Below are 144,179 nucleotides of genomic sequence, written 5' to 3'. Positions count from 1 at the left end.
AAAAGAAAAGAGGATGAAGAGGGCAAAGGGGGGGGGGGGGCTAAAACAACTGCAAAGAGATAAAGAGGTGTCCCAAGGTGAAAGATTATAAAGAGAGTAACATCCAACGAGAAGTGAGAAGCACACACTCTCTCACACACTGCTAAGCTCGTGCTGACAGATAATGATGTATTGACACAACTGGCCTGCAGGTGAGATTCACTGCACCTTTGCTACAGCGACTAATCCTTCAACATACTCAGACACAGAGGGTCATCATACTACATCACCGAGCTAAAGAGGGAGGAAGGGTTGGGGACAGAAGTAAAGGGGAGAAGAGAATAGACAGTAGGTAGGTAGCAACATGTGTGCACACAAAAGGAAAATAGGGTTAAGCTGAATGAAGGAAAACTCAGTCTAGATTTATGAGAAGAAGAAGTCTGATATGGTTGGGTTGGGTGGCATAACAGTGTGAGACAATCTATATGTTGTATATCTATATAGCTAAACTTAAGACCTACCTTATCAATTTGGCTTTCAGTTGAATTGTATTTATTCATTTATCTGTATTTCATTATCTATTTTAACCTGTTTTACTACTTGGACTATTCTGTTAATTCTATTGCATCCTTTTCTTCTTCATAACTCACCTTTCAAGTCTGTTTTACTTCATTACTTTTACTCTTTTACTCCTAACGTCTCCTTTATTCTACAGTGACGTGTTTCTTCATTGCAGATTATTGAGAGTTATGATAGCATTTCCTGAGTTCCTATTTTTAATTTTTTTGTTTTGTTTGTGTGTTCTGATTATGTAAAGCCATTTGTGTTGTTTCACAATGTATGAAAAGTTCTATACACATAAAGTTTGACTGATTGATTGATTGATTGATTGATTGATTGATTGATTGATTGATTGATTGATTGATTGATTGATATGTGGCATTAGTCCAAGATTGTTTTATAAGACATTTTAATTAATAAACAGGATTGATTTTCGTCAGTATGCCTATAATCTTAATATCAACTTGATTTGTTGCTTTGCTTGATTTACCAAAAATAGACAATCTTTTATTACTATTTCATCCATAAAAACATATACAACAGTATGGTTACATGTAATGTGATAGTTGATTTTATCCATTATCCATACTTCGCCCAGTGGCCCTGCATGTGGAAATAAGTCAGACAACACCGGGCTTCATGTACAGTGACAATCACTTGTACAATTTGTTCTGAAGTGGCACACACCAGGGATTTTTAAAAACTTTTTTTCTCTTACATACAGGAAATTCACGAGTGGCCCATTTTCCATTACTGTAGATCAAATGGCGAAACCGAAGTCAGTAGAGTGGTAAATGGTTCAGTGTCCAGGCTGCCAGACACCAAAGTTAGTGCTATAACTACACTAACTTGGTACAAAAATGACTCCAAGACATGTCCGTACTGGCTCAAAGGATCACAAATCAGGATATTGTTAGAATTATATAAACAGCAAGCTGAATAACCAGGTTCCTAAAAGACGGAAAGTAGTGACCGACAAGAAGCAGAGAACGCAAGGATGGACATGACGTGGGTGAATATACACAGAAGAAAAGGAAGCAAGGAATGCGAGAGATAAGGTAATGTAAAAGAGGGAGGTAAGTTAGCCTGATAGGACAGGTAGGCCATTGTTAGGAAGGAAGTAAACTGGGAAGTGATACACAAAGAAGGCCAGGAAGTCTTAAGGGTGGGCACATAGGGAGGAAAGAAACACGAGGTAATAAAAGATAGGGAACCAGGTGATTGGGAGGTCAATAAGTAAGGAGAAAGTCAGCCAGGCATGAAACCAGAGCATCATTACAGAAGAAAAGATAGCAGACCGAACCACCACCATATTCAACATCTCCTCTGCTCTCTCTCTCCCACACCTGAATGGGCAGGATGGATGATTGTTGTGCTGCTGTTGCTCGCCCATGCAGTGGAAGATAGTGTATTAGTCAGCTCAGAGGGAATCTGTACGGCTCTAACAGTGTTTATTAAAAAGCAACCCGTTTGATATGAGGATTTGGATTCACGCTCTATACAGAGTTAAATAGGCTACACAGTGCTTAGGCGTAAAGTAAAGAGAGCAGCGCGGATAAATACACACTGAATACCAGCAGAGGATTTGTGTTTCACAGCATGGAGTGTATAGTAAAAAAAAACAGACACAGACCTCCACACACACACACACACACACACATGAACCCACACACTCACATGCAGTGCTATAATCGGCTGTATCCTATTATATTAGGTTCTGTCAAGACTTTTAGCCCCACAGCCCACATGTAGGCAACATGCATGAACACATACACTGATACACAGAGGATTCAAATTGTGTAACATGCTGGTTTTATGTAAGTGTGTCACACACCCACTCCCTGGGAGTTGACAGTTTGCAGAGCACCGTGAGGGAGGGAAATGATGACGTAATGAGAGGCGTACAGAAAAAAAGGAAAGAAGGAGAAATACAGTCTACTCAAATAAATATACTCAGACTTTGAACCAGTTTTATCATGCACATACAGTAAAAATGCTTGAATGCACCTCATTACAGTAGGGTAGAAACTATTAGCTGACTGACACAAGATTCATCATAAGCAATTAATCCTTTCAGTCACTTATAAGATAATATTGTTAAACATGGTGATTGTCATGCAAATTGATTGATTAGCTTCATTAGTTTGTTGCATATCATCAGAAATTCATATTCAGGGGTGTTTTTTGCTGCAGTTTAGACTCAGAACTAACTCAGACTAACAACATGTCTACACAGAAAACACAGCGGGAGCAGAGCTGCGACAATTAGACGATAAATGGATCAGTTGCCAGCTATTACATTAATTGTCAACTATTTTGATAATCATTAATCATTTAGAGTCATTTCTTAAGAAGAAAATTCTCAAATGTGCTACTTCTAGCTTTTCAAATGTCTACGATAATAAACAACATATCTTTGAGTTGCGGACTGTTTGTCAAAACAAACAAGACATTTGAGGACATCACCGTGGGCTTTAAGATCAGATAAGATAAAAAGTACTTTATTAATCCTTTAGAGGGGAAATTGAATGTCACCTTCACACAAAGACAGCCAGCATACAGCAAGGAAACATACAGACAAGATAAGTGCAAAGCACCACATCAACATCAACCAAACAATCCACAACATTCAGCAGACAACAGCAATGTCCATTAAAAAAAACCTCACTGCACCAGGTATAAAGGACCTTCTAAATATTTCAGAAGAGCATGTTGGCATCAATAATCTGGCACTCAAGGAGCTCTTCCATTCACTAAAAAATACTGTACAATGGGTGGTCCATATTGTGCAGGATGCTTTGGGAAGCAGTGATGGAAATTGGCCATTGTTTTGTGGTCAACCGAAAGATCAGAAAATAATATTGGTTGAATTGACAGCTCCATGGGAGAAGGGATGTGAAGGGGGCCATGCGTAAAAGGGCCTGGAAATAACAGCCATTAGTCCAGGAGTGCAAGGAGAAGGGATAGCATGGTTGGTCCCAGGTTGAGGCTTCCCAGCCAAATCACTATAGCAATAGTTGTGAGCTCTGGGCCTCGATTAAAAAAAAGCAAGATAGAAGCAGCTCGTAGGATGGGGGAGGAGGCAGAACAAGCCTCTAGGTGGATTTGGAGCAAGCGAGAGAGAGGAAGCTGGAAGCCACGAGCAGATGGGGAGTGATCTGGCCACCAGTACTGGCCCGTTGACTGGAGAGTGTTGTGGTTAAAGGGTCATAACACACAGTGAGGGATGAGGAGCACCTGATGACATCTGCTCCTGGCTTTAGGCTACAGTTATCTCATAATAAGGTAACCAGAGAATGCATCTTAACTGGTGTACATTACAAGATTAATTGAGGAAATAATGGTCCTAGATTTGATTTCATTGCTCAAAAGTGGGCATGGTGGCCAAGTTAAGATGCATACCATGTAGTCATGCAAAATCCCTGGTTTGATGACTCTTGTGAAGACTAACAATCGAACTTTGGTGCAGACTGAACATCCAGAAGAAGCTGCTTTAAAAGGTTGATCTAAATCTGCTTTATTTTTATCTCAACAACAGAAGAATAAAAATCATCCTTACTTGCAGCCCTATACTGTTCATATGTGCACATTATCATCAGTCTATTCTTTCTATTTGTTCATACAGCTAGGTGGTCCATATGGTGGCTGAATGTTATTGCCTCACAGCAGGAAGGTACCTTTTTGTGTGGAGTTGGCATGTTTTCTCTGAGTTCATACAGGTTTCCTGGGTGGCGGATGTGTTGATTTCCGTCCATTGTCTGGAGAATCTAAAACTGCCTTCAGGTGTTTATCTGCATACGTGCCAGCCCTGTTAAGAATTCTTCCCTGCCTCCAACCATCACAACACCAAAATGAATGAATGCACAAAGCTCTGAGTGATCTGTCTAACACCAACAGGCATATTCAAATGCTCTACTTCAGTTTGATGAAGCAGAAAATATGCAGCGATTGCATCATCCATTTGCCACCAAGCAGGGTGTTGCATTTCCTTCCATCTGCTCCCAGTGAAATATGTGATGTTGCACCATATATCACCACAGATTCTCATTTAACCAAGATGCTTCTTCTCAAGCTGTGAGACAATGTGCCCGGAAAAGACGTCTAAGGTAACACAACATGTGTAAACAATTACAAGACATGCCCAGTGTCTGTGTCTAGAATTCAGATTCAGATTCAGACACATTGTACAAGATGGATCAGAGGGTGGAAGCAGTGAAGTGTAGGTGGATCAGGTAACAGTGTTCAGTGTTTTACTCAAAGAAACTTTAACACAGACAGAAAAATTTGTTTTTTGGGGGGGAGATTATCCATTCTCAAAAACCTTCATAATTATTGTTTTTAATTGGAGGATGTTGGTTTTGAATACTCTAGGGAGTTGTCAAATCAGATGATTGTACTGTTTCAGTGAAGAATTTGACTGTCCAAAGACAATTGTGTGGCATTGGTTTTGACAGTTTTCACAGAAGTACAAAGCATGAATCATATTTCCACGGTTGGTAGCATGCCACATATGCACAGAATTGCTATCTGATTACAGTTTGTAAATCACATGTGAAGCTTTAATCACACCGGAAATGTATTTCTGGGAATCTATTGCAAAGTTTTCAATCCAGACTGCAGGCTGGCATGCAGGTTTGGTACACAAAATTGGTTTGAACATGCTGTAAGTAGACAGAGGCAGTCTTAACAACCAGGTGAGAGATAATGATTTTGTGTTGTGGTCACACACGTGGTGTCAAGTACAATAAAATATGGTTTCTGCGAGTCAGAAAACTAAAAAAATGGACATAAAGAAGACACCAAGGGTCTGATTTACTAAGATCCCAAATAAAGGGTGCTGAATTGCATGTGCAGTGCAATAGATTGCGCGTTTAGTTAGCATGCGCTTTGCTGGTGATCTACTAAGAGTAACTGCGTAAATGAAAAGGTTGGATGGAGACAGCAGTTTTGCGTGTCTTAATGGAGAGTTGAACAAGCAGAAAGCTCGCAAGCCAGAAAAAACACTATATGGGAGAGTATTTGTGACAAAATCAATGCTGTTAGTAACATATATAAAGAATATTCCACTCGAAAAATTTTGACAAGGGCGAAAAAACCTGTTCTCTGCATATTCTATCGTTGTGCCTCCGTCTCCTCCTCTCCACAGTGACAGCAGTCATGCAGCCGGTTAATACCTGCTCTTCAAACGTATTATATAAAGACATAGTTACCGTTTGCAAAATTACCTTTGAGTTTGGTCAATCGCAATGCGTGTGCTAAATTAACATATTTGCATTTTCTCCTCCCTGTATTTTGCACACAGGGATTAAAACGCCCTATATTGCATATTCATAATGGCAAACATACTAAATGGACAGCGCGTATTATCTTGCACATTTGAAAGACGCGAGCCTCAGTGTGCCATGTAAGAAGATCAGCTTGCATATTTTTTTTGCGGGTGATGTCAAGTTTGCACACGTTTTTACACACGCAAACATTTAGTATATCAGGCCCCAAGAGTATTCAGCTAAAGAGGTAAAAGCTGCTCCATACTGACATTTACCAATAAAACCAAGATCAGCACCATGTCAAGTAACTAATTCATGCAAGACATGTTGCTTTTTGGCTTAAAAGGTCACAGCCACAAACATGCATGCAATGAGAATAAACAATGAATGTCATCTAAATTTGTTCGAGTTTTCCTCAGAGGTCATCCAGATTTGCTGTAACACCGCGGGACACCGAGCCAGGACACATTTGCTACTGTCACATTGATTTTTTAAACCAGCGTGTTTCTGTTGGCGTGAATGCAAGAAAACGACATGCACAATACTAACAAAAGATGTAGCACAAGGGTGATGATGAAAGCAGATTGACAAAGGAACATGCAAAGGGTTACAGAGAGGAACATGAAAGAAATGAAAAGAATCTGTGATATTGTACGTGTGTGTGTGTGTGTGTGTGTGTGTGTGTGTGTGTGTGTGTGTGTGTGTGTGTGTGTGTGTTTGTGTGTGTGTGTGTTTGTGTGTATTTCCGGCTAAATTAAAACGCTGCACCATCATTAAAGAGTGCGACACATTCACCTGCTCTCTTTCAAAGCGCTGTCTACTCTTCCCTCCCTCCCCCCCTTTTTTACAAAATATCCCGCTTTCTCTCCATTTTCTCTGTTCCTGTTCACCTTCATTGCTCTCTGAAGCTGCAGTACAATGGCTCCTCAATCTGCTTTCAATGTCGTTTTCCTGCCTTTCATTTCAATCTCTGTCTTTCCTCTTTTTTTTTAATTCATTTTAAATTTTTTGGTGTTTGTCCTCCACTTGTCTTTGCTTCTTTTCATTTGCTTTCAGTGACTTTCACATTTTATAGTCTTTTCTGTCCAAATTTAAGTGCACCACTAAGGCAAACAGAGCACTGTGTTGTGTTTTTTTTTTTTTTTAATGGCATTCGTGGAAGCTACGGTGTATTAAAAGTCAGGGTTTATCACCAAAACAAATTTTGTGTATGGTGTGTCCCAACAGAACTACATTCCTTCCCCATAAAACTTGTGCAAAGCCAATTTAAAAGTCTGCATTGTTTTCATTTTGTTTGCTTGTTTGCTTGTTTGCAGTCCTCCTCTTTCCTGCCTTTATAGGAACATTACTACTCTTTTCAGGTGTCACTACTATCAACAGTCCATTAGTAAAACAGTGTGAAACCAGCCACAGGTGTCACCCATGTGGCTTTGCTGTGTACGTGCATTAAAACAAAATGAGGACCAACTATTAAAAAGATATATTGCCTCATAGCTCTACTAGTGGTCAAAAACTCTCGAGGGTAACTTTAAATAGTTGCTTTCTGGATCGTTACCCTGATATTCTATAACACTAGAATTGTGGTGATATTTCAATTGCACATTACTGTGTTTTAATATAATATTCACATCCCCCGGTCTTTGACTTTACCTAAAATAATGTTGTGTAGCACATAGCAAAATAGTTAAGATGAATCCAAATTAAAAAGACAGGCATTTATATCTATAACTGCCACTGGGTAATATTTACCCATATATGAAATGCATTCATTTCCTTGCGGTTAATGTTTAAACCAACAAGTTGCTAGGCAACAGCAGTCACTGGAGTGTGTGATTTGAAAACTAGTCTACGTCAAGTCATAATTAAATTATAAAAAGAGCAGAGGAGAATGGCCTGTAAAAAAATACTTTGCTGCGTCTGAAGTACAGAGAAACTGTCTGTTTTGCCATGTTACAGTTTATGATGTTATAAATAAAAAACATAAAAAAACAACAACAAAAAAGCTTTAATCAACCTAAAGTTTCTTAGTGATGTTGTCTTTCCTCTTGCCTAAATTAATAATTGATTAGGTGAGATTGTGGGCTTTTCAATTTTGTTGAGACATTAAAATCATCCATAAGTGCCACGTTTGTTTATTATTATTATTATTATGGCTCATTATTGTCCATTTAGCATATTTGATCATTTAAATGAGGTGTGTCATCTCATTATGTGATGAATGTCCTTTTATTATCCACTTTTAGTTTCATTTTAGACTAAATTATACTGACGGTCATGCAAAGTGATGAGTGTTATTAAAGATACTCAGATTTAGAAGAAGAGGAACAAAACACAGGTGATGATTAAACAAACTCATTTTATGACTTTAGACATTCCTCTGTGAAGACGATGCCTACAGAGAACAACAGAGTACTTGGCTACTGCTACTGCTATTGGTTTCGGGTATATAGTGAACCCCCCCAGGCGATTGCAGCAGGGTCCCTGAAACAACCGAAGAAATTTGACTTGTTTTATTTGGGTCAATTTCTGCTTAAAACAATCCAGCAGTTAGAAGCTGAACTTTGTTACTTCTCTATTCAGACATACATTCTCCGTCCTTCCTCTGTGAGTGATTTGCACATCACATCCTCCGTGTTTTCTTTTATTTCTTTTGTGAAATCAGGACAGCAGTACACATTTACCCTCAAATGCTGTTTGTTTACCACTGTGGTCATGCAAAACCCTAATTAGCTTTAACTAACCTGCAGTATTCAATCTCGGTCCTCAAGGAGGACTGAGATTGATCACCTCCAACTGTGTGTAACAGTGCACATTTTGTATATTCACTGGCATCACACGGTGAATGTTGGTGTTAGTTTGGTTAGCCGTTGCTTTTGTGTATTTGCCTGAAGCACAACTGAGACTATGAGAGCAAATTCTACCTGGAGGCAGCAGGTGTGACAAGCATTTCAAAACAGGGCAGCGCTATGTGAGCACCGCCAAATCCCCCGTAGGGAAAAGAGTGAGTAACACACTGCCCCTATTTTAAAGGAAAAAGAAATGCTGAATTATAAGTTAACTACCTGACTTCAGTGCTGCTATCACCTTGTGGGATCTCTTTGAAATATAAATGGCCGTGGCTATAGCTGTAACTTTGAAATAAGTAGTTCTTAGAGGTAGTTGAAAGATTTATTTAAGGTTCTAACATGTACTAATGAGGTGTGTGTGTGTGTGTGTGTGTGTGTGTGTGTGTGTGTGTGTGTGTGTGTGTGTGTGTGTGTGTGTGTGTGTGTGTGTGTGTGTGTGTGAGAGAGGGGTTGGGGTGAGGGTGTTTACATTTTGCAAAACCATTTTTGTTTAATCTTCAGCTGATTATGTAACACAACTCTAACAGGCTTTTCTTATGTCGTTTATTTCAGTATGATATCTTTCGAGCAGCCGAGGCTTATATGAGCACATCGCTATACACATCTATTGCTCCATCATCCCTTTTTATCTCAAGGGTAACTTGATTTTCTCTGGCACTTCAGAGGCCCCTTCTTTCTTAAAAGCTGTCCACTTGAAGAGTAATAGCTCCAATATCTCTCTCCCTCTGTTTCCTTGCCTGCACTAGCACATATGTTCCTGTTTCCTTAAGTATGCTTTTCTGTCTTTCTCTCACTTCAATAAAAAAAGCTTAAACGATTTAGATTTACAGCAGCTTTGCGCTACTTCAGCTCCAGAAGATGATTCTTATTGAATTTGGTGATCCCTTCACCTTTTTGTCTGGTGTCAATTTCAGGCCACAGTCCAATGTAGCTGCATAGTTTTGTTGTGACTGTACTTTCAGTGCAGAAAAAAATGCTTAATGTTACCTCTCTGCAGTCAAGATATCTGATCACGTTAAGCTTTTATCTCATAATATAAATAGCAGATTGTCAAGGAAACTGCTGTGCACATTCCTGCTCCCACTGTTAGAAACACTTCACAAGGTTTGATCCCGTTAACAAGAAGACACCTTACAGGATTCATGCCACGAATAAAAAGATAACTGCCGGATCAGTTGCACTGCTGATAATATTTAACATAAAATCAAATAATATGGAGGACTTATGTTTAGAGAGAGACAACAAACAGTAAAAGCTACATTGTGGTTAAATGTCCACAGCCATCACCAAACCAGCCATGCTTGTTTTTTCAAATATTATGTGCTAAGTTATCTCTGTGCTGATTTTATATGGCTGTTTAGCATTGTAATATATTTTTTTTAAAACACCCTGGCAATGTTTAGTCATTTTGGCGTCCACTGCCAATATAACATTGGATTTGCCAGAGAATAACAGGGAGAAGAGAGGAGGTAGATGTGGGAAACAGCACAAACAGATGGAGATTACACAGACTGAGCAAGGAATTTAAAAAAAATGCAGCAATCTAAACTAAAAAAGGTGAATTTAATGTTTAAAAGAAACTAAAATAAACTCCTGATACAACTGATGACATGATACATTCTGCTCAAAAGCTTTTGCATAAGCCTCACTCCGCTTTCTGTTGTGATACAACAAAGTGTTTCCACACAAATCATTTCTTATTGACTGTGAAGAGGTTTACTTAATGTTCTGTTTAGTTGGGCTTACTGATTGCAGCAGGTTCATCAAAAGATAATTGGAATTAGAAAAAAGCTTTCTTTGAAAAACAGAAATTTTCCAGATTTCCAGGAGACATTTGAGAAGTGAGAGAGGAGACGAACAGCCTATAATTCATAGATAATGAAATCCAATGATCTGTGCTTGATGAGCTTGTATCAATGCTGTTTATTTATATACACAGCATTGTAAGAGGTGATATGAAATGCTGCCGGTATCAGGTTAGTGGACTCACAGGTGGGAATACAGAATGATCTGTATCGGTGCGAATCATCTTTTACATGTTCGATATCAGTTATGTAAAGCCTTGCATAAAACCCCCCTAGTGCTCTAGTTATTGCAGCTATTTTTCTCCTGTGAAGCTTGTTACTTTGTGTGCAGGAGGAGAGCGCTCTCTGCTCTCACTGCTCAACGCCACAACACCTACAAGTTGTCAAAGTAGGTGACAGAAAGCCTCATGAGGTCTTCAACTATGTCACACGGCAAGGAATAAACCGAGAAATTCTTGCTGCCAACATCCAACCAATGTTGTGTCCGACTCGACATTCCTCTAAATGAAACTTCTCCAGAAAGACACAAAGGAGCATTTTCTAATCCATCACCCCAATCAACATTAATCTGCATCATTTATGACGGGGCACTGCAATAAGATGAACAATTTCCCCTCCTCTTAACATCATTTTCTTACATATTGGGGATGAATAAAATCTATCTATCTATCTATCTATCTATCTATCTATCTATCTATCTATCTATCTATCTATCTATCTATCTATCTATCTATCTATCCATCTATCCATCTATCTATCTATCTATCTATCTATCTATCCATCTATCTATCTATCTATCTATCTATCCATCTATCTATCTATCTATCTATCTATCTATCTATCTATCTATCTATCTATCTATCTATCTATCCATCTATCTATCTATCTATCTATCTATCTATCTATCTATCTATCTATCTATCTATCTATCTATCTATCTATCTATCCATCTATCTATCCATCTATCTATCTATCTATCTATCTATCCATCTATCTATCCATCTATCTATCCATCTATCTATCCATCTATCCATCTATCCATCTATCTATCTATCTATCTATCTATCTATCTATCTATCTATCTATCTATCTATCTATCTATCTTTGTTAAGGCTACACATTCAATCTGCGTTAAAGTTCCTACTTCCTTAAAGTTAGTTGACCTTTGTTGTCATGACAACAGAATACCTAGGAGACTATTGTAGTTACAGTCATTAAAAAGCTGTTCGGGGTCACAGTTGGGAATGTGACACTAGCGGTTGGAAAGCCCTGAGCCCAACACCTCCACATGAGGAAATTAGTCAACTTATATATAGACGTCATCTGAACTGCACCTCTACAATGGATCATAAGTACTGTGGCCACTAGAAGGTATCTGTCACTCAAACATAACTATATGTTGCTTTAGATTGTCATCATTTCACATTATCAATCAGCTTTGTTTCCAATCTATCCATGCCTTTTTTTTGCCATAATTAAAAATACAGCAGAGTAGCCTCACCACCTTACACATAACACAAAACCAAGGAGTATGAATAAAAGTAGTAAGTAAAGTATGTAGCTTTAGTTCCTGATAAACATAGAATTTCATTCTAAGAAATAGATGCTTTTTGCCGTTTCCATTAAAGAAGTTCTGGGTAAAATTTAGGCGACGGGAACTTTACAGGAACGTCCTCTCACTCGGTCCTCTCAGCCGTTGTGTCTCCATTGCAGAGTCGGACCTTTATAGGACCCACCGGCCTCTGGAGGTGATGTAATCTTTCTGCAACAGTTTATAGGCGCTTATTTTGGTGCCTTTTTTTGACATCACATCCCGCTTTGAGTATACCCAATCAGCATTTGTCAACCTCAAGCCCCACTCGGGAATTTTCTGGGGCCGAACAGAGTACACACCCCGAGGCAGGGACTTATTTTATCCCCCTTAAAAGTTCCGGGAGATTGTCAGGGACCCTGTAAAATTAACCCGAAGTTCCTGCAGTGGAAACGGGGGCTATTGTCTCGTTTGTTATGAGACAAGCGGTTGTCAAGTCTCATCCGACCATTATCGTGTAGGCTAGTGCTGGCATGAGTTAATCCACACTGACAGAGACATAACAAAAAACATGCTTTGTCTCTATTTGCGTGTCATTTTACTACAAAAAGGCCTCTAAAGTGCTGCTGGTTGAAAACTGACATTGAACATGATTGATGAAAAGTATAAAAAATAGGCTGTCAAAACCTCCTGCCACAACAACCCCAGCCTGAAACTCTGTATTCAAGAATATTAGACGAGAACAAAGGGTGTAAAGCTAAACTGATGTAACAGAAAACAACTATAAGAGTCATAGATGCGGCGATATCAATACACAACCACAAATTGGAACTAAATTCTGAGTTTGTATTAATTTTAAACAAAAAATCAACAATGACACTCACATCAAGCCACAACTTAAAACATGTACATGAGTTATTTGTTGTACAGCTGCAGGCCTGGGCATTTTGTCACAGATATTTCTGATAGTCTGATGTCCAAAAAAAACATTAACACCCTGCCAGGTTGTGGTGTTTTGTTGTTTTTTTTGTCAGTTTTGTTTTTGCCTGTGGCTTTGCTACTAATCAAAGTCAAGCCCAGAGGCAGCGAGCTGCTCCTGGAAATCATATAACTGCAAATATTTCTCACTTATTCCACCTCACTATAACGTTTGCTTGACCTTTTTTGGTTTCCTGGTTCATGATTTCCTTTTTTTGTCACTATGGTAAAAGTTGTAATGTTTAGATAAAGGCCTTTAACTAATTCATACCAGCAAAAGAAACAGAAGAAGTTTCATTTGATTCTATTTCATTACAGTGAAACTATACATGTATATATTTGGAAATGATGGTGAGGAGCATTTAACCCTTTGACAGATCTGATTTCCATGATGAGCCATCAGCAGGCGAGTCCCTGCAGTGGATGATATTGGATCATATCTGACATTCAAACGCCTCTGCTGGAGCCTGATGCAACAGTCTGTGTGGGAGTGGAACTACGCAGAAGTCATTGATTACCTTGTGGGTGTACTAACAACCATATTTCGCTTCACAAAAAAAAAAAATATATAATAAGTCTTAACTGCACTACACTGTTATATTATAGCAGTGTATTACCGAAGTAAACCTGCAGACAGAGAGAAGACAAACTGAACAATAAGGAAACAAGACTAGGTCGAAACTAGTCGATGGCTAGACTGGGTGTGAAATGTTTGAAGACATATGCATGGATTCTACTTATATGGGCATCAGGAGGGGCATGAGGCGCCCTCTTGAACCTGTGAACCAATCAACCTGTCAATCACAACGTAGCCACGCCCTAATGCATATCCTACTTTATCGTCAAATATAAAATCAGGGAGGCCAAAATGTCCCAAATGAACATCATACTGCATTGAAGAAGGCTTTAAACTAGCGATTGAGACCATAAACACACTTTGAAAACGTTTACTGAGGTTAGAAATCAAGTGAGAAGTTGATGAATTCTCCATTGACTTGTATAGAGACGGAAGTCAACCAAAACGGTCGCCCCCTGGTGGCCTTTTGATAGAATGCAGTTTTAAGTTACTTCCGCGTTCGCATCATTTCAGAGGACCAGAACTCCCTGCCTGGTATTAACATAACATATACGCATTACTTTTAACCAGACTTTTCCTAATATGACCCACAGTACGCACAAATGGAAATAACAATTTTTTGTGTGTATGCAGCTGCTACACATTTTACATATGTAAATGTACAAATTCTCCCTGTGTTTATGAAAATATTCAAAAAGCATTAAATCATATTCTATAAAATGTTCTCCTGGACCATAAAATAATGATTGTGAATGTCTTTTTTCCATAAGATGAATCAAGCAGAAGGATTAATTGAACATTTATTAATGACTGATGGAGAATTTAAGAAACAGGAATTGATGTAGAGACTAATTATGAATCAGAATATCAACAGTTTGTAAGGGTTAAATAAACATTTCCTGACCAAAATATATTTTAAGATGGAAATCAGCCCAAAAAAGTGTCACATGTAAACACTGAATAAAGCTTGTTAGTAGCTTTTTGTCTCTAAGGATCTCCTGTTTCCTTTCGTCACATATTGAGTAAGGGAATTGACAGGCAGGCTGCGAGGTAAAACTAACCCTAACCCCCAGTACACTTATTTTAAAAGACATAATTTCATTTTTCGGGCTCGGTATCGGTACTCGATACCTTTAAGGTATCAAATGAAAAAAATAAATACCAGGCAGTATCGAAACATCTACTGTCAAACGATACCTGCAATCAAAGCTTTTTTCACCCAGAGCTAGAAAATCTGATTATTTGTATGGACTTCCTCACAGCCAATCAATGCAAATGTTCTTCTATTAATAAATATTAAAAGTAAAAGTAAAAAATCAAATGATTTAGATGTGGAGGAGTGGGGGCATTTTATGTAATTCAATGCCTCGATTCACATGATGGGTATCGAATGAAGTATTCAGTAGGTATCGGCATCACTTGGATTGGTAATGATACGATACCCAACTCTATCACTGGTTATCTTTCTTTATGACTAGTTTGAATACAAATGCTAAAACAGTAACAGAGAAGGTTTTATTTATTTTTTTGGTCTCCTCCATAGAAAGATGTATTGTTTTTGAAACCCTATTACTCCCCATTACTTGTAACCTTTCCTATCATGACCCATAAGACTTGAAGCTTCTTCATTTCATCATTTTTTAGAGCTTTAATTAACACAACAAAGGGCTCCGTGTCCCCTGATGGCAGCGCTCACATTAGAAATTCCTTCTCAGTGAGCCAAAATGAAGCCACGCAATGGGGGGGGGGGGGGGGGATACTTACAGGGGTGCATCTGTATTTGCATTTGTATTTTTATATTTCAGTTAAGTGCTGAAAAGACATGAAGGTAGAGAGGAGTAGAAAATACTGAACACCTGCATTAAATTACAAATAAGTTTGCTTTTTTTGTTTTTAACTGATTCTCACATTTGGGGATCCCTATAAATAATTTTAGACAATGTTTTTGGTGTATTCTTTTTTTTTTTTTAAGTGGGTTAGTTAAGACATTTATTTTCAATATAATGACAAAGCACTTAAAATTGCCACCTTGTTCATTATGGCTTAACAAAGATATTGAGGATTGTCTTCATTATCATTGACTGACTAGCTTATTACACACCACAAAATATCAATAACACCTCTGGTTCCCTCCAAGCATTTTTTTATGGGCAATAACAAAAAGACATTAACAATAAGAAAAGCAAAAATTACAACATTTGAACACATATACAGTTGCAAACAGCAGCAATTACAGTAGGAAAGAGCAGCAGGCTATAGCATCGTTAATTACGATCCTTAACTATCCAGCTTTAAATGACCTAAAGAAGAGAGGGAAAGGAGAGAGGAAGAGAAAACCACCTCCCAGCCTCTTTAAGGCTAAAAATCACCATGGCAGCTGGATCCAATGAGCCATATCCGACCAAACTCATACACCAGTGGAGACCTGGGCCTGTGTGTGTCTTTGTTTTCATCCCTCCCGGCTCGGCTACTGGACTCCCCATGGCCAATTTCCTTGTAATGTTCCTTCTTCTAACCGTTGCTTATTAGGCCAGCTGCCAGACATAGAACTGCACTTTGGGGGTGGCGGCAAGGACAGTGTCTTATAAGAGTAGTGCACTAGCCAGAACACAGGAGAGGAACAAGAGAAGAAGCTTGTGGAAATTTGGCTGATAGGAATTTTCCAGAGCAGGGACTTGAGTTGATTGTTTGCAGTCCCCAGTGAGATTTAGTTAGTGGACAGAGGTATGAAGCAAGATATGCAAGAGGTAAGAATTCAGATCTGCCTTCACTCAAGCATATATTTCACGTGATGTGTATATATATATATAAATATGTAAAGACTACTTTCCCCCGAAATAGTTTTTGGACCTCAGACTTAAACTTAAAACACAATGCAAGCAATTGAATCTGAATCCGCCCTGACTGTTAGATGTTAAATGCTTTTGTGTGTGAAATGGATCACGTAGTCAGCGAGGTAAAGAGGGTCGACTTCCTCCATCTGGAGTGTGACATCCTCACTCATCCATCTCTCCCTCCTCCTTCTTTTTTGCTCTCTCTCTCCTACCATTTATCATAAAACAGACTCTCGCTTATGTTTTTGCTCTCCGGGTGGCTGCCAGGAAGTTAACTTTGGGACTGCAGTGACTGTCGGCAGTTTTTTTGAAGAGATTTTTCCTCTTCGGAAGTTTGATTTCAGCTTTAACATTTGACAGTGCTGTTATTTTACACCAACAGGGTCAATGTGGAGCTCCGGTAACGTGACCCAAAACTCTGGAAGTGATGTTTTCAGTCAAAGTAATGATCATTGTTCATGATGATACAACTGATATCTGAATTAGGTCAATAGGCCAGATTTGTACCTGCCAAATTCTGGCTTTACTTTGGGGATTTCCGGGCTTAATAGATGAGTATACCATTTTTTCAGATCTGCCCTAAAACAATAGTCAGGTGCCCTAATGAACATTGACACATATTTTTACTGTCATAATTATTCTTCTCATTCATATTGGCCATTACGAGATCCTTTTGTAATGCATTTTCCATGCTGTGATGATGTAAAAACATGTAATTAAATGTTTATTTGAAGCTAATATGAGGCCTCAGTCATCCAAATTGGTAAAATCAAGTCTATATCTTTGTATAGGTACTATTACTACTTCAGGTAAACTTTAAATACATGTTTGCCCAAAATTAGGGCTGTGAATTTACATTTGGAGATCTTTTAATGGTCAGTATGAACATGATGAATGATTACAGCGACCAAAACCTGTTTCAATGTTCATTTGAGCACCTGAATGTTTTCTTTTTTTAAGACACTCGAAAAATGTTGAACCCAGTTCACTACAACACTCGATCCCCGTGTTCAAACTGCAGGAAAGTGAATCAACAAAATTCCCTCAAGTCCACTTATTTACTTTAGCAGTGAACAGCCATGAGCCTCTGAGCCAGCATTTGGTCAGTCAACAAGCCTTACAGCCAAGAGCTTTTGGCCATGGTTGAACATTTAGTGGTCATCAGCTACAAACAGACAGTCAGACTTTTCTGTTTATCTCTTTTCCTTATGATGGGATTTTATACTGCGAGCAATTCATCCTATGTAAGTGCAAACTCTAGCAGAAGCTCGTTACAGCCACACAAAGCTTCTTTAGAAGTTTAAAGGACTTAAATCTTATCTCTCAGCCTATGAAAAACAGTTGCGTTATGTCTTCTGTGGCTCTGAAGGAGTTTTATCAAGTCTGAGAAAATTGTTGAGAAGAAATCACTTGTGTAATTCTTGGCTTTAGTTAGGAGACTATATATTTCAACAGAAATGCTATGTTACAAAATGATAGCATAAGAGTTTAAAAGCTGTTTTCCAGGCAGAGAAAACACCATCAAGTTCCTCATCTATAGGGTCTAAAAGTCAGTTTATTGTGGCCAAAAATGTCTCTCATAGGTTCCAAACTTTATGGAAGTCCAAATACACTAAATAAATGTACTCGTTTTGATATTTTAAAACTGACCAAAACTATACCTGTAACTGTAAGTGTTGTTTAATGTTGTTTTCATTAAATAATCTATTTAATTATTTCACTAAGAACTCTCAGCCTTGTTGAAAAGTTAATAGAGAGTGGTAATTCAGTGAATGGGGCGTACTTTTTGGATGAAAACAGCAGAAGTTGCCAGGAGGGTCTTAAAAAATGTAGTTTCAAGCAACAGAGACACCAGTACAAAGAAAACCATTATGTATTAAAGCCTTGTTGGTTCATGGCACTCCACAGAGATCTAACTTGAGTTTGTCACACCACCAATTATTGATCAAAATCTGAATCTCTTTGTAGTCTCTGGGGCTCTGGGAAAAAACCACAGAGCTTTAATGAATACCAATAACAACACCATCAACAGTGGTCTCTACTGGTTTGTTCTTTTTTCCACTACGGATCTATTTTTGCCACATACTTGGGAAATTTGACTTGTGGTTTGTTATTAAAGATGTAATAAATTACCATAAAAACAAAAATCAGTGAATTTCCTTCTAGTCTTTGTTCCTTTATGTTAATTTATCAAATTAAATCCATGTAGCAGTTACAGTATGGAGCAAAATTACCATTAATTTGGAGTCATTTTTCTGTCCATCTGGTGACTATAAATCAATCTCTCTCTACTTTAGCTTGGTGCTTTTGGTCTCTATCTGTATTAAGCTGATAAACAGTCCACTATGTTCACCAGCTAGTAGCTAACTGTGTCCATTTGATGCTGAGCAGGAGGAGTTTTACAGCTTTTCCTCTGAAAACTGTTGCCTGCTGCAAAAAAACAATGCTGAAGGGGAAATCAAGTGAACCAAAACAGTAAAGTTGCAGGCCGAATAACTATGCAATGAGCTAAAATTCACTTACAGATTTCATATGATTAATAAAAACCATAAGAACATAAAAAAAAGTTGCATCAGTTTGTTTGTTAACTTCATAGACTGTGATAAATTAATCTAAGGCAACTAGAAATGCACAATAATGGTCTCCCATTCTGTCAGAGTCAGTGTCACCTCTCCCAAACATGTCTGGGCTAGACAGTCTCCAACTCCTTCCCCACTTGTCTGTGATCCTGTCCTTGGCTGTAAATCACGAGCCACAGTATCACTCTGCGTGTGTGCCAGTTCCATTTAACCACCGAAAGGTGATAAAGGAGAGATCTACAATGGCTGACTGACGTGGGTTATCGCAGAGCCGCAGAGGTAGAGGGCCAAGGGTCACACGGAAAAAAGGGGATGGTGTGAGGACGAGTGAAAAGATAAGACAGGTGATGAATGAGAGGAGACATTGTGGAAGTAGGAAGATAAAGGAAGGTGAGGACAACAAGAAGAAAGAGAGCCACAATGAAGTTAAAATAATAATCCACTAAACGCTCTCATAAATTGTTTTGTTTTGCTGCATCGTGCCTCATATAGAGACAATCGATTTAACCAATTTGTGAAAGCTTTTACTTCGGCTTTTTTGAGCAGAACAGTGCCAGTCTGGTATTTCTCAGAAAGCAATCTCAATATAAGCTGAAAGATGCTGAGAACTGAGTGTTTATAACACCTCAGACATACAGTACTTTGCCTAATATAAGAAATCCAGCTGTTAACCAGCTTCTTTAACCACATGCTGGGGTTTCATGCTCACTAATCCAGTTGCTACAGATAGCAGAACACTAAAAGAAGTAATGCAGTTTATTTCAACTTGGGTAATTTTTTAAGGATTTTGCCCGTCAGGTCGAATTATGATAAATACTGAGAAAAACACAAAGAGTCAAATCATCAGTCAGGTTGAGAACAAACCATAAGTCTACAGTACATAGATCAGCGGTATCAAATACAGCCACATACAGCCCAATTAGATCTCAAGTGAGCCAGACCAGTAAAACCCTTGCATGATAATCTATAAACAATATATACGTATTATAACTTTACTTTAATAAACCATCTATTTAAATAGCAGATGTCTTAAGAAAAATCATTTCAACAACATTGTCTTTTTTTCTAGATTATTTTTGCAGAGAAGCTGCTGATTAACAACATTTTGCACAATGTTCAATATATGATGAGTTTAAATATGTATTAATTGTATTTTTTCAGAGGATTGTATTTTGATCAGGGTGGAAAAACCTCTGAAGCAGAAGAAAAATTACAATTCTCATACTTTGCAAAGTTATCTTGTGGGCAACACTGGACCCCTTGGTGGGCTGGTTCTGGCCAACGGGCTGTATGTTTGACTCCTAAATTAAGCCAAAAGTGAGCACACCTGAAATATTGGTAATAATCCCTAGAAAACAGTATGCATGCATTACCACGGTAAGTACAGCAGGTCAAAGGTCAAGTCAGTCTGTAACTGTGATGGATGCTTAAAGACCATGAAGGCAATAATCTTGATAAAGTATTTTTAGGGCAATTTAAACCTTTATTGATAGTTGACAGTGGAAAAACATGACAGGAAATGAGCAGTTATAGATGGGGATTTACATACAAAAAAGGTCCAAAGCAGAAATGAATTGGAGATGTTTCAGTTCACTCTCAGTGCCTCAACCCCTGACGCACCAGGGCGACCCTCAATCAAATATGTACAAGTAGAGTTATATTCCAGGTAGATAACATTGTATGTAAAGGTCTATTTCTGCTGTTTACGTCACAATTGTTACAACGAAAGATGACATTTCTGCTTTGATTACTGTCTAGAGTTGTAACATCCTGTCCTAGAGTTTTACAAACTGCTGTGCACTGTCTTGGCATCTCATCAGCTTTCCGACTCATGGATCAATTAACCAAACTGGACTTCCTGGATTGTATCTCATGTGTCTCTGGTACCTGAGACAACTCGCCTGACGTCTGATTGATTGGACTTCCTGCACACATAAGACCTCTTTTATAGTGCTGTCGCTGTGTTACGTGATCACAAGAAACAACTTCTTGATTGCAACGGTATTATTTCCAGTTGGAGCGGTGGCCAAAACTATGAAAATAGACAACTGTTATTTTCAAGAACATGTAAGCCTGCCAATCCAACGCTGCGACGAAAGGATTGCATTTTTCTCTCTATTAAAATGGAATACATATAACTCAAATTAGAGATAGCGAGGTTGTCGACGGTGTGCAGGTGATGTGATACAACAGATTTACAGATGGTTCAGAAGCAGAAGCAAAAATAACAGGATACACTGTGCCAGCGGAGGTGGGTGGATTTGGTTTGGTTTGCAAAGGCAGAGAGAGAGACCGGGATAGAGCGAGAAATAAAATGGAAAGAAAAAGAGTTGAAAAAATAAATAAATTACATGGTGTCACTAAAAAAAAAAAAACACCAAATAAAATTAAAAGCACAGACATTTAGAAGCTCATGCACGCTCCTGGTCTCTCTCACTGTCTCTGAAGACTGTGTGTCTCTTTTGCTTCACGGCTCCCTTGTTTCCTCTCGTTCCTCAGCCCTCTCTTCTGTCTATCTTTCTCTGCTCAACTCTGCTTTAATTATCAGCTGGCTGCCACAGACACTGACTTAACCACTCCTGACTACCAGGTGTGGAATGACAGGCATGCACACACACACACACAAACATACACACACACACACACACACACACACACACAAACACACACACACACACACACACACACACACACACACACACACACACACACATTCTTGCTTCCAGACACACGCCAATGCGGACTCACACTCATCTTTAAAAGCATGCATGCAATCATGTGCCTCCATAAACATAAACAATGGGAGACACCAGAAGATATGAACAATAGGATTCACACTCTCTCCCTCTCTCTCTCTCTCTCTCTCTCTCTCACACACTCACACACACAAACCGTGGTCCCTCAAAGAGAAACAGTGGGAGCAGCAAACAATGATGGCGATATTGCAGGCTGGTTGGAAATGAGAGCGGGGGTGAGCGAGGATTAATTACAGGTACGAAGGAAACAGAAGAGGAGGAATGAGAGAGGATAGTGAGAAAATATGAGGAAGCCAGGAGGAGGAAGAGAGAGAGAGAAAGAAGGGGGATGTGATAAAAAAAAAATCGGGAGAGTGAAATAACAATGGAGGGCAGGTTGAGGCGGAAGTGCAAGAGGGGTTGTAAAGAAGTGTTGCTTTGTGGCTGAAAAGGTAGAACATTTGCTTAAGCCCTGTTTTTTAAAAGAAGCCTCCGAGGCTAAAGGATGGAGACTATCTTCAATATAAAACTATACCTCTACTGATGCTTTCCTCTTGTGATTGGCTGTCAAACCTGGAAGTAGTGTGATGTCTGACTTTGACATGGGAAAGACCACCGTTTCCATCCGACAGTCAATGCTAGTTGCTCCTTCTCTACCCCTTACCAAGTATTGGACCTAACCTTACCATACTTTAATGATAGGTGGGAGATCATAGAAAGGGTATGAATCTTCTTTGTAATAGTCATTTTTAACAGATTTGGAAGGCACTGGATGTCCTGCTGATGAGAAAACACTCACATTGGTCATTTTGGAGTGATGATACCTGTAGGTCTCCGATAGAGCCAACAAGCTGTATTTGCACTATGTTAATGCTGTTCAAGTGCTCTCACAAAGCATTGTTTTAGCATGGGCAATAACTCGTTAAGGTCTAACATTTGTACATTGACACCCTGACATGAAAACATTACCAGTCCATACAGTGTATCAACATTTTAAAATGATGTCAATTCAGTGCCTCTCTTTCCTAAGTGGCTCTTGTTCTCCATGTTTTTAAATGCAGATCAGAGCAAAGGAAAAATGAAAATGAGCGATGAGACTAACCTGCTACTGCACCCACACACACACATGCAGAGATATAGAGGAGTAGACATCACTGATTTTAAGTTTTGGCATCATAAGACATTGGCAGACGAAAGGAGAGAGTGGAGAAGTGAATTTGAGAACCCCGCTCCTTCATTGAAATCACCAATCTGGAAATTTTTCAACGCAAAATTTAAATGCGAAATCATATCATGTCAACCCAAGCTGCTTTGGAAGATACAAAATGCTAAGCAGAGCTAAATTTAGTCAACATTGTACACTTGTTACATGAAAATAGAGGCCAAAAACATCAAAAATGATTTGTACAAAGAAATACATATAAAATATTCGGCTTGAAATGACGATTTGTGTCTTAAATGGTTTTTCAACAAGAAAGTTCTACAACTTTGTTTAAAAAATCGTAAATTTGCATCTACTTTTCCCTCTTTGAAAAATCCAAAGTTTCTTAATATGCAAATATTTTTAAAAATTGTAAAAGTTGAACAGCTTTACATAAGATGTCTCCTGCTTTACTGTTACTACTACACTGACATGTCCATTCTCATCCTCAGTCCATTCAAAAGCTGCATATTGGATCACAAATACTGTAGTTGTAATTTCACAAATCATGCTCATACATGGACATGCTAAACTTGATTTAAGATGAGCACACAAAAAAAACGTTCCCTCTTCAATTAAATAAAACAATTGGACGACAAGAAGCCTTCTCAACAGTGAAGCTAAAATATCTCTATCACCCCCTGGTGGTTGGTTGTAGTACAGGTCATAAATCCCACCCCTTCCATGTTAGCCAATGGGACATGGGCCAAACTAAAAAAGTCAAAGTGCATGTCAGATAAATGTTTTCCCCAAAGATGGTTTCTGTCATGCTGACATATGTTCAAGTTTAAATTTTTCTGATAATTTAGTATTTTTTATGAGTTATTTGATGATAAAATAGGGGTGTAACATCATGATTGACATCTGTGATTGATGGCCACTCTAAAAAAGTTTTCTTATATGTAGTCTATGGTGAAAACAGCTTTTTAGACACAGCATCATTCTGCACAGTGAAGCTCAAACATTTAAGTGAAGAGACAATAAGCAAAGCAAATTCGAGGGGGACTTAAAATCAAAATCATTCAAATTTGCACTATTCTGAGCAAAGTTTTTTGTTATCTAAATACACACATCCCTACGTATAGCAGTGCACTGCATTAAAAAAAACAACTGAATTGTGACACCCTTTTGTGCATAGTACTTGTTATGCACAGTTTATATAGTTTGTTGCACTGAGAAAAAGTCTTGTCTTATGTTTGTGCTTTACATTGTGGTTTGGTTGCATTTGTGTTGCACTCTGCCCGGGTTGCATTGTGTTCTCATTGTGTTGCATCAGATGGAGGTGCCAAACTTCAAATATAATCCGTTGCAAGTTCTTTGCCATACGACACATTAAAATAATGAATGGTAAAGTTGATATTGGTTGTTCTTTGGGATCATGATTGACAGTCTAATTATTGCTGTGATGTTCCAATTCCAGTAACACAGACATACAATATGTTTCATTGGGACAAACATCATGCAATACACATGTATCTGACGTCTATTTGTGGGTGTCTCGTAGGTTGTGTCAGCTCAGGTTTTGTTTACACTTTGGCACAAATACCTAAGCTTTACGCATACTGATGAAAAATGAACAGATGCTTTTCCCATCTGCCCCACTTTTGCGATAAGAGCACTCTGTAGAGAGGACAAAACAAAAACCACTGGAGCAGCCCAGGAGTCGAAGAAACTTCTTGCCAAACTTACTGTGAAAATGGCAGATGGTAAATTGTATGATGGAGTTAAAACAAAGAGGAGGAAATATATAAAGGTGATACAGGAAAAAAGTGAAATACCTGTGCTCTATGTGATACAGAACAGGAATCCCATAATCCCTCGATGCTCTAGTATTCTCTACCAATTAGCCTGCAGAAATCCTCCAGAGGCACACATACACACACTCAGGTCTAATCAATCCAGTTGATTAAGGTTTTGGTCAGAGACAACTAGTCAATTATTTGTGTGTGTGTGTCTGTGTGTGATTACCGCTGCGCTCCAGAGCAGTAAATGTCAGACTTCCTCTTTCTTTAATCACTTTTGCATAGCGGTCTTTTTATCTCATTCCATGCACAAGATATAATATTCACACACACACACACACACAGACACACACACAATCTCTCTATAGCTGCCTATGTATTACTGTGTGATCCACCCTACTGAGAACACAGTCCAGCCCCTGCTGCTGCAGTATTATCATCCGATGTCTCAAAGCACAATTACCAGGAAACATGGGAATAGTGTTTAAAGGACACTTGAGAAAGGACAAATCACCTTCCTCTCCTTCTAAGGTTTCCATAATGACATCCACTGAGATTCTCTTTTCTCGGTACAGTGCAGGGCAGATTTAGATTCTCCCAGCAGCACTGTAGACAAAGACTGTAATGTTTTATTTCACCAGTCGTAATGTACTATTCAGTAGGATTATGTGAAAAACACACTTGATAAACAATATTTATTTTATCACTTTAGGGTTGATGTTTCTTTACTTAGTGGCTTTTCCTCAGAAAGCTAATTTAAAGATGCATTCTTCTCTGCAATGAACTAATAATGCAGATGCTGCCTTTTTCAGAAATCCTGCCTGGCATCATTTTGTTTTAACCCTCCTGTTGTCCTCCCGGGTCAAATTGACCCCATCTCTTTTGACTGTTCCTTCTTTCCTCCCTCTTTCTTTAATTTTTCCTTCGTTCTCCCCCTCCTTCCCTCTTTCTTTGCTCCCTCCTCCTTCCTTCCTTCCTTTCTTCCTTCCTTCATCCTTTCCTTCCACCCTTCCTTCTCTCCTTACTTCCTTCCTCTTTTCCTCCCTCCCTCTTTACTCCTTTCCTTCCTTCCTTCCTTCCTTCCTTCCTACCTACCTTCCTACCTTCCTTCCTTCCTTCCTTCCTCTTTTCCTTCCTTCCTTCCTTCCTTCTCTCCTTCCTCCCTCCCTCCTTACTCCTTTCCTTCCTTCCTCCTTCCTTCCTTCCTATTTTCCTCCCTTCCTTCCTTCTCTCCTTCCTCCCTTCCTCCCTCCTTACTCCTTTCCTTCCTTCCTCCTTCCTTCCTTCCTTCCTTCCTTCCTCCCTCCTTCCTTCCTTCTCTCCTTCCTCCATTCCTCTTTTCCTCCATCCTTCCTTACTCCTTCCCTTCCTTCCTTCCTTCCTTCCTTCCTTCCTTCCTTCCTTCCTTCCTTCCTTCCTTCCTTCCTTCCTTCCTTCCTTCCTTCCTTCCTTCCTTCTTTCCTCCCTTCCTCCTGTCCTTTCTTGACCTGAGGATAACAGGAGGATTAAAGCACATTTCAATGCAGATGTGTGCACTGTACATTGTTTGTTTTAAGTTAAAGTCCTGTTTGTGAGGCCAGAGTGTAAGCAGCTGGTAATAGAATGAATATGCTAATAAAGACTGATTATGTGGCAGAAATCAAATTAATGAAATTACAACCATAAACAGTTCATCTACAAGGTCCAATTACAAGCTTTTTCCTCAACAGATGAAGTTAGTTCAGGTATTGACAACTAAGCAAACTCTATTTACTGGGGGGGTTGAATGTGTTTTCAAGTTATGTAAAAAGCTAAGTGGACCCTTCTTCCCATTTGTATAGCAGTGCAATTACACAATCCTTCACAACCTGTGCTCGTTCACCATTTTCGGATAAGAAGAAATATACTGTTTAGAAAGGATAGAAGAAGAAGGATTTAAGATGAAGTTATATTCTTACAATCAGAGTTTTTCCTTACTTTTTCCCTTACATACCTTTTTCTTTTTTTCCCTTATTGCCTTCATTGTGCCCATGTGAAGAATAAAAGTCACTGGCGGAGGAGTCAAATCAATTATCCGTCTCAGTGCCTCTCTTATACACACACACACACACACACACACACACACCACACACACACACACACACCAGCAAGTAATGTCACCTCATTTTGCCTCGTAATTTTATCCCCCACTTTAGTTCAATTAGTGCATTATTGAAAATGTTCTAATGTGTGCTGAGATTCATCTCCCATTAAAAATGGCCAAGTTTTGTCTCAAGTTGGCCATTTCAGTGATGGAGGAAGTGCTGGCTCAGCCGTTAATGGAGAGGAGAGAAGGGGGCTGTTAAACTTATATTTAAGACCAGGGAGGGACATTTACACCAAAAATGCCAAATAATCATTTGAAATTTAGACCGTGGATAGAACACATCCTCTCTCTCACGAAGTCGATTAAAATGTTGCATGCCGTTATGAAACCAGTGGAGCAAAAAAACTTGAAGAGTCCTACTTAATTTTAACAGTTATGTCCATCCACTTAGGCATTGTCAAGCAGTGGAGAAGCTCTGCAATCCACTCACTGTCACTGTGGGTGGAAAAATGGTTAAACCCCCGCACCGCTGTCGCTGCGTTTGACTTCAAATGGCCAACCACCTCTGAGCGGTATAGGAGTCGAGGAAGTGCTCAGCTGGTGTCAAACCGTCATAAAGATTTGTACGTCCAAGGAGCACGGCCTCCATAAATGAGGGAGACAGAGGACTAAATATAGATATGATGGAGGGAGCAGCACAAACATTCGACGACAAACACTATTAAGGCTGGGTCAGAGACAGGACAGGAATAGCCTTTTTATACACACACACGCACACACACACACACACACAAACACACACACACACACCTGGAAAACATATATCCACACAAATACTCACACACAAAGACAGAACTTTACTTCATTGCAGCACTAAAACAATTAGTAGTTTCATTAGTCGATTAACAAACAAATTCACGGACAATTTTGATAATTGACTAATCGTGGAAGATCAAGCCAAGACATAATCAAGCTGCATCCTCGGGTTGCAGCTTTTCAAACATAAACAGGAAACAGTATTTGCTGCTCTTCACTGTTTTTCATTACGGCAAATTGAACTTTTTTTTAATTTGAACTCCTTCTCTGACAAATAAACTATTTGAAGGCAAGATTTTGGGTTGTGAGAAATTGTTATTGTGTATATTTCACTTTTTTTGACATTTTATAAACTACTCAATTAATCCATTAATTAAAAACCAGACATTAGACAGCCCTAGCTCAGTGTCCAAATGTATAACTCCATTACAATCCATTAAATAGCTGTTGAGACATTTCAGTTCGGATTAAAGTAGTGGATCACCTGACCAACCAACCAACCAACAGTACCAGCTACACTGCTAACATGAACATTTACTGGAGAAAAATAACAATTTCAACTGTATACTTAACCAGCTTAGTCTACTAACATTGGTGTAGAAAGTTTAGACTGTAGGACTTTGTGTAGAGCTCATGAACACACATCACATCATGAACCTATTTGATGAGGGACATTTATTTCTGCTTTGATGTGACTGGCACACATTTGGAGATTGTGTGCAACAGGAGCAAAATTAAACCAGCAATGCACGTCAATCCCATTTCATTGTTATTGTTTATGAAGTTGTGAGACTTCTTGATATATTTGCTGAGTGCATTTTCCAGACCCTGCATGTTTTTACAATATTTAATGCAAGAAATGTCTCATCATGGTGATAATAAAACAATATAATACACAAAGAAATCATAGTCACAAGGAGGGAGTCCCTCGTCATCTTGTCATTTGCTCTGTTCATGAGCTGTATTCCCCGACTGCATCTCCTCTACCTGTCAGCCCCCCCGGCACTCAATTCTCCTTGCACCACTGGGCTGCATACTTTACGTGTATCTGTGTGTCTGTGTGTGTGTGTGTGTGTGTGTGTGTGTGTGGCCCCAAGCTTCCCTGTGAGGATATTTAAAGCCTTTTTGGATGGTTGGCAAGATAGCAGAGACAACACCTGTGCATGTGCGTGTTTGTGTGTGTGTGGGTGTGTGTGTCAGCCTTGTCTCCAGAGGGCAATAATGATCTGTGGTTAGGGTCAGGGGCCCTGAGTTATGAGAACATATTGATCCCAGCGAGCCTTGCAGTGATTGAGGGTCGTTTGTGTGGACAGTAGCTCCCCATCACTGTGCTCTAAGTGCTGCATGGTGGAGGAGAAGGAAAACCTGGCAATCTGTCTTTCACAGGTGATGTGGAACACACAGCCATCCCTAAGTGCATCCATGGTCTAAGGGAATAAGCTAGAGTACCCATGAGCACAGCACAGCACTCCAGGAGTAGGCTGCACATTTTTATCTAGGTTCACCTAAAATAAAAAAAAAGGTAACAGAAGTGGTAAGCAACACGTTGCTTTAAATAATTACTGAACAGGCTTATTGACGCATCAGTCACCTGCTGAGCTGAATCAGACGGATCCTGATGCATCTCATCTTGTAACCATGTAGTTACAAGATGATGAATTAAACAAAGTCTCACTCATTAAATATGTAGCCTTTGCTGTGTAAATTTAACGCTACTGATCATTTTCCCTGAAGCTTATAATCTTGATTTATATCAACTGTCAACTGTTGAACACTGCAGGGAACTCTTCATCCTCAAAGAATCGCCTGATTATCATTTATATTAATCAATTAATTTTTTTATTCTACTGTATCTAATGTCAGAAAAGCATGGACTGACAATTTTTCAAAAGTCAGGTCATTACTTGATTTGCCCAACGAATGGTGGAAAATTCAAAGGAATGCAAAATAAAGTAATTTACAAATATATGGAGGAAACCGCAAACATGGTTTTACATTTTGAACATGAATATAATTAGTTTTTTGTTTTTTTTTTGCTGATTGACTGCAACAAATTGATTGAAATTGTTGTTAATTAATGTTCAGTCAACTGTAAATCATTTACTCAACTGTTCGCTCACCACAACCAATGTTATTTCTGTGGCATGGCTACAACACAACACTACATTACTGCTTTAGGAATCATTACACGTGTGTGAAAGGAAAGGTAGCAAAACAGGAACAAGGGCAGCCACACAGGTGAGTGATTGAGTGAAATACCAACAAGTATACAGTATGGGTCAGCTTTTTAGTAAGCTCTGACAGTCACCACCTTCCTGACAGTTTTTTTAAAATACCTCCAGGCAGCTGAGGTCCAGAAAGCAAAACAGTTGATGGCTCAAACTCAAACTGCATCTTTTACAAAAACTGCTAAATTACACCACGGAATAGAAGAAAAGCGTCTTTGGTAAACACTCTTTGGCAGGGATGAAAAGGGGGTTGCAAGTCAAAGCTTGCTGACAGGACCAGATGGATATTTAACAGAAAAGTTGCTGAAAAGCATGAATTTACGGATTCCAAAACTGAATTGGAGAAGTAAATCAACACCTCTGTGACATAGTCTTGACAAACGCTGTACATCAAGAGATTTCGGAAGCCGGTGTTCTTAGCAGGGCTGTCATTCAAAATCCTAGGCCAATGCAAAATGACACATAACCTTCTATCAGGAGCACAAAACCTGGAGTCTACAGCAGAGTGGAAGTAATGTGTTCCTCATTTCATCATTTCTCCTTCATCTTCACAAGTCTAACATTATGATCTGTAAACACTGCTCCTTGATCCCATATACCAGGATAATGCCCAACCGCTTTCATTGCTAAATAAATTCAACACAGCTTTCCTGACCACCACAATGAGGTTAAACACCATACTTGGCCTCTCTTATCACTAGATCTAAACATCATTAAATCTTTATGGGAAGTTCTCAGGCCGAGAAAGTAGATGTCCATCTTCTTTTTTTTTTCAATTCCTCAACAAACTGGAGGCATTCCTCTGTAAGAAATGATCCGATATGCTCTGACACAGTTCAGGACAGGTATGTCAGCCTTTCGAGGAGGCCTGACACTGTTCTGAGAGTAATCCATCTCCCTAGACTGTATTGAATGTGTTTCCATCCCACACAGCACAGCAGGATAATGGTATGTTTATCCAAGGCACTGTGCATTCGTGGCCAAAAAACTAGACGATTGCCCATTGTGCCTGAATGCTGAATATAGAATGATTTCTACTCTATTATGTTTAGCTTTCTTTCCACTCATCATATCTATATTACCATTTGTCAATATGCTCCTACACTAATGCTCCCAAGTCAATTGCCTTAATAGCTGTGAATTTTGATTAAGATTGTCAATCTTTTAGATGGCAACTTACAGCAAATAAACATCTCATCCCAGGTTATTGGTATCATGGGAAAGTGAAGAATGCAATTCAGTGCCTTTTATATAACAGAAAAGGACAATCTTCCCATTTGATCATTTCCCTCCTTTATGTTTTATGGTCAATATGCGCTACATATTTGCATTACTGTATTACCCTCTTTTGCATCAACTGCATGTGTCTGTGGATGTGCATCTTCATGATAGGGACCCACTTATCTAAAACACTGCTATATAGTGCCGCTAGTGGTAAAAAAATATAAAAAATCCATTGGGTACCATTAAAATCAAGGCAAGCAATCACTGCACAAAGTCTAGGGACACAAAAACACACAACTGCATATTGGCTCAACAAGCATGTATGCTGCTGCAAGGAAGTGACTACTAGTAGTAAAAGAAAAAAGAAAGTAAGTAAGTAAAAATAATCATTTCACGCACCTGCAAACATACATACAGAATATAAAATGGGTGCTAACAATCTTACGGCACACCTGTTTAACCTCCCTCAGAGATAATATTGGGCAATTTACTGTGGGGTTACACACAAAGACCCTCAGCCAATAACTGTAATCTGCTCATGGTTATTGGTCTGGGACCCCTACCCCACTTAAACCTCACCACTTTGGCCAGATAGATGCTGCCTGACCAAGTTGATTCAGTGTAGAAGCAGATTAGATGGGGAGGAGGGGACAGCTAACCTTGAGGGAATGTCAGTTTGTTCTGGTGCTCGCTTTTCTCTCCGGCGCTCTCCGAAATGCTCATTCCATATTTGTATAGTGATATTATAGCACACCAGACTTTGTGTATTGTACTGCATAGATTGAAATCTTCCCCAAGCAGCATATTTGGGGAGGTCCTGTTCTTCCCGCTGTAAGCCAGCCGCAATGTCAGAATGCACTGTGCTTTTTTTTGGGGGGGTCTCCACGACACTGCCTCCAACACAGCTTCCCTCACATTCTCTTCTGTTTTGCCAAAATTATACATACTTCCCATTGTCTCTCGCACACTTAAACTTGCCTGCTCAATGTCAACTTGTTTAAAGACAGTGAGGCCAGAAGTAAAAGCTACAGTAAACACACTTTTTTTCCCCCTTTTGTTTTAGTAATGTAGCTAGGCAACGTTTCCAGCCAAAAACCAAAGAAAACACGAAGGAAACAGAAAACAACAAGCGTTCTCAGTTGTCCTCCTTGTCAAACAATACTCGACGAGTCTTTGTATTGTTTCCCAAGAAGCTTCCCTATAAAAGCATCCAGAGATCATCCAGTAAAGGAGGCTGTAGCCACCATTAAGCCACACTCAAATCACACAAGGCCAATGAGCCACTGGATACATCAGTATTTGTGTTGGTGATTGAGCACATGAGCACAGACACAAGTATTTTGCATATAGGATGTAAAATGGAATTGGAGTCAACTTTAAAAAGTCCACACATGTAAAGTTGGCCAACAAAAGCCTTTGAGCCAACAGTAAACTTCAAAATAAATTAAAAAATTATCATAGGCAATATGGCAGGTTTGCATCCAGAAAACACTCTGCATTGCCTTTGGCTCTGTACAGACTTTCTCGTTCCCCCAAATGCTACCAATGCAGCATCCTTTGAAGCCTCCAGGCCCCTAAATTAAGTCATCCAAATTCCACAACAAAATGCATCGTTGGTCCATGCCCTACAAAACAACATATATAAGCATTTTCTAATCCGACGCCTCCATCAGCAGCCATTGCCATTTCAAAAATAAAACAATTTTTTGATATGACAATGCTATGTTACAGTTTGATTAGGTTTAGGGAAAAACAACAACTTTGATTAAGTTTAGGGAAAGATTATGATGTGGGTTGAAATGGGTATTTGGTTAAGGTTAGGGAAATATTGTCTTTTGGGTTAAAAATACCACTCTGGTAAGGTTAAGGGATCTTAATTGTCCTGGTCAGGGTCAATTAAAGTAAATTTGCTCCACCTGCTCTTGTTGATCCATTCTTGGAGGAACAGTCTCAAATTAAAACACAGCTTTTGTCTTTTATATTAACATCTGGTCTTATTTCCAACATCATTTCCTCCATCCAATTCATAAACTTCCAATGTGGAGGGCCAGGAATCCTGTTGCAGTGACTAAGTCAGCAGTTGCACCCATTTGACATGCTTCAAGAATGCACTCCAAATGGACAATTTCTAAAAAGAAAAAAGAAAGTAGGCAGTGATTGCCCCCCATAGCCCTCTGGCGCTACCATCTCTTGCACACTCTCCCCATTCCAAAGGAGAAAATGTACTGTATGTACAATGTTTGATTTATGAGGTGGGAAGCCACCCAACGCTTTGCCTACTGCGAGAGAAGTGAATTATAAAGACAAACTGGCAAGGGAGGAAACATGAAACAACACTGCAGTCCCACTGGGAGAAACAGGTAGGGTTTCTGTATTTATGTATGATACTCATTTTTTAATGTTACAACAGCCATATAAAGCACACACCTTCTCAGGGAGAACACATGACGAATATCAGATTTCACTCACAAAATATATTTTTAGTATTAAAGCACAAAAAACTGGACCAAGAGGTTAACCCACAAGAGTGTTTTCAAGGATGTGCACGTGACACACTGATGTAGCCCTGAGGGTAAGATCAACCCTGCAAGTTAAAGCATCATCCACATATGGGGGTATTAACATCTTTTGGAATTCATTTACAGTAAGTGCAGCTGGTTGATACAGGCATATCATATCATGGATAGTTGTTTTTAAAAGTGTTAGTGGATCTTCCTCTCTTTACTTAAACCCTGTTTAAAAGTCATAGAGTTCAACATGGTCTCAACTGGGAGATTTTCAAGACAATGTGATGACTACTGAGCAGGTCCGCAGAGGCAGGTGGGATTTAAGCGCCTTGCTTCAGGACTCCACAACAGTGGTAAAATGAAAGCTTTACCCTTTCTCCCACCAGTCACTTAATCTCTCAGGGGTTCTGCACTGACAGCCTTCTGATCACAAGCCTACTCCTCTAACCTGCGGGCTACGACCCCCCCACCCCCCCCCCCCTCCCCCACCACCACCACCACCACCCTCACTCCACCCCCAACCCAATCCATGTGAATGTGAAGCCAGATAATGAGCACTTAGCATAACACCAAGTTTGGAAGGTAATGCTTTTAAAATGTAAATGAAAGGTGTCCTGAAAGATTTTGATAGAGATGTCATGTTGCTGTCACAAACATTATGCTTGTTTGATAGGCCAAGCATGCATAGGGGACCAAGTAATAAGCCAATTACACCCATCCTTCTGATCATTATTGGTGATGAGATGAAACGTAATCCTTGGAGATTTTAATTGCCTTCTTCATTTTGCATCTTTACTCTTTAATCGTGTTTCCCCAGCAGCAATGCACAAAGTGGTTTGGTTGTTGGAAGTAATTTGCAGTCTATCTATCTATCTATCTATCTATCTATCTATCTATCTATCTATCTATCTATCTACCTATCTATCTATCTATCTATCTATCTATCTATCTATCTATCTATCTATCTATCTATCTATCTATCTATCTATCTATCCAGAAAATGTCATGGATAATAGATTAGTACAAGGCAACCTATATCATCAGTTCATCTAATATTTTCATCTTTATTCTGTACATTAGTTAGAAACGATACAAAAATACCTTGTAACTCATGATCTCATCTCTAACCTCCAGCAGTAAACCTGGTGAATTTGAAAATGTAGAGGGGGGGTTACTGGAAAGAGTTGAAAGAGCGCCCCCTGTCGCCTGTTGGATCACCTTACCCCTGAAATAAAATCCACACAGGAGGGCTAAGATTTTATAAATGAACGATGTACTTAGTTTAATTATTAAGAGAAATCAGCATCATTACTTTCTCCAGTGTTCATATAATGCTTTAGAGGACTCTAAAGAAAGAGGGAAGGGTGCAAGGAGGGAGGGAGAGAGTGGGAGAGAGAGAGAGAGAGAGATAGAGAGAGAGAGAGAGAGAGAGAGAGAGAGAGAGAGAGAGAGAGAGAGAAACGCGCCCCCGGACCTGTTGACCTGGAGCCATATAAAGAAAATAGAAATTCATTATCCACTGCGCGTCTGGACCAACCTGCATGGGCGTCACGTAATTGAAAAGCGCTTTTAATTTATTCAGATGAATGTGCCCTTCTCTTCAGCAACCAACGGAAGCTCGTAACCCCATAACAGTCACATGACAAGTACCATATAGGTGTCATACATTATGTACAATGAATGAATAAATGATCATCTTAATTAAGTCTTTTCATAATTAGAACTTTGTGTTTTTATTGCTTTTTTTTGTCTCTCTTGCCACAAGTTGTCCTGTTTTGGGAATACGTAGTATACGCCTAAGGGTCTTTTTCCAGTTAAAAGGTAGGCCTATGTTGTTATAGCTTATAATAGTATTATACAATATGGGTATATAAGATATGAAATATGATATAAAAAAGGTGTCAAACTGGCGAAATTAAAGTGATAATATATTATAAAAAAAACCCAAGGTGAGCTTAAAAAAACGCCTCTGCAAGAAGCAACCTCTGACTCTTGTTTGTATTGATGGTGATTTTCCTTATCACCGTCTGAAGATCAAACCTTAACCCTTAACCAACGCTTTTACAACACCAATGCTTGTTCTGAGAAAAATGCGAGAAAAGCAACAGGGGGTGTATGGACAGAGAGAAAAAAAATGTTGACTTACCTTTTTCGACATCAAAGAAGAGCGCGTCTACAGTTGTTCAGGAAAAGAGGAAAAAAAGCTTGGTAATCCGCAAATATGGGCTCCACTTTCCCAATTCTTCTCCACTCTCTGTAACTCCAGAGCCTCTACTGTGTCTCCGCTGGAGAGGTTTGATATCCGAGCGATTCCCCCCTCAAACCCAAAGCAAATATCCGACCAGGAACATTCCTGTGTTCAAAGCACTCCGGTTGAACGTCTTCCTTTTGATCATTTCACAGTTTTGCGCAGAAATCTGAACGGTAGCTGCACATACACACACACATAGAGAGAGAGAGAAAATGAGTGGACACCTGCGCGCACCACAACCGGCTCCGACGGTGCGCCTCGGGAATCCACGTGCCTTTTCCACTCCTTCCTTCTCTCCAGTCGTTTATTTAACTCCTTTGTTCACCGAGGGAGGCTAATATCGATAAGAGATCCCAAGACCGTATCCAAGTTGACCAGGGGAGTAATCTCTCCATCCGATGCCAGGTTGGTGTCGCCAAGCCAGAAAATATCAGGAACCTTCAGAGGGAGGAATAATCAAAGGAGAAATGCAGGAGTATCTCATGGCACCCTGCGCTCTCTCTCATTCTCCACTTTCAATTCATGCCCCTCGACCCCCGCAGGCTTCTCCAAACGTTCCCCTCTGATTCATTTTCGCGTAAAGCAGATAAACTGAAGGTTATCGTCCACCAACCCAGCCGACAGTGAGTTTTAAACTGGCGTCTGTCCCCGCTGCTCCTCTTCTCCAAAGTCTTTGGGAATTCCTCAACTGTGAAGCGCAATCGCGATTTATTGGTTCAGTGAAAATATAAACAACTCTTGCAGTTATTTGAACCAGACCAAGAAAGAAAAAAAGAGGAAGCAGAGACGCAGCTAACACCTGCCTGTTGCGGTTGCTCAGCCGGTCCCTGGTGCGTTTAAGGTTTAAGCGGGGGATTTTATCAACAGTTTGTCCAGTCGCCGCTTGAGCCTACGCACAAAACATCGACGGGCTCCCCTGATGATTTCATTTCAGAGAGAAAATATAAGCACTAAAACAGTGGCACAGTGTCTGAGCCACGGCTTGTTCTACTGTTTTTCTCTCTGATCTGGAGTCTGGTTGATCTTGATTTTTATTATTTTTTTTGTTTTTGTCTTTTAATGACAGGATTATGTAAAGTTATCTATTATTAGATTCATATTTAATAGTTAAAATTTTGTGTTTGGTTTATTTCCCTGAGTTAAGGCTCCACTGGAGGATACAGGTGGGAAGCAAAAAGGGCCTTTGAGGTGTCGCAAATGAATATTTCAAGGGATGTGTGCAAGAGAGAGAGAGAGAGAGAGAGAGAGAGAGAGAGAGAGAGAGAGAGAGAGAGAGAGAGAGAGAGAGAGAGAGAGAGAGAGAGAGAGAGAGAGAGAGAGAGAGAGAGATGATGTGTGTGCGTGCGCGTGCGTGTGCGTAAGCGAGAGTGAGTGAAAGAATGGAATGGGAAGCTATTGTAAGTGAGCGAGGGAAAAGAAAGAAAAAAGAAAAAACTGTGAGCGGAAGAGTAGATCAAAAACAGCTGTGGAGAGAGACAGAGAGGGAAATTGACAGTGTGGGCAGGAAACAGACCCCCAACATCAGCACCGTGGACAGCGACCGGCTTGACAAACGTTGCTCCGATCGCACCGGTTCGCTGTTTTCATTCACTATGAAATAATATGAGATGAAGTCGAACAACTGATCAGTCACCTCCCACTGCTTCCACAGTGACAAGTACATGTAAAGAGCTATTGTATAAGTAATAAGGGGCATATTTCTCTGGAGAAAAAAAGTTAATTTTGTGGGTAGAAAAAGGGCACTGCCTGCTGTGCATTTACCTCATATATTTATAATGGGGTAAAAGCCTTAACAGTATTAGAAAAGAATAGCCATCATACGATGTATAACGACATTTTCAAAGGCATCTCTGCAGTACATTTGGTTGAAAAAAGGGAAGAATAAAAGAATAAATAGCAAAAAAAAGAATAGCATATAGGTAATCTGATATTCAAATTAACTGAACGCAGTGTGTTAGTGGCTATAAGGCTCTCAGGGGCCAGTAGGACATTTATTTGGCACAGTAGTTGAACGATCCACCAAGAAAATGCAATTTCCTATCTAACAAATTATTCAATTTTCCATGTCACGGGTCAGATATGGTTGGAGCAGGGTGTGTGTCACATGGCAGCGTCTGTAAACTGAGTTCAGTTCAATTCGATTGATTTACCTTGTGCCAGTAAATAAATGTCAGCCACTACATTGTTCTGTTAATGCCTAATTCAGTTAAGCTACATGATGATATTGATCTTCAGCAAATGCCGGAGACCTTGAGGTCTTGACTTGGCAGGATAAAATGAGAATCCACACATGAACGTAACTCAACTCCCTCTGAAAACAGAACACTACAAAAACTGCCAAAAAAATAATAAAAGAGCCAAGGTTCAAATTAGTAACAAAATCCACTGTTGATGGATTCGCTAACAATATATGATGTAATAATATCCTCAGCGACAACCAAGAAATCAAAGTACTACATTGTCACGTTATCAAGGCCACACTTGAGATTCACAAGTCCTAAAGAAAATAACTCATCTCTTGCATTTCATCCTTACAACACATTTTCTTTACATTAGTGCAGAGTATATAGAAGCATGTAAGTGATCCAATGAGAACACAGAGCTGATCACTTCTAGCCAAACACGAAACATGGTGGTTGAATGATGGTCCCAATCTTCCAAATATCCATCATCCTTAGCACTATTTGTATGATTTATTTCCCTGCGGCTTTGCGCATCAGTTGGCCCAGCAGTCCCATCATTGCAGCTGTTGGTGCCCATGAAGCAAATGTTTGCTTCTGTAAAGCCTGTGTAGCTTTGAGGATTTGGGAATAATGCCAGCAGTAGTTTGTTTTTGATGAAATTACAAGTTTGGTCATTTAAGTTCATTCATGCACTTTTTGTACAGTAATGGAAGCAAATAGTGTGTTATCAAGCTAATAAGCTAAAATTAGGAGATAACTTCTGCTTTTCTCTTTTTGGGCTCCCTTTCGGTTTGCTGTCACTGACGTCTGCCTAGTGGTAAAATCACCTCTTACTGTAGTTAAGTTTTATTTGTCAGAGCCCTATATCCAGTCTGTGGCCCCCAGTTCCTTATTCTTGTCAAAGGATTGTAAACAGTGAGTTTGAACGCTCTGCACCTACAGTCACCGTACTCAACATGAGACTCTAAAGCTGGTTGGGTCCAATCTAACACTTGCATATGTTCCAATAAAAATGACATATTTTCATTTAATTGCTTAGCGCAAATGCTGACAATAAATCACTGCCGTACCAATAACCTAGCAGTTAATTCACCAAGTGCTGAGTTTTTTTTATTTCAAAACTAATTTTCTCTGTTTGGGGAGTAAAACTGCCAACTTCTTGACATTTCAACAGACTCTGCAGCTTCTCTCCTGCCTAGTTGCATTTTAAGCTGCTCATCAAGGAAGGGCAGAGATTTATGTGCAAACGGTACGAGTTGAAAGACATTACACTCCACAGTCAGTAAAGAAAATGATATACTTGGAGATTGTGCCAGGTTTGAAATACAAAAGGTGGGTTAAAAACAGGGGTATCATCATGGAACCACAATAATATCATCCAATCTGACCAAATGTTAGATTTGTAGCAGCAACCTTTTAACCAATCTGACATGTAAAATAATATATACAAAGAAAATGTCTTAGATTGGAGCAGTGGCATTAAACTTATGATAATGCAAAATTAAAAGACACTTATAAGATGTATCTTACATGTCTGACATTTGCCTGATATAGAAGTAGATTATTTGTTCTTTACAATACTGGCAAAATCCCAAAACACAGGATCCATCTGGAGCTTCAGTTCAGGTCTGAATTTTTCCAGCAAGATCAAACTAGAGGCTACAACACAGTTGCAGGTGATGAACTTATAAGTCGAGTACCAGCTCATTCAAGTACAGCAGATAGAAGCACAGCAGAGGTGACAGCATGGTTTATCAAGATCTTATTGGATTTCACCTTGCCACCCCCTCCCACTGCAAACAGGACAAGGAAGGTCAGGCAGCCTCTCAAGACACCGGTAGGCAATCCAACCCAGGAGGCAGAGCAAGCAGTTGTGCATCTCAGTCACGTTCCTGCTGTCCGCTCAAAGCCCACTTGTCTCTCTTCACATCAGGTCCTGATACATACGGCTGATGGACCACGGGGGAATATAAGAAGGTAGACCAGTGAAATATGGCCAGCAGCATGACGAGGTAGAACACATCCTGATTGATTTTTATTCTAAGTATTCTGCACACATGCTTCACCAGGGCAAACTTACAAGGAGAGCAACAGCAGAATAACCTTAAAGTAACCGTTGATAAGATCTTAAGATGTGAGAGTTACAACATCCAGATCTCGAAAAAAGATAAAACATCTCAAATGACACCTGCAAAGGCTCTGTTGTTTTTCAAACCACAGGAATAGCCAGGAAACAATGCTATGAGGTACAGATACAGTAAACATGAGGGAAGGCATAAATCACTTCCCTGTTGTCAGAATAACCACGCCCCCCCCCCCCCCCCCCCACACGCCCCCCCCTTTGGATGAAAACAAGCGCTGTAAAGGTGACGGTACCAAATTGGAAAAACTAGTGGCACCATGGCGAAAAGCTGCTGTGTCACATTTTTCACATCAACCCTGTGGCACTCACAGCTCTCTCCTTCTAATTCTGTAATTAATCCCACAGTTCTTTATACGCTTTTCAGATCTAGCAGTCACTTTAGCAAAGTAGTTAAAGATGACACACACCAAGCCCTATATTTCCCTTAATTTTTCCAACATACCGATGCAGATACCGATGGTTGATTGGCAAAAACATAATTGTTTGCTTGACTGGTCATAAGCTCCTAATAGCTAAAATGCAATAAGGTTTTCTTATGTTATGGTATTAAATTAGACCTTAGAATTTGCATTCACCACAAGTTTTCACCCAAAACAGGTGCATGATGCAAGAGCGAGGTACCCAGATGTGCTGCTCTCATCTATGCATATCTAAACACATGCAGGTCAGTCTCTCATAGGGCCAGGTTATGCTCTAATAGAAATACTTTGCAGGAGTGCTTAATTAGTAGAGTGGTTAAAGCACAATCGGAGTGTCCTGGTTCAAATCCGACAAGGGTCTTTTCCCTTCTTTCTCTTCTCGCTTTCTGTCTGCCTCTATGCCATTACTGCACTTACAAATAGAGGCAGAAAATTACCCCCACCCCCCCCCCAAAAAAAAGAACTACTTAACACACTTTCCAACCTTGTTAAAGGGTGAAAAGCCAACTGTCATAAAGGGGGCAAGATGCCACAATCGTTTAAATATGGGGATAACGGCACTGTCACTCTTGGATGGCATTCATAGTGTTGCAGTTGTTAATCAAAAGTGACAGAAATAGTTGGATAAAGAATGGAAAAAAAGAGCTAGAGAGAAGTTCAAACCCTGCATGAATGTTAGATTGTTGGTTTCAGAAAGTTAAATAAATTGTTAGATGCAGTCGCCCCAAATCCAACATCGGAAACATGTGCGGAGAGCAGTTTCCGAAACTCTTTGTTCACCTTTTAGGTACTTCTGATTAAGCATACTGGCAGCTTTGTGGATGTCTCTTAACAAGGTATTAAGAAATAGTCATTCATCATATCCAATATCATAACTTAATAAGTATTATTTGCTCTGTTTCTATATCATATTGACATTTACTTGCACCTGTGTATAACCACACAGCTGGTTGTTGCAATTGACAAAAGTGAAATAAGTGGAAAAACAATGGCATGCCTGACAGAATTATGGGTAAAGTCAATTTGGACCAAGATACTGTATATGCAAGCTTAATTTAATAAGCTTAATAATAATATACTTTTTTAATCAAAGGAAAGACATTTAGCATCTCCTTTTATATTAAAACATGATATTATAGCATATACATCTTTTTTTTTTACAATACAGTACCATGATAAAAATGCAAAGCCCAGACATTGATGGAGAGGATTTCATGATATGAATAATTGGTTATCAGTCAATTCTACTCTGCACACACACATGCAGTATTCTAGTCACGGAAAGTGAAGTGCTGATCACGCATAAAGAAAGGCCCCTTGAGAAAAAGTCCCCATTAAAGTAAGGACTAGCAGCAGTTTGTCCTCCACCAGGTCATCCTATAACCTACACTCAGTCAGTCTGAGACCTCAACTTGACAAGGCTTTTATCTCTGAGGCCACTTCAAAACGTCGCTCGACACAACCAAGCATTCACTGAATTCAAGGTTTCACAAGTCTTCTGTTGTCGTTAAGTATCTTTAAGTATGTCGTTGAACCGTGTTAGCTCGATGTCTCAATGAGCAAAACTAACAATTTACCACCGACCTGCAAAATGGGTTTTTAGGTTTTGTTTTTTACCTGTAGGGGGTACAGCACACTTCATGTTGACAGATGTTGAATGCAACCAGGCAGATGGGTCATTGAGCAGCCTCAGATGGGGGGATCTTTGCAGATGAGCCCTTTCCTGCTCCATTTCATCTCACATGTGGTTGTGAGTCAGTCGGAGTGATCTTGATGTAAAAGTGAAGTGTCCTCGACGAATGCTCCTATTTATGAAAAAGAAAATTGAATGAGGTTTCATAAAGACGTGCACTAAACCAAACACAAAAAAGTTACTTCCTAATATAGTGACCATTGTGGCACTAAACAAATTACCCCAGAGTTATTTATATATTCCAAACTACACTGAGAACTTATTTGCTTGACACGGTGCAAATGAGTTTCCCCTCATATTAAGTGATTAGTCAAAGAATACACTTTTACCAGTGCCATTTTGACTTCCACAAAGACGATTAACACCCCCCCCCCCCCCCCCCCCAAAAAAAAAAAAAAAAGCTTATGTTCACGCATCAGTGCTTTAAAGGTCAGCTATCACTCTCTAACACTGCACTGCATCAAACCACTGTGCAGAGCATCATTACACAGTATTTCTGGCACAGTGTCTTTTGTAATGGTTGTAGAGTAGAAGAGCCATATCCAAAGATATGTGAAATTATGGTGCGGGGTAGTTTCAGTTGTCATCCTGACTTTTGTCTCTTCTGTCTGTTTTATTTTAGCTATGAAGACAAAAGGCTGCAAGAGATGAGAGAAAAAGAGGAGAAAACAAGAAAGAGATGACTGAGACAGATAATGTTTTTTTTAATTAAGAACATTTGGTGACTGACTTTAGATGTAAGTTATTTAAAGTTATACGATTTCTCTTAACTTTAACTGAGTGGAGTATTAAAGTATGAAACTCCAAAAGGGATCAGGCTAAAATGTCACTTTTTAGTGTCATTCATAAACACAACAGAAAATACTTAATCTCATATTATACTTATGTTTCTTCATCATCTAAGACTTTAAAATGTTAAGTGGCTCTCACATCACTTCACCCCTGACATGTAATATGTCTATTTTTTGTCATTATTCCCTCTTTCTTTTCCCATCATCACATCAATAATGATTTTATTATGCATTATGATCGCTTATCAGTCACCAAGTTCCCCCCCCCCCCCCCCCCCATGAGTCACTTTTGTTGATTAAACATTTACGTAGGAGTTAAATATACAGCTGCAGGTGAAGTTGTAATAATTTCAGGTATTAGATATAATATGAGTCAATTTAATGTTTAGAGTGAGTTTTTTGGGGAAACATTACTTTAATGAAATGTAAATGTTCATCATTCAGTTATTTATCATCTAATAGTTGGAGTACTTTTACTTTACGTGACATATAACCAGTTTGTAATGTATCATATCTGCCTGTATATCAGGAATTTCATTACTTCTAAGTGTTAGAGCAGCATGTTACTGTTGTAGCTGCTAGAGGTGAAGCTAGTTTGACAACTGTATTCAGTCACAAAGTTAGGAGGATATACAGTTAGTGAGTTTAGTCCAGTGGTTCCCAACCTAGGGGTGGGGCCCCTCCAAAGGGTCAGCGGATAAATGTGAAGGGGTGGTGAGATGATTAATGGGAGAGGAAAGAAGAAAAAAAACAAAGTTCTGATACACAAATCTGTTTTCAGTCTTCAGAATTTTCTCAAATCTTTTATTTGGATAATTTGAACATTGATTGAAATGAAACCATGTGAGAAGTTTAAAGGGGGAAAAAAATCACTATTTGGTGGCGTTCATCTGAAATGTGAGCCTGACTACACACTGCTTTGTGTAGCCCAAAAACATCACCACAGGATTCAACTTTAACAATATGTTGTATTTTAAAAGCTTGTTATATTATCCATTGTGTCAAAACTTCATCTGAAATGTGGTGGAGTGGAAGTATAACGTAGTATCAAATGGAAATACTCAAGTAAAGTACAAGTACCTGAAATTGTTAATCCCAGTACTTGAGTAAAATTAAAACGATACTTCACACTGCAGATTATCATGCATTCACTGATCTATAAATGCTCTTCCATTAGTTTACATTAGTTAGGATTTTCCAATAGATCAGCAGGTACGCCTGAAATGACTTGTGGATCTGAATGTATATATTTGTCACTTATTTGAGTAATTGCTTTGTGTAATTTCATAAATCATTAGACAATATTGTTTTTTGACTACTTAAAGCATATATGATGCATGTATTAGCAGTATCATTGGCTCTCATTACATTGATTTTGACGGGATATGGCTCCTGGTGTGCTACAAGATTCAATACCTAAGCATTGGCGTTGATGCATCCATACTGTTTCACTTCACTGTATATCTTTGTAGACTGACTTAAGCTATCAGATGCTGTCAAATGTACAAAATAGCTCTGATCGACACTATAAGAGAGATTACTACACTTCTACATACACTATGTCCAGCTGTTTGCATTGCATATAGTCTCTGTTAAAAAGAGGCTTGAATCTCCCGCCTCCTGTCTGGCCTTTCTACTCCACTTCCTCCCCACCCCTTCCTCTCTCTGTAATGACACAACAATGAGATCATTAGGTTGATAATTAAATGTGAGCCTCATGCAGCTCCCTGGTGCTCTCCGGGCCCTGATGGCACATGGTCGTGTGTGTGTATTGTTTGTCCATCTGTCTGCCTGTCTGCGTGTGTCTCCCAAGTAGCTCTTTCTTGCTGCAGAAGGGACAACATGCTGATGGCCTATGAGGTCCAGGACAGGTTTGGACCATCTGACAATTAATAGCCATTTAATTAATTGAAGGATCTTTCTAATGAATATTGTCATATAGATAATTGCCAATTCAACAACAGAATAATATAAGGTGCTTGTCTTGATACAGTAGAAATATCAACCATGAAACAGAGCTCTAAAGGACACTAAAGAGACTTTGCATACCATCAATTTCAGACATGTGCATAAGTTGTAGTTCTCTTACAACTCATACAGGCCTTTGCTGAAACTTTTGAGACTCTTATTTAAAAAAGATGTTACAGATGCAAGTTGAGGCAGGATTCATCCCAGATTTTATGAAGTATGTGACACCTCTGAGGTTATTGAGAATGATCTGCACCATCTTCTCCTTCATTTCAGTTTCATTGAAAGCCCAATATATCTGGGGTTTATTAAGCAGAGAATATTACTCTTGAGTATGGGCGAATTGATCTGGTCTTCCCCTTAAGAGCCTTTAGTGTAACACTGCATTAAAAAAAAAAATCCCAAAGCTTCCAGTAGGGAAAATGTGGAAAGTCACTCCTCAGAGAGACTGACAAGTAAAGGAAAGTAACTCAATATCGACAGTGTACTTTTGAACAAAGCACTCCGCTGCTGTGGAGCTACTTGTCGGCCACCAGCAGAAAAATCATTGTTTTGTTGGCCCAGAGCTGTGTGAGCGCGTGAGGCAGAAGGTTTCAGATAGATTACATGTGGCTCGGGAAATGGAAGTTTGAAACTGTTTGAGCGTACATCATAAATGTATGCGATCGGAGCCCCAAGATATTGGTGTTTGTGTGTACTCAAAGATTCCTGTCAGTGATTTGTGACGGATTCCTTCGGGGGAGAAACTGCACAGCCATTCAATATAAGTGAGAGGTCTGATAAACAAGTTCTGTGCTGCTTTAGAGCTCAGTTGTGGCTGCTTAGCGGTTATGATAATGTGATAATGTATCAGCAAGGCAGATAATCATTTCTCTCTTGTCAAGAATATGCAGTGTTTCCTCTGTTTATTTCTGTCCTTTATGTTATGAGCGAGGTGGATTTGTTCTTGTGCTATGTGATAGCTAGATAGATAGATAGATAGATAGATAGATAGATAGATAGATAGATAGATAGATAGATAGATAGATAGATAGATAGATAGATAGATAGATAGATAGATAGATAGATAGATAGATAGATAGATAGATAGATAGATAGATAGATAGATAGATAGATAGATAGATAGATAGATAGATAGATAGATAGATAGATAGATAGATAGATCAACAAGAAACACTCAACATAATGTTTAAATGTTATCCTTAAATGAACACTTGTACAAAATGTAGCCCACACAGATACACCACATGTAGCTTCACCAAGTCCCGCCAATTGCAGACTCATCAACACCTACAGACTTGGCCTACCTGGACACATGCATAAGCAATGTACACACACACACAGCCACACAAACACACACAGACACACACACACACAGTTAAATGGTGCTTTGCAGTAATGCTGGCGGGCCAAGTGATGAGGTCGCTCTGCACTCTGCAACACTGCATTTTTACTGACTGCCATCCAAAAGTTCAGCACTGTGTGTGTGTGTGTATGTGTGTGTGTGTGTGTGTGTGTGTGTGTGTGTGTGTGTGTGTGTGTGTGTGTGTGTGTGTGTGTGTGTGTGTGTGTGTGTGTTTGTGTGTGTGTGTGTGTGTCTATACACATTATACAGTACACGTGTGCGCTGCCAGCCAAACATCTGTGTTGGCACGTGCATTATTCATCATGCCACATGTTGAGGTTACATTGTTTAAAAAAAAACACACACACACACAGGCATGTCAGCAGCTGCATTAGCATGCACATATAATGCTTTTCTTTGTCCAATTTGGAGGAGCTGGACCTTCTCCAAGGCCTGCTCCCTGGCTGCGTAGTCCAGATTAGCGGCCCCTGACTAGGCTGCGGCGGCACAGAGAGCTGCCTCATCATCCGGGAGCTCCAGGGAAGCTGCAGGCCACTGAGCTGTCATAAAAAACTCACATTGTATAGCAAAGTGTCGGTCTATCCATCGGCGAGCGGGGAGACTTATTCTTTTTTGCACTTGTGATGATACTTTAATGGCCAATTATAATGAGTGCACAGGGCTTTGGCCTGATTTGCAGCTGACAGTGTGTGCAAAACAAGGCCACGGAGCCCCATATTCACTGTGCTTTTTCTTTCTCCTCTGTTGATGTCCATGTGCTTAGGCTACACCAGCTTACATAGCAGGATATTGGCACCAACTTCACTTTTGGTTGAAAATGTGGCTTTTCTAAAGATTAGACTTCAATGAAGTCACGGTTCAATATTTTAAAAGTCATCTCTGAGCAAATAACAAAATTCATTCTCCGTGACCTACACAAATAGTGGCCAAAGCTATGATAATTACACCTCAGTGAACTAATCTTTGAAGTTTTAATCACTGATATTTTCATGAAATGAAAACCCATTTTTGATAATGAAGCTTAGCAAAAGTTCAATAAGGAAGACTATCTTGATCCCTGCCCTGTTAATTTATAGTGCTCCTCCCTCTTTCCCATCCTTTTGCCTGCTTCCAACTCAATCAGCTGACTGAAGACATTCATACTTTCCATTCAACCAATCATTCAACTAATCTCTAACCCAGTGGTCTCCAACCCTGCTCCTGGAGAGCTACTGCCCTGCATGTTTTAGGTATCTCCTCACTCTAACACACCTGATTCTAATAATCAACTCGTTATCAAGCCCTTTGACGAGCCTCAGCTGCTTGATAACGAGTTAGAGTGAGGAGATACCTAAAACATGCAGGGCAGTAGCTCTCCAGGAGCAGGGTTGGAGACCACTGCTCTAACCTCTCTGCTGCTGTCAGCTGTCATTTCAGTATCAGATTATTACGACCCACCTCCACCTCATCCACCTTCAGTTTCACCAGCTGTTGAATGCATATACATTCAATAATGATCTTTCTTTGTTGTAGTTTTCATTGCTGTGGGTGATGTATGCTGGATTCAAATTCCCTACACATGAGGATCACGGGTGGATTACATCAGAGGTCTGGTTAGGTTTAGGAACAAAAACACTTAGTTAAGGTTAAGGAACGATCATGCTTTGTGTTAAAATGTTCACATGAAATGCGGTTACTGCCTCCTAAAGTTAGGCAACCTTCTTCGTCATGGCGACAGTAACAAGTTATGGTTGTTTGTTTTTTTAAAGTTGGCCGTCAGCAGTTGGAAACTGGACATGAACAATAGTTTAACAGGAAACTTTTTTCCATTAGCTCAGTCCACTTATTGACATATAACTCACTATTGAGCCATGCATGCTACGGCCACTAGATGGCATCTGTCACTCAAACGTAACAACTAGTTGTTTTTGGCAATTGAATTTACAACCTACAGGGACAGGCTCATCTTTTTAATTGCCCTGATGTTAAGTGAAAAACGATTTGCAGCGTGTGTACACTGCAGAATTAATTGAGATTAGTTGCTCATGGCAGTGTGGAGAAATGCTTAAAATCACTGACTGAATTTATGTATTAAAACAGTTTGAGTTTGTTTGGCTGTGCTGCAAACAGACACAGTTGCCCCTGTGATGTATTTTCTGAAAAAGTAGCTGCTCCCTGTAGTGTTTGCTGCCTCTACAATTCTAGGACATGTTGTATTAAAGTGTTACCAAATCAACAAGGACTGAAGTATACTTTTAGTCTCAAATCTAAGATATCTCCCAAACAGCACTGAGTGAAGCTGGACTCGCCAACATTAGATCTGTCGCCTGTCACAGTTTTGGTACAATTTAGCATAAATGATCGCAGAACAGTTGGACTAAGCATGAACACGCTATGAGAAGTTTGCTGATTGCACATTAGAGGAGTGCGTTCAGTGAAGTCTACAGAAGTCAAGCAGTTACTTCTAATTTCCATTTCGGACCAACATCATGGAGTTTCCTCATGCGGCTCTAAAAGCTTTGTTTCTCATTTTCACACTGAAAAGGCCAGCACTTACTTTTATCTCATTTGGCCAATGCAATTCAAAGGCAATCTGTCAGATTTATTGATGACTGTCGTTTTTGTTTACTTGAAGAAAATCGTTTGATTCAGTTTTTAAATTACTTTACCCATTGTCTGTTCATTTTCCATCTTCTGCCTCACTTTTATTTCTAAGAAGTGACTCAAATTAAACGTTTCACTGCCTGCCTGTAGCAAATTCTTCCATGTTTATCTACTGTAACCTTTTACTTTCTTTCTGCTATCTCAGCCTCTCTTTCGTTGGCCTCTCAGCACTGTTATTGAGCTGACAGAGATACTGAAGAGAAGTGACTGAGCTCCGAGCACCGATCTAGTCCCTGCTCAAATGTCAACCACTCTTATACACACAGACAAAAACACGGAAACTTTCTCCTCTCCTCCTCAGTTCTTCTACCTTTCTCCTCTTCCTCTATTCTTTCTCACCTCCTCATTCCTACCCTACACTACCTCTACCCTCCTTCAACGCTCACCCCTCCTTTTCTCTCTTTCTCTTGACATTTAACAGTCTGCACTCTCATCGGCTCATCTGTAATTTCTTGTCATCTCTGGCAATCTCGCTATCTAAAGGAAGGTTAAGGACGGGAGTTAAAATAGACAGAACGGGGTCGAGACTAGTGAGACAGTGACATTTGCTGGTGTGTTCACAGCTTCAGCTTAGATGAAGACAACAGAGCTTAGCAGTCATTAAAGGGCTTTACTATGAAACCAAGACCATATCACCTCCGTGTGATTGAACCACAAGGTGTAAATAAGAAACATGCATCTTACTATTGAGCAATGCAATTCACGGTAAAGTAGCAGGAAGAGGGCTAGTTATGATTTGAAATGTTTTTGATATCAGAGCTGATAATAACACCAGTTTCAGATTCAAAATGTAAAAAAATGCCTAAATAAATAAAATACATTTTTTTACTTGGATCAGGGTTTTTTCTCCTTTTTTTCTCCTGGTTCAACACGCATTTTTTTGTACACTATCAAAAAAGTATCACAGTTAGAAAACCAGCATTAATCAGGCATACATGGGATTTGATTGCTGGTACCAAAAAGCTTGGGTAAAAAAATACATTTAAAAAGCTCAATAGCAATGTGTCCTTCCAGATAAAATGCTCCAAAACCTTTGCCCCTAAAACAGTTTTTCATAAAGACATATCAAGGTTCAAAAGAGACGTGTTTTGGCCCAACAAGTCCGATGAATTCAATGACAAAGTGCGTCTCCAGAACACATATACTGGTATATGTTTTCTGATCTGACACTATCACCATTACTATATGTGATATTATGATGTGAGGATACTATGATTAAGATTTGGAAACAACTTGGCGAGGGAAATATAGTTTGGGTTAAATCAAGTGCTTAATTAAAATAAATGGACATTTTCACCATGGTTAACCACTCGAGGTTAGGGAATGATCATGATTATTGTCCTGTTTAGAAGAAAACAACAGTGACTGTCGATAGGGAACAGGAAACAAAGAAGCAGTCTCCTATGTTCAAGGCTGACATTTTGTTGAGCCATGAATCCAGCCACAACCTCCTCCCTGTCGCTCTATAATAATAACATCAGCTGACATCTCCCTTTGCTCTTGATGAACAAAAGTCATAATTACTATAGCCAATAGAGGTTATTGTCATTTGGGCGATAACGTACTGTATGCCGGTTTTGGGTATTTGCTAAAACAAGTGATGGTGTTTTTTTTAATTTGTCTTACGATGGGGAATCTTTGCTTGTTTTAACACGTCTCTCTGATCTTAGATACGTAAAATAAATGTCTGAAATATTTTGATATACCAAGTCACAAATCATTGTTACAGTGTAATTCTACAATACTGCATATTTAATTTGCAGTTAAATGCTTTTAAGTGCACAAAGCAATAAAACAAAGCCATTACAATCACTTATTCTGTATTTTACACAGGACATTTAAACAATGTGAAATGGACAATTAAAGTGGCTAAATGTAAGTATTTTGAAGCAATTAACATGTATTATTCTTTTTTTTTATTGTAATGAGTCAATGGGTTGTAGCCCAACTTAAAAATGTAGACCTTGCCTGATGTCCTTGGTTGCCTATAACAACCTGTGGGCTGATTTCTATATGGAAGACTTGCTTTGCCTCTCTCTTGCTATTGTCAACAAATGACCAGCAGGGGGCTGACTGACGGGGAGTGAGAGATACTTTACTGAAGTACAAAGTAAAATACAATGTTTGAGATCTTTTATGAGAAGTATAAATAATGAAAAAGGCATCAACTGCAATGGTCTCGTACCTCTGATCGTTCGTGTTGTTGGAGCGCAAGCACAAACAGCCACTGGAGTCACTAATAAGAAGGAATTTCTTATTCTCACAAATCGAACCTTTAAGTGAATGAAAAAGGAAAATAGATCAGATTAAGGCAAAAACTGAGATAACGACTGAACTGAAGAAAGTGTTTTCCTGCATTAGTTGATGCAATTATTCTGCTGTTATTGTAATTAATTCAGGATATGCGCAACAACATGATGATTAAAATTTATAATACTCTTGTAAATTAATATTAAAATTTCAAGACCAAGCCAGTCTAAAGTAGAGTGGAGCTGGGTGGGTTTTGGGGTGGGCATTACTGCTGTATATTGGTGGGGATGAAGGCCCCGTGGGCAGGCCAACTCCTGTGGATTTACCATCTGTCCGCCCTGGCAAACAAGGGCAACCGTATGACCTGCACTGTACAGACCAACATACAAAACATTTCTAGCTGAAAGCATAGAGAGAAGGGTAATAGGCACATGAATGAGAGGGTCTAACAAATGGTGAGAGTGGTGAAAGCAATGATGCATATAACAGCATGTAACAACAAAAATAGAAGACATAAAAGCATGGGCAACATTTAAAAGATTATAAGGAAGCGAAGGACATACAGAGTAAGATAATGATGTGAAGTTGATGATCTAGAGCTGCAACGATTAATTAAAAAACCACTTGATAGAAAATTAGTTGGCAACCATTTTAGTAACTTATTAATCGTTTTGAGTAGTTTTTTAAGAACTAAAATTCTTTGCTTCCAGCTTCTTTTATTTGAATATATTATTTTTTTCTTTGGTTGTCTATGATAGTAAATAAATATCTTTGGATTGTGAACTGTTGGTTTGGGACAAAACAAAACACTTTATGTAATGATGCAGAAAATGCTGGACCCAAAAGCACGAGTCAGATGAAAAGCGAGTGTCCATAACCAAAAATGTAGTAACATACAAAACAGAAACTTGACTTCAAACTGAAAAGCTAACTAAACAGAAAAAGGAAGGTCCAAAAAACCAACCTCTAGCAAATTCAGGGGAGTCTCAGGCATAACCGAATGGGTAAGACAACACCAAGGTATGAAGATAGACAATCTGACAGGGAAGAGCTGAAGAAGTGGGAGTGGGAGACTAATGATGATGATGACCAGCTGTGGAAGAGGGCGGGGAAACTCAGGTGAGGGGAACGAGGTGATTGCAGGAAGGGGAATGACAAAAGAGTTGAACCAGATGAACAGAAAATGTACCCAAACAGTCCTACACAGCTGATCCCATGACACTTTAGGTTGCATCTTGTGCCTTGGGAAACACTGATCGCCATGTTTTTAAACCATTTTCAGAAAAGACCAAATGATAAATCGACAAATCATAACATAACTGTTGGTTGCAGTCTTGGACAAATCATGCAATGATTTTATTTTTGAAGAAGTTGAGGTGCTATATGTGCTTTTCTTTGCTTGATTAACCTTCGCGTCGTCCTCCCGGGTCAAACTGACCCCGTCTGTTTTGACTGTTCTTCCGCCTGTCCTTCCTCCCTCCCTGCTTTCCTTCCTCCACCCCCCTTATTTCCTTCCCTCCTTCCTTCCTTTCATTCCTCCCTTCCTTCTTTCCTCTGTCCTTCTTTCCTTCCTTTCTCCCTTCATCTTTTCCTTTATCCCTCCCTCCCTCCCTCCTACCTTCCTTCCTTCCTTCCTTCCTTCCTTCCGTCCTTCCTTCCATCCTTCCTTCTTCCTCCCTCCTCCCTCCTTTTCATCCATCCTCCCTCCCTTCCTTCCTTCCTTCTTCCTTCCTCCCTCCCTCCTTTCCTCCCTTCCTTCCTCCCTCCTTTCCTTCCATCCTTCCTTCCTTCCTCCTTTCCTTTCTTCTTCCTTCCTTCCATCCTTGACTCGAGGACAACAGGAGGGTTAAGGAGAAGAAAGAAAAAAAAGTTTGTTGTGTCAAGTATTCCATATTAACACCAGTGTTGGGTCGTTTGCAATCACTTACGTGTGATTGTGATTGTGTGTGTGTGTGTGTGTGTGTGTGTGTGTGTGTGTGTGTGTGTGTTCATTTTCTTTTTGCCGACTGTGTGAGTTTGGTCGTCTTTGACTAACCAAACGGACCATCTCACTCCACTGAGGACCACAGAGTCTCTAACGTTGAGTCGATAGCTCTGTGAAAATCCCACGACCCGTTTATTGATGTGTTTGTCCCAGCATCCATCAAGAGCCGTGTCATGAGTGACCTAACTGTGTATGTGCGTGTGTGCGTGTGAGTGTGTGAGATGGTGGGAATTGTCTGTGTGCTTGTCTGAGAGTCACAAAGATAGTGATGGAGCGTGTGAGAAAGATACAAAGACCTTAGGCCTGACTCTGTGCGTGTGTGTGTGTCAATGTTTGACACAGGATCATACCATCAGTGCTCGTGGCTGTCAGGTGTGGAGCAATGTGCCCGCGGTGTGACATTACTCTGCAGAGGATATTCATGATGGATAGGCTAGCTGGCATGTGTGTGTGTGTGTTTGTGTGTGTGTGTGTGTGTGTGTGTGTGTGTGTGTGTGTGTGTGTGTGTGTGTGTGTGTGTGTGTGTGTGTGTGTGTGTGTGTCTCCACTGTACCCCAGTGTTGATTGAAAGTCTGTTTGCTTTCACACACATCTCTTCCTTTCAGCTTCAGGAGTTGCATATTTAATCAGACTGCAGCACTCTCCTGACCCCTGCTGCTCAGCCTCTGTAGTGTCACAACGCTACCCCCCCCCCCCCCAATCCCCACCCCCATCCTCACAAACACACAACGTATTCACACACATATTTTATATTAATCTCTTTGATACTGAACCCCCCCCTTTTTTGCAGAATCCACATCCAAATTAAAATGATTTCTCTATGTTATCAGCTTCTATTTTATCTTAACGTCCTCCTTTGTGACTGACATAAACTCAATTAAGGAAATCAATATGGTATAATGCTTTTTACCTGAGTTCACCTCTTTGCTATATTTTATGAATTAAGTAATTCTTGTGTACTTTGATCCAAATTACCCTTTGGGCAAGAGCATATATTTCATTTTTAATCAACCTGTCTCAGTGTTATGCTCTACCTATTGAAGCATATATATATATGGTTCTTTTATTAGCCTCCATCACCCTGCTACACTCAAGCAAAGAAACTTACACTGAGTTAGACCTGTACTAATTAATTTTAAACTTCTGGCTTTTGCATGAGGAACTGAGGGTGAAACTGAATTTCTTTAAATTTTAAAGGATATTATTACCTTTAAATGAGGTAATATGATGTACTAAAGGAATGTAGCAGAGTGGCTACCTTACGGACATTCATTTCTTCCTCTCATTGTCAGACGGAGGTGGTGAAATGGTGCGACCATTATTATCTACTTTCTTGAGCATGATGAGCCCTCTTGCTGCAATGTGCTATAGGGAAAAAAGTCTGTCAGAGTTTCATTTGGGCAAGATGAGTGGATGCAGGTGTCACAAAATGTCAAAATGGGAGCAACCCAGTAAAAAACCTTATATGTAATAATGGAGTATCTGTATAGAAAAAAATGTTAGGAGTAAATCCACCAAAGGTTTTCCAGACTTCCAGACTTGAAATAATGGTTTATATTAATTAATATGATTTTCCATGAATTCCAGGCCTTGGAGATATGGGTGTATTATCAGTGTGAGTGTAATATATGTCTATAAGGAATCCTTCATCAGCTGCTGCCTGCTTTAGTTCATATAGAATAACTTGTACATTTGCTCTCTGTCAGACAAAGTAATGAGTGAGGTTTTTCTCCACCAGTGCGTGAGGAATGAGCTTTACAAAAGTTCATCGTATATGCTTGACTGGTGATAGCAGAGTGGGTGAAAATTGGAGAAATGGTGTACGTGTTAATATTCATTATAACCACAGTATGATATCTGTGCTTGGCTTGACGCAAGGAGACTGTAAAGCACCTTGGGGTAAATTTATGATAGTGGGCTATAAAAGAAAATGATTTGACACAACGTCGACCTGTTGGAAAAACCCTTGAGCCATGTGGCATTTGAAAAATTCAAGAAAAATGTGTTTATTTTTATCGCCGCCTACATCTTTACATCACACGTTACTAACAGTATAATGTCTAATGTTACACCCATTCTTCGTTTTATTTTGTTTGAGCAACAGTCCAAAATCTATAAATATTCCATTTTCTATTACGTATAACACAGACAAGCTTCAAATTCTCACATCTGGAAAACTGAAACCACTTAATATTTGTCTTTTTGTTTTAAAAAAAAAAAAGACTAAAACTGTTATTAGATTATCAAAATACTCACCTAAATGAATAATCAATAATCAATCGTTGCAGCATCTTAATCATTCTTCCGTCCGGTCTGATCAAGCACAAAGCTGCCACCTCAACATAGTGATATACAGTACCAGTCAAAAGTTTGGACACGCTTTCTCATTGATGTGAATGGGAAGGTGTGTCCAAACTTTTGACTGGTTCTGTATGTCGGTTTTGTCTATACTATACAGCGCATTCCCATTTGGCCATGTTCACAGTAGAGCTACAATAGTCTCCTAATTTCCTTTCAACACACATCCGAGTCAATTTCCTGTGTTCCTACATAACTTCTATATATAGTACATTCAACAGTGAGCATGAGTTTGTTTGTGCTCAGTCTGGTTGAAGCTCTGGCAGCGCTGAATGATTCGAAAAGTACAGACTGACTTTAAATAAGTTTAGATCTGCTCAGTATGTTTTGTATATAGCTCAGTGAGATGTTTACACCCACATTATGAAACATTGAGGTCATAAACTGATTTTATCTTTATGCGCTCAAGAGTAAGGAACTCATTGGCCTGCCTCCCATCCTCCCCGCCTCTTTAATTTTCTCTATTTATTACCTTTTGTCCTCCAGCTCTCTTTTCCCACAGTCATTCTTTCTCTCTATCTCCCACTGTTTAAATCATCTATCCTAACGAGTGTTAAAATCACCCAAACTAATCATTGGCAAACAGTCTAGTTCAACAGTCTAGATTGTGATTTATACAGGTTCAGTGGTTCTTGCAAACAGGGGAAAACGGTTACCTTTTCTAAATAGGTTGGTGTTGGCTGTTGACACAAAGTGAAAAAGTAAAGCTGACAGCAGAGAGTTGAGAAACCAGCTGTGAATAGAAGAGGGAAAGTATAAGAGAAATAAAAAGTGTAGAGAGACAGAGCAGAGCAGATTAAACTTACATTTAAAGTGGGACATATTGTGCACATTTCCAAGTCTATACTCACATTAGGGGGCTTTACAGGAATATCTGTGTATGATAAAGTTACAAATCCTCCTTTTTGCAGCCCCTGAGTTCAGCCTCTGTATGAAACAGGTTGTTAATATGCTTGGAGGGGAGAATTGTGTCAAAATAATTGCAATATACGATGATATCATTATATGATTCCACCAAAACTCAAGTAAAAGTCCTGCCTTAACCCAGCACATAAAATCTTTCATATCAGCTGTTTTTATGTTCCTAAGATGCTCTGAATGTCTGGTTTTCAGGTCTATATGAAAAGAAGAAGAAACAAAAGCAGTTAAATATAGTCATGACAATTAACTTTATCTTTATCACTACATGGAAGACTGAGTCATTTGGTGTGTCCATTCTCCGCACATCACTGACCTTAGCAACACCTGTGTTCTGCTGAATTATTCAACTGTAAGGCCTGACAGGGTCGTGTGTGTGTGTGTGTGTGTGTGTGTGTGTGTGTGTGTGTGTGTGTGTGTGTGTGTGTGTGTGTGTGTACATCATTGGGGTGTGTGTCTACTCCTACGCGTCTTCATCTGTGCAGTACCTGTATTCCTTCAATCTTCCATCTCTTCTCTTTAATCTACACCTCCGTCACCCACTCTGACCCAGTCTCTGTCTGTGTGAGATGATTATGCATGGTATTGAAATGAGTGTCATTCCAGCACTGTTTGCAGTAGCAGGATACACATGGGAGCGGTTGCCATGGTGAGGAGGATTTTATGCTCATTGACCCATCGACTGAGCATGTAGTTCAAAAGTATTGTATGAAAAAAAAAGAGTAAACTTTTGTGAAACTCGAGGTAATAATTTGAATTTAAAAGAATAAAATGGCAACATAAGTACAACAGAATCATGTTTGATTGAATGATGGAAGTATTGAGTATTGGAGTATTTTCCCCTTTTGGTTAAGAGAGGAAAAACTTTATAGAATATATAATATTATTGTTAAACGGTGAGGCTGGCAATCTCTATATTGCTGTTATGTTAACAAATCTTGTGCAGAGCCAACAATGTATTGATATTATCTACAAGCATTGTGTGTGTATCCACAGCCTGACATTTAATAATTCCTCTGTGCCTTAGACCTACTTTTTTGTCCAAAAACTATTCAAACTTGGCAGTGAGCCACTTAAAACTGAGCCACACTGCTGCACTAGCTGACATGTTCATTAAGCTTTGTGTCGTCCTCCCGGGTCAAATTGACCCCGTCTGTTTTGACTGTTCCTTCTTTCCTTCCTTCCTTCCTTCCTTCCTTCCTTCCTTCCTTCTTTCCTTCCCCCTTCCTTCCTTCCTCCCTCCTTCCTTTCCTTCCTCCTTTCCTTCTTTCCTCCCTCCTTCTCTCTTTCTTTCCTCCCCCTACCTTCCTCCCTTCCTTCTTTCCTCTCACCTTCTTTCCTTCCTTCCTCCCTTCCTCTTTTCCTTTCTCCCTCCCTCCTTCCTTTTTTCCTCCCTCCCTCCTACCTTCCTCCCTTCCTCCTCCCTTCCTTCCTCCCTTCCTTCCTTCCTTCTTCCTCTCTTCCTTCCTTAACTCAAAGACAACAGGAAGGTTAAGTTTGGTCAGGTTGAGAAAACCCCTCAAAGACTAATAGCTACTATCACATTTTCAGTCTCTGGGGAGCATTTAAGTCCTTTGAGATATTTAAAATGTAGCATACAGTCAAGAGGTTGTGATATGTAGAATAACAAGCTAGTGAATCCCCACGTATGCGCAGTGGTATTTGCTATACACAGAACAACTCTCCAAAGACTGAACATCATGTTGGCATTAATGTGATGGGGAATGCTCCACCAGTGCAAGTGAATACATTACCATAAGGAGTGTTAGTGAACGCTGCCCCAGGCTTGACTCCTCCTATAACCAATTCCCCTGATCAGAGCCAGATTATATAAAACACCTGTTGGCTTTTCTCCCTTTGCTCCTGCCATGATAGCCAGAGAGAAGCTATATTGTTTTTAGATGGCTATATTTGACTATTATTGTAGCTTCCTTGCTAGTATCTCCTGCCAGTCTTCCTGTTTGTAAACCTTTTCATGACTTTGAATTGATTATGTCTCTTTTGTAGGTCTCCACCTGCTGCTGTTTTGCCTGGTTTTTCGTGTTGTCTTAATAGTGCCATATTTCATTTATTTGTTCATTTATTTATTTATGTTTAACCTGGTTTGTCGTTCTTATTTCTTTGATTTAGTGTCACTGAGTGCCAGTCTACTTACTTAATGCTAAAAGATTTTAATTATATTTTAAAATAATGTAGTTATATTGTTTTTTTTCACTGACTATCTTTCAGCAACATTTCCCAGTTTCCTTTATTTTGAACCACATCTCTCTCCCCTAAGTGAATCTGTGTCTTATCTAGCTGTGAACTTTAAGGATATTAGTAATAGCAGTAGTTGGTATTACTCATTTCCCAGTCGTGTATTTCCAAGGGTGCAATTCTCTAGGTGCTATATTTTGTCTTCTATCTCATTCACCTATCATATGTATTTCTCTCAACCCTCTAACTGCTACAATAAGAAATAGAAAATTGGCCAGCCGTACCATATAAAGGCTACAAAAGAGTTTTAGAAATTGGACCATAATGTAATAAGACGCCACCTTGACAGAACCTCTTCGAGTACTCCAGCATCTTTCTATGCTCCGAGTCCACTTTGCTTTATGGACAATTTTCTGAGGGTTCACCCCACCTTACAGCCCAGGCATAACCATTCATTTCAGTAATTTAAACCCTGAAAGCACCATCAGTGTAATGCGGTATAATACATGGATATGAGTGAGTGAGTGATGAATGGTTCCAGCAGAGGAAAGGTGAAGTATGGACTCATTGACAGCGACGGACAGGCTCTTATCCATCATTATGTCCAGAGAAAGAAGGCTCGAACACCTAATGGTGAGGAACGCCTACTAGTACATAATGTTTTATTGATTTTTGAGGCATAATCATTTCACTTAGGGCCATTTCAGAGGGAGGTCAGGGTAATCTAGTATTTACTCGAGGATGCTTCAACAAGTCGATGCTTGAGTCTTCTCCTTGAGTGCTGCTCTTCACCATACTTCTCTATCATACTAAGTGGAGGTTAGTAATATCAAAGACTTGCAGAGAAGCTTTTCTCATAGCTGCAGTGGGAAGTCAAGCATTTTATTGGGCTAAAACCTGAAGGTTAAGGAACAGTTTCCCAGACTTGGACAGTAACAAAATTTAATGGTGGCAGCTAATAAAAAAATCCCCTTTAAGAAGAGTCCATATATGCTTTATCATGTCCTAGAGCTAGACTTTTTGTCATTTTGAACTGTCTTTAGACATTTTGTAAAATTTCCATCTGATGGAAGAAATACATTTTAATTTTAACCAGAGCAGCTCTGTAGTCAAGTTTAACTTATTCACAAAGCCCAAAATCATAAAATTCACGGTGTGTTACGATGCTTCCAATTACATTGCTTACTTGCTCATTTTCAACAGGTTTAATGTTTATGTATATTCTTAGTTTAGCAGTTTAACAGAAACTGAGATAATGTTGTTGGCAACATTTTCTAATTAGCACTTAAGTCAAAGCACAGCTGAGATAATTAGTTTTGGTCATAAGCCGAAGTATTGAGCAAATTCAATTTTGATCTTATCATGGCGGCAGATGAATAGATACTCCAGGTTATCCTGTGTGTGACAGAATCAATGAGTAGTTGTTTTTTTTCTCAGTGCAAAATATTAAAAAGCTGTTTTCTGATGTGAGTCTGTGATATTGCTGAATGTATTCTGCTGTTTATTTTAATGAGCTGTTTTTGTCTGTACGCGTGTGCCTGTGTGTGTATGCCTGCGATTAAATGTCTGTTTTAGTGTTTGTATATAATTTGGTGTGAAAAGATTGAGTAAAATCCCTATGATAAATCCAGATAAAGACTATCCAGCATGACAGTGTCTTTGATTTGAAGATTTGTAAAGTTTAGACTATTGTGAATGTTTATGGTATTTCATGAGACATATTTTTTTATTATGCATGTATTTGCAGAACTTTTTTTTTCTTTTTCTGTGGAGTGTCAGTGTTTTCCTACTGGGGGCAATACTGTCAATTTTTTGAGTGTCAGAGAGAATTTTGGAGGGCTTAGATTTAGTGTCAGTCTTGCTGTTTTTAAAAAAACCTAACAAGATACTTTTTTGTCTTTTGATTTTGAGAACCTTTTTTTGTCACAACCCTCTCGAGACTAGGACAGAGGTAGGTTTGTGCAGAGCTAGGCAAAGTAAACAGGACGAGATGTGATGTTTACTCACAGAATATTCATCATATATCTCCGTCTCTCTGTTGTCATATACATTCAACTTGCTCTGAGTCTCTACCTCTTCCATTTGCACTCCCTCACTCTCCAGAGTTCGACGTCCCTCGACGCCTTAAAGAAGTGGCTGTCAGCGCTTTACAACTGTTGCGAGTGTTCACACAAGCAGGCACGCACACAGTCGTGCACGCTGAACACAGTCGATGGGTCTTTTAATGCTGAATGGCAGCTATGCATTGAGACATATAGGGGTCTTTTCCACCTGTTCAAAGGGAGCTTTATGAGTTCTGTCATGAAGCTGGATGGCATGTTTCATGGGCTAAGACCATTAAACACTGTCATTACACACACACACACACACACACACACACACACACACACACACACACACACACACACACACACACACACACACACACTGCAATTCCTTTTCTGAATTGTTACACCTGTACCCATTTTGCTTTTCCTGATGTGCCATAATAGGCGACATAACAACAGATGCACGTACAGCTATAGGTCACCTTGGCAACAGCTAAGAACAAATTATTCTTTTGGCATTGTGGATAAAAAAAAAAGTCACAGCAACACACACTGACATCTATGAGGGTACATCGAGTCCATTCATCAAACCTCTCATGGTGGGAATGCTGATTGCTTGGATGCGGCTTTGCTTTTTTTTCTTTTTCTTCTTCTTCGTTCAAATCACATTTGCTTTTCAGCCCTGTCACAAGATCAAATCCCCACTGAACACCACACAGGAATCTGAGCAATCATGGCAGGCCGACCACTGAGACTGGTTGTGAATATCAGAGAGGGAGAGAGAGAAAGAGAGGTGGCACTATTTGCTTGCATTGCCACTGGCTGCAGCCCTGCACCCTCTCAACTCCAACACTTTCTCTCACTGCTTGTTCTCTTTTTCCTCATTCTTATTCCTTCTCTTAGCTGACTTTCTCTAGTCTTTCTCTGTTTGCTATTTCTTGTCCTCTACCATCTTCTCTCTGAAACATAGTGGGGACGTGTTATTTGTTGAATGTGTTTATCGGTTAATTGAGATAATTACATTCAAAAGGTTTTAAGACAAAAGTGACATGGACTCACAAATAGCTTGTATATTGGTGACGGAGGTTTGGTCTGAAGTCAGTGATTTTGGCAAACGACGGGTCAAAATGTACCAATAATATATGTAATGTAAAATATGACAGAGTCCATCCCTATAACAGTAGCTACTTGATGTTATGAATTATTTTTGATATAATTTACCTTCTTGTGCTGATTCTGTTTTAAGGACATGAATATGAGTCAGGTATTTAGAAATGTTCTGCAAAATTAATTAAGGAACTGTTTTTGGACAAAATAACTCCAATTTCCATGCATGAGTAAAGGTTAAATTCAAAAAAATAATTCAATATAAATGAAGCAGTTTTTTGCATTGGTTTACAAACAATGTGTTAATACAATCAGATATCTTCAAAGGATAGTAACTACTATATAAACAGTACTGAATCTCTGATGGTTGACAGATATCCTTACACAGTATATCGCCATATGGTCCAAACTACTGTCACTACATTTTTTTTTAAATATGGGCTTTTCTTGTTTAGTTTCTTTATTAATTTCAGATTATATGCTGCCACCAGTTCAGTCACTCCATGCCATTTAAGTTTAGTTGCATTGCTTCAACCTCCTCAAAGGAGAGTGAATAGTGTCCTGGTGGTAAAGACCACTGATCTGACTCTTAAAGTTTGCATATGTAAACTCTTAGCAGTTAAAGTATGTATTTCGTATTTAACATCTATCAGGTTAAACAGCTGTGAAATGTTCAATGGTTTTGGTTTTTCTTGCAGCTTGCTGCCCTCGTGTGGCAAATGTAATCATTACATCAAGGTTCAGCCCTTCATATGTCATACAAACCTCAAACATCCTACCACAGGCTGTTACAAAATCTACTGCAGACTTGTGGTTCAACATTGTCACAGTTTCTCATCGTACCATAATGCATAACATAAGTTTAATTAAAATTAAAATGAGAAAAATGTGGCAGTATCCACAGCACATATGTGTCCAATCTCATGCACTTGAACATGCCACAGAGCATCTACATCACCGAGCATCTACATCACCGAGCATCTACAACACCGAGCATCTACATCACCGAGCATGTCTTAATGTTTAATTTATGGAAGGTTTTCAACAGAAATGACCTGAGAAGCATAACGACACTATCTCACCTAATTACAGGTAAACAGACTGACAGGTAGACGTGGTTTACATTCCCACCAACTGCAAGTCAACAGAAGCTTTGTCGTAAACCCAAACCCAACTAATTCAGAAAACCCCAAATGACCTGTCACCTACTGAGGATTTGTGAAGAAAATGATCATCTCATCCTTACAAAGCAAATTTTTTTTTTGTTTAACACAAACTAAATTTCCTGTTTTTAGTTCCTCTTGGCTGAAGTGGATGTAATTGATGTAATAGATGCAAATACAGTGTCTGTTGAATTCCCACGCACGTTAGACACACAAAAATATGTAATGTTGGTCAAAGGTGAAACAGAAATGACACTTTCGATCAGAGAGGGCAGTAAAACATTGCTGTTCAGGCGGGTTTTAAGTTGCCCTCTAAGGCTAACCTGACTATGTTAGCAGAAGATTAGTATGCATCTATGTTAACAATAACTGGAGGTTACATGTTGTTTAGCATGTAGCATATACACTTCTTGTTAATTTGCTAATATTAGCTGTTTATTTTTGGTTTCAGCATGACAGTTCATACTTGCTCCTCTTTCATTCTTACTACCTCTTTTGGAAATAGTAAGATTGTTCAATAATAGTTTCAGTTGCTTTGTGTTAATGTGTTAATTAAAGAATTACAAGAAGAGTGCATTAGTTATCCTTAAGGCGCCTTTCAAGGTTTCACACCCAGTGACAGACAGCTATTGTTCATTTAACGGTAAAAGAAATATAGTAATTGGTTTTGCACCTGTGCCTATTTTGGTGTACACACATGTGACTAAGTGGTCAGCAGCAGTAGAGAGTGTGTTTCAGTAGCAGCTGCAGTCTCACTGAGCTTCCTGCAAGCAAGAAGCAGGAATTTGTAACTTTCTCTTTGTAAACTGTACGATCTCTTGCCTGGGTCCAGACCTTTGAATCCACCAAGTGGAGTTGATTCACAGCTCGGTCTGATATCAGGAAAAAACATCTCACCTCTGCAGGGATAACAACGCATACATGGTGAGTAATTCAATGCTTCTGTCTCTTCAATGGCCACAGGTTGTCATTTTTGAACTGTGGTTTGTTGCCCTGCTGTTTTCTGAGCTGTCAATAAAGACTTTTCTCCTACTAAAGGTAAAACATACTGGGTCCAGTTGCACTTCCACTGAAATACACTGAGTACAGGTGAAGTTTATGATAGCTTATTGATTTAACTGTCAAATCTATTTTTCTCATGTGCATGCAAGAAAAAAATGGAGGAAAAATGGTGCTTGTGCACTGCAAATATGTGAAGATATGTTTCAGGAACCACATACGATACGTAACATTTACTTCATATAACCACCACATCATATAGTCCTCATTTAATCTAGATGCAAGGCAGGTATACAATGCAACAGTATAGCTAGATTCAAGACACGTTAATGTCATCTCACCACAGTTACATTAAAAGTTTCAGTAGTACTCGGTAAAGTGACATAATGGATCATTTTAAAACATTATTCAGTTTTATCATTTATAAACCCACACACGTAACATATTTTCCTTTTTTGAAACCTTTGTTGTAGTTTCTCCATGGAGTCTACAGCCAAGTATGACTATGAAGCCACCACTGATGGTGAACTCAGCTTCAGAAAAGGACAGTGCTTGAAGGTAAGGACCATGGATTCACACACACACACACACACACACACACACACACACACACACACACACACACACACACACACACACACACACACACACACACACACACACACACACACACTGCTGTGGGGCCGCTACATTATGAATGCAGTCCATTTACACTATATGTAAAATACACATCCGAACAATTCTTCCAGTTTATAAAATGTTCCTTTGTTTTTCCAACACTGCACATTGTAAAATTACAAATAGCTCTCAGTATGAAAAACATTCAAATGCATACTGTGTATAGTGCCAACAATATTTTCATGTAAATCAACGTCACCTCTAGGACTGAGCATTCAATGCATTCATACAGCAGGAGATGCATTTGCATGAATTTGTCTCTGTGGCCTGCAGTGCTCTTCACTACTTTTTGCGACAGTTTATGAAAATTTGTTTTGGATCCTGACAACAACAGTTGAGACACACAAATGAGTTCATTGATTTTTGTACATGGACTAATGCTGTGAACTGAGTCATATACTTGCTCAAGAAGGATTGTTCTTCCTCCTACATTACAGTGATGTTGTTTGACCTAAATGTTGACGTGCTAATACACTCACGATGACAATGCTAGGCTATATTGTTGAGTTTTGTAAGTTTTTATTCATTCACCATACTTTGAACTTACTTGAACTTTGTCTAGATTATGGTGTAAGATAGAGTGTTAAAGGATAGGTTCTCAATTTTTCAAGTTTGTCTTAAAACCACAGTCAGGTGCTCATATGAACAATGGAAGTATTGCTGTAATAATTGCTCCTGTTCATACTGGCTATTAAAAGATCCCCTTTTAAATGCACTTTCAGTATTAGTGATGAGGGCCAAAATCCAGTGTGTCCACAGTGTCACTTTATACAAGAATGCATTTAAAGGTTTATCTGAAGCTTGTATAGGGCTTCAGCAGTCTGAGTTGTATATAACGTGGATAACTGCCACATTTACAGTCTTTATAGCATCAGATTCCCCCTATGTTTACTTGGTGTTTCCTTGTTGAGCTGCAGTGGAAGTATAGTAATAAAAAGAGGGAATTCAGCACTAAAAAGATTGTAATGTTGAAAGACGTCTACTTGATTTGAATAATGCCGACGGCTGAAGCTTCAAATAAACGTTTAAATACATTTTTGCATAGAAGGAGGAGTATGGATTTTGGCCCCATCACTTACACTGTAAGCGGGGAGTTGAGGAGCCTGACCTGACTGCCTGAGGGAAGACACTGTTGCAGAAACTAGTAGTCATGGCCCAGATGCTCTATTACCTTCTGCCAGATGGATAGACAGATAGTCCATAGGAGGGGTGAAAGGAACCTGAAACAATGGTAGTTGCACTGTGGGTACAATGTGAGTGGTGGAGTTCTGTGACTAGTGTGAGGGAGGCTCTGATTATCCTCTCGATTGTACTCACAATCTGCTGAAGGGATTTCTGCTCAGTGATGCTGCAGTTCCCAAACCAGACAGTGATGTAGTTGGAGGGGATTTTCTGTATGGTCCCTTTGTAGTAGGTGGTGAGGATGGAAGGGGGGAGCTGGCCTTTTTTAGTCTCCGAAAGAAGTGATGACGCTGCTGAGCTGTCTGAGGTCTTCCCTGTTCTGCACTCCTAAGAATGTGATTGTCTCAACAGCAGAGGCATTAATATTCAGTGGAGTGTGAGTGGTGGCATTCCTCCTGTAGTCAACAATCATCTCTTTTGTTTTGGTACCAGTGTACCAGCTGTTTGACGTCAGCTCTGTGGGCAGACTCATCATTGTTGCTGATGAGCCCCCTCACTGTTCTGTCATCTGCAAACTTGATTCTACAGTTTGAGCTGTGCAGCACAGTCATGGGTCATCAGGGTGAACAGTCTTGGGAAGCGCCACTGCTCAGTTTGGTGACTCTGGAAGTTTTGTTTCCTCGGCTAAGAGATTGAGGCCTGTCAGTCAGGAAGTCAAGGATCCACATGGAAAGTGAGGTGTTCATACCAGCAGGTTCTGTGCCTCTCTTGTGTTGAATGTGAGCTAAAGTCTATGAACAGCATTCTGGTGCAATCGTCCTTTCTGTCCAGGTGCGAGAGAGTCAGGTCAGGTGGATAGCAGATTAAATTGTATCGCCAGTTGACCGGTTGGGGTTGTTTCGGGGGTTGGGACTTCATGTGGGTCATCATCTGGGAGCCATAAATGTCAATACAAAATGCCACCGCAGTCCATCCAATGGTTAGGAGGGCGGAGCCAACTTTGACTGTTGCATTTACAAATAGCAACCGACAAATCCTGCATAGTATACCTTTAAAAACTTTGGCTTATTTTGTTCAAAGAGAATAGTTCCTCAAGCTAAGGTATTTGAAAAAAGATTAGTTTCTTGTATAGAAACCAGATGGGAAATCAATCTCTTGAAATCGTCTAATAAGTTCACTCCACAGCACAAACACATGACGACTATACTTCACGTGCTTATGGTACTGTTTTAATTTGTGACTTAATTTCGAGTGAACGTGTTTTTTGTGAATGTGTCCCACTGTGTCAGGTGATGCAGACTACTGGGAATTGGTACAAAGCAGAAATCAATGAATTTGAAGGCTACGTACCCAAAAATTTCATCGACATGGTGCTGCCCAGGTAAACCCTCAAGTAAATGCAAAAATGAATGAGAAAAGTATAGAGAGATAGACAGGCATTGTTTAAGAAACAAGATCCATGCTGTGCCCGAAATCACTCCCTTAGTCACTCAATCACTACTTCCTGTATAATAGACACTTTCTTTTTGTTGCTCTCATCCTCACCTTATCTGCTCTTCTTCCCTCCTATCTCTCTGTACCTCGTCATCACCTCCTTCATTGCCATCACGGCTTTGCCACTCTCTCTTTTCTGACTTTCAACTTCCCAAACATCTGTCCTTCCCTGCCTGCCTCCTTTACGACTCCAGCTGGTATCAGGAGGACATTAGTCGGAGTGAGGCTGAGAAGAAGCTTATGTCACACTATGTGGGGGCCTTTCTCATACGGGCCAGCCAACAACACGGCCGTGGAAACTTCTCCATCTCTGTCAGGTGCGTTCAACGTTGTATGTGTATTTGAATGTTGACCTGGCAACAGATAAAATGTACCTACTTCCATTTTTTTTTGTTTCTGCTGATATTCACGTGATGCCTATGATATGTGTTTAATATTATACAGGTCTATTGCTGTCAAATTGTATATAGAGCTGTATCACCAAAGATAACTAGCATAAGCTTCACCTAATATGAGTTTTAATTAACTAAATGTGACAATTTTTAAACTTGAAAACATTTTTTACAGTTTATTCTGCCTGCAATTAAACATTGGTTCAACTATATTACATATATACATATTACATAACCCTAACCCTAACCCTAACCCTAAAATGAGTAGAAGAAACAACAGTGCTGTTTTTGAATCATCAAACCAAATCAGCCAAATTCCTTCTCAACATTAAAGCAGATGCTTGGATAAATAGATCAAACCCAATTGTGCAACATGTCTACATAACCCAACATTGCCAAACTTTGATAACTTTTAAAACAAATAATCCAGCATTGTGCCTTTTTATTTCCCACCTTGATTTCTATTTTCACCATTATTCCGCCATTATTCCACTTTATGTCATGACTCTTTAATTTAAGCGTTCTTTCTTTCTTTCTTTCTTTCTTTCTTTCTTTCTTTCTTTCTTTCTTTCTTTCTTTCTTTCTTTCTTTCTTTCTTCTGTCACATGGAGACACAGTGGGGTCACAGTGGGGTAGAATGAGCCATAATTAGTACAGGTATTTGCACTTTCAAATGTGTGCATTTTTATATAGACCACACCACTTCCTCCAGCAGATGCACGTTCTTTCTGAGAAACATCTTTACTTGCAACACCTTGATCGTTGGATGTTGTGTCATGGGTTGCTTACTCGTAATACCTTAATTTACTGACTCACTGATCCTGATACAAATTATTCATGTAGATTAATCTGCAGCTTTCAGACTTGTTGCATATCTCCATGTGCAGATGATTATGAAAAACAGTGCAGAGAGCATTACGTAGACTGATCCTTGCAGCCAAATGTTGATTTGCTTTGTTCTTTTTTTCCAGAGATACTTTAAAAAAGGTTTTATTAGATTTGTCAGCTTCTTCAAAGGCTCATGTCAGGGTTTATAGAATAGTTAAAATTGTGAGTTATGGTCTTTTCCTCAAAACTCTGCATTGTGGCCTATTGATGCCTCTGTCAGAGAGGGGGAGTTATCATCTCTTGTTCACCAGACAGATTCCTCCCTGTAAGATTAAAAAATGTTGGCAGGGTATGAGGACCAAGAGACGTAACTTTATAGGTTAATAACTGAGAAAGCATTTTATAATTTAGATTACTGTAATGGTTTTTTCCCCCCTGTTTTTGTCTTTGAACTGGATGGAAATGTCCAGTGATCTTTATTCTCCTTCTCTCTATCCAAGATCTCAGTCTCATATAAAGAGTCATTGTATTTAGTACCTATCACTCTCTCCCTCTCTGTTCTTATCTGCCTTATTTACACCCCATCTCCCTCTTTTTGTCTGGTGGTAAGAGTGTTAGTGTGTGTGTTCAAGGACAAGAGATGTAAGGCTTAGAAGCACACACACACACACACACACACACACACACACACACACACACACACACACACACACACACACACACACACACACACACACACACGCGCACACACACACATACACACACTGTGTTGTTTCAGTATTCATGTTGGGTGAAAGGAGAGTTTTGAAGAAGGCAGTCATGTAATACTGGTGTCATATTTTGTGGAATAATTCTAAATCGACAGGGTAAAGACATGTCAAGACTTTGAACAATAAATCTTCTCTATATTTAACTTTGCTGTAGACATGAAAAAGATGTTCAGCACTTCAAGGTGATGCGGGACAGCAGGTGGCAGTATTACCTCTGGTCTAAAAAGTTCCCCTCCCTCAACCAGCTGGTGGAATACTACAGAAAAAACTCCATCAACAAAGAGGAACAACTATTCCTACGGGACATACCACCACCACAACCACAACAACAGGTATGAACTAAACCTAAAGTAAGAGATGGACTCCGCCCGTATTAGAAATATACAATAAGGAAATAAAAAAATACGTTAAATGAAATCAATATGAGTTTATTTGTCTCCACAGCAAAGACGGGGCTCAAATATTGTACTGCCTCTCCCCAAACCTGCCCCTAGGTCTGACCCCAGTCCTGTTCAAAGTCCTGTCCTCAGTCCTGAACGCAAGCCTGCCCGCAGGAATGCTCCAAAGCCTGACCCAAGTCCTGTTCAAAGTCCTGTCCTCAGTCATACCCCCAAACTTGCCCCTAGGCCTGACCCCAGTCCTGTTCAGTGTCCTGTCCCCATTCCTGTTAAAAGTCCCGTCCTCAGTCCTGAACGCAAGCCTGCCCGCAGGAATGCTCCAAAGCCTGACCCAAGTCCTGCTCCAAAGTCTGACCCCAGTCCTGTCCCCAGGCCTGATCCAAGACCTGATCCCAGACTTGCCCCCAGTCCTGTCCCCAGGCCTGATCCAAGACCTGATCCCAGACTTGCCCCCAGTCCTGCCCCCAGGCCTGACCCCAGTCCTGTTCGCGGTCCTGCCCCCAGTCCTGAGCCTGCTCCTCGACCTGTACCTGCACCACGACAGGTATTTAATAATACTGTATGTGCGTGTGTGTGTGTGTGTGTGTGTGTGTGTGTGTGTGTGTGTGTGTGTGTGTGTGTGTGTGTGTGTGTGTGTGTGTGTGTGTGTGTGTATACAGTGATAGGTATGTTCATACTATCTGAGTTTCTGTGTATACATACTGCGTGTCCTTGTCCATATGTAGGTTACTTTATGATTATTTATAACGACTTTAACATCAAATTTGAACTGCTGTCATCAGATGAAAACTTTATATCTCCAAAATGTCCGCTTGAAAACAGCTTTGTAATTAAGTTAGTTGTTTTTAACATTATCCAACAAGCATCTCTTCTGGTGGCTACTTGGTATCTCCTCATCTTGAATTTAGAAGGTTTTCAGTGGACAGCGACTAAATGACACAAGAGGTTTTAAATAATGGTTTGAAAAAGAGGGGTTGTGCAACAGAAAAGAGCATCCCTTTCTTATTACTTTAGGCAATGAATCATCCCATTTTCTTAAATTAAATTCAGATATGGGACCGTCTAAAAAATTCTGCACGTCAAAAATGAGAAACTGGAACTTCTTGAAGCTGTAACACTTGGCTGAAAAATACATATTTTGGTCATCCTGTACAAGTCAGTGACACTTGGTTCATGGCCTGAGGTCATTTATGTGTCTCACCCTGTATATTTGTCTCCTACATGGCCAGCACAAAGCCTTCATGCCGCAGGTCAAAGCTCTGTACGACTTCGAAGCCGAGGAGAAAGACGAGCTGGACTTCACCGCCGGCGACGTCATCAAGGTCCTGGAGTGCTCGCATGACAACTGGTGGAAAGGCCAGCTGAGGGGTAAAATAGGCCTGTTCCCCTCCAACTACACCAAACCCATCTAAGAGGAACACAAACAAAGAGTGTGTCACATCACAGTAACTCTTAACTGAATTGATGTCTACTGCTAATTCATGCAACACTCTAACTGGCTGCAAACTAACTAACATTAACACTCTCTTGTTGGTTTAGACACACAGAAACAGTTTTCCATCATGGTTAACATACAAAGAAAAAAATAAATAAATAACCTACATAAAAAAATTACAAATAATTGAGAAGCAGCTGGTCGGTTATTCAATAATTTTGCTGGATTTATCAAAGAACCATCTAAATTTACATATGTTGGGTTCAAAATTAGCTGTAAACTAGTGAAATCTGCTTTTTAACACATTTTAAAGATGTAATCTTAATTCTAATCTCTGATTTAATCTTAATTAGTCAGGCAGTCTCTTGAGATTAGGATCCCTGACAACAAGAAACATTCATCAGAACACAGTCAACAGATAGAAACAACACAACTAGACAATAAACAAGAAACTAATAAAAAAACAAACACAAGAATCATTAAAAGAAACAGATAATATAGCTTTAAAATCTCCTGAAGGAATGTAAAACTCAATTTGGGGGCAGTTTGTAGTTTGTAGCCATTTCAAAAGGTGCATAAAACCAGTTCTGCCAACATCAGTGTGAACCTGAGGGATATTTAAGATTAAGTAGTTACTAGATAATTTACTGTAGTTACTAGATTTAAATGAGGGAAGAGATATGAGGTAGTTTGGAGGTTTCAACGGTAGAGTTTTTTTTTTTTTTTTAATTCTAGTCTGTGAGGAAGTCCCTCTTACAGAGAACAATGATGAGTAGGAAATTTGTCATAAGTGATATAGCCCAATGCATTGTGAGTAAAAGGGTTTAACTTCTGAAGTGTTGATGGGGCAGCATGACAATACAGGATTTCTCCATAGACATGTACAATAGTCCTATGATTAGATTAGCCTAGTTTGACTTTTAATTTTTTGAGTTGAATGCTTAATACACGGCCGCCCATAAAGTTGGAATAAAATATTGTTTACCTCTTTCCATGAAATGATTGTGACAATGTGATTTATTCTTGATAGATAAAGTGTATATATTCTCAAAATTGTATTGATCAATCTCATTATACCTGGTCAAAGGTGATTACTGATGTGTATAAATAGAAAATAAAAAGAGGAATGTGTCTGAAAACAAAATTATTCCAACTTTATGGGCGACCGTGTATGAATCTTGAATGATAGTCTGCTGTCAAGTCTAGTTCCCAAGTATTTGTATGACTCAGCAAGAGTCATACGTCAAGTCGTAATGGAAGGATACTCAGAGCCATTAGTGGAGGTGGAGAAAACCTGCGTGTGTCTGTGATTAAGGAGTCATAATTAGAAAGCCTCAAAGGCAGACTGAAGACGAGTCAGGGATGGGCGGGGGAGGAGCCTGCAGCTTAAGATGGTTTCATTTGCACACATTAAAATGGACAATTATTGATTAAGTGGAAGTATGTTATTTATGTATAATGTTAAGAGCAATCAGCCAAGTACAGATGCCTGTTGCAACCCATTTCTGATAGTAAGACAATCAGCAACAACAGTCTGATTTCTCGCTGTCATTAAGAGTGACTTCACATAAACATATATATTGTAGTTTATGATGCAAGATTTTAAAAATCAAGAGTATAAAATGCTTTTGAGAGTTCAATGAGGGGAGCAGCACAAAACTGCTTTGATCCAGGGAGGAGACAATGTTACCAATGACTGTAACTGCAGCTGTAAATGTGCTGTGACCCGGGCAGACTAATAAATGCACACAGTTGTACATTAACTGAAAGTAAAACCTGTGGCCTAGTCATGTGCTGCAATGACCTGTTGTACCAGTTTACTAACCCTTTTATCTCAGTGTATTTGTGTTTGATTGTATCTACAGTCACCGGCCGCTTAATTAGGTACACCTGTGTGATCTAATTCAATCCAATAATAAAATGTGATCATTTTACTTTATGTTTATAACTAAGGTTGTACAAAGTGGTGGTGGTGGTGTAATTATTTTGCCACCCCTCATGTATGCTAATGGAGTGGACAAAATATTAGGAACACCATTCAATATAATGCACCCTATTACATCACCATCACCTTCATCAATGTATATAAATATAGAATAGACTTCATAGATGTAGAGTTTAAAGCAGAGCTCTTGTATTGGCTTGCATTAGATTGCCCAGGTGTATCTAATGAATGAATGAAATAGATTTTTTTTTTTTTAAATATTGTAACACTGTTCTGTGCCTAATCAGTGCATAGATTAGTTTACTCACACTCAATAGTAATACTACCTGTACTATGTACTGCTGATGTGTATTGAGTGGATTTCAATCTAATTTGTAAATAAAACTTTAACTGTGTTTGGTCTTGCTTATGATTTACCTAAACCCCCTCAGAATAATACATGGTAAACCAAAATTAGACCTGTGTAACATAAAATAAAAATTATAACCTACACATATAAACTAGCATATTACACTAGTTGAGATTATGAAATATTCTAAGTTACTCAATTTCACTGAAATGCTAGTTGCAACATAAACGTTTAACACTTCAACATACGTACATTCAATTATCTTACTCAACCAAAAATGGGATTAGGCTACTCACCACTCAGAAGTCCCATCTAAATAAGGGCAGTCTCTCTGTTGAACTGAGAGGGCGGCTCCTCGCAACACCAAATCCTCCACAGTTGATGAGAAAAGGGTTTTTTTCCCGCGTTGTAAGAGGTGCAACTTTGGGCTTCTCCTGGTCACCTAGAGGCTAACGATTAGCCTCTGTTGTTAGCTAAGGACAACACTTCCAGCACAACCACCAAATCACTCACACTGCTCATAACTGAATGAACACATACTGTACACACATACTAGAGATGGGTACATTGATTAACAGCAAATCTCTTACTTTATTTTTTAAAACAATCTTTATTAACGATATATTAAAATTTGAGAAGTTAAGAAAATACAAAGTATTCAAATAATAATGTCAACATATTTACACTATAAAAGCAACAATCCTGCACATCACAAGGTCTATAAGTAAAGACAATGTGAAAAACCATCATTATTTTTGACCAATAGAAAGCAATGAAAATATTCTAAATAAAGTAAAAACTACAAAAATGTCAACTACTGTACATAACAGCTATAAGCTACTAAACAACAGCTATGCATCCTTTCACTACCATCTTTAAACATCAGTGTGAAAGTCCTCAAAATCTTTACCTCCTTGATTTTTTTTGAGGCAAAACCATCACTGAAACCTGCCTGCCAATCTCATGAGTTATACTAATAATGGCCACTGAGGTGTTCTTGTTCTATTAATGATCGCAGGTATATCTTTAACAGCTTAAGCTTTTGAAAAATGTCTTTCAGCTGATGCCACTGTCACTGGAGATACAGGCAACCCTCAGATTTGGATAAACCTGTGTCAGCTCCTCCTTGTGGACGAAGTCTGGCAGTTCAAACGCAGTCATCCTGTTTCTAGGTAACAGAGGGAGGTGTCTGATTTTTATGGCCAGCTCTTTCCCATCAATGTCAGCTTCCTATCCACTGCTCAGTGTGTTTTCAACCTCATTGCATTGTTTTTCCAGTGCTTCGTCATCCAAGGTTGGGAAGTTTTGCAGTAGTCTACCCCTAACTTGCTTTTAACTTGTCTCAAAATGTTTCAAAATGTTTGTTGGGTGATACAAGAGCAGAGTCAACAGCCACACTGAAAAAAAGTCTCTAGCCTCTTCAAGGCATCCCATCTGGTGCTTCCTAGGCAAACTCTTTGTGCTTCAGTCTCTTCACCTTGAGTATTAAGTTTTGTTCTTATCAGTCAGACTAATAAGAACAACATTACAAGATTACAAAAAAACGCACTGTACGCTGTATGGAAAAACAAACAGGCCTGCCATAGTACATTCATGAGGCTAGCTGTTGATAACATGGATATGACACATGACTACTCATCCCTTATTATCAATGTACCTTTAAACAAAAATGATAATGCCCCATTCACTGCCATCAGTCAATCATGCAACTCCCTGTGTAAATAGTTAGATATCTAACTACCCATGCAAGTCCCCATGTAAATAGTTACAGACATTCAAATTTATACAAATAGACACTGGGAAAATATCCTAGAGCTTGAGAAAAAATTAACCCTGAGGGTTTACAAAATATTTTATATTTAATTTAAAACAAACAAACAATGATTAACATTATTAGGCTGAGATTTGAGAATATTAAAAAAGAAAAAAAAAAGGAAAGGAAAATAAATATTAACCTCATCAATCCTGTACACATATAATAGCTGCTTCAAAAATAAATAATTGATCATGAGGTCAGCACATCCAACAAAGGTACAGTCAAATCAAACTTAGGTATTCTTGAATTTTGACCCCATATGACACATCCTATCTTGTTATGGCTAACAGAGACCTGAATTTACTGTTTGCTCAGTTTATTACCTGGGCAAGTCTATTTGCCACTGGATCATGGGACAGATGACCAGCCCATTACAAAGAAGCACACTGCTGCGTTTGAGTTCCAACTACAAGCTCGTAATTCTGAATGTTTCTACGAAACTATCTCTCATTGTCATAGATAGATACCATAGACTGTATATAAAATGTAACATCCGTGACGTCACCCATTGGTTTGTGGACTGCTGCTTGGAAGCGAATAGTTTCGGATCTGGACAGCGCCATCTTGAAAATGTCAGGTGCATGTTGGTTAAAACACGGATTCTACTTATATGGGCATCAGGAGGAGCATGAGGCGCCCTCCTGAACCTGTGAACCAATCAACCTGTCAATCACGACGTAGCCACGCCCTAATGCATACCCTGCTTTATCGTCAAATATAAAATCAGGGAGGCCAACATTTCTCAAATGAACATCATACTGCATTGAAGAAGGCTTTAAACTAGCGATTGAGACCATCAACACATTTTGAAAACGTTTACTGAGGTTATAAATCAAGTTGGTGAATTCTCTATTGACTTGTATAGAGACGGAAGTCCTTTTGACACCAAAACGGTCGCCCCCTGGTGGCCTTTTGATAGAATGCAGTTTTAAGTTACTTCCGCGTTCGCCTCATTTCAGAGGACCAGAACTCCCCGCCTGATAGATACTTAAATTATCCTTCACAGGAAATTGCTTCGTTTACAGCAGCTACATCCACACATAACATCACATACAGACACATCTTTGACTATCCAATGGGGGAAAAAAACTAAAAACTTACTACTAAAATATTACCCAAAAGTTTGTACTGTAGAAACAAATATATGTATACACGTGATAGATAACATTAAAAAGGTGCCAGTAAAAGTGCACTGCAGTATCTTAAATACATAAATAAATAAAAATGTGAAAGCATACAGTCTAAAAATAAAACCACACACATTCATCTCATTATTCTGATTTAATCAGATTTTTGAGGAGTCTCAGAATGATACAGAGCCAATTTCTGTGCTTGGGTTTCGGCAGTAAAACAATGACAATGAGTGGCAGGTAATATAATATGAGAACTTGACCATGGCTAGTTTAGGCCGTTTCATTAAAATAAGAACAAATACTAATTAGTATTTAGTGTCAAACAATAAGAAACGTACCTGTTATTCACTGACTGTTACTGGGTGTCTCCAAGAGGTCTGCAGCCAGGTGCCTCTCGGTGTTTGAGGCTTTGAAAGTAGTTTTTTTGACGTGTTAGTTTTGTATATGCTCTTTATTCCATTTGCCCCTGAAGGCAGCATGGGTTTTCCACACAGAGCCACTCCTCTCCTACCCTCCCTCCCTCCCTCCCAGTCAGGTAAGAACTTCCCAGGATTTTTTTTTTTTTTTTTTTTGGTACCTATCCAGAGTCACGTATACTTAGGTGACACTAATCATCATACCCTTACTGGATGTGAGAGAGAGAACAGCGGCTGCAGCCATGGCCGAATCCCAGCTTGTGTGCATGGAGGACGGCCGCATTGGTGCCAAAGTCCCGGACACCAAACCGGAGTTTTACTACAGCGAGGAGCAGCGCGCAGCGATCGAGGAGCTGCTCAGAAACGGTGACGGTGCCTTCAAAACTAGGCTGAAAGATGACAACATGAAAGACTTTTTATCTGCCCGAGAAATCAAACTTTTGATGAATACATTCAAGCAGTATGACTCTGCAAATGACAGCAGCAGCAGCAGCAGCTCCAAATTGGAGCCAGGAGCCTCCAGCACCGAGGCAGACTCAGGGGTCCATTCCACCTACTGGCCCCAGATGTCAGACACCGAGGTGCCTCCGTTGGACATCGGCTGGTCCAGTGGGGGTCTTTTCAAAGGGGTGACCCGGGTGGCCGTCCACACGCACCCACCCAAAGACAACGGCCCTCATATTAAGGAGGTGGTGAGACGGCTCATCCAGGACGCTAATAAGGTGAGGTGAGGGGGGGCAGGTCACACAGACATAGGTAGAGGGGCTTTATTAGTATGGGTGCTGATTTTAATAAAGAAATAATCATAATAGATACTTTAAAGTCAATTTTCCTATTAATGAGTAAAGCCTATCTTGTGAAATATTCATATAAATTCTTAAAATCACTTTTCTCCTATTCCTATCATCTATAATTTCTCCTATATTATCTATTTGCATAAAATGACAACTTTGGGGAAAAGAACAACCTTCTGTGCTAATAGGCTTACACCAAATAAAACCAAACACATCTCAATTAGTATGTAAGTGACCCTTATAATGTGGAATCAGGTGTGTTGGAAATTAAAGTAAGAAACTGAGATACAATAAGCCCAGAGGACACATTTGGGAACAGCTGTGAATGAAGAATACATACATCTTGATGAATAGATATTATGGTGACATACGTTATTAAGGTGTCTGTTGAGCATTTCACAATGAGGTGAGGGTAAGTACAGAGCAAGAATTTAAGGTATCTTGAGTTCAAGTCTGTATGTGAAAGTTTGAAATGAGAGAAGGAAAATGGTTTTGTTTTCTTTTTCAGGTTTTATCTCGAGGCCTTTTTTACAGGAAGTTAACATGCTTTTATTACCTGCCTCAGTCCCTTTGCCCCAGTAAAGTTCAGCAGCATTGCATTTATAACACACACACACACACACACACACGAACACACACACTACTTTCAGAAAACCTACATAATAGGTTATGTGATAATCTGCTTGTTGCAGCCAAATAAAGCACCTTTTTTTAGCAAACTACTAATTTAAGTAAAGGAATACTTCAGAATATAAATGTCGAAGAGAAAAAAGGTATATGGTTGATGATTATAATTCGGATTTAAGATAAGATAAGATATTCCTTTATTAGTAAAGGTTTATCTGGTTTGCAAACCTCTGAGTTTATAAAAAACATGAATGGTCTGTTATGTGCTGTCAGTAAAAATGTGATACACTATATGGCCAAAAGTATGTGGACACTAGTACATCACAAAGCTATCTGACTGTTAAACATGTCATTCAAAAAGCAAGAGCTTTAAAGGACCAATATGTAATATATTTACTATACTTACTTATAAAATGACCATGATTTGATATCAAAGATTAGGGAAATCTACTAAATTGAAATACTGGTTTCTGCGACTCTAATACTGCAGCCAGTATGTTCTCCTTTGAAATTTCCCATGTGAGGCGTCTGTTTTCGCTTTGGCCGGTGTGATTCCATTTAACCTAATCGTTTTTGTAATCGCGATTCTGTGTTAAGAGGTCGTGGTCATTTCACGTATTTCTGTGAGATCAGGTTGACGCCCATTTGACACCCCGGGTTGCCAGATATCAAACGTTGGCAAGCAAACAAAGCGCGCTGCAGCCATGGAAGCAAACAAACAGAGTTGATCAAATGAGATAGATTTCACCTGACCTAAAAACCTGTGTGAGTTTTGAGTCTTGGGACGAGGGGACATGGGTAGACAACTCTGTCCAATATTTTGAATTTGGACTGCAGTACCCATTTTAAACACTTGTTGTCAGTGTTACATATTTCTTATTCGATCTGTAAAATATCAGAAAACTGTGAAAAAATGCAATGAAATAAAAGGAACAACTAATGATTACCTTCATTATTGATTCATCTGTCAATTTATTTTCCTGATTAACCAATTAGTTGCTAGGTCTATAAAATGTCAGATAAAGATAAAACATGTTGATGACTGTTTCTACTGGCTCCATAAGTAAGGAGGCCAAAGGGCGATTGCCCCACCACCACCACCACCCTTACCCTCCTCCCACATTCTTTTTAAGTTGCCATTTACTGTATCCAATCAAACGCCGTTGTGTTGCAACACTTGCAGTAAAAAGATGTAGGAGGTTGTCTGTGAATCACAGTAGCAGCTGTGAGCATGGTGCAGAAGATCAGGGCCCATGCTGTGTGTTACCACTGCTTGAGTCCTGAATGGTTTGAGTCGGACCCCATTACTCATCCTCGATCATTCATTTTCCATACCGCTTATCCTACAGAAGGTTACGGGGGTGGCTGGAGAGAGGCAGGGTAGTAGACAGACAACCATTCACACTTCCAGTCACACCTACAGGCTATTTAGAGTGATCAGTTAACCTAAGCTGCATGTTTTTGGTCTGTGGGAGGAAGCTGGAGTACCTGGAGTGAACCCACGTAGGCAAAAGAGAACATGCATGCTCCACAAAGAAGGGCTCCTCAAAACTGGTATTTAAATGTAATAGGTGATGTATGGAGTACAGGCAGTAAAGGTACTGATTACAGTGAGCGCAGTGGTTTCCAGATCTCCACAATCACAAACCAACTTTCATGTATTTTGCTTCTTTTACTTCTCTAGTATTGTAAAGAAGTATAACATAATCTACTGAAATCTCTGTCAGAATAAGCTACAACTATTAATATGACTCATGCCAATGTCTGAACTATATTAGATTAAGGTCTGAATATTATAATGATGTTGTTCAGGTGTCACTAAATGTATCCAGGATGTTGCAGAAACATCAGTACTAATGTTCTTTTTGCCATCCAAAGCTGGCTGCGTACCAGGTTCTTTCCTTTGACTTTATTAAATACATGCAGCAGCTGAAAGGATGAGTGTGTTTAAATTGAGAGAGTGATGTGCACATTTATGCATGCAGCACAGCAACGGTAACTTCATTAACAACGGATCAGTCAGGATGTGACGGTAGTTATTGTTCTTTGTTCTGCTGACTATATATACCATTTATTGTAGGTGTGGGCGTGTTGTTTAAATTGCCAGCGAGACAATGAAATATAATAAAGTGAGTTCGATTTAATATCAGGTTATTGCGTTTAAAGGTTGATCAGAAAAACACAGCACAGCAGTTTGTAATAGTTACAACTCTGGAAAGTTATCATGGTACAACCCCTGTTGACTAGCATGCATATGTGGAATGCATCTGTGTCCCAGGACCCCCCGAAAAGTATTAATAGAATAATGTGCGAGTCTGTGGTCCACATGCAAGTCTACAGCTGTCCGTGGGCGCAGAAGTCGGAAATAATGAAAAAGCCTTAAAACAAACACACACACACACACACCCACACACACACAACTAACTGCTTGGCCTGACTCGACCTCCACACTCCTGAAATGAACAGGTAACTAACCGGGTTGATTTATAAGAAAGTTGATGTAGCTTTTGTCTGTTAAGGCTGTCCAGCAGTCGGTGGTCCGAGCTAGCTTATCCGCCCTCGTTTAGTCTGACGTTTAGCTCATCTTTCTTCTCCTAAAAATGTTTTTTAATGCTGTTAGTCGAAGTAGCTCTCAATGGCAAAACTACAACTTGAGGTATCAAACTGACTCTTCAATCCTTCACCCTTCACCACACTTATTGGCAGCTTATTGGTTTCAATCATTCGGCAATCATTAGGTGATGGGATCGGACTGGTGCACATCACAGTCTCTCCCTCCGGCTAGCGTTTGGCTGCGACTGCGAGCCATCCTCAGATATGTCAGCCGGGTGTTTGTTCTTAATGTCGTACACCGAAGTGCTTTTACCAATACTAAAATGAAGAGTAGCATCACACAATTTACAATACTTCATTTTTTACCTCAGACTGCAAGCTAACAGCCAAGCCTTGACTTGAGTGTTCATGCAAGTTAACCAAAAGACCAGTGGTTTACCTATTAAAGGTTAACCATTGATATTTCCAAAAGCAATTAAGGCAACCACCAAATATTCACTTCTATCTCTTTAAAAGATACTTAATATGTTAATTGCTTATCAAAATGGTTGTTTGTTTTTTGTTAATCAATTCATAACTACAGCTCTACCATAAATCTGCTCTTGTATAGTAACATCCTCCACTCTCCTGGTGAGGTTTTCCACTGGACTTTAGAACCTGGTTGCAGGATGGTTTTGGTTGGCCAGGTTTTGCTCCAGTTCAGCCACAAAACCATTAGTGAGGTTGGAAACTGATGTTTGACAATGAGGCCTGGCTAGCAGTGGATGGTGTTGAGGTCAGGGGTGTGTGCAGGCCAGTAAGGTTCCTCCACACCAAACTGTGAAAACTGTCCTCATGAATCTCACTTTGTGCATGGGGTCATCGTCATGTTGAAACTTAAGAGTGCCTTTCCAAAACTGTTGCCAAAAAAGTTAGAAAAATACTAATGATTTAAAAAAAAACATTGATGTTGTAATAGGATTTCCTTTAATTGGAATTAAGTTGCTTAGTTTACTCTCTTACTTACAGTATCACATCCTTAACCGTCTTATACTCACTAACCCTTTTTAAAGCTCAGTCAGGGTGAGTGAGTGTTTGACTGATTAATATATCCTCTCAGAGTAACAAAGGTCCTGGAATCGGTCCGTGGATACGAGTCGCCCCATGTAATGTTTACTCATAGACTGCCAGAGCTGAGCTGAGTCATCTGTTCCACCACTCACAGTGACACACTTCGCTCAGCATGCCCTGCCTTTCATGTCTTCAAAATTAGGTCAGGGAGTACAAAAAGAGCATGTGTCAAATACTCACTCAGGATTTTTTTAATTGGCTTTATTACGCAACTGTATGGGATTCCCCCTATCTTTTCTTTTCTTCTGTCTCCACACCTCTTCTTTCACTATTTCCATTACATTCTTTTATGTCTTTTCTTCTAGTTTCCATTATGCTCACTTGCTTTCTTAACCTTTCCCTTCTTTGTTGTTAGAAGTAATCTCGTGCTATACTCCAGAAGTACTGCTAATTGTCAAACAAGATTAGTCTCTTACCATTTTTAAAACCTTTGTTGGCAATAAAAGTTGTCAACACTCTCACGCATCAGTGCATTTACCTTACTTCCTGCTTGGTTTCTGCCTTACAGTAAGTGTCACATGGGGCATAGGGGCAGGTATACGTCAGCGTCAAGGGTTTTGTTTACGAGTTTGCTTCTTCTTATATTTTCTTCCTCCATAAAATCAGGAATTAGAACGGGAAACCTTGCTCTTTTTATACAAAATTTCACATTAAACACTTTTCTAAAAGTTTTGCTGTCTTTTCGGGTGTTACTTTATGTTACCAGATAAAATAAAAGAGGTCAATATTTATACAGCAGGTGGTTTAGCTCTTGGTGCATTTGTGGAATGTAAAAAGCCTACATGCTTTGTTCTCACTTATCAGAAAGGCAAAGATCTGTTCCTAAAATAACAACAGACTGACAAACACACAACCTTCAAATAACACATGTAGAGCAACCGGTTCTGCAGGCACCAACATTTTTATCTTTACACTCAGATATTAAATTTCTTCTCATTAGTTGTTTTTTTGGGTTTTTTTTCTAATTTCTCTTGAGCGTGAGCCAAGCTTGACAACACTGACTCTACTGTCCACAAGTCTCAGCTTGTATATGTGTTGTTAACCTCTCAGATCTGCAACATTTTTTCCTAAATGAGACACTGATTGGAAACAACGGGCCTTTTTCTGCCTTACAGAGGATCATTTGTTGCAAATTGAAAGAAACACATTTTCCATTACTTTGCTTTTTAAGGAACAGTGGCATAATACACATTTGTGAAACCTCCCTCCTCCTCCTGCCTGGACTGAACACGTCTCTTCATGTTTGAACGTGTCACTGCTCCCTGACCTGACCTTTCATTTTTCTTTCATAGATGATAATTATATGGGGCTAGTACAGAACATTAAAAACCTGTCTGTACATCATGGCTTTAATTATATTTGATGATGATCTGAAACTTTTAGATAGTTAACAACTATTACGTTTTTATATAAATATCTCCTTGTCATATGATGAAACCCAGTGTTTTTGGTGACCCCTGACCTTTAGTGTAGCGGCACAATTAGGCCAAAGTTTCCTTTACTTCTTAACCAAAATGTATCTAAATTGAATGGGCAGATTGTCATAACATTGACTGAGCATATTCATACTTATGGAGGATTCCTCTTCTTCATTTTCCACTAGCTCCACTATACATATCATCCTCTTGCCTTTAATGTTAACTTACACAAGATATGTCAAATTAATCAGCTTAGCACTTAAAGGATTTGGCTGGCTAATTTTCTATATCTTATTGTCAAAACATCTCGTGTGTAGATCCAAACTAAGAATGACTTAATCCTATTTACAAGTGTGTATATTCAAAGCCTGATATCTTATTCCTCTTTGTCTTAAACATCCATTTATGTCCATAAACTATAAAAAAAATAACAACCGGGTAACATGTTACTTCATCAGGAAGAGTTTAGACAAATAGCTCCAGAGACTAATAACAGAGATCATGTTTTCCGTCTCCACAGAGTAGTTTTGTGTATGCATACAAACTGACAAGGTTTTGTCTATAGTGCTTCACTAGTTTGTTGTGAGTCATCACAACCTCTTGACTTTCTACTGAAGTTATTTGATATGTAGTACTAGTGTGTTTGTAGTATGTATGTATTGCTAGTGTGTAGCAACGTAGTGCAAAGTGAAGAGGTTGTGATATATTATAGCACAAGTTAGGGAAGCACTTAACTGTACAGTAAATGGAGCCACATTCCTACATTAAGGCTTTTACTCCAGTACTGTATCCTCCTCAGGAATGGTTTTACCCTTTCAGCCACACTTCTGATAAGGCAGAATAGCAGAATCATCAGTATGTTTTTTATATTTATAATTTAGGATGTTATAACCAAGTTAGTGGTATCTAGGGCTTTAGACTTGTAGTCTTGTTTCCCCTTTCTGCAGTTTATCCTAATCCTGACATGCATCAGTTTGTGTTACTTGAAAAGGCAAAATCTATTATATAGACTGTACAGTTGGACACTATAGTTGTGATCCCTACAGTCCACAATATTGTTTTCTTGTTAGAAGTAATTTCCAGCATTTAGTTGTTTAAACAGTTTTAACTAGGAAATGCAGCAAAGGTCAGTGTGTAACTGTTTGGTTTTTCCTACAAACACAGCTTCAGTACAGGCTCTTACGAATTTCTTTATTTGGTAAAAGCAAAGTGCATACCTCTACTAATTCCAGTGCTCTGACACTGGAGAAAGTGAAAGCTGTGTGAGAGCATTTCTTTAGATAGAGAAAGATTTAAGTGCTAAATTCCTCAACTGGTCTCCTTTTGTTGTTGTGAAGCTCTGTCTCTATGATCTGTCAGCCTTACTGGAACACACCAGTGGGATAATACAATGGTTTTCTTCACTCTTGTAAGCCAGTAGACTCTTTAATGTGGCCTTGTAACACTCTCAGGGTTAGTGTCTTAGCGGGTGGCAAAAAGCTGCTTCAGTTGACAGATTAGCTTTAACTGTTGGTTTCTTTGTTAGCTGTGTAGGAGACACTGCAGCCTCAAGCAGTTGATTTGATTTTGTGTATTCTCAGTTGTGGAAATCTTACATGGATGACAGTAGTTAATCTGAGCTGAGGTTCATAGTGGAAATCAGTCATTTCATACATTTCTAGGGTTGTTCTTTTTTGTTGTATATTTAAACTTTTAAAACTACAGACATGTCAATACCTTTAGAATTATACAGCTATATCTGTATTCAGTGTGGAGTTACTGAGGTTCAAAGTTGTGTTAAAACTGATAGAGTTAAATTAACAGATACCCTTAATGTACTCCAAATATATAATTAAAAAAATCCTAATATATTTTTAAATGGGGTTTTTATAATCTATTGGACATGAACTCAGCAGTTAGCAGCAGGTAGCATTAGCGTCAGCAGCTAACAGAGCAGCCTGAACATATTTCATAATCTTACATATAAACATTTTTGGCTTTCCTTATTGTCATTTATAGTCAGAATAACGTAAACCAGCTCAGCCAGCTAGCTGACTAGCATGTTAAATAAAGGTAAAAGTCTGGTTCTTACTGAGTTCAAAAAAGATTAAAACTCAGTTGGTGTTTGTATTAATGTCATACATAATAATTTTGATGAAATAATCAATTGGGAGGTTTCAAAATATGTATTAATCTTATTATTCACTCTAAGCTCCTTTTAATAAGGTGAAGTCACATGTTAATGAGGCAGAACCTGATTGGTCCTCGTGTTTACATTCAGAGCACTGATTGGTTCTTTGCAGATGAAACCTTATAGCACCAAGTTTGAGATTGAACATTATAAACCTACATCAAATGTTTTATAATAACTTGGAAGGAATAGTTACATGCAAATAACGTATATATGTGCCAAAAATATCAGATCGAAAACAATGATAAAGTCACGATTTTTACAGAATAGTGGCATCTACAAAATGATTGCGTGCATGCATGAAGTGAAGCCCAGTAAAGGCTAGTCCTGACAATTTCTTTTTTTGGTTTGCTGTTTTAAATTATTTTTTGTTTTGAAAATAACACCGACTGGGCATTCAGAGTTTTTGTTTTCCCAGTAGAGAAGGAACTGTTGTCTATTTTGTCTTCTTTTTGTAAGATGTTGGAGTTATAGTTGGAATGTAACTAATGTGTTTTGGTTTCTGTGTCTTCAAATTCTGTCCCTACTGGATATATTAGGATTTGTTGTGAGTACAAGCCAGTTGTTATATGGAGCTCTGCATGTTTAATTGGTTTCAGGACAGTAAATAGTCTAGTTGAAGATCTAGTCACTCTTTGCTTTAAGGCTTGTAACTTGCAAGGATTTGTGTTATCGCCATGAACTAACCTCTGGAGAACATGGAGAACTAATCAAGCCTTTTCTCTTACAGGTGATAGCCATAGTGATGGACATGCTCACAGACATCCAGATCTTGCAGGACCTCATGGATGCGTCCTGCCGTCGTTCTGTGCCCGTTTACATCTTGTTGGATTATCAAGGTGTGCCGCACTTCCTGGATATGTGTTCCAGGCTGCAGATTGGTGGTCAGCACCTTCGGGTAAGACGGGATCTTTACATTCAGTTTACAACAAAGCGCACGTCGTAGGCTGAAGTGGGAAAAGAAACACGTATTAAATATGGGATGAAAACAGGTCATAAAATAGAATAATAAGGAAATAGGTTATTATTAGTAATGCAAAATCGGATTATGGTAACACAAACAAATAATGGACAAGCAAGATATTAAAGACACATTTAATATCATTTCATCCATTTTACTAGAGTGTACAAGAAGTTGAAACAAAAATAGCTTGATATAAAAGTGGAAATGAAAATAATGGCATTCTGGCAAAGTCTAAAACAGATGAGCACATGAAAGCAATTTGTCATTTTGATACATGCAGATACCCTATCAGAGCATTCACTTAAGTTTCTTTAAACACAGTAGGTCTGAATGCTCTAACTCTGAATCTCTAACTTATTTATTGTACTTTTTGTTGTAGTCTGCAAGCAAATTTCAACATTATTATACAAATTCAAATTAAAAGGTAATGTTTGATAAATTGGTCAGTATTTGTGTGGCTGCAGTAACAAAAGCCAGATTGCAGGATTGTCCAAAAGCAAAAGGAAAATACAAAAAAGAAAGGAAGAAAGCAAAATTACTGTAACATCAAACATACATCATTTCAATTAATATTAACTGACCATTTTGTGACTGATAAAAATCACATATACATAAATACATGGCAATGCTGCTGAACTGCTGACTTGAATTCCTTCCATAGGCAGCCTATGGAAAGCAGTGGTGCACTAAATCCTGGTGATTTCTAGGGAGGGGTCCTAAAAGTTTTATTGTTTATAAGTCCGATTATCTACTGTGCGCAGCTCTCATGTACAATGTCACTCTCTTGGCTTTACCGGCTGCATTGTTCTCCTTTTCACGGTCTAACTGTGTCCCTCTGTGGCTGCAGAACATCCGAGCCAGAACGCTCCAGGGAACCGGCTTTGGCTTGTCATTCGGCAGGCTGTCTGGTTCTCTCTGTAATAAGTACATGCTGGTAGACGGGGATAAAGTCATGTTTGGCTCCTACAGGTGAGGTTTGATTATGTTTTTGTGCATATAATGTGTGCTACATGGATTACATTTATTTTGACCCCTCTAGGATTTGAAAATATCTGTTTTTTGTGACTCTTAGTGGTAGTATCAAAACAATGACAGTCAATGCACATTGAGCACCCATCTACCACATGGACTTGACCCAGAGACCTTAATGATGACACCACTCATTTTGCACCAGTTTTCACCATATTGTCTGATTTATTTATTTATTTATCCTATCAGAATAATTTGATTACTTTTGTATTTACACTCTGATTTACAAAGATACCAAACAAGCTGAATCAGAACAGTAGTGTAAGTCTAAAACTTAAAAAAGGATGTTTGGTAGGTTTTGTTTTTTCTGTGTGCGTGTTTGTTTGTTTTTTTTAAATGGAGAAGCACCTTTAAAAAGAAACCCAGTCTAATAAACCTGCTTGTTCTGCTTGTTGTTGTGGTTGCTGCATTTTCTGCCACATTGCACAATACAACACATGACATGACACTACAATACAATGCATTACACCTGAGCACACCCATCTGAATTGTTGATGTGTTCAGAAGTGATTTAGACTTGATATTCTTGTCTTACAAACGCTAATGAACTTGGCTTCATAGTTTTGGTAACTGCTTGCTGATTGACTCAACTGTCAAATTGGCTCATTATTGAGTTACGTGAATGTGGTGAAATCAATACAAAAAAACTTGACAGATGCACAATCAGCCAGAGCATAATACAGATTGTAGAGAAAATGCCAGCTTAGACAAAGTTATTTGGGAGAGAAAATGGATGCAACCAGTAAAGCTATTACTCAAACTGACCAGCGTAAACATCCATCACAGTTTACACCCAACTCCCTGGTTCAATTTTGGAAAAATAAGCAAAAATAAAACTCTCGTCAACAGAATACCTTGGGGCTTGATGCTTTCGTTTTGCACTTGTTAATCTTATTTTTAATGTTTTAAATATTTCCTGTAAAATGGGATAATGAGAACCTACAGAATCTAGGGAAGTTGCCAACCTTTGTTAATCTTGTCTCCATCCCAGCTTCGCCTGGTGTACGTCTCGTATGGACCGAAATATGATCACTGTAATGACGGGACAGGTGGTTGACTTCTTTGACCGGGACTTCCGTGAGCTTTACGCCATCTCTGAGAATATGGACCTCTACAAGGAATTCCATGTCAGCCCACCCGCCAACGTGACCGCCTCAATTCGTGCCAAAGCGGGGCCCAAACGCCCACCTTTACCAGCCACTACATCCCGCTTCCAGGTTAGCTTAGGAGACTCACGGAAAGCTGACATCCAAGTGCCTGCGCACAAATACTACAACCCCAAATACTCCCTGGTGTTTGGGGATGCCCAACGTCCAACGGGATCTCTGCAACAGCCAGGACCTAAGAGGGGATCGGTTCTGGCTGAGGTGCCAGAGGACATGGACCCAGGAAATCCACGAGTGACCAGTAGTGAGAAGATGGACCGGCTCAGTACACTACCGTCAGAAGCCCCAAGCGAATTCTTCAAGAAGCCCAATGGATTAACTCAGGAAAAGAAGCAGGGGCAGTCTCAGAAGAAGAAATTCTTCAGGGGGAAATCATCCTCTAAGGTTTCAGTTAATAGCCCGGCAGGTGGTACGAGCCCTTCACCCACAGAAACCAATCCGATAGATGAGACCGAGGACAACTTTGAAGTGATTATTAAGTCTCCAGGCAAACGGAATAAGAAGAAGACATCTAAAACGACCCAGAGGACAGACTCTGTCCAGACTGTCAAAAGTGCACAGGACAATGAGAGTAAGTATGTTATATAAACACATATGTAGAGATTTAATCCAGAATGATCTCATGGTCTAATCAAATGGTTTTGAGCCTGTGGGCTGAACCGGACAGCACAGTGCAAAAAGTAATATTTATGTTTTCCTCTAATCTTTGCTTTTTCCCAGTGAAATATTAGATATGTTTCCACTTCAGGCCTTTAGAAACTATTCAGATACATCATGGGGAAAAAATACTGACTGTCACTGAGTTAATTTGATTTGTGTTAAGGAACTGCATGCCAAAAGGTTATGAACTGCTGTTCTAATCTCACTCTTATTTTAGAGTAAAGTTTAGTTTCAAGTAGTGGACTTCAATAGGAGTTTTCAGCTATAATCCTCTGTGGATTCTGAGTGATATAAACTAGGTAATGTCTCTCTTCCCTCATCATTCTTCAGGTTTCACAAGTCGTCATCGATCAAAGCCAGCCTGCAAAGTGTCCTGAGGTGACCCTGCACGTTTCTGACCACAGAACAGTCAGAATCTGACATTTTGAAGGTTTACAAATGACTTCATTAAAATTAACGTCACCACTGAGCGTGCAATAGTGTAAGTATGTTATCTAGTGCCTTACAGACAAACCAGGTGAATGTACAGTCCTTCAGGCACTGACAAATGACAAATGCAATTTTTTTTTATAGGAATGGTGCCAAATTGTTAATCCTGAGTCAATAATCAAAATGTTGTGGGATATCATATTTGTTTCTCTGACAGGGTGCACGGGTGTTTACTGAGATTTTTACAAGTGATCACTGTCTTTGAGGCTCTGTGGATGTAGGGTTGAATGCTTCCTTTTGCTTTACACTAAATGTTAAGTTGTTTCGTGCACCTTCTCGCACACTAAATATGAAGTAAATCTACACAACATTCACACTTTGCTTTTATTGCTGCAAAAAGAGGCGTTGTTAACATGCAACAAGAAACTTAACAGGAAGCACTTTTCTAAAGTTACAAATACATGCACTCCTTTCAAACACTGAAATAGTACTGAGTTGTACAGGTAGGTGCTTTTCCCTCACCAGGACTCATTTTAAAAGGCTTCCCTTTCAAGACTCCAGACCAGCAGGGTAAGACCCTCTCTGATCATTGGGAAACTGAAGCAGGACAACTTTAAGCCTTGCTTGATTTATCCTCTGTAAAAAAAAAAAAAAAAAAGAATAGCAATCTATATCTCTGTGTCAGCCCTGTGGTGAGTAGGTGTGGAGTACTTTGGACCGTTATGTACAGTATTGTACTTTTTATCTTTATTACTCTTTCATGTTGTTATTTATCTGTGAATGAATGTTACCATAGAGAAAGTATTCATGTCTGTTTGATGCACTAAGCTGTGGGATCTCTTGTTCATTGTGCTCAGTAAATGGTTTCAGATAGGCTAATGAACAGCTTTAAAGTTGTCACGAGGCTCTTTTTAATGTCTACATTGTTCATTCATTTTCGTCTGAAAATAACCTCTGCAATAAATTTTTTAATTTTCTATAATTTTTCCGCAACAGAAATGGCCTTTTATTGACTTTCTGAGTAAGGTTTTGGCTTACATAAACATTTCAAACATAAGGCATCACTTTGATGGTGGCTCCACCTAGTGGAGTGCCTCAAGACGAGCTGCATCTCGGAGCAGGACTGTGCTGATTGCAATACACAGAGTAACCACCAACTGTCCCCCTTGTTCTCTTTCTGACACTTTCCCATGGGTGTGCGCTCAGAGAGGAAGCTAAAAGGGGGCCTATGGTTCCTCTCGCCGTAGAGAGACATTTCGGGTGGGGGAGGTGACAGAGAGGGACTTGCGAGTGGCTTGCGGCATGTGGTGCAACAGTGAAACAGGAAGTCAGCTGCAGCAGGAAGAGGCGTTCTCGCTAATTTATAGATGAGTTTTACTGACAGCAGTAAACACACGTGTCTTAAGGTTTATCTTTAAACACTGCAAATGTCTGTCACAGCTAATGATTGCTGTTTTCAAAAGAAATGCAGAATTGAATTATGGGTCAAATTCACTCCATTCAAGATGAATTAATGGATTTATGACAATGAAAAGGCGGGTTGACTTTTCTTTTTAAGTAAAGTCAGGCTTTGCTTGCTTTTGTTGTAAATGTGTTTTTAGTTCAAGTATTGGGGGACAAAATCCACAGTCCTAATAAGCATATACATAGTTTATATGTATCTGAGTTAGTCAAATGAAGTGCATGTCTTCCACAGTACACAACTTTCTTTATGTGTTTCTCTGGACAGTGTTTACTTGTTGAACTTCACTGGAAGCATAGTTATAAAAAAGGATACTAACTATGGAAGAAATCAACTTAGTCTAACTTAGACTGCAGACGCCTCAAATTAACTTCAAACAAACCTTTGAATACATTTCTGCACAGAAAGAGATGGGCCATATTTCTTAGCACCTACCCTCAAAGCCCATTAGAAAGGATTCTTGTAATGATTATGTATTAAAAGGAGAAACCCTTAATTTTAATAATGCTATGGGTCTATATTAAATGTAGGCTAACTGTGTGAACAGCATCTTCCAATGTGGATTTTCTTCTCACTGACGTGTAATCACCTGCTGCTGTTGATATGATGATAGTTCACAGGAAGCGGTGCATACAGTGTTTTTAGAAAAAATAAAATTGGTTAGCTGCCACACCTTAAAATGCGATATTACATCAACCACAATGGTGGTTTAGGTAGGTAAGGCACATGCAAAAATGTGGATCAAACCAATACCAACATCAACATAAAGACACAGTGACACAGACAAACAGTACACATGAGGAAATGAGGTGTGGTCTTAGGGTTGCGGAGTGCATTCAACTGAAAACACAGCTGTCAACTTGCTCTGTGAACAACACAGATCACAACATCCAGTCTTATGCCAATATCTGAACACATTTTTTTTTATTAAATAATGACTTCTTCAATTCAAAACAAGTACAGTAGTTACAATTAAACACTATGTACATTTACATTTCATTCATATTTACAGCAAAGCAGACAATGCATATTGCACTGTGCTTTAATGGTAAGTGAAATATTAACATTAACATGCAGGCTGTATTCTGCAGTGCTTTGTCACTCGGTAAGAACTATACATTTAATATCAACTCGTAAGTATTGATACAGTTTCACACAAGAAATCAAAACAATATATAGTGGAGATTAAGCTCTTGTAACATTAAATGACATTGGACATAAGTGAAGCATTTTACTTGTGCTTTTCTATTTTGAGCCTTGTGAGAACTCTTCAGTATCAACAAAAATCTACATCTTGACTTTTTTATAGCATACGAGGAACTACTGACACATCACATGCTTGATTGTCTTCCTCCTCTTAGTAGCTAACTAAATCTTGTGGAGCGAGACATGAACAAAAAGCGTAACAGTCTTCTCATGGCAAGTTATGCAAGTAAAAATTATCTAAAACAGAAATGCACAAATCCACACATTCAGTTACCGCCAAAGCCATTTTGTCATGTTGTGGCTTGTCACAATGACACAGAGCAACAATAACAATCTCTGTCATCTTTGACATTGTGTTGTTCAGTCTGTAAAAAGAGAAGTGGAAAGAGAAGTCCCTCTTTTAGCCCAAACGACCACTGTCCGTCTGTTTAGCCTTCAGTGTCCGTGCTCTGTTGTCTTGTTAAAAACATCTTGTAGGACAGAATCCCACTGTGGTGCACTATGATAAAACGTCCACATGGGGCGCTGGACAGCTCAATCTTGAGGGGCCTGGTTTATCACCTTCTTCTTACGGACTGAGACCAAGTCATAGAATGGATCCTTGGTGATACTCGCTCTGTTTGAAGTAAAAAAAAAAAAGGCCAATTTTGATTGTGAGTGAATAACAGCAGCATATGTGTGTGTGCTTTTGTATATTATAAACATGATTACAAATGTTCTGAACAGGGTAGTGAAATTTAAAGGGGACGTATCATGCACATTTCCAAGTCTGTATTTTTATCTACTGGAATATTTGCATGATTTAGAGGTTTTAAAAAAACTCATTGTTTATCTTATACTGGACCTTTATGCAGCGCCTCAATTCTGACAGAGGCTGTTTTAGCTCCTGTCTCTTTAAGGCCCCCTTTTCCAATGAGCATACTCTGTTCTGATTGGTTAACTCCAGCTCCGCAGGCTACATAAACAAACAGTAGTTAGATTTTTAACTTTGACAATGTTTAACAGACATCTGAACTACTGTAACTGTATATTAATGACAGGAAATTACAAGAAGCATGAAATGTCCCCTTTAGGAATATCTCCCAAATTGAAATGTATTTACTTTAATTTGACTACAATAGCTTAGCCTTGCACAAAAGACAGCTGATAGCATAGGGAAACGGCATGGGGGGGGGTAGTTACTCCAAAAGCAGATTTTGTTACCTTTGGATAGATTTAGACAGAAGCGAGTGGTGACTACATATGAATCCCATGCCACAAGTAGCACAGCACTTCATAGTACACTATTATACAATACTAGCTTTTGGCCAAGTGTAGTTTTGGTGAAGATTTTCAACACACTTGTACATTTGAAAATATAAGGGTTTGCTTTTCCTCCGCATAAGATCTGTGTGGAGTTTTTTTTTTTTTTTGTAAGTTTTTTGTAAGACTATATAAATGTTTAGGGAATTGTCAATAAATGTTTTCACAAGTACAGTAGTACAAACAGGTGTGAGGTAGTGTGCAGGTGCATCTGGTCGGTTTGCTTGTATTTGTGTTGATGTTTGCAGAATCGTGTGTGTGTGTGTGTATGTGGTCTGACCTGATGGCCTCGATCCAGGAGTCTCTCTCCTCAGCGTTGGCAGCACAGATCGTGTAGGACTGGTGTTTCCCCTCCACCACCCTGCCATCTGTCTCTGTTTTACATGCTTTGATCTTCTGTCCTCTGCTATTGGGGTTGTACAGCTCCAGACAGTACTAGACGACACCAGAATCACCATATTACTTAGCCTGTCAATCTATCAGGTGCATCCACACAAAACTTTTTAATTCAGTTCAGTTAGCCTTTTATGCATGTTTCAGTTTAATAGTTAAAAAAAAAAAAACACACAAATGTTAGTATCTTACAGGTTTGCGAGGTTGAGGCACTTCTCTCACACAGAGGTTCTCTAGAGGGATGATGCCTCTGGGCTCCTTATCCTACAGACAGACAGGAAGAGATAAAGAGGTGTGAGTCTGATGATTCATCAAGAAAGCAAGATGTAAAGGGTGTAAACGTGTTTTGTGTCACGAAAAGAAGGGAGAGTAGAAGAGGGGAAGTAGAGGTTGTAGAAAATTGTTTAATATAACAAATTGTCCTCTGGCCACCAGAATGCTTCCTAACATTACCCATATTGCAAAAAAAATAAACTACTTGGGTTTTAGTACATGTAATAGCTTTCTACCACATCTGTGGTTAAGGTTTGGTTAACGTTTTGCAACTCGAACATCTTGACAGAGGTTAAAACATTGGTCAGAAGGTAAATGGTGCAAATGTGGCCTTCGTTATTTAATGATTTTGAACCTGTTTCTGGGGTCCTGACTAGTTACTAAGCCCCTGAATGAAATATAATAGGATTTTAGGAAATATTCTAACGGTATAAACAAAAACAGGTCATTTTAAGGATTATGTAAGCGGAGCAAGAAGAAGAGTTAAATTGTGTAAAAAGTTTAAAAATGACAATGCTATGAGGCTTTACTTAGGCAAAGCAGTGTTTGCTAACATGCTAATGTTAAGCAGGCTTAATAGTTACCATCTTATGTTAGCATGTTAGCACGTTAGCATGTTTGCAAACAAACACAAAGTATAGCTGAGGATGATGGGAATGTCATTAGTAGTTTTGCAGGTACTAAGTCATAAACCAAAGTATTAGAACATTTGAAATGTTGACCTGATGATGGCACCGGTAAAAAGTCACCCAAGGCAAACAAGCATGTTTGAATCAAATTTCATGGCAATCTATCCAATATTTGTCAAGACATTTCACTAACTCCCACAAATGTGAATCACATGGCAGCGCTAGAGGAAAAGTCAGGTGTTCACTAAATAGGATTAATTCTCTGGGCGTCACATTTACTACAGTTCAGTAGTGTCTTTAGTCTAGACCCAAAGTGTTAGACTGACCTACCAACCTTGCCATCTTTAGGGCCAATCTTTTAACATGGATTAAAAATAAGCAGAGAATTGGTGGGTTTAAAATAATTTCAGACAAATGTTGAAGTGATATGTGAGGAGCAAAGTTGGAGCCTTACGGTGGTGAACTCAAAGTAGTAGAGGCAGTTGTCAGTCAGGATGAACCATCGTCTCTTCCATGTTTTCACTCGGCCTCCTGTAATACAGCGAGAGAGAAACTTCACACAGATGTTGAAACTGATGTGGTTTGTATGCAAACTCATGAGGGTGTACTCCACTATTGGGTCATTTTCTATCTGCTTCCTCTGTATTAACCTCAGCAGCTAGATGTGATGGAAAACAGTATCTTTTCTTGGTTATCTTTGGTTCATTTTAGGAATTTGTAGTTTAATAAATTGCCCAAATTAGCCAAGATTATTTTACTTATTTATCTAAACAGATTATTTGTAAGAGGAGTTTTACCAAGTTTGAGGAGCCAGCCTTCTCTGTCAGGGTTGAAGAAAGTGTGAGTCAGGTCATTCCCATCATCCTCTGGGATTTTGAAGGGCTCGTTGCGAATGCTCTCGTACAGTTTCTGCATTGAGTAGTTGAAAAGTAAAAAAAAATACCAAACAATACAACTCCTTAAAAATGCTACCATTCAAAATCTCTTCCCACCCACAGAACTTAATTTCTGAGCTAAAACATCATCACTAATCAGAGAAAAGTACAGACAATTGCAAACTGACGACTAAAATACCAATATCATCACTTACATATCAATGACTTGTCTAAAACTAAGTTCCCAAAGTTCATTGCATGTGTCTCTATTTGTGATTTCAGTTAAGAGATACCGAATCAGCCGGTATTCACATTTATAAACTATCACTAGCTCACAGTCAGTGACATTATTTAACATCATCTCCGCAGCCTACTGGTAACTATGACATATCTGTGGGTGGAAACTAATCTTAAGAACATCCTGAACGTGGTTACATGTGTGTGTTTCCGTTTCATATCATATTACAGAACGTCATTTTATTTAATCCAGTAAATGGTGTGCTACACAGTACGCAAGTATTATTAGATTATTTTTATTTTTAGAAACATATACTTATGATTAATCATTTTATATGAGCCTATTACCCACAAAGAGTAATATGTGTAGTAAAGTGTGTATAGTAAAGTATGACTTCTTTCAGTGGTCACAGAGGGAGTCACTTGAATACCTTTAAATTATTTTTCATTCTCCATATAAAATGTTCCATGTTCTCCACAACTTGATGAGAAACACAAAACGTTTGCCGTCAAGTAATTTGAGTCATCAAAACCATAGAAACGCGGGCTTTAAGCTATTTCACAATCTTTATTTCTGTTTTTTTTTTTTTCTGACTCACTTAATTTAAATATTTGTTGTAATATGTTGTAGGATGACACTAAAGAAAGCCGAAACACGTCTCCAGTTATATTACAATCTAATATCTTAAGGCAAATCTGATGCCACTATAAAAGCATGGAAGGTATATATATAAATAACATAGTAAAATGTGCCAAATGTGCAATATACAAACTACATCTACAATTTCTGCTTGGAAACACTAACAGGCTTAACGTAAAAGGTAACGCTGGTAATATTCTGTATTTTTCCAAGTCCAAAACCTACAATGAATGAATATCATATAGTTTTTTTCATCCGTGCCTCACCACAATGAACAAAAATACCACAGTTTATTTCGAGTCGATTCCACTTAAGCTATCCATCAGACGAATTTCTTATTTAAAACGCCAAATTTATATTAGTCCACCACTGAAAGTAGTCCCTAAAAAAGACAGTTTATTCTTGTCTGAGTGATGTTTGCTAAAAAACTGCATTGGCCAGCTGTTGTGTTGAGATGAAAATGAAAGTATAGATGTGTGATCCTTTTTTTAATGATTACATCTTTAGTAGGAAGAAGCCGGCTCTGAGCAGAGTGGCACAGACAGCGTAGGGAAGCCGGAGAGTATTTACAAATGGACTGACATGTTGTTGGTTTTAGTGTTTCTGTGGGATTTTTTTGACAATAGGTCAAGTAGAGAATAATACTAACCTAATCCTTTAAATCATTTTCTTATCCTACACCAGAAGTTAAACACATTTGTGTGGAGACGGTTACTCAAACTAAGTCATTTTTTAAATCTTTTTAATTCTTCAGCTTAGTTTTATGTAGATAAACATCTGTTTGGTTTAATAGAAAATCAGATTTTCTAATTTAAGACACTTGCATTTCGCACTATAACCTGTAAGAAAAAAAAATTTAAACAGTTTTGACCCCTAAAGAGGACCGAATAAGGAGGTTTTATGTTTATAAATAGTTTATTCAGATTATTACCTACTGGTGTTTTATTCAGATACTGTGATTGGCCAGTGTTTCACCAGGCTCTAAGTGGGTCTAGGCATATGGCGGCCCACCTAGAGCCCGGTTCTGCCTGAGGTTTCTCCCTGTTAAAGGGGAGTTTTACCTTGCTCATGTGGGAATTTGGGGTCTAGACCTGGTCTATGTGTAAAGTGCCTTAAGATGACTTATGTTGTGATTTGGCGCTATATGAATAAAGATTGATTGTTTCTCACCGAGAGCAGATCATTAGGTAGATCCTCTCCATTGTTGATTCCTCTGTTCATTGAGAAGAAGCGTTCCAGAGTTGTTTTGTCTTTCACGTTGGGGTTATGGAGGCTGGTGTTCAGCATGATGATGGCAAATGACAGGATGTAGCACGTGTCTGGTGATACAGAGGAAGATACCCACACACACACACACACACACACACACACACACACACACACACACACACAAACACATGCACATACCCACACACACATGCCCACACAATGAATAAGAATAAGAGGAAGCACCATGAAGTTCCCATTATTGATTTTAAGTCATCTAGTTTACATATATACACTCAGTGAAGAAGAAAAAGAACAAAGGAAAAGAAAGAAGAAATGAAAGTCAGAAAGACAAAAATGGAGAGAGATGCTGTGGTCAGTCACCCTCTCTTAAACATGCACGCTCACACATTTTCACACATAGTCAAAGCAGGAAGTGGACAGATGTTTACTGAAGCTCACCGGTCGACTGGAAGACATGCGTGTTGCATTCACAGTAGCGTGTTGCAAAAGCCTCCATCATGCGGTCAATCTTCTGGGCTTCTCCGGGCAGACGGAAACTCCACAAGAACTGCCTATCACATGAATAATCATAATAACATGAGACCTCTTTATGCAATACATGCATGGTTATGTAGCTGAACCGTAGATGTACCAAGCATCTGAGCTGAAGAGTGTTTGTGCCATGCAACGAAACACATCATTAATCATGCGTGATAATTCTCACATTAAGTCACGAATGTATAAACACACTTGTTAATTTCCACTAATAAAAACGGGTGGTTAGTAATTCATGACGACTCTTTTCCAGGTGTGTAATGCAACTAATCTAGAGGTTAAAACTAGCAATTACTCATATGATCGATTAACCAATATCTACAGTATTTGGTTTATTTGGTTTATTTTGGACTCAAAGGTGATGTCTTCAGATGTTTTGTTAAGTCTGACTAACAGTCCAAACCTTAGATATATTCAGTTTAATATCATGCACAGCAAAGAAAAGCATTAAATTATCACATGTAAGATGTTGAAAACAGCTAAAATGATGAGTCAATCAAGATAGCTGCCCATTCATTTTCATACGATCGACTAATTGCTTAATTGACTAAATGTTGCAGCTCTGAACTCATTTATTCCTGAAGTACTCTACTTAAATTTCTCCCCTAAATTTCCCCAAGGGGATCAATAAAGTTTCTATCTATCTATCTATCTATCTATCTATCTATCTATCTATCTATCTATCTATCTATCTATCTATCTATCTATCTATCTATTTATCTATCTATCTATCTATCTATCTATCTATCTATCTATCTATCTATCTATCTATCTATCTATCTATCTATCTATCTATCTATCTATCTATCTATCTATCTATCTATCTATCTATCTTAGGTGCGAGCTTGAGGTTCTACCTTATGACACTGTTTTGAGTTCATTATGTGTAAAAACATCCTGAGGAAGAAGTGAGCCAGTGCACCGCACCGCTGCACTTGTTGACCTTTGTCACATTATTTTGTTTAGAAACATCTTCAAAAACCAATACCAGCGATCATGTTTCTTGAGCAGTTCTTTGATAAGTCTATAAAGTAGTAAAAAGTCAAGTGATTGCGATATGCAGCGCAACAAGCTAGATTCCACTCCTCCTCCACACAATCTTCCTGTTATAAATTTGTAAGCTCTAAACCAGTTCGAGTCAAGATAACTTTGATCACATCACATCACATTACACAACTGTTTCCCTAACATTTCCCTAACAGTACAACCTAACAATTTTGAATGCAGGACATTTTTACCTGCTATGGATTATGTTAACACTGTGTTATCTAAGTAGGACATCTCACACCACCGACACATCTGCTGCTTTCCACTGGTGTGGCTTCAGCTAACAGCGGCCCCTCTCAGTGATGTATAGGAAATATGTGTTTACTTTGTGGTTGGTGTTATGACTCACGGCATTTATGTGTATCATGGGTAACTAAATGTGATTATAATATAATTATTGAGTATTCACATGATACAACAGAGGTCAAATGATTAGTTTCATAATAGAGATTACATTTGGGTGATTAGGACATGAACATTGTTTTAGTGATTAACACATGTTGTTGATTATGTTCCTGTTATTGTGAAATGAAATGATAATTATCAGCAAAAATTATTTTAAAAACAAGTGGGAACAGCCTCTAAAACACTTTGTAACACTAAAATATAATTTATGACAATTAATATAAACTTGAACTCACTTTAACAATAAGTCAAGTTATTCAGTTGATGCACTCATTGTTAATTGCTAATGACAACATCTGCATGTATGTAAATGTTCCTGTTGATGATGATTATGATGAATGAGAAGATAAAGGAGCTGACCTGAGGGCCTGCACCAGGTTGAGGTCGGAGAACTCGTGCAGCTCCACAAAGGCCTTCAGGGTCTGGAGGTGGAGCTCCTCTCTGTGGGCCGGGCAGGAAGGAAGACACATGAGACCAGACGGAGATATTCAGTTTCCCTGTTGGAACATGCCTTTATAATCCCTCTCTCCTTGCTCTGCTGCAATTTCCCCCCTCCCTTTTCCTCTTACTTCTCCCTCTCATTTTCTCATCCATGGTCCTCCCTCTTCTCTTGGCTGTTTTGTTTCTTCCCCCCATCCTCCTTTCTTACATACTGTCCTACCTCTGCAGCGTCTCCTTCCTCCTATCACCAACTTCCATTTCTCCTCCATTATTCACTTGATATTCCCCTTCTTTCCCTCTCTTTCCTTCTCAAATTTCCCTTTTTTTTCTCTCCCTTGTACTCACACCCCAAATCCTGTGTCTTTCCTCCTGTCTTCCTACTTCCCACTTTCTACTTGTCACCCTCTCGCTTAACCTCCTTGTCTTCCATCCTCATCCCTTATTTCCCTCCTGTCTGTCCGTTCTCGCCCCTTTCTCACCTTTCCCCAAGGAATTCTCCAATGGCTGTCTTGTTGAGTCCCTCCTCCTTGTAGAGGAAGTCTGCAATAGATGGTGCATTTCTCTCCAGATGCTTATTCTCCACCAGGAAATTGATACCCTGCACACAAACAAAGTAAATAGATCATGTATTATATTGTATTTCTGCATTTTTTTTCGGTTCAGGGTTTGTTTTAATGCACCTTCAGCTTAACAGACACAGGTAAAAAACATTTTTAGGTGACAGTATTTTACCTGATGGGAGAAACAATTAGGTCAAGTTCCCAAACATGCCCAAACACACACACACACACACACACACACACACACACACACACACACACACACACACACACACACACATTGCCTAATGTGCTATTGGTAGACGTGCTTAGTTTCATAATGATATCATCTCCCGTTTATAGGACCGAGCAAACTTGCAGCTTCTGCAAACCCAATTCCTTAAAAAACACTTTCTATTCCTCTTTCTTCTCCTTCACAAGGGGCAAGGTTGAGAGGAAAATGGTTGTTAAAATATGTATTTTCATTCAAAATAACCCAAAAAACCCCATCAAAAAATAAATACAATGGTGCAACACTAAATTCTGCCACTTCTGTTCTGCAGCTCTTTTACATAATGAGCTCATATGAGTAGTGTTGGGGCTTTCATATTGAATTGAAGTCATATTAATGAAGTTATGTTGCAATAATCTCAAGAAAACATACATGCAAAAGGCCTTGAGTTCAGCTCATCTGTAACACTACTGTTCAGAGCAGACTTATTCCACTAACAAAACCATTTAATTACCAGTAAGTAAACAGTTTGACCTGTCATTGAAACCACAATACGTCAATGTCAGTTCTTAGCCGCAAACAAATGTGGTTGAGCTAGGGAGGAAGTCCACACATAGGCTGCAAGCAAGAGCTGAGGCTGCTCAGGCGAAAAAAGCTCAGGGTTGCACGCCGAGCTGTTAAAGGTCTTTTCAAACTCTTAAAGAAGAGCAAGAAGTCATTTCATATCAAGAACTGTGCTGATGAAGACCTGTTAATTGTGGATAAAATGTTGACATTGTACGTTTCTGTAAACCACAGATGTGTTTAATGTCTACGTTTCATACATTGAATATTTTTAATGTTGGCCATTATTAGTTGTTTTATGATCGGGCAATACTGTGGTTAAAGGCTGGATAAGTTTAGGCACACAAACCATTTGGTTAGGGTGAGAGAAAGATCATGGTTTGGATTAAAATAAACAAATTAAATAAATAAAGATGTCTGGAAATGTCTTGACGCCTCTTCACAAACACTGTATTTAGCTCGTTGAAACAGAAATTAGGCGGCAGTGGTGTGGAGGTGGTCTCGAACATGGCTCTCTAATCCAACTTTCTGTTTGACCAATTTCTAGTCAACCATCCGATCCCTCTTCCTTATACTAAGAAAGTAATCTCTAATAGATGTCATCTGAACTATCCGCGGTTTGCAGAAATGTACAGTGCCAACATTTTATTCTGGTGACCAAACCTCCCCCCAAATATCCACAGACACACACACATCCACACACTGCTGAGCTCACCTTTTTGGGGTCCATGTTGAATTTCTTCTTCCCATTGGAGAACTGTTTAGTCTTCTCTACCGTTTTGCTGCAGGAAAAGCAACATTGAGCAAAAAAGTGTTAGTATTAATGAAGAATTAATAAATACCCCTATAAATACATTTGTACATATTGCAATACCAAAAATCTATCTATCTATCTATCTATCTATCTATCTATCTATCTATCTAAGTATCTATCTATCTATATATCTATCTATCTATCTATCTATCTATCTATCTATCTATCTATCTAAGTATCTATCTATCTATCTATCTATCTATCTATCTATCTATCTATCTATCTATCTATCTATCTATCTATCTATCTATCTATCTATCTATCTATCTATCTATCTATCTATCTATCTATCTATCTATCTATCTATCTATCTATCTATCTATCTATCTATCTATCTATCTATTTTCAATCTCTATGCCACAAACAGTTCTATAGCAGTAATGAGCAACAGAAAGAGAGAAGTTGCCCTTTGTTCCACTTGTTTTTATAAAAAGAAAGTTGGAATATGATACCAAGGTTTAAAGTTAAGTTAAAGTTGTCTTTACCACAGTGCTGCACAGTAACACATGAGCAATGTGTTATTTTAAGGTTTCTGATAATGATCTTATAGCGGTAAGTAATGGAGGCTATAGTTATTGAACGTCAGTAGTCTAACATCTGACCCTAATGAAGGCAACAAGCATTGGTCTATTAATATAAAGTTGTTCTACACTCCAAGTGTTGCCGGACCTTTGACTTTCTTCTGACTTTTTTCCCTTCTCCATGCAACTTGGAAGTGAAATTGTGCCATCCGGTTTCTACAGAATCTAACCTAGACATGGTTTAAAACATCTGGAAAGATACTGCAACGCTGAGTCACAACAAGTGTGAGACATTGTAAAGTAAAGTGGGTGCATTTAGTGGGAGTTCTAAAAAGGGCATTAAAAAAGGTTAATGGTTTAAAAGGCGGTTGGGGGGGTTTTCCACGACTGACACTCACTTTTCCTCCGCTGACTCAAAGCTGAGTATCCCCGCCATGACATTGTCTATCTCCAGCTTTAGTTTCTGAATGGAATAAAACAAGAGAAAGCTCAGTTTGAACTTAGACATAGATTGATACAAAATATATATCATATTTCCACATGAATACACAAACACTGCACATACTTGAATTTCATCCAGAAGGTCTTCCTTGTACATTTTGATATTGTCCATCTCCATCTTCTCATCCGCCGTGAAATCCGAGGAAACTGCAGAAATGAACAAAAAAACTCTGTCAGGATCCACTTTTGAGCTCAAATTTCATAACCAGCCCACACAAACGTACTGTAGAAACGCATCATTTGACCATGTTTGTTAAGATCTTATATATTATATTTTGTAAACCAAAAGAATGTGCAAATTTTTATATTTTACAGTCAAAGTTGGTGATTACAGCATTGTATCTTCTCTTTTTCTCTCCACAGGTAGATGTATTCGTACAGTGCACAGTCTGAATAAAACATACACATCATTGTTTTGTATATTTAAAAATAACAAAGGGAAGAGAGGTGTTGGGGTTTTTCTCATGAAAGACAACCACAAAATATTGCCATGAATACCTTTCTTGAAAAACACACCCGCGGTACAGACAGGAGATTACAAATGTGTGGATTCGTAACTCCATCCGTTGCCACTCCAACGTAAGGGATGGTAATAGACACGCAGGCGATGTATGAATCATGAGAACTGACATACTAAGGAAAGGCTTTCGTCAGAGCATCAGAACACAAAAACTGTGTTTGAAGGTTTCTATGGCAACAGATAGGCTGCTCATCAACAACCATGGTGAAGCACAGAGATCCCTCAGCTAGATTAATGTAATATCAATAGCCAGAGTCAGTCACTTCCCCATGGGTTAGTTAAAAGTAATTTGTGAAAAAAAAAAAAAAATCTAATCAACTCTGTGCCATGAATTTAAGAATCACAGAGAAATAAATCAGATTTCTTATATAAACACTCTTTTGCATCAGATATTTGTTAGTATATCTTCTGAATTTTGATCTTTTCCCCTTTAAAAATTCACATTTAACACATAAAATCACACAGATGTCCTCCTCAAATGTTCTTAATGACAAATTGTTTGAATCGAAGGTAGCTTTTAAAATTATGGCCACAGCTCTTATGCTGAAAAATGTGTTCCCGTATATGACATGTTGCTTCTGGCTGCAATGCAATGCTGTTTTGTATTTGGAAACAGAATATGTTATTTCTATTCAAATTTTAGTAAAAGCAGTTGGCCCTATTTTTTCTTAACTGCTACGTTTTTAACAGGGTAGGTGGCACGTCAGTGTAGCAATACCTGTGTAATTAGGGCCCGAGCACTAACAGTCCAAAGGCCCTGTTGAATCAGCAGGAATTATAGAATTTGCAATTGAACAGTATGTGTATGCCATTCAACTCATCATATATTGTTGTTAATGTAAGTGAAGAAACATAACAAACACTTGTATTTTTGCAAAAGTAAAGCTATGATTGCTTTCTATCGCTGGTGTGATGTGTTCATGAACCCCTAGACAGCTTGGACAAACAGCATCCACATACTGAGATTCATTAACTTCTAACTAAGACATATGGAAACATCATACTGACAGAATATTAAACTTTTGGTTGATTTATTTGGTTGCTGCATACTAATTTTTTTGCAAGGTGAGTTTGGAGTGTCTCACAAGAAAAGTCAGCTTGAGCGCTTACGTGTGATAAAGGACTGACTGGAACGTTAGCCAGCAGACCGAAGTAATAGAAATTAATTTCTCATCAGCATAGTAGGCCGGATGATAAACACAACAGAGGACTTTTGATACCATTTAAAATAGACCTTAGAGTTTGTGCTTTGTAGGAGGGTGGAGGACAGCAGCTCATGTTCACTCAGTTATTGAGTGAAAAACAAACATACACCCTTGTAAGATGTCAGGTTAGCATCAACGCTTCCCTTCGAGATAATTAAGCTGTTTGTTGTTAATGATCTGACCGCAGGACTGACTTCCACTTCTCCACCCTTCCTTTAAAGAGCTTGTGCAACAAGTACACAGGCATGTCATCAAACTCAACATCACTGTGGATTCTGGTCTTGATCTAAAACATATCCATGGAGCAAAGCAAACTTGACACTATGACTTTAAAAGTGGAGTGTTTAGACGTCTAACCAGAAATAGGAACTTCTGTTTTTTATATTATTATCAGTGATGTCTGCCCTTGTGATTCTTGTCAAACAGAGTGTGACTCTTCCGTGTTTCAGCATAGATATGCAATGTATGCCCTGTTTATGGTCTCACCAGTGTCCACATGACGGTGAGCAGTATACCAATAATCTCAAGTCCAGGTGCACTAATGGGTCAAGCCACAAAGAATGTATCTCATTTTTTTTAAAGTGCATTTGTTTCATCATAGCTGTAGAAATATGTTAATGTGCAGAGAAGAACCATAGCAGGTGCACTTTAGAATAAAAGGTTCACAGATTGGTATGATAAGCGACACTAATTAGGGCTGCAGCACAAACAAACACCCATTAACAATGACAGGATAATAAATTATCTCATTATGTGTGATAATAAGTTAAAGACCAGTTTATGCAGTTAAATGACACAGGTGATATTCATTAATACTGTTGTATATTTGCCTTATCCTACAACAAGTGGTGTAAATAGTACATTTATCAGCCCTCTTAGTCTTATAATAAAATGCCAAAGAATGTTTTAGAGTTACTGTGGATCCTAAAATACAATTTGAAATGTGACAAAAAGCAATAAAAAGAGAGAGAAGAAGCAAAATAAGTCTTACCCATTTGGCAATCAGTCATTGATATCCAATAAAAAAGAAGAGAAAAAAACCCCCAGAACAAGCCACAGTAGTCAGATGTAAATGTTCAGATACGCAGGCTACCTCTGCACACAGAGCAATAACAGATGAATGAAGTCGATGTTCTCTTTTAACCACACCTCTTCCCCATACATCTCACTGTCAAACTGACATCAGCACAAAGCCAAAAAGAATGACTCATAGACCCTTCAAAGTAAAATCTTATTGATAGGATCAATATTTACAAATGAGGGAGTCAAGGAGGGTGATGGTCCTTCATTTTAAGTTTATTAAACACAATTGACATGCTTCTGTGGCTTGAATGTGACGTTTTGTATATCCCCGCTGTTTGATAGAACACCGATTACATCCTCTGTCAGAGGTTGAAACTTTGAGATGACAGAGTGTTTTGAAATTTAGTTGCAAAACACTGGCCAGGATGTGAGTTTCGAAAGCCAGGAATATCATCATCTGTTGAGGCATTAGTTAAGAAAGGAGAAATTAGCATTAGAAAGGAGAACAGGGCGGTCGTACACACAGTGCCTCATTGGTTAAATCCCTCACGTTCCTATCATTTGGTGTTACATGAGAAGCACCAGACACATTTCCAGTTTATTAACCTTAAACTTCAAATTCAATATATATATTGAAGACAAGATCCCCTTTCCTCTTGTCTTATTGTTGTGGAGTAACTCGGGTTGAATTGTGAAAGGAGAACAGGGCGGTCGTACACACAGTGCCTCGAACACTTACAACCTTCCTCTCATCAGGATGCCACTAAAAATCATCTGTAGCATCTGCTCCTCCAGAACAGTGAAAACATGACATATGCAAGTCAATATTAGATCATTATTATAAAAGAAAAATAATCTGGATTAACTGTATTATACTGTAACAGGATTAAAGTACTCATCTTTCTCTCTGAGAAGCCACTGAAACATTCATCATTACTGGAACACACAGTATGTATGTTTTATCTGGATTTTTCATCAAATGTGTGTCAATTAAATACAATATCCAATTCAACAGCTATAAAGCTGATCTTACTGTAAGGTTATTCACATAATTGATGCAGAAATGCCATCTAGTGGTTATAATAAATATTACAGTTATATTAAAGTTATTACCACTGTACAACAATTAGTTGGACAATGTGTTTTTGTATCAGTATTTTAAAATTGTATTTTCTTACTTTTAATTGTTTAATCCCTCTACACATGTATATCAAACTTCATAAAAACTATAATTAAACTGAACTACAGATCTCTGTATGTGTGTGTGTTTCTCTGTGTGTGTATTTCTGTGCGTGTGGTGCATATGCACGCATGATTGCAAAGAGTACAAAGGAGGAAGTCTAAATAAAGTCCAGAGTTGTTGTTACTGCAGCACTTCACCCCTTTTGAAACAATATGCAGCTGACGAAGAAATCCACGTTTGGCCAGAGATGTGATGTAATCAAGTGACACCTGTGAACAACACCTTGATCTAGTGACATCACAGCCCTGGATCATTATTGTCCCCTGATGATTTAATCTATGGCTTTTGTCTGAATGTAGACCCTCCTCCTGTTGTGACGCTTTCAAATTAACATTGTTAATTGACCACCTAAGTAAGAACCACCTTCCCCCACTGAGTTATCCCTTGATCTTGCCTGTGTGTCACACTGTAAGGTCTGAATGCAAATGCTCTCCCTTCCTGCCTTTTGTTTCTTTGCTGATCACTGCCTTGGTCTTACTGTATAAAATGGCTCCATTTCATTTGCTCTGAGTCAGTCCACTGTCTCAGACACCACTCTGTGTCGGTGTGCTCAACGATATCCCGGGATATCAATGAACATCCAACACCACAGCAAACTTTAAACAAGGACTTGAGTGTTTTTTCTTCAAAACAGCCATTTCACATGTATATGTATTATTATCTGTTGCAAAAGAGTCATTTTTCATCATTCACTCAACAATTTCTACTTTCTTGCACGAGTTCTGCAATGTAGAGGACAAAAAAATGAAACAGCAAAACAGGAAGAAGATGTGAGTGCAAAACTGAGAGAAGAGAAGGAGGTAAAGGGCCCTCCCTTTGCTGCCTACTTTGCTGTGAGTGAGGGAGGTGTGTAACAATTTCCTGTAGTTGCATGCTGAGCTCTCAACCTTCCTCTCTGTCTCTGTTTCTCTCAGACTGAAGAGCACAAGACGGAACAGGATGCAGGCTATCAAATGTGTTGTCGTGGGAGATGGGTACGCCATTATTTTTACTTTACCTACCTTGTTAAAGCTTAAGCTGCCTTCTTACTGAATCATGAAGTGTTAATTCAGCTGATGCATGAGGGTGATATTTTACCCTGTAGGCTCAGAATTGAGGATTATTTGATGAATATGTCACAAATTTGCATATGGCGTGGACAACCCTGAGTGACAGTTAGATCAACTTCCGCAGTGATGTTGCTGTGTAATATGATATTTAGTCAAAAAACTTTAAGGCTGCTGTACTTGTAAACTGCTTGGGCAGTTGAGGGTAGTTATTTCAGTGTTACGTGTACATCTTGAGGTGTGTGTTTGACAGTGCTGATTCAGAGTGAGGGTGCTGGATGACACAGGCCACAACATGCAGGAAAATGCTGCAACGCAACAAGCTTCAGAGCACAGACTCCTTACTGTGGATTTAAAGTAGAAGATGTGCTAAAAAAGAGATTCTTATAAGACAAGAAAAAACAGGAAGACAAACTTTTCTTGCATTTGACCTTTATTGCACTGTTTAATACTAGAAATCCTGGCGGATTTGTTGGCTCGAAAGTCTGAAAAAAACTACCTCAGAACAAGTTTGGACAATGTGTCGTCTACCACATCAGAAAGACTAAGTCGTACATACTTTTTATCCTTGAAAGTTGGGCAAGACTCTGGTTGTCATGATGAGAGAAACTGTCAGGCGGAAGTAGATGTATCTGCAAGAGATCAGTAAACAGAGAATTTAACATTTACAGGTTGCACACAGGTAGCGGCATTTCCTTGTGTGATCTGAGTTTCCTGGTGTGTGTGTGTGTGTGTTGAATGTACCACTGTGATTTAAAATCATGGGGGAGAGGTAAAGGCCAGCTCTGTATTTGGACAGTGAGACATTGTTCCTTTTTTGCCGTTGTACTCCTTGACACTGCATCTGAAATTAAACCGTTACAATGAGGGGAAAGTGCTGACGAAAAAATCCTGAAACTGAAAATCAGCACTTGCACTGTACTGTAGCCAAATATATCTGAAGTTCACAAGTTGTGACATATCCTGATGTTTTTTTTTTTTTAATGGTATATTGACGTTTGGTAGACCCTTTTATCCAAAGCAACTTACAAGCGGGGCAAGTCGATATAGCATTAGAGGACAGTGACTCAAATTAGGCATGGTGCAAATTCTCAAGTAGCTGACTCACAAGTGCAGTGAGAAGAGTACACAGGAGCATTTTTGGATGGTTTTTGTTTTCTTGTATCTTATTTTTTTAATTAATGTAAGAAATGACTGGAAGTGCATACGAAATACCACGAGAAAGTAGCGCAATAATCAAACAAGAGTTGAAAGGTTCAAGGGGCTAAGTGTTCCATAGAAGAGTTTTCAGGGGCTTCTAGAATGCAACATAGGATAGAGAGGTTCCATTAACATTTTTTCCTTCTCGATACTGATTCCAACATTTGATAATAAATAAATAGACAGCTGTATACAACAAACCATCTATGGATGTGGCATGATTGTTATCTTTCATGTGATACGTGTTAAAAAACTTGGTGTTGGTGATGGTGTTGAAATTAGCACCACTAGTGCCACCCTGTGACACTAAACCCTTGGGTAATATACACGTTGCTGTTTTACTGGTGGGACTTTCCAGATTAAAATATTGCCAAGAAGTTGACGGTTTGCTAACAGCTAACGTTACATTATTTACTGGATATCAATTCTTCTTCCTGAGTCTGAAAGTTGTTGCCTCTGGCTATACTTCACAGTTTGTAGTGTGGACTGCTGTTTTGGAGCAGCAAAGAAAAATTGATTACCAGGAAATCAGCTGTTTTATTGGGTGTGACACTACTTAAAAGATTAATAAAAAAATGTTTGGTATTGGATTGATGCATAAACCGGCATACTCGCTGATACCCGATCTGGTATGTAGGTAGTATTGTCGGCATTTACGATACTGGTATCGGTATCTAAACAACTCTTCCAAGGGAGCCAGTCCACTGTGTGGTAGCTCATTCCTCCAACACAGAACCACAAATGAAAAGAGTCCGGACCATGAAATATCACTGGAATCCAAAAACAGCTAAATCCTATACCATTTTTAAAAAATGGACCAGACAGCGCTAGTTATAGTCAATTGCCTTGCAAGAGTTTTCTCACAATGTCAGCCACTTGAATGCCAAGCATGTTGCATACTTCTTGACTTCTTACGTCAAAAACATAAAATGAGTTGTATTTTATTACAGCATGTGACCATGTCCAGACCTTGACCCAGCTTTCAATCATACACAAAAAAGGAGGAAATATTGTGAAGGAATGCAGAGAAAGTAATTTGGGTAGAGCTAAGATTTCTGCCCAGTTTCACATCTGGGGTATTCACTCACTCACAGTATTGATTTGCCTGGTTAAGAAATGTTTTAGCACCTCTGAGAGACTCCATTGGCCCCATGTGAACCGAGAAGCTGTCAGTTGAGGCTGGTGGTGCTATGAGTAATTTCTATCATGATTTTTTTAGTTTTTGATCAGCTCTGGTAGAAACTAATATGGCATCCTGCTTCAACACTTCTTCACTGTAAATTTTCTTTGCTGTATATAGTAGCTGTTGACCTTTCTACTGTTAATTTTGGGGCTCCACCAGTTTCACTGAAGGTGAAATCTATGCAGATGTACCTGGTTGAGATAGTCTCGGCAGCTGCTCTGTTTGTGTGACATGTGAACATGTGTATGTTTGTCTGTGTGACTAAACCAGATGTCAGAAAAGACATTTATAGCTTCCATTAACAGAAACAGAGGAGGAAGTTGGTCTGAGATTATAGGGAAGTCGTTTTCTCAGCGAGTATCTGTCGCCTATAAGTTAACATAAGGCATTTATGGCCTTGTTATTGTTATAGTGTTAGCCTGTTTTGGATGGATCGATGGTCTGTTTCAATAACATTTTAGTTAGTTGGAAATTACAATACATTTTCAACTTTAAGAAGAGAGGCCCACCAGTGGTTCAGACATTACAAACTAGTGCTGTGTAGCCAAATGTTCAAACCCACAGTGCTCTGTTACAAAATCTAGTGGATATCCCAACTGTCCAAGCTATAGGTACATATAATATAGCTGATAGAGATAATGTATGTATGTGCTTTTTTCAGACATAGCAGGATGAGTTTATTTTTCAAACTTTTCAAACTTAAAAAATAGAGCAAGTCTAAAAAAGGTGGATCTTCTTCTGTCTCTAGGAGAACAAATCAGATGTCACACATTCCCACCCAACCCCAAGCTGGTTATACTACAGAAAGGACTTGGCATTAATGGGATGTAATATTTAGAAGTATGTTTTAATTAGTGTGTAATCACCTGAAAATAAGAATCATTGTGTTTTCAAATACTTAGAATGAGCCCTTTATATTTTCATAGGGAGTAAGTCTTCTTCCACAGAGGTCAGAGATCTCAATTTTTCTACAGTAGCCCAGAATGGACAAATCAAACACTGGCTCTAAAGAGTCTTTTGTGTTTTGAGTTTCACGGCCCCCATAAGTTCTCCTATACGCTTGCTGAGGGTAGGCGTATTCAGTTGTTTACAATCTGCAACCTCACCACTGCCACTAAATCCTACACACTGGTCCTTTAAATTTGAATACAGTGAAACAAAATGGAAAAATTAATGAACTAATGAAACTAAATGAAGAGGAAAACATATTTAATCTTTTCAGTTTCCCTGCTTTGGAAACTTTTAGACTAATAGACATGATGTACATATTTAAATTTCATCTCACTTTGTTTTTTGTTTGAGTTCAGGTTGACATTTTTTTTACTCCTTCTGCTCGAGGCCTTTTTTACTCTGTACTTCTGCTTTTTAAAATAGACCAACTGAAGGGAGACATGGGTGCCTCGAACAAAGAAGAAGAAGAAATTAGAAAAAGTATGCTGTTGTGAAGGATACATGGTCATAAATGGCAGGCTAAATCTGACATAAAGCAAGACAGGGAGAAAAAGAAAGAACATCTCAGTGGAGGAAAGAAGATTGAGATACGTAACATAGATGCAGAATGGGGATCAAGAGCGGAGAGACAGAAACAGAGGCAGAGCGAGAATGAATTTTCTTTGAAGAGTTTGCCAAGCTGAAACCAGATTATGTAGGATGGTGTCAGCAGGGGACAGAAAAGTTGATGGAAAACCAGATTAAGAAGAAAAGAGACAGAGAGAGATCAGAGGTATAAGAGTTTTTTCCCCTTCTTGATAGCTCAGCTTGGCTGGTTCCTGTTTTCAACCCTGACGCTTGCTTCTGAAACAGATCAGTTCCTTTTTTGACTCATGTCCAACCACAGCGCGCACACACACACGGTTGTATTTCTATATTTGTGAGGGCTTTTACTGACATAATGCACAACCAAACGCATTCCTATAACCATTAATCTTTAACATGAAAACGGTATGACCAACCCCTTACCTAACCTTTTAACAATTTAACCACCATTTGTTGAAGTCACAACCTGAGAAATGTAATCTAACTCAAACTAGTCAAGTTGGACCTCACAAAGATAGAAGTACTCTCTCTTTCTCACACACACACACATAACAGACACACACACACACACACACACACACACACACACATGCACCCATTGCTTTTCTTACTTGACAGCTGCTCATACGATTATTGAGTCATCTCGTTCCTGGGCCGGCCATTTTAAGATGCCATCCTCTATGATGAGAGCCTTTTTACACCCTGAATCAGCTTTCTGTGTATTCTGAACATTTTTTTACATTTAAGCATAAAATACAAAGTCATTTTTGAGTGGGATTTTTTTTTAATCTCTTTAAAGAGTCAGTCAACCCACAGATACATTTCTTCAGTTATCTCTAGCGGTATTTAGCAATGAAGTTAGTTTAGTTTTATCAGCACATATGTTGCGCCTCATATCACTCCCTGAACATTCAGTTCACTGCACAATAAGCGGTATGTTGAGGTTTCTGAAACTAATGAATCATCATTACTGTGTCCTGTGACTGAAAATTGTCAAAATCAAAGATGAAGGACTGAACTGGTGGTTTAAAAAAAAAAAAAACCTAGTGTATGTGATATGGATATTACATTTTATGCCCCATTGTGGACATTTTTTAGTACAGTATGTTTATACATGTTTATACATTGAGTGATATTGGACACATCCGAAGCATTCTTATATATCATTACTCAACTGTCTTCTACTTATACATTTTAAGAACTCTTATTCAAAGCGCTTGAACCTGTCCATTGATATTTTGGGCAACTTGTTTTAGTTTTAATAGACTTTTTTAGGGTTATGGTAAGGGGTTAGTTTAAAAAAAAAAAAAATGTTGTAAGTACTTCAAACAACAGCAAAGTGGCAGATGTTTTATTTACCTGAAATCTGAACCTTGGCAAAAAAAACAAAAAAAAATGAAAATATGCATGTTGAAACTTCTCACTCTATGGCAACGGAGTAAATGTCACCTGGTGATGAAGAATGTGAGAGGCAGCTAACAGCTCTAGCAAGTAATGTTTGTTACTAAGGGAGAGGCATCAAAATATAAAGTTAAAAAGTAAAACATCTGTAGGTATTAATATGAGTTAGATATTACTTCGGCCTCTTCAGGACTGTGAGGGCGCGGTTCAATCAAATTTGTGTCTCCTTGGCAACACAAGTAAAACAACAGACAAACAATTCTGTAATCCTTCCTCTACTGTTGAATTTTATTAATATTGTAACATCATCTTTTCCCCACCTACGTTAAACCAGTAATAGGAGCCCAGTCAAAATCCGAACTATGGCAGATAAAAAGGCCAAATCACTTATTGTAAGAAGCCAGTTGAGACTATACGGTTTTAGGAAGAACATTGTTTTTGTTTACTGGGATTTAGAGCTTGCCTTACAACTATTGTGTGCGTAAAATTTACATAAAAGGAACATGATAAATGTGAACTCCATACCATACGATGAACATATGGTTCTAAAAGCTACATGTGCAGTTTTGGAGCCTTTATCACCTGGTGTCAGTCAGGATGGATTTTCACAATCAACTTTTGTTTGATTAAAAAGCAACAAAGCTGAGGCAACACCCTGACAACCTGTTCCCAATTAGACTTGCCCCGAACATTATCTGCATTTTTCTGCCCCTCTTATAAGGGAAGACAGGGCACGAGTCCTGGTGTTGTTGCTGAAACGCTGACAGCTATGCTCTGGAACAAACTAAGAACTGGGCTAGTCGATACATGTCTGATGATCTCCTGCACGCAGCAGACGTGCCGTTTCATCACGGTGGTGGTTGACACCAGATGCTCACTGTGCTCCTGTTATAAACACGCTAATGCATCTGAGGTTTTGTCAAATATTTCAAGTTTGTTTGTGAACTATTCAAACATAAACTCATGATATTGTATATGAATGATCAGCCTTTTAACTCTCTCATCACATCGCTTCTTCTTTGTCTTTTCACTAGTTGTATCCATTCTTCAAACTACGTCTTTAAAGTCTTACTTTGGTTGTCTGTGAGTTTTCAGATTGATTTTAAAATGTTACTTTATTTGTTTAAACAGCACTTCATGGTTTTTCACTGGCTTACTTGTCTGCCATGCTTGCAATGTTTAACAGTACAACCCCTCAGGTCCTCTGGCATGAGTCTTTAAGTTGTTCTAGGACAAAAAAACAGTTGGTGAGGACACATGTAGTTTTTTATGCTCCGAGCTGCTGGAACAGTCCACCTGAAGTGTTAATAGATTTAAACCCACCTATGTAACGTGGCTTTTGATTTTAATAGTTTATGGACTTAATTTATTTTACTTAATCTTTAATTGTATTGTATTATTTGGGTTTTTTTTTTTATTACTGGCTAATTATTTAACATAGTCTTTTGTCATTTTTTATGTAGTTAGTTAAATATTTCTTGGGTGCATTTGTCACAAATCGGATGTTCTGTGTATGTTTGTACTGTTTTATTAGTCATCTATAAAGTACCAACCTGTATGAGGGGCGCTACAGAAGTATAGTTTGACTCATAGGTTTTAAGTATGTGACGTGGAAAAGATGTCATACTACAATGCATACTGCAAAAAAACATTGATACTCACAGCTCATAGCTAGAAACTATACTATGGAAAATGCTGAAATATGATTGTATTTATTTGTAAAGTTGAACCGGATGTTTAAGCCCCTGAGTTACTCATAGCTACCGGTGCACATCTCACCCTGTTTCTTTTTATTGCAAAACACGAAGTATTGTAATTCCTTGTACACAAACTCCAAAGACGGTACACTTTGAAAATGTAATGTTATTGTGGAACTTGGATACAGCTTATATAACAGTTTTTTCCCCCTGCAGTCCCACCATCTTCAGTCTTTCTTTTAATTATACTCTTATAGCCTAAAACATTGTTGCCTTTTCATAATTTCTTACTGTATGTGTTTTCACTTGTGTGATTTAGAGCTGTGGGGAAAACATGTCTTCTCATCAGCTACACAACCAATGCCTTCCCCGGGGAGTACATTCCTACAGTGTGAGTATGACGCACACAGGCACACTCTCTCTTTCTCTCACTCTCTCGCTTTGAAGGTATGAAAGACATAAATTGTACAAAGTTAAAAAAAAAAAAAACATGTTGTTGCACATCATATCAACACTCAATGCAATGCAATTGTGTGCACACATGGACAAATGTTAGAAACTCAACTGCACACGGTAACGAAGACAAACACACAGCAGTGCATCTGCAGATATCTGATGGCAATAACACCAACAGGTTTGGGCTGGCAGCAGCCTACAGGCTATGAAAACTTGTCTTCCTAAAAGCTTACCTGGTTAAAACCTTGCAAGTAATAAGAGAAGAAGGTAAATGACAAACACATTTCCTTCCCTTAACTATTAATGTGTCACTGCCCATGAGCAAGGCACTAGTTTTAAACATTTCAGCACTACAAGTGGCAATAATGACACAAGGCAAGAAAGTTGCAAAAATTAAAATAGCAATATAAGTTTAAACCAAAATAATAAGATCAGATAAATGACCCTGAAATAAACAAATGAAACAAGTAAGAAACAGAACTGTTTTGTAGATTCACTCTAGACCTGACTGCTACTGAGTGTGGAAAGGCTAGAACAAGCGATACGATAGCATCTCTAAATTTAAGCATGACAGTGAAGCAGGATGTTGCTAAAAAAGAGTATGTGTACATGCATGTTGCGAAAAATGAAACTTATACAACCCAAGTTAATGCAATCAACACTTACTCTACATATCGTCAAGATTTTAAATGTTGTATCCTTATATTTTGTAAATAGTGTATTTAGATTGTATATATGAGACTTTAAAAATATTATTTTATATATTTTCCCCTAGAGAACAATTAAAGTATTTTGGATTTAATTGCACATGGTGCTCTTTAGCTGAAGTTACCTGGTAATTGTTTATGTTTTGTTATGTGTAGCAGCACAAGTACAAAGCATAGGTCCAGAGGAAAGTTTAGGAACACAAAACACAAAAACTAAAAGCTGCTAAATTAGACTGTAATGTTTAAGGTAAACCTCAGGGGGGCAGTGCTGCTTAACCATCATAATCTTTACTGTACAGGACACTTTATAACCTATTTCCTCAACACAGATATATGTAACCAACAGAGGCCAAAGTCTCTGGACAGTTGTTTGTTGTTATTTTTTAATTTTTTTTAGGTGAAACAAACACAGGGAACAAGGAAATTAAAAGTTAAATATCAAAAGTAACTGTCTCATTAATTGGACAAAAAATAGTATGTTTACAACTAATTAGTTAAATAATCATTATATGTGTCTGATGTCAATGTCCCTATTTTGAAAATGGGTACATAAATGAATGAAAAGAAATTGTTTCATTATATAATTTATAATACACCAATCATCTTATTTTCCATGTGTTCCCTAAAAAAAGAATCTCCCTTCAGATATCCGTTCAATACTTTCTTATAACGTCACAGGCCAGTAGATGACTGATGTCTCACAATGAGACCCTTGCTTGGCGTGATGGCATTTCTATGGCATTTATAAATCAAATGATTGATTGTTTAAATAATCAATTAAATTAAAGACTGACTCACAGACTGATTGATTGATCGCTGACCTTCTGTGCTCCCAACAGATTTGACAACTACTCAGCTAATGTGATGGTGGACAGCAAGCCAGTCAACCTGGGCCTCTGGGATACAGCTGGACAGGAAGACTACGACAGGCTTCGCCCACTGTCCTACCCACAGACGGTACACACACACACACACACACACACACACACACACACACACACACACACATACACACACACATACACAGGCACCATTTATTAAAAAGGTAGAAATCCACTTTATCTGCTGCTGTGAAACCCGGGAGAGTTGAGATTGCAACTGCCAGATCCATTTACAACACTGCTGGCTGAATGATCTCCATCCCATTAAATTAAAAGGCAGGAAAAGAAAAGAGAAAGAGATGGAGCGGTTACTGCGAAAGCTGCCATATGTGTGAAGACCACCAGATATTTTTACTTCACTTTTACAATATAAGTCATGATTTCTAGATGAAACCCTCATCATATTACACATCTGTTGTTATGCACAAATCTTAGACAAAAGAACATAAATACAGAGCTAAGCATGTTGACCCATTAATTAGTACTTGCTTCAAGAGGCTTAATGCACAGTTTCCAGCAGCTATAATTAATCATTTTATATTAAAAATGGTTCACATGGCTACGTACAATGTTAACAGGATCACTTACAGTGGCAAACCTGGTTTTCAACCACAGCAGGCAGCTGTTTAATAGCAAAAAAAAAGTCTGTTAAAATCCACTGTAAACAACCTGCTCAGCACCAAACTACATTCAGATAAAGTTAGCAACTATAGCTAGTGGAGCATTTAGTGGCTAAAGAGACAAATACTTACTTATGGAAACAGATGTAAAAGCAGAGTGAATATTTGACTCATTTCAAACATTTTCCAAGTGGACCTAAACATGACTTCACATGAATGCAAACGTTGCTCTATGTCAGCTGAATGTGTAAAATACTATAATCAAATGTGCTAACATGTCAACTTGGTAACACTATGACAGTGTTGCTCGTTTCTGATGCCCCCTAGTGGCCAACAATTGGTAAAGCACTATAATATTCTGAGCCTTCATGGTCTCTGCTCATTATTAGTCTCTGGGCAACTTCTGAAGCATTAATCTATTTTAGTCTTTAATAATAAGATGATTCATCTTTCATTAAATTTTCCAAGAGCAGAGAGAGTGTTTTCTTTAGGTTTAGCGCTATTTGTTTTTGGAGAAAACAACAGTCGCTCTCACACTTTATTATGGTCACGTTACATAAAACAGGAGAACATGACACCCATCATGATTTCAGTGAATATTATTTAACGTGCAGAATGCAACAATATTTTTCAATACTAAATGTTTCAATACTAAAATCAGGTGCACATAAAAACAAACAAACCCCAAAACAAAACAAAAAAACCTTTCAAATATTTCGATTTCTGTTTATTTTGGGTAACTTCAGGCTAAAATAATGATGTTTAGGTTCTCAAATGTAAAAATGCCTCAGATTTGACCTGAACAACATGTAAGGGTTAAGAAAAACATGTTTCTCCACAATAGGAAAAGATTAAAATGCCTTTTGTAATAAAATTAGTGAAGAAGTTAGTTGTATACATAATCATCCCATTGCAAGTATAGAATACTATAACATACTACTGTACATTATAATGCATACACTTGTATAACATAGCCTTGTATGGTCCTATCTAACATGTACAACATCTTTCACTCGTGTTTCTCACAGTCTAACTTTCTCCACATTTTCTTTCTCCTTTGTCTTTCCAGGATGTTTTTCTGATCTGTTTCTCTCTTGTGAGTCCAGCGTCATATGAGAACGTCAGAGCTAAGGTGAGTCTCATTAATTGTTATATCAACCTTTATAAGTTACCTGAATAAATAGTCTTTCACTTATACAGATTTTCTCATATTAAATCAAGTAGACATAACATTAAAATGCATCTGGTAGAATAGAAACAAAGCAAATGACTAAATTTTATCCAACTCTATATATAGATATAGATATAGAAATAGACAGGGACAGGGATAGGGATAGGAGAACTGTTCCCACGTAAAATGAACCACATGCATGAGATTGATTATATGTCTTCTGCGATATTCCTCAACACTGGCTATCTTTAGTCAGAGTGGTGAAGAAAGAGGAGGAGGAAACCAAGTGTCACTACACTGTGATTCATTTCAGATCAAGCAAATTGTCCATATAGAGATGTACAATTTCAGATATTGAACTCAGATGATAGGTATACATTATAGATTAATTTACATTACCCTTAATGAAAAACTAAACATTTGATGGATTTATAATTGCACATAATGGTCTCAACCAATGATGTTCGTAGAAGTGACTTGTTATATTAGATGATTTCAATTATCTTTTAGAGCACAGTATTTAATTGCCTGTCCCTCAATTGAAATGTCACATGGTCACTTTTTAGCTGTGGAAAATGTCTCTGAGCTCGTTTCAAGGGTAGTTTCTGTCCCTCAGTTAGCACTATGGAGCAGTTTTTGGGTCCCCGTTTTGTCTCCTGAGTGACGTGATACATGGTCCCACCAAAGGTTTCACACTATCCCGATGATCGAGGCCACATGTGGCTGTAATGTACCAAGAAATACAGCAATTCACCAACAAAGGCAGGCAAGAAGACAAGCTAAGACTGTTACCTGGCAAACGTACAGTCTGCAAACAAGGCAGGATTTAAAAATCTTACAAAATCAGCTTTGCAATTTCTTTATGAGGAAGGAAATGCTTTCGACACATTTGTTAGACCTCTGTGCATTTTGTTGAGAAACACTGAAGGTACAAAGAAACTTTGCATATTTGAAACAAAACTCTGTGTAAAGACATGCACCTACAAGCATGTTTTATCACATTGCAACTAGTTTGGAGCCATTTGTATAGCCGAGTATGCAACTTATACAAGTGGAAACCTCCAGTGGACCTACTCTGAGTATGGCCCTTTAAGGGACGAGTTAGACAAACCTGTTCCTCTCAATCCACCAGGCATCAGTCTCAGAGAGCTCAAGTTTTGTGTCTACAGGTTAACAACCATTGACAGCAAAGCACTAGATCAGCTAAATGTCAAGCAAATCAAAGCATAATGACAAAATGGAGTATTGACTGACCAGCATCCTGTTCACTCAGTCATCACCGATAAGAGAATAATCACTTTGTGCAACATTACAAGACTCACAATCAACTGAAGACACAAGGGCAGAAAGATTACTGTGGGGTTAACAATCGTTTTAAGCAATTAAAGGGAGATTAGATCTTTTGTTTAATGATTGTGACATTGTTGGATAACATAAACAACCTGATAAATGCTCAAGAGGTCACAGAATTACCCAAATGAGTGCCCAGCTCACTGTATAATCAGTACTGACTACTAACAGTGTACATGTGTTTATATAGTCCAAGTCATGCCATTCAAGACTATTCAAGTCTCAGGTTTAAGTCAAATCTGAAGCGCTTTTAAACAGGCCTCATGTCAAGTCTCAAGTCAATCCAGAGAAATCAAAATTAAAGTAATAAGCATCTAAATCGTCTAATCTGGTGTCCGTCTGTTCATCTCTCAAGTCACTGAAGACAACTCAGAGTCATATCTCAAATATTTTAGAGCAATGATAAATCTTCTGTTTGAAAAAAACATCTAAAATCAAATTTCATGTCAATAAAGACAAGTCAAAATAAAGTCTCAAGTCAACTGAGACAAGTCCAACTCAAGTTTCAAGTCAGTGAAGATTAAGTCAAATATTTAAGAGCAAGTCCAAGTTGCATCTCATCTTTTAGAGCAAGTCTTAAGTCAAGTTTAAAGTAAATTATGACAAGTCCAAGTCAATTTTCTCTCAAGATCTCAAGTCATTTGAGACAAATTTAAGTCAAGTCTAAACTGATCCTGACTCCAAGTCTTTCTGAGCATGTCTCAAGTCATTTCAGGCAAGCATCAAGTTCCAAGTCAATTAAGACAAATCTAAGTTGGATCTCAAGTCTCAAGTCCAAACTGAGTCTTAAATCTTTAGTATTAAGTAAGTATTAATTCAAGTCCTAGTCAAGTCTCACGTCTTTTTAAGCAAACAGGAAATCTGAATGTAGGTTTTTAAAAACTCTGACAGCTGATCATTAAAATTACACAACATTTGTGTTTATCGTGTAATTACATAGTGAAGACTCAGTACTTTAAATGCAAAGGCCTAATTATTAAATATAAAAGCTGTAGGCTTGCCTGAGACTGTTTAGGTCATTTTCTATTGTGAGATTTTACCATCAAAACTTGATTGTTTTGCTCCCAGGTCTCAAGTCAAATGCAGTCCTCAGGGAGTCATCACTCAAGTCCTCATTTTTGCGGACGTGACTTAACTCTCAAGTCTACAGCTCTGTTATGAAGTTGCAGTAAAGAACAAACTCAGGAAATATCCACTTGATAAGTTTAGAAACTTCCACCAGAGAACGTCCCTCTTGGCTATATGACCAAGATAGCATGTAGAAATGGAATTTAAATGTATTTTAATGAAATGTCAGAGGCACAGATAGTAGAAGTTGAAGAGGGAGAAGGAGACTAAAGGAATCCATTTATTTGTATTACACAGTGGCTTAAAATGTTAACACAACATGCTAGGAGATTTAAAAAAGAATTCACCTAAAGAAGCAGCAGCATGATTCATCAGGTAATACCCATAATCCCAAAATGTCAAGCTTGTGAGCAGAGCTCTTCACTAAGCAGGTTGGATTTGCCAATCAAAAACAAGAGTTATCACTGGCCTGCGGGCCCTCCAACAGAATGTACTTACTTTTTAAGCAGATAGCATCTCTCATTTTCTCGTTGAGGAAAATGGATCGAAAGAGGATAAAAGAGGCAAAGAGTAAAAGGACTTTGAGAGATAGAGCAAGAGGGGGAGGTTTGTAGAGGTACATAAAGATATGAGGTGAGAAGGCAAGCAAATGAGAGATCAGAGGGAGAGGAGAAAGTACGTGCCTGGGTATGCAAGAGAGAGTTTTAAGAGAAATTGTTGAAGAAGAAGGCGGTAAAGAGTGGAGGATAGCTCAGAAAATGAATACTTCACTCAGGTTAAGAAATTATTTTCAAGTTGGGGATGAAACTCTTATTGCTTGAGCAAAAAACCCATTTACAGAACCTAAACCTAACCCTATTTTCCACACTGTGCCTATAGCATGTAATATGCAACTTAAGACTTCTATTATGAAATTTAAGAAACCAGACCACATGGTTCCTCTACTTCTCACACCATTTCTTAACTTCTAGCTTCCAACTTTCTCGTCTCACCTCCCTTCACCCCCTGTCGTTTTCTTCATCTCTCTCATTCGCATTCATTTTCTTTCTTCGTGTCTCAGCCGCCCCGTCTCTCTTCTAATTTTTATATTTTTTTGCCTTCACTCTGTCCTCTGTCAGTGGTACCCAGAGGTTCGCCACCATTGCCCCTCAACTCCAATCATCCTGGTGGGCACCAAGCTGGATCTGAGGGACGAGAAGGATACCATCGAGAAACTGAAGGAGAAGAAGTTGTCTCCCATCACCTACCCTCAAGGCCTGGCTCTGGCTAAGGAGATAGGTCAGTCACATTCATGTCCATCCATTCGTGTCTTCTCAGACTTTGGATGGAAGTTTGTCGCCTTTCTGATCTTAATAGCTGATTTGTGTTTTGTCTTCTTTGCCATTACTGCGTTTACTGTGTTGGTATATTGAATTTGAAAGTATAGTAGTTAAAATGTCCCTGGTCCTTAATTAGTTTTCAGATTTTAATACTTCACTAATCTATAGTTTTATGTTGATAATATAACAAACCCTCAGAGAATCTAACTTTGCAGGTCCTTTCAATTCCATGGAGTATTTTTTTTTCATATTTGAATTCATTGTATTGGTTTATTGTTTTGGTTAACTTTTAGCAGCTATTTCCAGGAAAACAGTCCATTAAAAAGCTGTTTTATGCACACTGAGCGCCACCAGCCCAAGACCAAAACAGTTTAGAATAGCTGGTGATCAAAGTGAAGATTTAGCTGCTAAAGAACCAGATTTATTTTCTCAGGTGTTGGATCTGAAAGATAACAGAATATTGGGGATTATATTGGGCAGGTGGACAGAAAGTGTTTTGTTTACAGCTTGTTTTACTGCCCCAAAATAATCAATTAAGATTACTTTCAATTACAATCCATGATTTATTTCATTGTAATCTGATGGAATACATAATGTTATAATAATGCAGCCAAAAAACCTATGCAAGGAATTAATTTCAGAAACTCACTAACTAACTAACCAACCACTTATGATGGAGTAGTTGGTACCTGCTGTTGTTTAGCAACACTTGGCTACACTATGTTAATATATGAACGTTTTTAGAGACATCTTTGTTCACATATATAACTGTTGTGTCAACAGCTGTTCAATCGCAGGTTCTATACGTCCTGCAGATAAAGGTCCTGTCAAAAGTTTTATAAAAAGTGGTAAAAAATGAGATACCGTTGCAGTATTTAGAGCTTTTTCATTTCAGCCTTTTTTCGTTATTTATAGTTGCTATTTTTCTACAGTATGTGTATTTATATTCATGTTGGTTGGCCATTGTGTGTGTGTGTTTCTGTATGTACATATAGACTCAGTGAAATACCTGGAGTGCTCAGCTTTGACCCAGCGTGGCTTGAAGACTGTGTTTGATGAGGCCATCCGCGCTGTACTGTGCCCCCAGCCTACCAAGGTTAAGAAGAAGCCCTGCTCACTGCTGTAATTGTAAGTATGGGAATGGGGAGAGAATAAAGGAACAGCTGAAAAATGTATTATGTATATGTGAGAGAAAGAAGGAAAGGTCATTATGATGCTGTTATTCATTTTTCATGGATTATTAGACTGAAAGCATCCCATACAACAGGGCCAGTTCGGTTGTATGTTGATGTATGTTGATGTCATAGGCCATGATTTTAGATTGGAGACCCCAAAAACTGCAACAATAGTACCTCCCGTCCTACAATTTCAAAAGTCCAGTCCAAAGTCCAATGTAGTCTGGTGATTGTCAGGCAAAAACTGACCAACCAACCAGTAAGGATTTTAAAATCAAACCAGAGGAAAACCATGTAAGTCAGTGGGTAAAAATAGATGAATAACACCTGTTGGTAAGAAGAGAAAAATAAAATTCTTCCACTTATTAGGTGCTCCCTTCCTCATTCGGTGCCTTAGGTTACCCTTCCCCTGCCACACTACTCTGGGGGAACATGTATCGCATACAATGCAACAAGAATTGGGTGATCACTAATGGCAACTGATTCAACAGCCTCTTTTAGGTACATAAAAAATGTGTAAATTGGGGAAAAAAATAGGGATAATTTTATATGGAATAATTAAAGCACTTAAATGCTACAAATAAAAAGCTTCCCTAAGTAATGCATTTTGCTTCTCTTTACACAATTGTGATGAAAATGTTGTGCTAGCTGTCTTTAAATCAGGCCTATTGACCATCATGTTCCAAGAAAATGTGTAAAACTGGTGGTAATGAAGTTGGTCTAACACAAAATTGGGTGATAATTTATACATTATGCTTTATAAAGTCAAACCACAGCTCTATTACATTATATTACTGAAGCGAGCACTATATGTTCAATTCATCTTAAAATGTTTCATAATGGAAAACTCCTCTACAATGGGAGAAGTAGAATAAGGTGAGCCGAAGAGAACAAGAAAGCTTTAAAAAAAATAGTTACTTTAAGTGACAGACAGACAGAACAAGAAGCAGATGGAGCCTACTCTAATATTACACTACAAAGGTGGATTCTTCTTAAATGATTTCATTAGTGTCATATGAAATAAAAGTTCCTATCACAGCACTTGCTAAGTAGTTCCAAGGCTTCAGGGTAGATTTCCAATCTGCCAGAAGGAGGACAGACGTGTAATGTATCGAGCTAGAAAATACGGCAGTAATTTGACAGACAGTGATTCAAAGCTTTTCTCTGCAGGAGACACATAAGCAACTGAAAAAGACAGAGTCCAAAGGAAAAAAAACTGCGTCTTTTCTTTCAGAAATCACCATAATGCATCCCACTGGCATTTCAATATGCCTAAGCACAAAGCCAATTTAAAGACTAAAGTTTTATTTTACAAAAGTGCATGTAGGATAATTAGTCCGTTCCTCGCTGAGAAACATAATTGTTTTTGTTCTTGAGTTGAAGTAGAAATGAATTCCCTTTGACATCCTCTATGTATAATCATGTTAACATATGTGTGGTGGTGAAGATGTCACAGACTCATGTGGGTTTTTTAATGTTTCAGATTCCCACAGGACCAGAGAGAACGAGAGACCGCTGACCCTGGGTTTAAAGAAGATTCTAAAACTATGTAATGTTTCTACAAGAAGACAGCAAATGCATTCACCATAGTTGTGTAAAAAAAAAAATACCAATGTTTAGTTTTCCAGTGATAACAAAATTGTAGCAAACCTATGCACACAACACACTCTGAGATAGTGAAGCCGCTTTAGGCAAGTTCAGATTTTTTTTCTGTGAAAATCTGAATATACAGGTTAATGTAGATTCTAGATACAACAGACTGTTCAGCTTAAAACTGTTTGATCAGGAGCAGGATGCTGGCATTATGCAATGTATCAAAAACTAAACAATGTATGGAACTGTATGGGAGTTGTACCTGTTATTGACTGTAAACATAAGGTGGCAATAATAGCGTGTCTTATATCATATTTTAAGAGGAATGAACAATGGCAATGCATACATCATGATAGATAAGGATATGGAATGTACTTTTGTGTGTGCAGGGAGATGAACAATGTTTTATTTGAATAACGTTTATAAGCAACTGTATTATTTGTCGTAATATTGGAATAAAAGATTTCTGATTACGTGAAATATCTGCTGAGAAAAAGTTGATTTATTTTTGTGGTGAGGTGACAGTTTCTGCTTTGGTTGCTTTGAGGATCAAACTAGTGGTTTTCCAGTTGTTGTTTAGTCTCTAACAGCTTCCTAACGATAATAATACAGCATCATCTACATGATCCCAGAGGTGAGTGTGTAGGGTCTGTCCATGGTGACACTGATCTATCTGGTTGCATGTCTACCATCTGTTACATGCATCGTTTATCTCACTTTGCTTTGCCAAAGGGCCAGGCACCAGGACAGTGATATCAATCTGACTTATTTTGTTTGTGCTGATTAACAGGGGCTAACTGATTAATGGTGTTAATAGGAGAGAGAGAGGTTATGGTGATCTCACCAGGTGGACGAGATCGCTCATTATTTTCTGAAGTGTGTGTGTGTTGGTAACGCAATGTTAAATGGCCCTTGCACCTTTGTCAGATAATTCTCCTTAACATGAAGCAATCAGTAAGTGCCAAAAACATACAAACGTTAATCTTTTTTTAAGTTTATAAGGCACCAGTAAGGCATGCATATAAATGTTGACTGAAAACATTAAGAAAAAGTATAGTTTTCACCGTAGAAGCCACATAAGCCTTTTTTTTCTTTATGTGGTTGTGGTTAATTTTCAGTTGAAATGAATTGGCTGGCAATTCACTGTTCAGTTCAGTTCAGTTGCTTGTATTGTCCCCTAAGGGAAACTTGGTTCTTCGGTTGCTTGTTATACCCATAGCTCTGCACTTGTTTCCTGCCAGCCACTTCAAAACTACTGTTGGTTTACAGTAGTTTGTTTAGAATAGGCTCTGCAGATTAATGACAGCAATCATATTTCCAAGTCTCCAGAGAGTAGTTTATGTTAGACAGATGCCACGGTGCACTGCGTGGGAACACTGAGCTGTTTACAGTGTTTCTTCAGCTTCAGTGCTCCATGACAGCCTTCTGACTTTGTACGACACTGTAGAGGATTTGGCTACACACTCAATACTTGTAAGTCGGTTGTTGGTTTGACTATGCACATGAGATTTGTTTCCAACCTTTGTTATCGGATGGAAACCCCCTCAGTTAACCTTACACACATGGTCATGTTCCAAGTGTATTATTTTGGATGGATTTTGAACTAGAGGTTAAATAACACTTTTAGTTATATAAAAAAGGGGAATTATTATTTGAAGTGGCAGAAACTGGAACCATTTATCCATTTCCTTTAGCTCCAGCTAGCTTGTTAGGATTTATAGCATATGTTGATCAACTAACGCAGGTTGATCACCTTGTCCACATACACCAACATCCTACAGTAACAACCATCATATACCGAATGACTCCCTTTTATACACAGTTCCCTCCTGATAACTACCCAGCATGTACCATCATAAAGTTAAACTCTCACACACCCATATACATACATAATAACACTACCAAATATAATATATAATAACACATTATCAATAAATATATACGTACCAAAATCAACCTAATAGATAACCATAAATATTTGACACAAATACTTGCATTTAAAACAAGCAATTAAACTCGCCTCTAAACACTTCCCAAATTACCGGAACTAATAAAAGGTGTCCACTCTTTTGTCCGAACACTCTGGGAGGAAGAGAAGCGACAGAGATACGTTTTTATTCTTCATATACAAAGAACAAAATAACAAAACTATAACTATTTACTTTGTACTTTCACCACACTTACTGCTACAATGACTCACTGATCAATGCGCCTTTCTTTTATGTTCACAGGTGAACATCGCCATGGAAAAGTAAAAAGGTCACACAAAGCAAACAATTAAATCAATACGCAAATTACTGTGTGTGTGTGTGTGTGTGTGTGTGTGTGTGTGTGTGTGTGTGTGTGTGTGTGTGTGTGTGTGTGTGTGTGTGTGTGTGTGTGTGTGTGTATGTTCATTCAACTTCCATATTATTACCATAATCATGTCTGTGTGATGAATCCAGATTAGTAACGGAGATCATTAAGCTTATATGATAGTAAATATTCTAATCCTACCAAATCTATCACAAAAACAACTAAAAAGATACCAACACAGTATGCTACAATAAGGGCATTCAGACAGTAGATAAACAATACCTGTTAACTCTTAAATAGGGCAAGAGTAGAACATGAAATGTAAAAATGTATTCTGATGTTACTAGTTGTCTCATTTGTACCTAAATAAACATTTCCACAAATATCTTTAAGAAATATTTCATATACAGTTGACACCAGAAGTTTACATACACACATATAAAAAGACATATAACCTTTTTTTCTCACCGTCTGACTTTATATCAGACGAAACCTTAGGTCAGTTAGGATTAAAAAAATGATTTATATTTGCTAAATGCCAGAATAATGAGAGAGAGAGAGTTGTTTAGAAAATGTTTTATTACTTTCTTCTTTATTACTTTCTTTCTTCTTTTTTTGGGGGATTTCATGAGTTGTATCTCCACCAGGATACGCTGCCCCTATTAAGGTATTAAAAAATGGTCATAATGGTTAACAACTAAATGTTTTATTTGATAAAGAGAAGTGTTTTCCCTGGTCATTAATATCACACTCATTTCTATTAAAGTATAGGCCTACCAACGAGCTCCAGTTCTACCAATCCAGTTCAGTTGTTCAACTAATTAGAAAAACGACAAAGCAAAAACAATTGAACAACCACTTTAACCAATCATGCTCCTGATAGGGTGTTAAAGAGTCTGTACCTCCTGTTTTTTTAGGGTTAATCATGTTAAGTCACAGATCTGACAACAATTACATAAGCAACTACCTGTTAATGTAAAATAAAAAATACCAAACTGACACCAAACGCATCTCCACAGACAACGCACCATTAATTTATGGACAAACTGCAAACTACATACATTCAAGCAGGTGTGAATGGGTAGTTTTTTTTTGCATCTGAGAAGAATCAATTCCTCCTTCTTTCTACCCTAAAGCCTCTTTGGAAGTTTAGTGATTTGTCAGACTGCAGTCAGTAGACGGGCTTCAGATCTGCAGCCTTTTCAAAGCAGATTATCCTTGACTTGATGATTATAGAGAATTTGGTGTTGACAGCTCAGATTAGGATCAATGGGAACACTCCAAACTTCACAGGGTATTACTCAGCTCAACCATGGCATGCCTTAAAATGTGTAGTCAGGTTGAATACTTTAAAAACAACAGAAATGCTTTGGAGAAAAACAAAGGGTCCAAAGACAGTGACATGTAGTTTCCATGACAACCTCTATCGCTATGATCACCAAAATATAGAAAAAGGTAAGGAAAAGAAAAATATTTTGTGGCTGGTTGGCACAGACGCCCTTTAGGCTAATTTCTGTTGTGAAAATCAGAAAAATGCCAAACTTTCAATTTGACAGACATGTTTGCCTGACGAGCTTTCAGCAGTATTTCTTTGCTTTCAAGTCTGTCCATCTTTTACTTAACAAGTCTGAATGAATCTTGCTAATCTGAATCTTAACCTTGCTAGCATTAGAGCACTCTTGTTTATCTTCTTTCTTCTTTTTTTTTTTTTTTTTAAATCTGTAGATCTTTGACATGCCAGAAATTTGGACTTGAAACACACAGGTAGAACATTTATCATGTTAGTTATTGCAAGGTAATGCAGTGATTAATAGTATATTATATATAGCAAGGCCCCCATGGGAACCACCCTAATACCTGATTGACTGATTGACTTAACCTCAAACTCAATCACTTTAGTAAGTGAAAGTAAAAATATTCCATTACAAGTAAAAGCCCTGCATGAAAAAGTACAACTCAAATCAAATGATCAGCTTCAACTTTTTTTTAAGTTTACTTTAACTATTAAAGTAATGATTTGGATTATTAATACTGAAGCATCAGTGTGTCTGTCTGCATCTGCTGGAGGTGGAGCTGGTTTCAACTACTACACACTGCTTTTATGAGGTTGGAAACCACTGGTTAGTCTTTAATAATGTGTATTTTAAAAAAAGCTTATTATATTGGGCCCTTAAAAGTTTTTGCAAAAAGTAAAATATCACCCTCTAAAATGTAGTGGAGTGGAATAGCTACCATAAAATGGAAATGCTCCATTAAAGTGTCTCAAAATTGCACTTAAGCACAGTATCACTTGAATAAATGTACTTCACCCTGGAATGAGTGGAGAGCCCTCCTGGTGCAGCGGTGCCTTTTTAAATCGGTTCACACTGTCCTGTTGGCTTTAGAGGCACCACCTCATACATTTACTGACATAACCCCATTGGCTAAAAGGCTGTACACGTGCAAACGAGAGAGTCACACTGTAATAACAACGGTAAACCCATATTTAGGGCATCCCTCTTTTCTTTTCTTTTTTAAATGGTGTTTTTAATTGTAGACATGACCAACATAAAGTAGTTGTTTCTTTGTATAAATAATAATGTTAAATCTAGATAATCACAACGTTCATTGGTCTTAAAATGCTAAATTAAATGGCGCTTTATTATCTTAATTTGTGGGTCAAAAAGAGACAATTCCTCCATGAAATCGAAGCTGTAGTCTTAAATGGAATATAAACAATATCCTACAGATGTGTAGTACTACAGATGTGTAGACGGTAAATGGAGGGAATGTGAAGTTGCTAATAATTGGAACCGAATAAAATATCACAAATGTGTGCCAATGATTGACTGAACTTATTTAACTGGGGGAGGAGAAAGGGAGATGGCGCTTGGTCGATACCTCATTAGCGTCCAAATGCTGTGTCTTTTTGTGTGTGTGTGTGTGTGTGTGTGTGTGTGTGTGTGTGTGTGTGTGTGTGTGAGTGTGTGTGTGTGTGTGTGTGTGTGTGTGTGTGTGTGTGTGTGTGTAGGTTTGGAGGTTTGGGGGTGGAGGCTACTCTCTGAGCGCAGACGGAGCTCTGTAACGCGACAGTCCACAAGCCATATTTAATGTAATCTCATTTGGACTCTAATTCAGGTTCCTGTGAGGCGAAAAAAAAGAAACAAACAAACAAACCCCCATGGCTTTGGATAACGGTGAGTTATTCCTTTTTTCTTTTTTTTTTTTTTAAATTTGAATTGCTGTCTTACTTGTATTTTGTCTTCAATCAATGCATGCAATTTAAAGTGAGTGAGAGAATGTTAAACTAGGCTATAATATGTCCATTGACAGGCACAAAGGCGTAAAGGTTAAACACGAGGCTGCCTTGACTAATTTGAATGGTATCTGATAGCCTATAGTGAAATGTTTCCTCTATAGTCGTTGACTTATTAAAAACATGTGAGCTCAGGCGAGTTCATGCAAAGTTCGTCCGATAGGCTAATTAATTTACCCTACATTACATTAAATACACTCATGTCATAAAATACATCTCTCCTCTTCTCTCTTATCTAATCTGCTATTGTGTAGTAATAGAAACTTGGGCGCACATGCGCGCTAGTGCGTGTAATATGGCAACAGTATTTGCATGTATATATATTTTTTAAAGTATGTATATTAAAAGCATGCAGTGCACATAGATTAAATGTATATGCACCAATATATTTCTAAGTTTCCTTAACGTATAGTATCTGTGGAGCTGCGTTTGCAAGATCCACCAAGGAGATTTTATACAAGGGAGTGTTTAATGGCACTGACAAGTTATATTGCATGGTAGCATATAGAGTATATTGTAATAACATATAACAGTATTATGCATTAATCTTTGCACACATACTGTAGTAGACGTACTGTTTTTCTGGTTCTGCTGATAAATAGCCTTAAAACCAGGATAAACTCATCCATAATTAACTTTTAAAGAAAATATTGACAATCTTTCTCACATACAGAGCTGTTAGTGCACACACGCACACATATTATTAAATTACTAACAACATCAGGTCAGACGCCAGATCTGTTGGTTTATGAGCGATGATGGGCTGCTGTACCCTTGGGGAAAAGAAGAGGAGGGGGGAGAGGAAAATGGGATTTAGAGAGAAGGAGTGGTAAGAAGAAGATGAGGGAACAAGAGGAAGGAGAAAAATCAAGAGGAAACTATTGAGTCCTAGAGAGGAGATAACACAGAAGAAGAGGCCAGATTAGATATAAGGAGAAGAAGATGACAGACAAGTCAAGAAGAGATGGGAGAGGATATAATAAATGAGAAGGAAAGAGAAGGGAAGAGGAATGAAGGAGAGGACGGAAAGGAGAGAGTGGAAAAAAGGAGAGAGCATAACAATAATTGCAAGATGATGAAAAGAACATTTGACTGATGACTGAAGCAAAACCGTCGCCGCTTTCTCCTTATTTCATTTTAATCATTTTGCACCTGTTAGTAAAGTCTTGCTGCCTAAACTAATGAATAGCAGAAAAAAAATTAACAAGTCTAACCTCACATGACCCTTCTTTCTCTCTCTCTCTCTCTGTTTCTGTCCGTCTGTCACTGGAAACCCGGGAGCTTTTTATTTAATTGCCCAACATCCACTCTAATGTAGCAGGCTTTTTATTCTATTCTGTTCATCTGGCCAATTTGGCCTGTAATTACACACATTTGTGTGGACTATACATGTGTGCAGCACACTGTGCAGCACGCTGAAGAGGAGTTATTGTAGCTAATAGTTGATTGTATTGTTATTAGAAGAACTGTGGCATTGCATGTCAACACAACGTAAATACACTCAAACATGTACAACCACTTTTTTTATCTTCTGAAAAATCCCATTCTTTATTCTCTGTGGGCGTCTTTTTAACCTTTAATCTCTCAATCAAGGCAAAATTACTCATTTGAATGTGCGCGAATGCCAGCACACCCCTGTACTATTATCTCCGAGTTTATGCAGATGTGTGGTTTGGAGAAAAAAAAGCAAAACAGATTAAAAAATGTAATGTGAGTGCAAGTGTGTTTACGCCTCTGCGTGTGTACACATATTTTTTAGGAGTATTGATCAAACCCTTGGCTAATCTGTGAGCTCTTGTCAGTCTTTGTAATGAAAAGTGTGGAGGCGGTGATGTAGTTGGGGATGTAGGCTGGATCCAGCCCTGTAAATCTGTTAATTGGGCAGCGGCAGAGGAAGTAGACTCCCACGGGGAAGAAGAGTGATGGATCTCCAATTAGCTGATGGAATATTTCTCTTTCACTTATATTTTCTTGTTCACAAGTGGAGGAGTGGGAGACTCTAGTTTATCATCTTTTTAACACCTTTTCAGCTACCCGTCGTTATGAGGGAGAAACTCTTCTTCTTCATGCCTATGTGTGTTGACCCTAACCCTGACCCTGCTGCATTGTGCTAGAAATCCCTGTGAAACTGAGCAGAGAAACAGATGCTTTATTTTTAGAAACAATTTACTGCATGGTAATAAGCAGCATATTGTGAGTTCTACCAAAAGAATGATCACTTGTGTGCCTTCGTAAATGCACTGAAGGTTTCACAATCTTTCAAGTCTGTCTTAAATCAACAACCAGGTGTTCCTCTTTGTTCATACTGGCTATTAAAAGATCTGCTTCGAAAGTGCGATCAATGTGAGTAATCGGGACCAAAATCACAGTCACTTTGTGCACAAATTACACTTTAAAGTTTATCTGAAGCTTATATGAGACAATTTGTCCTTGTTGAGTGGAAGTATAGTAACCAAAACCCTTTGCAGTAGAAAGGATGTAACGATAAAAGGTATCTAGTTTATTTGACTCATTTGCACAGCTCAGGCTTCATATTAGATACATTTTTTTTTATAGATTTTTGCACAGAAGGAGGACTGTGGATTTTGTGCAACATCATTTCCATGAAAGGTGCATCATGAAGGGATCTTCTAATGATCAGTATGAACAGGTGGAATGATTACAGCAAGAAAGACTGGTTTCCATGTTCATTAAGGCTCCTGACTGTTGTTTTAAGGCAAACGTAAAATCTAAGGACCACACGCTTAAGACATTATGCTTCTGTGAATTTACCATGTGCAATAGAGCATTTCCACCTTTAAACAGCATCTCTCAAAGCCTCATTATTGCAGCATAAAACAGCATTCTTAAATCAGCTGTGAAGGAAGTCACATCTACAGCTGGAGGTAAAAGTTGCAGCACTGTAAAAGTACTAAGTTCAAAGTACTGCATTCATTTCATTTCCTGCCCATCTGAAAAGCCCATTCTCATTTATCATGTGCACTGCAGGCTTTAGGTTTAACACCTGTGTAAGATGAATAGAGAACAAGAATTAGCTTCCAGGCTATCTGAGATGTCACAAATTCATGCTCGAAGGCTCACCCCTTAAAATTGGATTTTCAATGAGCGCAGAAAACCTTTTTACACTTTCAGCAGATGAATATGAAAACAGGCTCCGAGTGTCAAACTCTGCAACTAAATCACTCTGTAAAGTGAAGCTCGAACATTAAACTGTTGGAACAAATGTTTAATGTTTTTGAGTGGAGGGGGAGTTTGACCTAACCCCTAACCCCCTAACCCTAACTGGTTAAAAATAAAATATGTAATATGATTAATATGTAGTCAAACAAGGTTGTACATTTGGCGTTGCTCCACTTGTCAGTGGTGCGTCCACCTCCACTGGCTCAGTGGTGTGGTAAGCTAGCAGGTGAGCCCACAGATTTGCTGTTGCTTAAGACAGCTGCCTTTTAAAAAGTCGACAAACATCTTTTTTCTTGACGGTGGCTCGCTGTGGAACCCAAAATACTCAGGAAGGCTTTTCTCGCTATTGTCCTCCATTTTAACAAAACAACACTGCATTAACATTGGCTTAAATTACTGATAGGTCAATAGGCCGTGCAACAGGTCAAGCTAGTGATGTTTTAGAGCGCCCTCTGCTGGATCCCAAGAGAAACTACTTTTTACTCCATGTTCGAATGAATGTTCAAACTTCAGATAAAAAATTAAAGCCCTAATGCAGACACTGTTTCTACATGACCTATAACATACAGCATCTTTGACATTACTGTAATTTTTTTGTTATTATTATCAGCGATATACTGTACACCGATCTTGTTGCAGTCATATTCTGAGGTTCAAAGCACAATTTAAAAATTTCTGATAGACTTCACAGGGACAGAGACCTACATTATTATACAGTATTTGAGCTCCACGTACACTCCTGTACACCCCCTGTACACTCGTGTGTTTGCATGCTTAGACTGTGTGTGCTATGGAGGATAGCATTGCAGCCACATACTGTAAGGACGAGGTGGTTTTATGTCCTGTAGCACTAGATGTGGTTGATTAGGTGTATGTGTGTATGGAGTCATTACTGTGCAAAACCTGTGAAGTGAGGGTAGAGAGATCTCTATTCATGTAAAGTAACTCCTCCAGGCTCAGTTTTAGTAGCAGCTTGGTGGGGTGGGGGGTGAAGCACTTAACTGATACAGAATATTTGCTAAAACGCCACGCAAATGCATTCTCATTGTTTAAAACAGGTCTCCAAAAGGATTAGAAACCAGACAGAGTGTAAAAGAAACAATGACAATGTCCTAAAATGCACTTATTGAAGGTAATGGCCATTTGAGCAATATGCATAAATTAATTTCCCTAAATATTTACCAGACAGGCATTTGTTTTAATGGTGGCAGTAGGTTGTTTGCATTAAACAGTGGCTTTGGCAATTATGAGGTAATTACAGAGGGCATCAATAGCGTTTTCAGCGAGGAGGAAGCAGCTCTTCACCCCCAGTATCAAACATATAATCATGAGGAGGCCCCACATACACAGAGTCAACCATACTGTCAATGTAGCACTCCTAGCTGCTTTTAGAAAGCTGTGGAAATGTATTCAAAGGCTGAGTGATTGTGTTTACAGTGTTTATATTTGTCTGTATAAGATAGTAAATGTGTTTTAACTGTACCATATGTGCCACCTTAAACTTTAAAGCATATGGCTGGCCTTTAAAAAATATATTTTTCTTATGTCAATCAATCTCAGTTGCAGAGCTAAACCAACAATTAATTGATTGACTGATACTTACGAGTACTGTGTTTGCATCCAAAGCCAAATATATGTTATTCCTCTCTATCTCAGAGCTCAGTTGTTTTCCAAAAACTATTATAAACACATAAAGATGCCGCACCACTGCACTGGGTGTTCTTTTATGTTCCTTCAACCATGAAAAGTTTGGCTTTAATAAAAGCCATCATATTTTCAGTCTCCAGAGAGCATTTCAAGTGTAAGACAGATGCCACGATGCATGCCAAGGAATTCACAGTGTTTTGCTATCTTTATTCTACTTTATTGAATATTGTATATTTCTCAACTTGATACAGAGTCAATAGGTTGTGATATGTAGCACAACAATACAATACAAACAACTCTTTCAATCCCACAGGGGATTATTTGTTTGGAGCAGCTTCTACATAATAACCCACAAGCAAACAAATAAATAATGCAGCACACAAACAGAATAAAAAACACCAGGGAGCTGGATGTGGAATAAAAATGGACAAATAAAACTGATTAATAAGCTTGTTAAATACAATAAAGATCAGATAAAGCATTCACCAACAATGACAATCCTAATACCAACAGAGTGTTTAGTAGTCAAATGGCAGAGGGAATGAACAATTTAAAATAGTGGGTAGTTTTACAAGCAGGTAAAACATTACAATGCCCTGATGGCAACAAAGAACATTTTCATTTGCAAGATTATGCCCAGAAGAAGAAGCCAAGATACACGAGGCTTATTGGAGGACTTATTGGCTGGAAAAAACAATTCAAATCTCTTCGTTCCAGAAAATTGTCGCCTCACCAGTATATCTCTAAGTACACTACTTCCAGCGAAGCTTTAGCAATATGAGGAAGCAATAATAAAAGTGTTGGAACAGTAGGGTAGTTGTGTGTGTTTGGAAAAGTGGATATTGCAGAGGTGTCAGTCATAGCTTTTAGTATAGTCACCTTTTTATATCACAGAGGCATAGATTAGTTCACCGTGGGCACGTACTGCTAGCACTCTGTCAAAAGAACCCGTTGAGGTGTGGAGCGCCTGAGCACAAATAGGACTTTAGTGTTGTTCTTCTCTTACTAGGGCTTTAACTTTTGCCAAAGTTTCAACAAAGTCAACACCAAATTTCCCCCTCCATTCATTTGTAAGGGGACAAAGGCAAGACGCGTTCGCTGTTCAATCAAACCGAGCTCTGACACGTGAAATTGGCTGCAGTGGTGCGAGGAGATGAACAGAGAGTAATGACAATGGAGCAGTTTAGAAAACACTGTGTAATTGTCAACATGTTGTTAGCCCTTTAGCCAGGGGCACCCGATTAATTTCAGAAGTGTGTGTGTGTGTGTGTGTGTGTGTGTGTGTGTGTGTGTGTGTGTGTGTGTGTGTGTGTGTGTGTGTGTGTGTGTGTGTGTGTGTGTGTAATAAGGCCTTTTCATACTTTCTGCATCTCACGTCCGTAGACAGCTAATAAATGTGTATAGAGTGTTTTTGCCACTCTCAAATGTAAAAATTGGTCAATTTTGACCCCGAAAAGTATGTGTTAGGGTTAAGTGGGTACAGTGATTTGTGACATAACTACACTAAGTCAAAACCTAGTATAAACATACTTAAACTGTACTGAAGTAACATATCACATGACATGGTTATGCTACATTTCAGTCAAAAAGAAAACAACTACAATACTTTCCACCATTATCTTGGATGTTTTGGATGATTTGAAAGACAATTAATTCTAATGATAAATGTTTTAATTATCTGTGAACTCCCCCTGCTCTTTCATCTGTTTCACTCTGTGGATGTCTCTTGTGTTTCACTCTGCATTGAGTGTTTTGTCGTAGTTATAGTTAATTGGAGTGCTTTAACTCTGCGTTCTCTCTTGGGCCTCAATGTGCTTTTTTTGATGATAATGGAGGGAGGCTGTGGTGGAAATTGCAAATGAAAGTTTTGACAGCATTTTGGATGCAAATTTAGGAGATACTGCAGTTACGGTCAAAACAAGTGCACCTGCAGAGTGTCCGCCCCACACTAAGCTGATGTAACAGCTACATGAGTCAAGTGGTTTACCTGCAAGACTTGTGTTTTAATGCTGTTGTTCATTTGTGATGTGAAAACATTAGAGAAATAAAAAGCTTGTACTCTGGTATTAGTTCAGTTTTTAGTATTAGTTCAGTTTGTTCGGTTAAAATCCAAACACACCTCGGAGTGTGTCTCAGTCACACTAGACAGTAGAGACGCCTGTAGCCGTCTTTGCTACATTAAACACAAGAGCTGAGATTATTAGACCTCGCAGCAGGAAACACTATGTATGTATAAAGAGAACTGGATACAAGGTCGAAGGCGGGGCCCCGTTTTTTCCTATGAAAGTTGCTCAGTGGTGCCAAAAAGTTGGACTTCTTCCACATAGCTTCCACATCTGTGGGGCCCATAGAGCTAGCACCCTGCTTCAGAACCGGCTACTTCCAGCACCACGTGATGTTGTTATTACACAGTTTGACTGCTATGTAAAATTGGGTTAAAAGTCTGGCACTGTTCCTAAGGGTTTGGGAAACAGTCACTATATGTGGCGCTGCTGTCCTCCACTTCCATCATCACGCGTCAGTTCATTTTGAAAAAGCAACAACCAATCAGGAAACTCCAACACTCGACAGGCTGACCAATGGTGTAACTTGATTACTCACTCAAGCACCCCTTCACTTACTCACTCACAGCCAACAGTGGTTATAGGGCTGTTCTGAGGCCAATCCAGCCAAAAATAAACTCTGGCATCTTCATCAGCGCATATCGTAAACTCCCACCTCCTCCCCACATGGGGATTATGAGACAAATGGGCTGAAAGTCACAAACAGACTGCATCCATTTTCACCAAGTGTGTCTCATGTTTATACTTTGTTTTTCCTTAAAACAAATACTGCATGTCTTTAAAAGGTCAGTAGAGCGTAAACATCATCCGGGGTTTTTTGGCTTGTAATGTAGTGAAAAGTTCATAAAACCACTGAACTGCCGTCCCATTCCCTCAATCCAGTCTCGACTAATCTCTACGTTGTTGTTCTCACAGTGTGAGCGGTACAGCGATTTGACAAACTGGCCAATGAGACTACGTCATCAGTCTTTGTTTAGCTGAAAACATGGATTCAAAGAAAATCACTGCATGAGCTGGACAGATACTGTAATGCTACTGCATACAATAACTGGTCGATAATGTTGATCATCGCACCAACCAACGAGCAACAAACAAACATCCCAATCTTTCTGTCTCTCTTTGTATTGTGTGTGTGTGTGTGTGGGGGGGGGGGGTGACAGGGTGAAAGATGATCACCAGTTCTGTAACATTACAATGTAAAATGTGTCTCCGCATCAATACTTTGCCATGTTTTACTCCGTGTGATTACCTTGTATTGGATTGGATTGGATTTTGTGAGATTTCCTGCATTGTGAAGGAAGTAATGAAAGAGTTGCAGGAACACCCAATTCTAGTACATGCCATTTAAAAAGCATGTCCTGTCTTGTCCCTGTCCCACTTTTTTTTTTTTACAAGCCTTCAAACATACACACATAGATTTTTTTGTCCACAATGTGCAGTACAAAAGGCTGCAAACAGAACTGCGACATATAATGGCCTTAAGTTGTTACGGGAAACCTTTTTTGCATTCATTTGGAGTCACATTTATTGTAAGTCCAATATTAACCCTGTTTAGCTTGGTTTTGCTTTTTTAAATGAAAAATTTGTAGCAGCTAAATGCTATACTATGTTCACCAGCATTAAAGATGAGCTTTTTTCAGGGTAGTGTACGGTTTGTTAATCAGAGCTTTGTCGCTGGAAACAGCTGTCTGCAGTTGGTGACTCCTTTCACATTACAAATAGCAATTTAACCATAGACTGTATATAAAATGGACGTAACATCCGTGACGTCACCCATTGGTTTGTGGACTGCTGCTTGGAAGAGAATATTTTCAGATCTGAGCAGCGCCATCTTGAAAATTTCCGGTGCATGCCGGGTAAAAATAAAAACACGGATTCTACTTATATGGGCATCAGGAGGAGCATGAGGCGCCCTCCTGGACCTGTGAACCAATCAACCTGTCAATCACGACGTAGCCACGCCCTAATGCATTCCCTGCTTTATCGTCAAATATAAAATCAGAGAGGCCATAATGTCCCAAATGAACATCATACTGCATTGAAGAAGGCTTCAAACTAGCGATTGAGACCATAAACACACTTTGAAAACGTTAACTGAGGTCAAAAATCAAGTGAGAAGTTGGTGAATTCTCCATTGACTTGTATAGAGACGGAAGTCCTTTTGACACCAAAACGATAGAATGCAGTTTTAAGTTACTTCAACATTGGCATCATTTCAGAGGACCGGAACTCCCCGCTTGAATTTAACCCATTGTTAATATATAAAAATATTGATAAATGAAACTTTAAAGTTATATAATCAGAGAAAATTCCATCTCTTCTCAATCTCATAGGATCTGGAATAACATGACATTTTTGAGGCATCTATTAAATTGGATTTTTTTTTCTCCTTTGCTTTCAGAAATGATTCATAATTCAGTTCAGGTACAAACTGTACTCTGTAGTGTAATTTCAGAAATAACATCAACTTCCTGAAGTCCCTGATCCACTAAAAGAAGTATTACAATAGTAGTATCTTAGTAGTACATTTTAAGACACAAACAATAATAATGTTTGACAAGGTAAAGTCAAGTTGAACTCAGATTTTTGAAGTTCATGTGCTGAAAAAAAAAGAAATAAAAAAAAAAGATAAATAAAAGATACAATTAAATTTATTTCAACATTAAAATAATATGAAGTGGACATTCAAGTCTCATTGAGATCTCTGAATCTACGGTATCTGTAAAAAGCAGATGCACTTGCACCAGTGCACACACACACACACACACACACACACACACACACACACGCACACAATGCATTGTATTTGAAGGTAAATACCACCAGCTCTTCAATCAGCATTCATTCAGTGTCTCTTGTTTATCTCGTCTCTTTGCTCTGTGCAGGGCCTTTTGGGCCTTGTCTTGACCCTCCATCGCCATAGCAACATCTCCCAGGAAGTTTTTCTCAGAGCCGGCAATAGAACGGCAAACAAAAGAGGTGATGTCTTCTGGGAAGAAGGATTGTCGGTCTGCTCTTATTGTGTGAGTCAGAGATTAGGATGGGAGGGTGTGGAGCTCACACATATTGGAAATCAAGAGCTCATGGGAGAAGTGTGTGCACATGAAGCGTGTAAGCCTTCAGGAGAACATTTCTAGTATCCATATTTGTCAAAAAAGTCCCCCTAATGGGCCTGTAATCACATATGATTTAGAATCAAATATAAATGTGTTGCACACTCCAGCTAAACCTGCAACTTCGTGTACTGTAACCATTCAAGGTGCTCATGTCTCTCCAGGTGACATAAAAACCTTGTTGAATCACATAAATCCACAGCTTGCTTTGTCATTTTAGATTTATCTCGTGCATTTTTGTATATGTGCCTGTTTTTATGCATATTTCATCTGTTCCAAGTGAGGTTTTAATTAGAGTTTATTTTCCCTGCTGGAGAATTATTAAGCAGAAGTTGTTTTAATGTACTGTCTGTCATCCACCGTATTTTCTCTGAATGTAGGCGTTACTAAGGACCATATAACTAAACCTGACATAATAATACATAATACGTATATATGTGTGAAGTAGTGGTAATACTTTAGATCATTTTTAAGAGTTTAGGGACAACATAAAATGTGCATTCTCTATTATAATATATAAGTCATATTGAACTCAGTTTTAATACTTCTCTCTAACGCTCCGCAGGTGATAGCCATGTTTCATGAAATACAGGCCATCCTACATCCCATATATCAATGTTGTAGTCACAAGGCTAGAGTGGAATAATATTTACACAAAATATCATCATGATAATCATAATCACACAACCAGGTTATGAGCCTTTTTGCTAAAATGCTCTCTGAACATGGAAATATTTGCTGTTTTTTTTTAAATTATACCACACAATTTGATTTATTTACAGTTTAGAAATTGAACATTATACACAGCACTCTGCAGGCTTGTTATTTGGCAGTGCGCTGAACTGTGAATATGAATGAATGTTATATGTTAGCTTTCAAACATTTTGCAGCACTCAGTCAGGCTCAGGTCTCAGTTTTTGGGTGCTAATGAATGTTGTGTCGCTCCATATTTTATAAATATAATATTTTGTACTCAGCTCATAAACCCCACCAAAACATCCACAACACACTTTTGTAGATACATATATCTTTCAATGGTCGTTAAACAAAGCTGATATATATGAGGGTGTGTGTCATTGCATTTTTACAAGTATTACACGTCACAGGTCATCTCACAGCTACACAGCATGTACCGTCGTCTGGCATTTACATTTAATAATTGAGGCTCTGACCTTTGGCTACTGGCTCTTACATTTGGCTGCCTAGAAAGAAAATACACTAGACATCTTACTGGGCGTTTCATGTGCACCAATATATCAACATTTGTTTGAACAGAGAAGATAACTCAGAGGCAGTGGCTTTTCTGTCTTTGCTGCCCTTTAGTTTGAAGTCAAATGCCTCTCCAAATCCCCCCCCCCCCCCCCGTGTGTTTGTTTTCTCTGGTAGTGCATTGGTAACTGCATTATATTATTCCATGTATCATTCTGTTTGTGGACATATATATGATAAACACACTGATTGTTTAACTCAATACACAAAGGAATAGTTCTTTCAATATTTTACTATACAGCTCCCCAGTTTGTCAGTGTGTAGTCAATATCTCTGACTTATCTCTTTTTCCTCTTTCTCTCTCCATTATCCTCACATCCATGTTAATGTAGTTAAGTCAAGGTTGTGGAGGAAATATATATAGCGCTGTTATGCTTTTTTCTCTCCATAGGTCAGTGCATTTTATTCCTAACAGAGCACCAATTATTAGCCATCGCTGTGAGAGATGAGGGTGTGCCTGCATGCAGCATCATGGTTATTAAGAAGCCAGGACGGCTTCATAAACAAGTCGTGTACTAATAGAACTCAATATGCCATGTTTTTGTTCCAGTGCAGGTTTGTTTTTGTTATGACGGAAAAAGGGTTGTTGAGTTGATTAGTAGTTTAGTATTCTGCAAGCCGCTGGGATGAGATCGGACCAAACTTTTAAAACTTTTGACCACTGTCCAGTGTCCACATTGTCATCCGCAACATTGTGTAATCTCTAGGTCTTTGTCTCTCTATTTTAATTTCTCATGTTTTCTCTCTTTTTGTAAAAAAAAAACATTGTCTTGTGCTATATTTCTTATTCTTTGTGTAAGAGTTTGACATTTTGGCAACTATAATTATTCGCTTTCTTGCTGAGACAAGAAGATTGATGGGTCAGTGACAAATAAGGGTTGGCAAGATGAGCAATTCAAAAATATCGTACAAATTTGTCTTAAAAGCAGCATCAGGTTTGTTCAAATGTACATTTAGTATTTTTGTTACTTTTATGTCATTTGAAATGACATTTGCTTCATTTTTTTTAACCAAAAGTAAGATTGAATGCTCCTGAAAATGTCAAATGGTGTAACCACAAAATAATTATAAATATAAAATATTTTATCCACCTACAGTGTATTTAAGTTTACTTATAAAAATAATTACTTAATAAAAAAAAATGAAATGGTTCCTGATTGACATGATTCCCCAGATTAAATGTAATATTTAGAACAATTGTTTTCCATTACCTTTATTTAATATAAAAGGTTACAATGTAAGATCATGCCAAACTAGTTGATATGATGTTTTATTGAGAATTCAGCATTTTTAAGCAAGTTGAATTATTTGGTACAAAGTTTTTATGGTTACACCACTTAGACATTGTTGCCATAATCCTCTAATATATTCTCTCAAAATGGATTAAAAGCAGAAACTTGATGCTGGGTCCACAAAAAAAGGATGTG

General features: G+C 38.6%; 4 protein-coding genes across 5 annotated transcripts; 3 read left to right on the top strand and 1 right to left on the bottom strand.

Moving 5' to 3' along the window:
- Positions 1-64,435: 64,435 nt before the first annotated feature.
- On the top strand, positions 64,436-71,038 carry LOC133986692 (GRB2-related adaptor protein 2-like). The gene is made up of 7 exons (XM_062426335.1): positions 64,436-64,513; positions 67,045-67,136; positions 67,444-67,566; positions 69,394-69,571; positions 69,684-69,816; positions 69,914-70,181; positions 70,867-71,038. The coding sequence occupies exons 1-7, from the start codon at positions 64,436-64,438 to the stop codon at positions 71,000-71,002; spliced, it is 1,008 nt and encodes a 335-aa protein (XP_062282319.1). The 3' UTR covers positions 71,003-71,038.
- A 5,935-nt stretch (positions 71,039-76,973) lies between these two features.
- Positions 76,974-90,898, top strand: fam83fb (family with sequence similarity 83 member Fb). Its single transcript, XM_062426333.1, has 5 exons — positions 76,974-77,453; positions 86,134-86,301; positions 87,215-87,336; positions 88,388-89,133; positions 90,858-90,898. The coding sequence occupies exons 1-5, from the start codon at positions 76,974-76,976 to the stop codon at positions 90,896-90,898; spliced, it is 1,557 nt and encodes a 518-aa protein (XP_062282317.1).
- A 1,129-nt stretch (positions 90,899-92,027) lies between these two features.
- Positions 92,028-106,302, bottom strand: cyth4b (cytohesin 4b). Its single transcript, XM_062436400.1, has 13 exons — positions 106,213-106,302; positions 103,561-103,643; positions 103,394-103,458; positions 102,376-102,442; positions 100,805-100,923; positions 100,245-100,325; positions 98,337-98,449; positions 97,839-97,987; positions 95,714-95,825; positions 95,371-95,447; positions 94,207-94,278; positions 93,902-94,056; positions 92,028-92,935 (listed from the first exon to the last, which is right to left on the bottom strand). Exons 1-13 carry the CDS (start codon positions 106,229-106,231, stop codon positions 92,854-92,856), a joined length of 1,194 nt encoding a protein of 397 aa, XP_062292384.1. The 5' UTR covers positions 106,232-106,302; the 3' UTR covers positions 92,028-92,853.
- A 2,072-nt stretch (positions 106,303-108,374) lies between these two features.
- On the top strand, positions 108,375-126,370 carry rac2 (Rac family small GTPase 2). 2 transcript variants are annotated; one of them, XM_062436391.1, is made up of 7 exons: positions 108,375-108,461; positions 115,870-115,941; positions 117,553-117,670; positions 119,284-119,346; positions 122,922-123,081; positions 124,118-124,250; positions 125,781-126,370. In XM_062436391.1, exons 1-6 carry the CDS (start codon positions 108,427-108,429, stop codon positions 124,246-124,248), a joined length of 579 nt encoding a protein of 192 aa, XP_062292375.1. In that variant the 5' UTR covers positions 108,375-108,426; the 3' UTR covers positions 124,249-124,250; positions 125,781-126,370. The 2 variants fall into 2 exon arrangements, with proteins under 2 accessions (XP_062292375.1, XP_062292376.1); XM_062436392.1 differs by lacking the exon at positions 125,781-126,370 and having other exon boundaries at positions 122,922-123,085; positions 124,118-124,178.
- Positions 126,371-144,179: the final 17,809 nt, after the last annotated feature.

This window comes from Scomber scombrus, chromosome 2 (genome assembly GCF_963691925.1).
Source record: "Scomber scombrus chromosome 2, fScoSco1.1, whole genome shotgun sequence".
Classification (NCBI taxonomy): domain Eukaryota; kingdom Metazoa; phylum Chordata; class Actinopteri; order Scombriformes; family Scombridae; genus Scomber; species Scomber scombrus.
Note: the sequence above shows the minus strand (reverse complement) of the source record. Positions and strands in the feature narration are given on the sequence as shown.

Coding starts and splice junctions, on each gene's coding strand:
- fam83fb (XM_062426333.1), top strand. CDS start 76,974: ATGGCCGAATCCCAGCTTGTGTGCATGGAGGACGGCCGCATTGGTGCC. Junction 77,454..86,133: donor TCATCCAGGACGCTAATAAG/GTGAGGTGAGGG, acceptor TTTCTCTTACAG/GTGATAGCCATAGTGATGGA. Junction 89,134..90,857: donor AAGTGCACAGGACAATGAGA/GTAAGTATGTTA, acceptor GTGTGCGCTCAG/AGAGGAAGCTAAAAGGGGGC.
- LOC133986692 (XM_062426335.1), top strand. CDS start 64,436: ATGGAGTCTACAGCCAAGTATGACTATGAAGCCACCACTGATGGTGAA. Junction 69,572..69,683: donor CACCACAACCACAACAACAG/GTATGAACTAAA, acceptor TTGTCTCCACAG/CAAAGACGGGGCTCAAATAT. Junction 69,817..69,913: donor TGCTCCAAAGCCTGACCCAA/GTCCTGTTCAAA, acceptor TCCTGTTAAAAG/TCCCGTCCTCAGTCCTGAAC.
- cyth4b (XM_062436400.1), bottom strand. Junction 100,326..100,804: donor GGAGAATTCCTTGGGGAAAG/GTGAGAAAGGGG, acceptor CCCGGCCCACAG/AGAGGAGCTCCACCTCCAGA. Junction 92,936..93,901: donor TCCTGGATCGAGGCCATCAG/GTCAGACCACAT, acceptor TACTTCAAACAG/AGCGAGTATCACCAAGGATC.
- rac2 (XM_062436391.1), top strand. CDS start 108,427: ATGCAGGCTATCAAATGTGTTGTCGTGGGAGATGG. Junction 108,462..115,869: donor TGTGTTGTCGTGGGAGATGG/GTACGCCATTAT, acceptor TGTGTGATTTAG/AGCTGTGGGGAAAACATGTC. Junction 117,671..119,283: donor CACTGTCCTACCCACAGACG/GTACACACACAC, acceptor TTGTCTTTCCAG/GATGTTTTTCTGATCTGTTT.